Source organism: Rana temporaria, chromosome 4, assembly GCF_905171775.1.
Source record: "Rana temporaria chromosome 4, aRanTem1.1, whole genome shotgun sequence".
NCBI classification, from domain to species: Eukaryota; Metazoa; Chordata; class Amphibia; order Anura; family Ranidae; genus Rana; species Rana temporaria.
This window is the reverse complement of record NC_053492.1, coordinates 115442433-115586611: the sequence shown is the minus strand read 5'-3', so window position 1 is coordinate 115586611 and position 144179 is coordinate 115442433. Positions and strand designations below refer to the sequence as shown.

Here is a 144179-nt window from a genome sequence, read left to right as displayed (position 1 = left end):
CCGTAACATTCCCCTAAACTAGGAAAAGATATCAAGTTCTCCGGGAATTTTATATTCATTTTACATTCCTACACATTCCCCTCACACAATATATTTTACTTTCCTAAAATGGGTCATTTAGCCGGTATTTGTACTGGGGGGTGATTTGGGGGGTATTTGTACTGGGGGTGATTTGGGGGGTATTTGTACTGGGGGGTGATTTGGGGGGTATTTGTTCTGTCCGGGCATTTTTGGGCCTCAAGAAATGAGTTTGACCATCAGTACATCAGGATTGATCAATTCTGAGATACTGTATGTAGCATTACCCCCGAAGGAGCTACTGGTTTGTTTTGGGTGGCATGTTACCTCATGGCTCCTCCGCCGTCTAGGGGTATATGGTGAATGTAGTAGTAACGGAATGTCCACGACAGGTGTCTTTTCTGTGCTCTTTATTACCCAGCCGGGTAAAAAGAGTGAAACTTTTGGTGAAAGGTAGAGTTTAAAGTAGAAGGAGAACAGCAGATTCAGGCGTAATAGTAGGGAAACAGTCCTGCTCCCACATGTAACTCTTCTTGCGCCACTCCTGCCTGAGTGGACTTAGTGTACCCGGACATGCCTCTCTCACTGACCTGGCAGCCAGAGTATTACTCAGAACTTAGAGGAAAAGTCTCTGCCACAGACCCTCCTTAGGATTGAGATAACGGAGGTGATTCTCCTTAGTAGAATTAGCCTGGATCTCCTTCAAATAGCTTACAGGCTACTGACTGATAGGTGACCAACCTCTTAGTGTCCGGTTACCTTGATCCCCGGTGGTTTGTCGAGACCCTATTGGATCTCCAGCCTCTCATTTGCTCTCCTCAGATGGACTCCCCACCGAACAGCTTCCTCGCTTGGGATCCTCAGAATTGGGAACCCAGTCGACTACCAGGCTCCCTGCCACAGCTCAAATTTTTCCAGGCCAACATGGTCCCGGACCAGGAACACCGCGTGGCATGCGCACCCCGGCCTGGAATGCCATTTGGCCGGGGCGCCATGATGCAGCCACCCTGAAGGTGGGTGCTGCACTTGAAGAAGAAACCAGACCAATGGCGCCTGTCCCATAAATACCCTCCCCCAGCATGCCCAGCAAAGAAAAACCCCTCTTGATTGGCTGCTGGGAAAAAGCACCCAAACCTCGACTTCACTACTGCCACCTATCGTCCTGGGGTGGGGACAACACCACAGAAGCAATAGAATGAGCCCACATCACAGCCTAGCTGAGACAGAGACCAAAATTTAAATATAACAATTGGATAAGAGTCAGTTAACGCTCTGATTCCTCTCTAAATTTAACTAGCACCAGTACTTGGAAGTAACCAGCCGCTACATGTATATATCTCATAGCAGGGGTTGACAATCCCCGGGCGCCAGGTCGCAATTGCGACAAGAAATTGTGACCTGGCGCCCGCGGCAGCCGATAATTGAGGCCGCGGCATTGCAGCCTACAAGGCCGCAAAGCCGCGGCCTCAGTTACCGGCCGTCGCGGGCCCGCCGCGATCGTGTGGCGGGGGAGGTGGGGGCGCATGGAGGCACACTGTGTCTCTGTGCGCCCCCACCTCCCCCGCCGCGCGATTGCGGCGGGGCGGTGACGGCTGGTAATTGAGGCTGCGGCTTTGCAGCCTTGTGAAGTCCCTCTGTGTCCTTCTGTGAGCTGGCGCCATCTGGTGGTGGCCGTTGGCATTACAAGTTAAATAGCAATTCTAAAAGTGTAATTTTTCACTATTTTCACTGCCATCTCCTTCCCTCTATTTAGAACCCCCAAACATTATATATATATTTTATTCTAACACCCTAGAGAATAAAATGGAGATCGTTGCAATACTTTCTGTCACGCCGTATTTGCGCAGCGGTCTTACAACCACACTTTTTTGGGAAAAAATACACTTTTAATTAAAAAATAAGACAACAGTAAAGTTATCCTAATTTTTTTTTTATATTGTGAAAGATAATGTTACGCCGAGTAAATTGATACCCAACATGTCACGCTTCAAAATTGCGTCCGCTCGTGGAATGCCGACAAACTTTTACCCTTTAAAATCTCCATAGGCGACGTTTAAAAAAATCTACAGGTTGCATGTTTTGAGTTACAGAGGAGATCTAGAGCTCTAATTATTTCTCTTGCTCTAACGATCGCGGCGATACCTCACGTGTGGTTTGAATACCGTTTACATATACAGGCGCTACTCACGTATGTGTTCGCTTCTGCGCGCAAGCTCGTCGGGACGGGCGTTTTCTGGCTCCTAACTGTTTTAGATGGCTCCTAGATTCCAAGCAAATTTGTCAAACCCTGTCTCATAGTGTGTGGATTCTGCAGCTTCCCACACTAAATAATATGCACTGATTTGGGGTATTTTCACTAAAGAAGTGTAGCAGAAAACTGATGAGGTGGCACTGATGGGCACTGATATGCTGCACTGATGGGAACTGATAGGCTGCACTAAAGGGCACTGATGAGGAGACATTAATATGCAGCACTGATGGACACTGACGGGCGCGCAAGTACAGTGAGAGTGGGGCGAAATGATATGATGTCATCCCAGATGAAGAGATCACCCCACCAAGGTGGGCGGGGGGTGGTTAGAACAATAGGCAAAACATTTTGGAGTAAGAGAAATCCCTGTCAGGTGCCCCATTGGGGATATTTCCCTTCACTTCCTGTCCCATAGTCAAAACAGGAAGTCCCTGCAAAGTGAGGGAATTCCTGGTTGTCACAAGAACTAGTGTCCCCATTGGAAGGTTTCCCCTCTTTTCCTGTTCTAGGGGCCACTCACATTGTGCGATTTTTCTTTTATTCTCTGTGATAATGGGAAACAATGGAGGGGTTCTGGCAGAGCAAGCTTTCCCAGCAGCCAATTAGAGGAGTTTTCCCTCGCAAGGCATGCTGGGGGAGAGTATATCTGTGACAGGGGTCATGTGTTCTAAAACTTTTGCGGGGTCCCCGTTTCAGGTGCGGTACCCACCTTCAGGGTACGCGCATCCATGGACCCCGCCAGCGCGGCCCACCTGGCCAAGGCTCAATACTGCCTCAAACCTCATCGGGAGGAAAGGGTGGACTTCAGTGTTTCGCTGGATTCCAGGACCTATTGAAAGAATCCCAGTCTGGGATCGGGTGTTCGGATCACTGACAGGTATGCTTGCTGTCATCTGGGGGCCTGTTTAGGAAAAAGTCTGCTGGGAGGAGTTGCTCTTTATTCACCTTTATTGAAATTGGCCTGTGACCAAGGCCCTAGAGCCGGGTCTGTGAGACAGACCTGTTCCTCCCAGACGGTTCAGAGTGACACTTCGGCTGCCAGGCCTATCATAGGGGTCTGTCCGGGGGCACTTTACCCACTCCGAGTAGAGTGGCGACGAGTTGCAGAAGTTGGTACTATACAGAGTAGTACTGACTGCTCCATTGTTATCCAGGCCTGATACCGCAAGGTTTTCTCCTCCTATCCTTTCATCAACCTTGTCCTTTCAAACTGATGTTGATGTTGGCCGTGTTGGCCTGGAAATAAAGCATTGAAAACCCTTCAATTACTGTCTGGACCTTCGCTCACTATCTGTTTTTACCACCGCACCCCCTGGAGCCATGTCAGGGTAACTTAATTTGCCGATCCCAAATCAATCAGCGGCTCCTTCGGGGGTGAGCGCTACACTACCCTAGCCTGTCTATATACTACCCTTGTCTCTCTATATACTACCCTAGTCTATCTATACACTACCCTAGTCTATCTATATACTACCCTAGTCTCTCTATATACTACCCTAGTCTCTCTATATACTACCCTTGTCTCTCTATATACTACCCTAGTCTATCTATACACTACCCTTGTCTCTCTATATACTACCCTAGTCTATCTATACACTACCCTAGTCTATCTATATACTACCCTAGTCTCTCTATATACTACCCTAGTCTCTCTATATACTACCCTTGTCTCTCTATATACTACCCTAGTCTCTCTATATACTACCCTAGTCTCTCTATATACTACCCTAGTCTCTCTATATACTACCCTTGTCTCTCTATATACTACCCTAGTCTATCTATATACTACCCTAGTCTCTCTATATACTACCCTAGTCTCTCTATATACTACCCTTGTCTCTCTATATACTACCCTAGTCTATCTATATACTACCCTAGTCTCTCTATATACTACCCTAGTCTCTCTATATACTACCCTTGTCTCTCTATATACTACCCTAGTCTATCTATACACTACCCTAGTCTATCTATATACTACCCTAGTCTCTCTATATACTGCCCTAGTCTCTCTATATACTACCCTAGTCTCTCTATATACTACCCTAGCCTGTCTATATACTACCCTAGTGTCTCTATATACTACCCTAGCCTGTCTATATACTACCCTAGTCTCTCTATATACTACCCTAGTCTCTCTATATACTACCCTAGCCCACCCCTTGGAATTGAACATAATGGTATGTCAAATAATTTTGCATGTAGACAAGGTGCTGTTGCATGTAAATATGACTTCCTGATAAATTTAATTACATTTTTAATTATCATGATATAAAACAATGGATGTGGGGACCTTTTGGTGGACGTGATTTTTTATTTTGGGGGGGGGGGGGGGGGCAGCATATCATTCTTGGACCCAGGCATTACAATGTCTTGGGTCAGCCCTGTTTACAGACTTCTGCAACAAAATGTGCATTTATGATTTTTTTTCTGAAAAGGTGAACTTATCCTTTAAAGGGGTTGTAAAAGAATGTTGTTTCCCCTAAATAGCTTCCTTTACCTTAGTGCAGTCCTCCTTCACTTACCTCATCCTTCCATTTTGCTTTTAAATATCCTTATTTCTTCTGAGAAATGCTCACTTCCTGTTCTTCTGTCTGTAACTACACACCATAATGCGAGGCTTTCTCCCTGGTGTGGAGAAAGCCTCTTGAGGGGGGAGGGGGTGAGCAGGCAAGTCAGGACACTCTATACTTTGCAGATAGAGAAAGGAGCTGTGTGTTAGTGGGTGTCCTGACACTCCTGCTTGCCCCCTCCCCCTCAAGAGGCTTTCTCCACACCAGGGAGAAAGCCTTGCATTACTGTGTGTGGTTACAGACAGAAGAACAGGAAGTGAGCATTTCTCAGAAGAAATAAGGACATTTAAAAGCAAAATGGAAGGATGAGGTAAGTGAAGGAGGACTGCACTAAGGTAAAGGAAGCTATTTTTTCCTTTACAACCCTTTTAAGAATTCAAAGGGTTTCCACAGTGATCCAATTTGGCCACAGGATGGTGCTGGTGAGCTTTGAGAGAAATTATAATTCAGAATTCTCAGAATTGTGCTTTAGACTGGAAAGTAATTTCTTCCCAGAAGCAGCATAAGGAAAGGGGGGTGCACTGTGATGTAAGGGAGAGTGGGGGACTCAACTTCTGATGCTAGAGTGGCTCTTGACATCTAATGTAAAGGGGAGGGGATGCACTGGACATCTAATCTTTCAGATACAACTGGCCCTTTTGAGGGCCATCTACAGTAAGGTGACCAGATTTTTTTAATTAAATCAGGGGACATATTTTTTTTTTTTACTAGTAATGGCGGCAATCAGTGACTCTCTGCCCCTCACAGCCTGTCAAGTCTCACTCTCCGGGCTACGGCTACTACTGGGTGGGGAGCGGAGGAAGATCACTCCGCCAGGGAAGGCAAAGAGATAAACAGGCAGGCGGCTGGCCAAGACGTGAGCCAAGGCAGAAGAACATGCGAGCAGAGATTAATTGGCATGCACCCGAAACTGAAGAAATATTCACTTCATTCTGACCAGCACATGATCATCAGAAAGGGGCACAGATAATGGAAAAAAATACACATCCTTTAACCACTTAAGCCCTGGACCTTTAGGCAGCTTAATGCCCAGGCCAGGTTTTGCGATTCGGCACTGCGTCGCTTTAACAGACAATTGCGCAGTCGTGCGACGTGGCTCCCAAACAAAATTGGCGTCCTTTTTTCCCCACAAATAGAGCTTTCTTTTGGTGGTATTTGATCACCTCTGCGATTTTTATTTTTTGCGCTATAAACAAAAATAAAGCGACAATTTTGAAAAAAATTCAATATTTTTTACTTTTTGTTATGATAAATATTCCCCAAAAACATATATAACAAATATTTTTTCCCTCAGTTTAGGCCGATACGTATTCTTTGACCTATTTTTAGTAAAAAAAATCGCAATAAGCGTTTATCGATTGGTTTGCACAAAATTTATAGCGTTTACAAAATAGAGGATAGTTTTATTGCATTTTTATTCATTTTTTTTTTTTACTACTAATGGTGGCGATCAGCGATTTTTTTCATGACTGCGACATTATGGCGGACACTTCGGACAATTTTGACACATTTTTGGGACCATTGTCATTTTCACAGCAAAAAATGTATTTAAATTGCATTGTTTATTGTGAAAATGACAGTTGCAGTTTGGGAGTTAACCACAGGGGGCGCTGTAGGAGTTAGGGTACACCTAGTGTGTGTTTACAACTGTAGGGGGGTGTGGCTGTAGGACTGACGTCATCGATCGAGTCTCCCTAATAAAAGGGATGACTCGATCGATACGCCGCCACAGTGAAGCACGGGGAAACCGTGTTTACACACGGCTCTCCCCGTTCTTCAGCTCCGGGGAGCGATCGCGACGGAGTGGCTATAAACAAATAGCCGCTTGTTTATCGTCCCGGATCTCTCCCCGAGGGAACCCAACCGCCGCATGTAGCGGGGGGGGGTCCCGATCGGACCCCCGACCCGCGGAAAGGCAAGGACGTACATGTACGCCCATTTGCCTGTACGTGCCATATTGTGGACGTACATATACATGCGGCCATCGGGAAGTGGTTAAGCTACTAGGCGCGGCAGAGCGGGGGTGTGTAATTCCGATTTATTTTTTAATTCTGCACTGACTGTGTTTGAAATTGCCCCAGCCCCTGTTCAAATCCAATCCGGGGACAAAACTAGGGACAGACTGGGGACAGTGTCCTCAATCCGGGGACTGTCCCCTGAAACCGGGGATGTCTGGTCACCCTAATCTACAGTGTGGACATTAATTTTATTGCAGCTCTCAACCAGTACCCTAGACGGCGGGGTTATAGAGGTAACGTGCCGTCCAAATCAAACCAGCAGCTCCTTCGGGGGTAGTGCTACAATTATTATTATTATTATTATTATTATTATTATACAGGAGTTAATAGTTTGCTCAGGGCTTTACAATATAAATGGAGACAGCACAGTTACCATACAATACAATACAGGAGGGTTAGGAGGGCTCTGCTCAGAAAAGCTTACAATCCTGGTGACAACTCTATACTGTATATCCATAGAGCACATGTCCCAAACACAAGGCCCGGGGGCCGAAATCCGGCCCTCCAGGCCATTAAATGTGGCCCCTCTACCTTTGCTGCAGCTGTGGCAACCCCCTAATTTTTACCCTCACATTTTCTCAGCAGTCAGCAGCAGAGAGGAGGACAGAACTCCTCCACCAGATCCTGTGCCTCTCTGTGCACCTGCATCTAGGGGTACACGGGGTGGGATACGCTCTGGAGTCCGAGGGTATTCACCAAGGTCCTGGCAGAGGTGGTTGCTTTCCTTCACCTTCAAGGGATAGCTTAGTCCCTTATCTCGATGATCTGCTTCTTTACAACCATAGTCAAGACCTTCTCCTCACAGACCTGACCAAGGTCGTGAATACCTTGGAATCCCTGGGGTGGATCATCAACAGGGAATAATCCTTGATGATCCCGGATCAAAGGAAGGTTTATCTGGGGTTTCTGGTGGATTCCCTAGAAAGGAAACTTATTTTACCCCAGGACAAGGTTCAGGGTCTCATGACAGCGATCAGATCTATGTTGGAGGTAGAGGTATCCTCTTTCAGAGGCATCATGAGACTGCTTTTATCCCAGTGGTACCATGGGCCCAGCTCCACTCCAGGCCCCTCCAACAATTCCTCCTATACTCCTGGGACGGAACGGTGGAAATGCTAGACGACAGGGTCTCAATCCTAGATGAAGTAAGGGAGTCTCTGAGGTGGTGGCTTCTTCCTCAGAGGTTACAGGGGGGTCATTTGTGGAGTCAAACCGACCCCCTCAGGATAACTACAGATGCAAGCGCCTGGGGGTGGGGGGCTCACTTAGACGAGCTCCGAGGGCTCCTGGAACCAGAATCAGAGGGGCACCTCCTCAAACTTCCAAGAGTAATTGGCAGTTAGAGAAGCCCTAAGGGCATTCAAGGAGAGAATCCGGGACCGGGAAGTCCAGATTCTGTCCGACAACTCGACCACGGTAGCTTTCCTGAATCACCAAGAAGGCACCAGGTCCCGCGCCCTTCTGGCCTTGTCTCTGGAGATATTGGGCTGGGCAGAGCTTCGGATCTCCTCTCTCACAGCAGTTCACATAAAGGGGGTTCACAACGTAGAGGCGGATTTTCTAAGCCGCCAACCAATTCTCCAGGGAGAATGGGAGTTGAATCCAGAAGTGTTCAAATTGGTGTGCAATCAGTTCGGCAAGCCGGAGATAGATCTCTTCGCCCGCAAGGGAAACAGAAGAGTAAAAAGATTATTTTCCCTATCACGGGAGGGAGACTCGGAGGAGTGGATGCGTTGGCCCCGGTGTGAAACTTTCACCTGGCCTATGCCTTCCCCCCCTAAGCCTAATTCCGAGAGTCCTTCAAAAACTGTATCTCACGGCAGACTTATTTTGATCGCCCCTTGGTGGCCCAAGAGGACCTGGTTCCCCACTCTGGAGAACTGATCGGTAGCTCCCCCTCTCCATCTACCAATTTGGGCAGACCTCCTTCGGCAGGGTCCGGTCTGTCATCCAGATCCCAGCTTCTTCAAGCTGACGGCCTGGTGCTTGAAAGGCAGAATCTGCGGGAGAAGGGCTGCTCTGAAAGAGTGATCAACACCCTCCTTTCAAGTAGAAAGGAAGTCACCAGAAGTATCTTTGCCAAGGTGTGGGGAGTCTTCTCACGCTGGTGTCTGGCTAGAGAAGTCTCCCAACAAGAGACCTCGGTCATTCTGGATTTCCTCCAGGATGGCATTGATCTGGGGCTTGCCACCAAGACATTGAGGCCTGGATTCACAAAGCACTTACGCCGACGTATCTCGAGATACGCTGCGTAAGTGCAAATATGTGCCGTCGTATCTATGCGCCGTGCTCATAAACCGAGATACGCCTAAAAATAGGCTTCATCCAACCGACGTAACTTGCCTACGCCGGCGTATCGTGGGCGCATATTTATGCTGGATGCAAGTGGTTCTCCCATTGATTTCCTATTCAAATATGGAAATGAGGGAGATACGTTGATTGACGAACGTACTTGCGCCTGGCGCATAATATGCGCGGTTTGCGTAAGACGTACGTCCGGCATAAAGTTATTCTCCATATAGGAGGCGCAACCCATGCAAAGTAATGGACCAGGGAACACAAGCCTTCGTATCTTATGTCGTTTACGTTGTACGTGAATATGACTAGGCGTAGGTTACGTTCACGTCATAGGCAGTGATCCGTCATATCATAGGGAGTAGTTCCGACGTGATTCCCGTGGGATGCGTCCACGGGATGGCGCATGCGCCGTTCGTTATTCGTATCTTTATGGCGCTCGGCCCATCATTTGCATGGGGTCACGCCTCATTTGCATGGCTCACGCCCACTTCCACTTACGACGACTTACGCATAGGAAACCCAGCGCAGATTTGGCAGCACTGGCTTTGTGAATCCAGTGCTTGCCTCTCTGCGCTACGTCGGCGTAGCATATATGAGATACGCTACGGCGGCATAAATATGAGCCGATGTATGTGAATCCGGGCCTGAGGGTTCAAGTGGCAGCCTTATCCTATTTTTTTGGCAGAAGATTATCTCTGTACCCTCTGATTAAAAGATTCCTGACGGCCAGAGATAGATTGTCCCCAGCAGGGGCGTGCTGGGATGTGGGGCAGGCATGCATTTGCCCCCTGGGCTGCTCTAATATGCTCTACAAGGGCTGCCAGCTCAGAACCGCACAACGCACATGAGCAGTCCAGCCCCTCCCTCCCCCACACGATTGGCTGGCAAAGGCTGGACAAGGCTGGACCTGCTCTCTCTCTCTCTCTTTCCCCACCCACACTCCAGGCAGCCTACTGTATGTGTTGTCTGTGAAGGATGTGTGGGCTGGAAAGTTAAATCTGGGCTGTAATCCAGTGAGTCTCCTGGGAGGCTGGGACGATCATACAAGTAAGTGAGCTCCTCCTCCTCTCTCCATCTCTCTGCAGATAAAACGTTTTTTTTGTTTTTCTAGCAGCCTGTGACACTACCGTACCTTGCCCTCCTAGGTGTTATGATGTGGGCTCACACTGGTATGCTGCGGTTTTTTCTGCAGTGCTGGTGTACTGGCACTCTTCCTGCATGTTGCCCCTATTCCCATAGAGGTTCCACACTTTTACTGCATGTTCTGAAAGTGCACAAAACGTCCTGCATGCTGCATCTTTGGTGCAATTCCAGATAATGCAGCAAAAATGTGCAACCTAAAAGAAGTCTGAGGGACTATGACTGTGGAAAACTGACAGTACACCAGTGTGAGCCCAAAGGTTGTATTCACTTGCAGCAGGAACCGCCGCTCCACTGAAAATTGTAATCTATGTGCAGACTGGTTGTGCAGAATTCAATCTATCAGCTGACATTAGTACAACCAGCGTGTCTTCTTTTTTTTGACCGCTTCGCACTGCCCCCACAGAGGGTAACCGCTTTGCACTGCCCCCACAGAGGGTGACCGCTTCGCACTGCCCCCATAGAGAGTGACCGATTCGCACTGCCCCCACAGAGGGTAACCGCTTTGCACTGCCCCCACAGAGGGTGACCACTTCGCACTGCCCCCACAGAGGGTGACCGCTTCGCACTGCACCCACAGAGGGTGACTGCTTCGCACTGCCCCCACAGAGGGTGACTGCTTCGCACTGCCCCCACAGAGGGTGACAGCTTCTCACTGCCCCCACAGAGGGTGACTGCTTCGCACTGCCCCCACAGAGGGTGACAGCTTTGCACTGCCCCCACAGAGGGTGACCGCTTCGCACTGCCCCCACAGAGGGTGACCACTTCGCACTGCACCCACAGAGGGTGACCGCTTCTCACTGCCCCCACAGAGGGTGACTGCTTCGCACTGCCCCCACAGAGGGTGACTGCTTCGCACTGCCCCCACAGAGGGTGACCGCTTCGCACTGCCCCCACAGAGGGTGACCGCTTTGCACTGCCCCCACAGAGGGTAAACGCTTCGCACTGCCCCCACAGAGGGTGACCGCTTCGCACTGCCCCAACAGAGGGTGACCGCTTCGCACTGAGGGCAATATGGAGCAGTCTCTCTCAATCTGTGCAGGCAGTGTCAAGCGGTCTCTCTCTCTCTGGGGCAATATAGAACAGTTTCACCCCCTCTCTCTCTCTTTGTGGTGAATGTGGTGTAGATCGAAGGTGAGCTGATTCGGTGGTTAAAAGGGCCACTTGACTGGACTTGCCCCCCCAGGCCTAAGGCTGCCAGCCCTCCCCTGGTCCCCAGTGCAGGAGTCCCGCCATGGAATCTTTCCTTAGTATTGGAACAGTTAACTAAGCCACTGTTTGAGCCAATAGACCGTATTTCAGTTAAATTACTCACATTTTAGTTTCTTCTGGCGATTTTTGTTCTGCACTCCCGTGCACTGGTGTGGGTATTACTTTGTCACAAACTGAGGAGCACGGGGAGCGGCGGGGTTTTTAACCTCTTAATGGATTGTGTTTCCTGTCAGGTGAAGCCAGTCATCTCTCATTGTGCCGTTCTGTAAGACTTCCCAGAAACACTGTTACCGGTAAGTGTAACTGGTTACTTTCTGCTCCATTAAAAGCTATGCTGTGGTGGTAGATGCAACTTTAATTTCCATCTACAACTTCCTGTTAGAGTGTGTGTTTGGGGAGGGGGGGGGGGGGTACATGCTGATTTCTAAGGCCCCGTACACACGGTCGGACAAAACCGATGAGAATGGACCGAGGTTCAGTTTCATCGGTCCAAACCGACCGTGTGTATAGCCCATCGGTCTGTTTTCCTTCGGTCCAAAATTTTAAAACATGCTTCAAAACCGAACCGATGGACCGCTGCCCGATCGGTCCAAACCGATGGTTAGTACAGAAAAGCATCGGTTCAAAACCCGCGCATGCTCAGAATCAAGTCGACACATGCTTGGAAGCATTGAACTTTGTTTTATTCAACACGTCGTGTGTTTGACGTCACCGCATTCTGACCCAATCGGTTTGTGGAACGATGGTGTGTACACATATCAGGCCGTCAGGCCACTTCAGCGGTGAACCGATGAAAACGGTCCGTCGGACCATTCTCATCGGTTTGGAACGACCGTGTGTACGGGCCTTAGGCCAACCATAGACGGAGCAAATTTCTTACCTGCAACCACTGCAGGAAAGAAATTTGCTTCATTCCCCCATCAACACAGACATAGTTGACAAGAGAATCCCTCCTGCTGAGCCACTGACTTCTCCCTGCGGAGGAATGAGGGCAGGGACTGACGTGAAAGTACAATATATATGTAAAGCACTGTGTAAATTGATGGCACTATAGAAGTAACTGAAATAAATGTATAGTAACCCCCCCTTTTTTTATGTTTAGATAGAGTAGGGAGAGGTTATTTTCTTCTATCTGTGCCCCATTGGGGAAATTTCCATTCACTTCTTGTCTCAGAGATGGAGTCCCACTTAGACTGTTCCCATAATATGGTCTCTCCATAGAAGATTTCCCCATAACTCTTGTTCTAAGGACAACTGTAAAATTTCCGATTTTCTCTCTTTGTTCCTCAGTCTAAGACAATAGTCTCCAAACTGGCCCAGGGGCCAAATGCGCCCTTTGCTGGCCTTTATCTGGCCCTTGAGGGACTATTGGTATTATTCCTTTCACTGAAACAATCAGGCACTATTCCTTTCACTGATGCCAAAATTGGGGCACTATTCCTCCCACTGATGCCAATAATGGGACACTATTCCTCCCACTGATGCCAACAATGGGGCACTATTTCAATGATGGGGCATTGTTTACTTCCAGGGCATTTTCTACTGACACTAGCTACAGTCTGGCCCCTCAAAGTCTGAAGGACAGTAAACTGTCCCTTTGTTTGGAAAGTTTGGAGACCCCTGCTCTAAAGCCTAGTACACACGTTGAGTTTATCAGATAAATGTTTTTTTTTGCTTACCAGTCTCATATTGAAATAGAAGAGGTTACTAAAGTATTAAAATTCTCGTACGACAGAATAAACTTTTGAAAGTGATGTAATGTGTTTTGTATTGTATTTTCGGATGAAAACTACTGATTAGCTGAAAAACGATCAGATTATCGTACGAATGCTTCAAAAGCAGTATTTTTTGTACGATTTTCTGATCGTGTGTATGGGCCTTAAGACAATGGTCACCATGCAAATTAGAGGGGGTTAATATTTGACAGCAATAAAAATGTAACACAAGGTGTAACTCTTCTCTATCCTAAATTAAATGTAAAAAAAAGTTTTGCCTAGACATACACTTTAAATTTTAGTGTGAGGCCTCGTACACACGACCGAGGAACTTGTCATAAATGAAACATCGTTTTCCTCGACAAGTTCCTTGTTAGGCTTGTCGAGAATCTTGACAAGGTTTCTTTTTGCGTACACACTGTCAAGACAAAATCTCATCGTTCTCAAATGCGGTGACGTACATTACGTATGACGGCACTATAAAGGGGAAGTTTGATTCCACTGGCGCCACCCTTGGGGCTGCTTTTGCTAATCTCATGTTACTGCGTGTTAAGTAAAAGTTTGGTAAGAGACGATTCGCGCTGCGCATGCGCGGGTTTCTAAGTATACACACTAACGTGTTTCTCGTCGTAAACCAGCCCGACGAGAAACACGATGAGGAAATTGAGACTCCCGACGAGGAAAAAGAGAACTTGTTCTCTTTTTTTCTCGTCGAGTTCGAGTCGAGTTCCAAATTTTTTCTCGACGAAAAACATACACACGACCATTTTCCTCTGCAAAAAAGTGCTGCCACCAAGTTTCTTGATGGATTCTGTGGAGGAAAACGGTTGTGTGTATGAGGCCTCAGGGTGAGGGCCAGTTCTTGATGCACCTTGGGTTTGTGTCGATGGGCTGATGCAGCATACTTGCAGGTGCATTCTGTTCTCATTTGATATGTGGATATATGGTTGGAATTTATGTTTTGCATCCACCATAGGGTCTGCTGGCCAGCACTTATCCCCATGGTATAATCAAGGGGCCAGATTCAGAAAGTAGATACGATGGCGTATCTCCGGATACGCCGTCGTATCTCTGAGTGTGCGTGGTCGTAACTATGCGACTGATTCAGAGAATCAGTTACGCATAGATTCCCTAAGATCAGACCGGCGTAAGTGTCTTACACCGTCGTATCTTAGGCTGCATATTTACGCTGGCCGCTATGCGGCGCTTCCGTATAGTTACGCAATTAATATGCTAATTAGGTAGATACGCCGATTCAGAAACGTACGTCCGGCCGGCGAATTTTTTTACGTCTTTTACGTTAGGCTTTTTTCGCCATAAAGTTACCCCTGCTATATGAGGCGTAGCCAATGTTAAGTATGGACGTCGTTCCCGCGTCGAGTTTTGAAAATTTTACGCCGTTTGCGTAAGTCGTTCGCGAATAGGGCTGTACGTAAGTTACGTTCATGTCTAAAGCAATGACGACTTGCGGCGTAATTTCGAGCATGCGCAGTGGGATTTTTTCACGAATGGCGCATGCGCCATTCGTAAAAGACGTCAAATACGTGGGGTCACAGTGAATTTACATAAAACACGCCCACATCATCCCCATTTGAATTAGGCGGACTTACACCAACACACATACGTTACACCGCCGTAACTAAGGGCGCAAGTTCTTTCTGCATACGGAACTTGAGCCCTAAGTTACAGTGGCATACCGTATCTGAGATACGTTACGCCGCCCTGACAGATACTGCAATGTATCTGAATCCGGCCCAAGGACTTCAGCAATGAGAGAGACCCTGCTCAATTGGGCAGGAAATGCAAATGCATTACAATCGTCAAAGAGAATCTTTAATGTGTTAAACATTTTTATAAATAAATGAGATTGACTAAAGTAAATCTATCGGCAGTGCCGATTAGTGTATTCTGATGGCGAAGAAGTCTCGCTGCTGTCACAATACAAAGACTCGGGGGAGGATTCCCCCGTTCACATTGAGTGTGTGGATGGGGGAATCGCATCATTTTTTTTCCTCATTCAACTCGCTGGTTGAATTAAAAAATATAAATCATCAACGGGCTTGTTTAGACTATCAAATTTAGACTCAATTAAACAAATAAAAACTGAATTCCAGTTAACACTTTTTAAAGGGTCACTAAAGGATTTTTTTTTTTTAGCTAAATAGCTTCCTTTACCTTACTGCAGTACTGGTTTCATGTCCTCATTGTTCGTTTTTGCTTTGAAGTAGCTGTAATTCTGCTGTGATCTCCACACTTCCTGGTTGCCTGTTTCCTTATAACCATCGTACTGGGAGATTTTCACGGTGGTCTAAGCTGTCATTACTGTGTGTCTAAAACTCCTCAGAACCAATCAGATTCATTTTAACAACAAAACACTGCCCTGGATTTGTTGTTTTTGTTCTGTGAGTCTTCCCGACTCACCTCTCACCCGGAAATTCATGTATGTACCTTTAAAACCGAACGTGAAACTAGAGGCACATTATATGATAGATTAAATTCAATTTTTAATCATTTTTAAAAGGAATCAGTTAACTTTTATGTCTCTATACCCTGTAAACAGTAATTTCAGCAAAACATTTTTTTTCCTTTAGTGACCCTTTAAGCTGTTGCAGTTACCTTTTGTTTTATGTATTATTAAAGGTATTAATATTAAAGGTTTTACATACAGTAAATGGACAACATCTGATCATCATATTTCACCCCTGTCATTGTTAAAAGGTTTGTCCCAACTCTCCAACTGCCACTTTTGATGGACAGTTTGGTCTGTTAACCACTTGCCTACAAGGCACTTTTACCCCCTTCCTGCCCAGGCACATTTTCGGCATTCAGCGCTGTCACAATTTGAATGACAATTACACAGTCATGCAACACTGTACCCAAATTACATTTTTATATATTTTTTCACATAAATAGAGCTTACTTTTGGTGGTATTTAATCAATGTTGTGCTAAATAAACAAAAAAAGACTGAAAATTAAAAAATAAAATAAAGATTTTCATAGTTTGCAAACAGGTAATTTTTCTCCTTCACTGATAGGCAGCTCTGATAATCAGTGCAGATGTCCCTTGAACATTAGCCAGTTATCAGCCTTCTTCTCTGAGGCCCCGTACACACGACCGAGTTTCTCGGCAGAATTCAGCCAGAAACTCGATCGGAGCTGAATTCTGCCGAGAAACCCGGCCGTGTGTACACTTTCGGCCGAGGAAGCCGACGAGTTCCTCGTCAAGCCAAATAGAGAACATGTTCTCTATTTCCTCGTTGTTCAATGAGGAAAGTTGGCTCGCCGAGATCCTCTGCGGCTTCACACAGAACTCGACGAGCAAAACGATGAGTTTTGCCCGTCGAGTTCCTCGGACGTGTGTACGGGGCCTCAGTGTTAGGGAAAAAAAAGCTGATAACCGGCTTGTGTTTACATACTATGATTCGCATTCGTTGTAGCTGATCGTGTGGCAAAGGGCCTCTGTGATTGTACCTTTACCCCGATCTGTCATCCGAAGGACATGGCGATGACAGATCGTGCCACAGGGGGCGCCTGAGCAGCGCAATCACGAGAGGATATCTATGTACGCCACCCGGCAAAGGAAGCCTGCGCTGTAGCCGTCTTTCGACTATAGCACGGGCAGAAAGTGGTTAAAGTAAGTGAAAACAAAGAGACTTACTAGCCAAATCATCAGCTAAAATAAGAAAAATGCTTAGAAAAAACAAAACTAATACAGCCATGACGTCTAAAAACTTGTAAGCTGCAATATACAGTATTACATTTTTTGCTTTTGGGTATAGATATGCTTTAATCAGATTTTGGAGATGTGGTGAAAATCGCCTACATTGGATAGCTTTTCTCCATAGCACCCTCCAGATGACCATTCTGTGAGTTGTATGACATTCACCTCTCTAATTTCCAAGCACCTGCTTTTATTCCTTTTCCTTGATGTCATCATGGTTGGTCCCTACATTATACTGTGATGGAGTTAATAAAATGATTATTTTGTGTTTATGTTATTTTTCTCCTAAACCACTCAAATATTGGTTTCCTTTCTTATATTGTTTTATTTCTTGATCTATATATATATATATATATATATATATATATATATATATACACAGTGAGGAAAATAAGTATTTGAACACCCTGCTATTTTGCCAGTTCTCCCACTTGGAAATCATGGAGGGGTCTGAAATTGTTATCGTAGGTGCATGTCCACTGTGAGAGACATAATCAAAACAAAAAAATCCAGAAATCACAATGTATGATTTTTTTAACTATTTATTTGTATGATACAGCTGCAAATAAGTATTTGAACACCTGAGAAAATCAATGTTAATATTTGGTACAGTAGCCTTTGTTTGCAATTACAGAGGTCAAACGTTTCTTGTAGTTTTTCACCAGGTTTGCACACACTGGAGGAGGGATTTTGGCCCACTCCTCCACACAGATGTTCTCTAGATCAGTCAGGTTTCTGGGCTGTCGCTGAGAAACACAGAGTTTGAGCTCCCTCCAAAGATTCTCTATTGGGTTTAGGTCTGGAGACTGGCTAGGCCACGCCAGAACCTTGATATGCTTCTTACAGAGCCACTCCTTGGTTATCCTGGCTGTGTGCTTCGGGTCATTGTCATGTTGGAAGACCCAGCCTCGACCCATCTTCAAAGCTCTAACTGAGGGAAGGAGGTTGTTGCCCAAAATCTCGCAATACATGGCCCCGGTCATCCTCTCCTTAATACAGTGCAGTCGCCCTGTCCCATGTGCAGAAAAACACCCCCAAAGCATGATGCTACCACCCCCATGCTTCACAGTAGGGATGGTGTTCTTGGGATGGTACTCATCATTCTTCTTCCTCCAAACACGGTTAGTGGAATGATGACCAAAAAGTTCTATTTTGGTCTCATCTGACCACATGACTTTCTCCCATGACTCCTCTGGATCATCCAAATGGTCATTGGCAAACTTAAGACGGGCCTTGACATGTGCTGGTTTAAGCAGGGGAACCTTCCATGCCATGCATGATTTCAAACCATGACGTCTTAGTGTATTATCAACAGTAACCTTGGAAACGGTGGTCCCAGCTCTTTTCAGGTCATTGACCAGCTCCTCCTGTGTAGTCCTGGGCTGATTTCTCACCTTTCTTAGGATCATTGAGACCCCACGAGGTGAGATTTTGCATGGAGCCCCAGTCCGAGGGAGATTGACAGTCATGTTTAGCTTCTTCCATTTTCTAATGATTGCTCCAACAGTGGACCTTTTTTCACCAAGCTGCTTGGGAATTTCCCCGTAGCCCTTTCCAGCCTTGTGGAGGTGTACAATGTTGTCTCTAGTGTCTTTGGACAGCTCTTTGGTCTTGGCCATGTTAGTAGTTGGATTCTTACTGATTGTATGGGGTGGACAGGTGTCTTTATGCAGCTAATGACCTCAAACAGGTGCATCTAATTTAGGATAATAAATGGAGTGGAGGTGGACATTTTAAAGGCAGACTAACAGGTCTTTGAGGGTCAGAATTCTAGCTGATAGACAGGTGTTCAAATACTTATTTGCAGCTGTATCATACAAATAAATAGTTAAAAAATCATAAATTGTGATTTCTGGATTTTTTTTTTTTGATTATGTCTCTCACAGTGGACATGTACCTACGATGACAATTTCAGACCCCTCCATGATTTCCAAGTGGGAGAACTTGCAAAATAGCAGGGTGTTCAAATACTTATTTTCCTCACTGTATATATACAGTATGTACAGTTGTATTCAAAATTATTCAACCCCCACTGAAATTGATTGTTTTGGCCAGTTTGACATTGATTTTGATCATCCTGTCATCCTGCTTACAATTAAATCAAAGAGGCACGTGTAGGTCAGACAAATATAACATAACATTTATAATGAAATAACCACAAATGTCTTTTCTGTGCTCACATCATTATCAGTTTTATTCAACCCCCAATTGACATTCAATCTTAGTACTTAGTACAACATCCTTTTACAGTTATAACAGCTTTTAAACTTGAAGCATAGCTTGATACAAGTGTCTTGCAGCGATCTACAGGTATCTTCGCCCATTCGTCATGGGCAAAAGCCTCCAGTTCAGTCACATTCTTAGGCTTGCGCACTGCAACTGCTTTCTTTAAGTCCCACCAGAGGTTCTCAATTGGATTTAAGTCTGGTGACTGCGATGGCCACTCCAAAATGTTCCAGCCTTTAATCTGCAACCATGCTCTAGTGGACTTGGAGGTATGCTTGGGATCATTGTCCTGTTGAAAGGTCCAACGTCTCCCAAGCCTCAGGTTTGTGACGGACTGCATCACATTGTTATCCACTATTTCCTGTTACTGAAGAGAATTCATGGTACCTTGCACACGCTGAAGCTTCCCTGTACCTGCAGAAGCAAAACAGCCCCAAAGCATGATTGACCCCCCGCCATGCTTCACAGTAGGCAAGGTGTTCTTTTCATCATAGGCCTTGTTCTTCCTCCTCCAAACATAGCGTTGATCCATGGGCCCAAACACTTCAAATTTTGTTTCATCAGTCCACAGAACACAATCCCAAAACTTCTGTAGTTTGTCCACATGATTTTTGCATACTGCAGTCGACTCTTCTTATTCTTTGGAGACAGCAAGGGGGTGCGCCTGGGAGTTCTGGCATGGAGGCCTTCATTACGCAGTGTGCGCCGTATTGTCTGAGCAGAAACTTCAGTACCCACATTTGACAAATCTTTTGTCAGTTCCTCAGCAGTCACAAGGGGACTTTTCTCCACTCTACGCTTCAGGTAGCGCTCAGCAGTCGAAGTCAGCATCTTCTTTCTGCCACGACCAGGTAGCCTTTCAACAGTGCCCTTTGGCTTGAATTTGCGAATGATGCTTCCTATGGTGTCTCTTGGTATGTTTAACATCTTTGCAATCTTCTTATAGCCATTGCCCTTCCTGTGAAGAGTAATCACCTCTTCTCTTGTCTTCCCGGACCATTCTCTTGACTTCACCATGTTTGTAACCACACCAGTAAATGTCTAGAAGGAGCTGAGTATCACAGTCATTTTAAAGTTGCCTGATTGGTGCTTATTAGGCTTTATTGCTGCTCCCTGACATCCACAGGTGTTTTCAATACCTGATTGAAAACACTTCAATGAACCTCTGTTCTTCAGAGTGGTAGTAGTCTTTAAGGGGTTGAATAATTGTGTAAATGAAGAATTCACAAAATAAACATTTACTACTGTATTACAAAACCAATTGATGTCATTTTAGTTGCATATGGTTCTTTAAGAAGTCCTTGTAGGATTTCATTCTGAATACAATTACAAATGTACACTAAATTCCCTAAAACCCTTTACAGCATTGGGGGGTTGAATAATTTTGAACACAACTGTATATATAGATGTGTGTGGGTGTGTTGCAACAATATTACTTTCCTTAACAGAAGCTATGACAGAGTTACAGTAAATCTCAGCCCGGAGTGAAGACAAGAGACAGATGGTTTGTTGTTGTTACTCGTCTCCTTCTCACTCCTTTCGGCCCCCTCCATCGAGTGAAGCAAGATGGCGAATGACTGTGGAATGAGTGTGCCTCGTGGCAAGAAGAACATGTAACAAGAAGAAAGCCATATATGGACTAACGAATCAGATGTGCTCATATGAATGATGTCATTCTGTCTATGAAGCTGTGATAATAAAAAAGGTTCCTCCTCTTTACGACTGGACACTGAAAGAAGCAGACTGTTCCTCCCTTTCTGCATGCTTTCATAATTTGGGTCAGAGGCAGTTTTAGGTTGCCCTGGAGTTGTGCCAGGGGACTTCCATTTCAATACCACATACCAGCCTGATGATATTTACCTTTGTTTCTTACATTTGGTCACTTTTCTCCGACTTATTTTATCCCACACCTCTTTATTCACATATTTCATTCCACTTGGTAATGGGCTCTTTTTATTTTCAATACTTTATTATCACCGTACACTCATTGATATATACAATTCATTCAAATTTAGAAAAAATGTCCACACCCACTCTTACTTGGATACGATTCCTTTTGGGGATTATACACATGCTCCCGGCTTTCCTACAGACTTCCGTCACTACAGCTCCCGGGACAGATATTATAAGCAGCCTTCGTTTTTCCAGCTTTCTATGTTCCATATACAGCTGATATGTGAGTACTCCTAGGAATGGGTAACTTTGTTCCCCCTACCTATAACTCCTTTTTTTTTTTTTTTTTTTTTAATTCAATACTTTTTTTCTTTTATTGTTTCCATACAAATACAAAAAGGAATTTACAAATCCGTTTTTTTTTCCATACTTAGTACATTTCATATGCATACAGTAGATTAACTACAAACATTAAAAGTGACCATTCGTCCCATTCCTCCCTCCCACCCCTCCCTCCCCCTATCCTACTTTAAAGTGCATACACGTTTTTAGTACTGTTCTTTTCCTTTGATTATTACCTATCATTCCTTAATTTAAAGTGAGCGGCCTATTTTACATAACCATTGTTCCCATATTGCTTTAAATTTTTTAAGGTTACCTCTTCTAATCCATGTTGCCCTTTCCTTCCCAATTGTGCTATTTATTACGTTAAGCCATTCCTCTACTGTGGGTGGGTTTTGTGCTTGCCATTTTAGTGCTATTAATTTCCTCGCCTGAAACAGGCATCTTATAACTGCTTCTAATGTGTCCCTCTGCCCCATTCTCTCCTCAATACATCCTAATAGGCAAACCCTGGCTTCAAGTTCCAGGGTAGTACCAAAGGTTGCATTTATAGTGTCCAGAATTCCAACCCAGTATCTATGCAACTTTGGGCATTTCCACATCATGTGGATGAGGTCCCCTGTATCTTGGCATCTGGGACATTTGTCATCTAGCTTCCAACCAAATCCATATAATTTCTTTGGGGTATAATAGACTCTATGTAGGAGGAATAAATGGGAGACCCGCTGTGACGGGGCTAATGAGACCCTCATCCCTAGTTCCAGTATCCTATCCCATTGGTCGTTCGTTAATGGTCCAATATCCTCCTCCCATCTCTGTTTATTCCTACTCAACTTCTCTTTTCCTATTAACTGATCACTAATCCGTTCGTATAGTTCTGATATGAGACCTTTCAGAACCCCCGTCTTAATAAGTCTTTGGAGATTCGTGAGTCTTTGCCAGCTTACCGGCTGTGATCTAAATTGGGCTTGTAATGCATGTCTAACCTGTAAGTAAGTAAAAAACATAGAGTTTGGAAGGCTAAATTCACTGCTTAGCTCTGAAAAGAGTTTTAATGTGCTACCTGTGTACAGCTGTTCCACTCTGGTTATTCCTCTTTTCTCCCATTCTTTTAGTTTCCCCATAGCCAATATTTCTTTTAAATTATTGTTATCCCATAATGGGGAATATTCTGATAATCCTTTATAGCCCAAAGCTGCTTTTACTGCTTGCCATATTCTCACCACCATCTTTACTGTTGGATTTTTCACAGAGAATGAGTTGGCTTCAAAGGTCTCTATTACAGATCTATGGGGGGACCCTCTTAGTATCATTTTCCCACTCGCGTTTCCTCCCCCCTCTATGCTACATCCCCCCAAATGCTGTAACTGTGCCGCCAAATAATAACTATAAGGATGTGGAACCGCCAACCCTCCTCTATTCGTTGGTAATTGCAACGTTCGGAGACTAATCCTTGCTTTACCCTTTTTCCAAATTAGGGTCCTAAAGAGGGTCTCTATCTTTTTAAACCATTGGTTGTCAATCCATACTGGGGAATTATGGAGTATATAAAGCAATTGTGGCATCCATATCATTTTAATTAAATTACTACGACCGGCCACCGATAGTGGCAGATGTCCCCATATATCCGCTTTACTTTTAAATTTACCCAGAAGTGGCACTAAATTATTATTTATAAATTGTTCTGGTTTACGTGTTACCACGATTCCCAGATACTCCATCTTCTCCCCAATTTTTAACTGAGGGATTCCTATCCCATCCATATTGCCTACCGGGTCCACTGGTAAGAGTGTTGATTTTTCCCAGTTTATTACCAGGCCCGAGAATCGTCCGAACGCCTCTACCGTTTGAACTGCAATTTTGAGGGAGGTTGTGGAATTGCCCAGAAAAAGGAGGATGTCGTCCGCATAAAGCGCGACTTTCTCCTCCTCTGCTCCTCTCTGGAACCCCTGTATTTCCTGTTTACCTCTAATTGCAATCGCCAAGGGCTCAATTGCCAGGGCGAAAAGGAGAGGGGACAATGGACATCCCTGTCTCGTTCCCCTTTCCAATTCAAAAAACTGTGAAACTTCATTATTTATTTTTATTTTGGCCTTTGGGGAGTTGTATAATAACTTTATCCATTTAATAAAAGATGAACCAAACCCAAACTTCTCCAGAGCGTACCAGAGATAGTCCCACTCCAAACTATCAAAGGCCTTGGTGGCATCTAATGCTAGGATAGATCTATCACCCGCATTCTTCGTTGGAGTCTGTAAATTTAAGTACAACCTTCTTATGTTTATACTCGTGGACCGATTCGGAATAAATCCAGATTGATCTGGATGTATTAGTTTCTGAATATATTTATTTATTCTCGTTGCCAATACTTTGGCCAAGATTTTTACATCTGAGCAGAGTAAAGATATCGGTCTATACGATGATGTATCTAATTGGTCTTTCCCTTCCTTCTGGAGTACTATAATAATTGCTTCTAACATTGAAGCGGGTAATCTTCCTCCTTCTATCGCCCAGTTCAGCGTTTTTAACAGTTCCGGGAGCAGCACCTCACCGTATTGTTTATAAATCTCCGCTGGTAGGCCATCTGGCCCTGGGGACTTTTGATTAGAAAGTTCTTTAACTGCCTGCTGTAGTTCCAATAATGTGATTGGGGATTCCATAGCATTTCTATCCTCCTCTGATAGAACTGGGATTCCTATTTCTCCAAAATATTCCTCCATTTGCACTTTAGCTTCCCCCTTTCTTGATCTAGACAGATCTTTGTAATATACTGCAAACGTATCCACTATTACAGATGTTTCAGATGATATCCCACCTCCTATCGTCCTAACTGCGGGAACACTCGAGGGCGCCATATTAGTTTTTGCTAGAAGGGCCAGAGTATGACCCACACTTTCCCCCTCTGAAAAGGCATTCTGCTGCTGAAATAGGCGCTTGTTTTCAACTTTCTTATTTATCACCAACTTATATTCCTGTTGCTTCTCCAGCCATACCCTTTGTTTAATCAGAGTTGGGTTTTCCACATATTGCTTTTCAGCCTCTAGAACCTCTTGCCTGATTTTCTCCTCCCATTCCCTCGAGTTCCTCTTGATCTTAGCTACCTGCTGAATCAATATACCCCTGAGGAATGCCTTCAGGGCGTCCCACACCACTCCCCCTGATGCCGTCCCTGTATTGAAGTCCAGGAATTCTCTTAATTTAATACCGATTTCTTCCGGCTTCCCCATCACTTCAAGCCAAAAGGGACTTATTTTCCAATTACTTGGAAGGGGTTTTTTCCCTATACTCAGTGATAACACCAGAGGGGAATGATCAGAAACCCCTCTTGGATAATAGGATATTTTACTAACTGCTTGTAAACTTGCACAGTTTCCCAGTGCAATGTCTATTCTTGATAATGTGGAATATGTACTTGAGAAACAGGAGTACTGCCGCACATCTGGATATTTCATCCTCCAAATGTCCCACCACCCGACCTCTTCCAAAAATTGACTCAAGTGCCCTTCTCCTAGCGCTGGGCTCCGTGTCCCCGGTGGAAATCTGTCCATCATTCTATTTAGCACGTTGTTTAAATCTCCAACCACTAATACCGGGATATTTACCTTATTTACCACAAATTCCGTTAATTTATATAACACCTCCATCTTAAACGGAGGGGGTATATAAATATTCGCCAGTACATATGGTACATTTTCTATCAAACAGTGCAGAAAAATATAGCGACCCAGTTCATCTATTCTTGACTCTATACATGTAAATGCAACACCTGTTTTTACCACTATGCTCACTCCTCTGGAGTAAGAAGAGTGAACAGAATGGTATTGGTTTTGATACTTTTTTTTATTGACCAATTTTAGCTTTGTTTCATTAGTCAAATGGGTTTCTTGAATGCATATCACCTCCACCCCATAGCACTCCAGGGTAGTAAATATTGCAGCTTTTTTCACTGGGTCCCCCATCCCCCTGACATTCCAGGAGCCTATATTTATCATTTTAGGTCTCATGCCTGGCCTCATAAACATAATTTACAAACATACCCCGTTTCCCAATGGGATTAATTACATTCCCTTCTCTTGTGCTTAATACGTGATACACAATGCTCGCAAATTTGTGGAACTTTCCGTAGCTGCATTTTAACATTATAGCCCCAGTGAGAGCATGTCGGACAAAAGAAAAAGCCTCTAGAAAGCAAACAAAGAAACTATATACCACTTTAAATATACCTGAGAGAAAAAAAAAAAAACAATTAAATGTGCCTTCGAGTGCATTCCCTTCACTTGTGCTCAATAAATGATACGTGATACTCGTACTTTGGTGCAACTTTACCCCCCATTCCCCACCTTCCCACCCCCCCCCCTCTCCTCCCCCCCTGCCTATCTAGGCCACCCCCTAGGGCTATACATGTGACCTCTCCCTTCCATCCTTCCCTTACTTTACCCTTCCCATCCATATCTCTTGTGATCCCGTGCAACCTCCTCCCCAACCTACGCCCCTAAACAAGGCGCATAACCCGAGGAGGGGAGAGAGAGAGGGAGGAGGAGAGGAGAGAGAGGAGGGCAGCAGGTTCTACCCAATGCCCATTCGTTTTAATTTATGTACCTGAACATAGATTCTCTCCTCCCCTGCCCCCCTCCCCCCCTCCCCCCCGCTCCTACAACTACCCCCTCCCCCCACCCCCCCTCCTATCTATCTATATTCCATTTTATGCCCTTAGTGTTATATTTTGCTGTGTTATAATATGTGTCTACCTTTCCCTTTTCCCTTCTCTCTCAGTGTTTAGGAGAAAAAACAAACAAACAAGGAAGGAGAGGAAAAAAAAATAAAAAAATAAAAAGAAACAAAAAACCCCCACACCCCCCCCCCTAAATGTCTTCCCAGCACATAACCCTTGTTCAGCCTTTTCCAAATTGTCCGATCAATCAAAACTTAGTCTACTCTCGTGCTTTATTCTCTTCCAGCCACTGTGCTGCTTTTCCTGGTGAGTCAAAGATTTGGGGGCCTTCTGCTGTCATTACTCTTAGACGTGCTGGATACAGTAGTGCATATTTGAATTTATTCTTTAGAAGATTACGTTTAATAGGTGTAAACTCTGATCTACGTTTACTGAGTTCTGGAGAGAAATCTGGAAAAAATGAGATTCTTGAATCATTATAAAAAATGTCCCCCTTCTCTCTCGCCTTTTGCAATACAGCTGCCTTGTCTGTAAAATTAAGAAACTTCAAAAGTAGGGGCCTAGGATATCCATCTTTAAGATGTGCTCTAAACGGGACTCTGTGGGCCCTTTCTATTGCAAAGAGCCGTGAGAAGGTATTTTCCCCAAAAATGTCTCCGAGCCATTTCTCAAAGAACCTTATGGGGTCGGTACCCTCACTGCGTTCTGGAAGACCCACCACCCGAATGTTATTTCTTCGTAGCCTATTTTCGATTTCGTCAAGTTTAGAGGCCTGCCATCCATTTTGTTCCTTTAAGTCTTGCATCTGTTGTTTTAGTGAGTACACCTTATCCTCCACTTGGCTCACTCTTTCCTCTGCTGATGTTATCCTTTGTACTGTCTTTTGCACTTCCTGGCCCATTGTCACAAGTTCTTCCCTTATTTCTTTTATCTGATCAGTCAAATTGTTCAATGACCCCCTACATGCATTTATAGCATTTAATATCTCCTTAAGTGATGGCTCTTCCTCCCGCCTGGGGTCATCAGTTATATTTATTAAGGGGACCTCTGTAGAAGTTTTTACTGATGCTGTTGCCCCCCCCCCCTTGAGGTACTACCAGATGGTTTTTTTTAATTTTGGGAGCTGATGCACCTTGCCCACTGCTTTTCCTGTCTGTCCCGGTTTGATTTTTAACCTGCGATTGTATTTGCGGGTGCTGAGCTATTTTTCCAGGTGAGTTTGCTGGTGTATGTGACGACTGTTCCACTTTGGCTGCCGCTGCCGCAGCTGCTGCTGCTTGCGCTAACTTCTCCTTATCCTTTGCTGCTCGTGTTGTTTGGAGACCAACACTTTCCTGATTGGACTGTCCCTTTTTTATGGCTGCTGCCATTATTACGAGGAAATTCAACCAAAAAAGGGACACTTTAAGAGTATACTTAGTATATTGACCCTCTCAAAATTGATTACTAACAGTCACTATTCAGACAGTACCCGGTCTATACCCCAGCAAAATACGCACGTGGCACCCATACAGCCTCTACTGCACTTCTTAGAGCGGGTCTTAAGCCTCGCATCCAAGGGGAGAGGAGTGCGTAGGACTTGCGTCAGGCTATGTGCCAGACGTCACAATCAGTACAATGGATGGATGAGCAATAAGCCTGATGTGGAACAAAACATTAAAAAAAAAAAAAAAAAAAAAAAAAAAAGCCTACAGGTTATTCACTTTAACAGATTTGATGAATTTGATGAATTTTAGCAGATTGCTTCTACTCAGCTCCATACGGCTAAGAACAAGGAGGGAGAAGGAAAAGAAATTTCATAAGGGTGTAATATTGGGGGTGTTTAGCTCAAGTGGGATATGCGGTTTTTAAGCGATTCACGCCAGTCCAGAACTATATTTAAGGGCCTGGTAGCCCATTTTTATTAAAGGCAAAAATAAAGTCCAAACAAAATAATGACTTCAGCCTCCTGGCTCACACATGTAAAAGGAAATGCCAAGCCACCTGGCCGTTTTCAGCAGTAGCACCACTGCTCAGCATGAAGCCCTCCTGACGCCTGTCAGCAACCTCAGATTTTGGTCTCTGGGTTTCACGGTGCACAACTGCACTCTACAGCTCTCTAGCTACTTCCCAGTGCACACCTGCACTCTCTGAGTTCTCCCTTGTAAGCCTGGACTCCTGGGGAGGGTGGAGCCCAGAATGCTGGTCCTGAGTCTCCTATCAGGCCCACACACACCTGCACAATCAGTGTGCTGATCAGCTCTAAAGCCTGAACTCAGGACTGGGGATTTCATCCCACCCGGATCTCTACGAAATCCCCAGGCTCCAGATCCCAAAGTGGATTTTAGTAAACACAGAGGAAACTGAAAAGCCAGTTTCCTCTTAAAATAGCAAATACCCTGGAGCCCCTCAACCTGCCTGGTTGAGAATCCTGGGTCACCACACCCCTGGGGTACCACACTACTACATCTCCCCCCCTTGTTTCGACCCAGAGGGCGGAACACACCAGTACAACCTCCTCACTTTGGCATGACCATGCAAGCTACCACCCACATGGGCCAAACCTTGTCCCATCCGGTGACTTTCTCCGCGTCCCCCTGCTAGATTTACTCGGGGTCTGCAAAGACACTCCCATGCCTTTTTACGTGTATGCTTCCAAAAGCGCTGTCTTCCCATTTCCCTTGGACCTACACTAGCCACCTTATCAGTAGGGAGTTTACTACTCTTGGCACCTTTTTGCACCCAAGGCTGATTTCTGAGCTTTGAGGGTCCGATACCATTAAGGCTACCAAAGTCTCCCTCAATTTCCGATAGACCACCCCCTTTCCCTTTATTTAATTTGTAAGGGATCATATTTTTATACACTTGTTTAGTAATAAGCGGGGGCTCTTTTATTGGGGTGACGCTGGTCCCTCTCTGAGCTCTATGTACGGGCACCCACTTACTGTCCAAACTTAGCGTCACTTGTTTCCCCATGTACACTGCATGCTTCATTATGTCAGTTTCATCACTAACACCCTCATATGACTGCGGCCTCATCCTAGTCTCCCTCTGAAGGACATCCTGACTGTCTCGCCACTCTGAGGTTTTTAAGTCATGTGACACCTTGCTAAGTTTTGGGCTTTTTCCCTCCAACCATTTTTTACCAGGATCCTTCTCAGATCCTAGAAGTTCCTCGAACCTCAGGAAACCTTCCCCAGAATTACCCTCCTGAACCTCTAGGGGGTCTACTTCTGCTTTACCTTTTACCTCTGTGTCAAACCCATCATTCCCTGTCTCGCTACAATTTTCAGGGTTTTCTACAACCAGATCAACTTGACCAAGACCATCATGTCTACCATTATTTTTGATGTCACCCATGGCAACCATACCATCAAAAATCGCCAACATGCTGCATTTTTCATCATGGTCAGAAACATCAATGCATTTGTCATATTTAATATAACCCATGTTCCGCAGGGCAGTGTCTGGAGAGGAACTGCACCCAGCGGAGTGGTTGTCCACGGCAGCTTCAGTATACACCAACTCCACTGGCATGAGATCCTCTGCCAGCAACTGTCCCGACCGCTGAACATCGCATAACACAACATTTGGATCTTTGACTACAATCAGTTCACTTATTTCTGTGCCCTCTGGCACTTCCACCAACATCAGCTCATTTGGCACGGCACCATCCATTACCACATCATTAGAACCTTTGTGGATCACAGACATGACCTCTTCTGTGCGTTCGCCGTTACTTGGCGCTTCCATCTTGTGAGCAACATCATCTGCAGCAGCAAATGCACCATTGCATACAAGTTGCTCTGCAGGTCCTTCATCTGGCACTGCAGAAATCATGTCTGCTCCACTTTTACTAACAGAGGCCTTTTCCAACAAAGCCAACAGGCCTTTTGCCCATCTGTCCCAATCTGTTATCTCTGCGCTACCAGAGGGACAGAGTGGCACAGCAACAGACACATTGCAAACATCACTTTTGTGTAAACCAGACTGTGGTAATACATTTTTAACCATTGCAGGCTGCAATACCACACTCTCACCACCTTGCTCTGGTGGCGCTTCATTAAATGCATGAACACCTTCACACCTGTCATTGCCAGACTGCAATACCACACTCTCACCACCTTGCTCTGGTGGCGCTTCATTAAATGCATGAACACCTTCACACCTGTCATTGCCAGACTGCATTAACCCCTTTTCACCATGAGTGTTTTCAAACATTTCCATTTTAGCATTTAACATTTTGTCATCACCATGTTCAGGTACCCTCCTATTCACCAGAGCGGCACCATAGCTTTCCCAGGCAACCTCCGGCTCCAAAACGCAGAGCTCCCTGGGGGTTTCTAGGGACACCTCTATAACCTTTGTCTCAGTTGCTAGGGGAGATCGCACATCTTTAACTACATTCATAGCAACGTTTTTATCTCTAGTGTGCTGCACTAGCCCATTAGCAGCTGGGCCATCAACTTTAGCCAACACAATATTGTCAGTTTTACCCATCACATTGTCATATTCAACTTTACCACTTGCCTCCCCACTGAACAGGGCACTGCAGCGAGGCAAGTCCTTTTCCACACAGACAGCGGATCTCCCATTTGGGGTCATTTCAACTGCAGTGTGCACATTCACATAGTCATTTTCTATGCATTTACCAGCAACAGTCTTACCGATCACTGTAACAGGGGTTGTCATGTTCATTTGAGTACGTTGTCCATCCTTTATCGCACTTTCACTGGCCAACTCTCCCTGGTGGCCATGGGATGAAACTGCAGCAGCCACTGCTGACTCCTTAGCACCCCCTGCAGGCACAACAGATACTTCCTTACTGTTGCCAGAGGTGATTGCAGACACGCTTGCAAAAAAATCTGGGCTTGCAGACAAAGACTTCTGCCCAGTAGCCATATCTTCAGCCATGTTCCATAACCTGGGACAAGAAAAAATGCCATGCCCGAGCCGACCACATTCCAGGCATGGTACATTTTTGCACATTTCTTTAGTGGGACGCCTCTCCACATCTCCACTGTAGCTCCTTCTTCCGGTTGACATCTGATCTTTCGTTGCTAAAGGAGATGGCACTCTTCCAGCTGTACTTTGCTGACTCTCCCAATTGCAGCGACTTTGCGATTCTTGATGCATTGTTGCTTTCAGCTTGCCACGATCCTCTGTCGGCAATATGTTTCTCACGTGGTTTGCAGACTTGACATCATTACCGTTGCTACGGGCAACCACATACCGCTCAAACTTCTGATCCGCCTTTTGGACACTCCTGGCACTCAAATTAGGTTTCCCAAACATGGTCGCAGACCTTTGTCTGGCCATGTCACCTTGTCTTGGCGACTGAGACAAAGGGCACTTGGAGACAACATGCCCCCACTCTCTGCACCGCAAACAGCGCTCTTGCTTCAGAGCATTAGCAGAACGTTCCCAACTGCATCCTCTTGTAAGTATGGGACTTTGCATATTAACAGCTGGCCTGCCTGCACCAGCGTTGCCAGGGGCAACCACATGCACTTCCCCTTTAACTGGCGTTGGTTTAGCAAAAAACAGTCTGCAATGCTCTCCAGCAGGCTCAAACCCTTGCATCATCTTCGCAGTCACTCCACCAAACTTTTGCACCGTCCAGCAAAAATGAAGCACTGTCACTTTAAAGCAAGTTGCTTTTCACTTCATGCAAGCTCTCCTCAGCTGCACACACATATTGTGCTGTCTCAAGCACACAAACACAGTTCATATAACAGGTGAACTTACTTTTGCAGAGATCTCCAGTTCTGCCAAGATTCTCCTTTCACAGGCACATAACCTGCAACATGCAATGCCTTTTTCCTGGCTGCACTTCCGCACACATCCAACAGTTCCTGACGTGAACTCACTGTAGAGCAAGGACCCGGATGCCACCGTCTTGTGCCCGCTGAGTCCACCACTTGTAAGCCTGGACTCCTGGGGAGGGTGGAGCCCAGAATGCTGGTCCTGAGTCTCCTATCAGGCCCACACACACCTGCACAATCAGTGTGCTGATCAGCTCTAAAGCCTGAACTCAGGACTGGGGATTTCATCCCACCCGGATCTCTACGAAATCCCCAGGCTCCAGATCCCAAAGTGGATTTTAGTAAACACAGAGGAAACTGAAAAGCCAGTTTCCTCTTAAAATAGCAAATACCCTGGAGCCCCTCAACCTGCCTGGTTGAGAATCCTGGGTCACCACACCCCTGGGGTACCACACTACTACAAGGGGTATCTTTAAATAAAAAATTATAATAGCAGCATATAATATAATAGCAGCAAGGCAGTGATCCAGGGGAGGCAAACAGGTTGTTCACTTTGATTGATTAGCAGTTAATTACTGTATAGTTCCTATGCATCAAGCTCCAAGCTCCAAGCACAAAGCACAGTGCAATACACAGTTAGTACAAAGTAAGTGCTAACTAAGCAATGTAGGGCCATTAAAGAGAGCAGAGCAGGACAAAGATGTAGCCAGCAATTGGAAACTGGTATATAGTCCCGTATACTTCCTGTCACAGTCTACAGTGCACCGTTCACGTGTTATGCCCTTCATGCGCTATTCACTGCTTCATCCCTTCAAACTTCCCCAATTGCCTGCTGTCTGAAATATTCCCAGACCGAATAGAAATCCTCCTATCCTGTCCTCCGGAATGCTTTTTTTTTCTTTTTTTTTCCTTCTCCCCTTCTCCCCTCTTTGGCTTTAAGAAGGATATTTGGAACACAGATGACCATGCAGTCTGTTACAACTTGTACAGTTCAAAACTTCCCACTTAGTGTCACTCCCACTTCAAGCAGCACTCAGTATAGAGAGAAAAGTTTCAATAGCATTTTAATAACATTCCATTAGCAGTCTGTTATGGTCCTTTACTCACGTAACCCATCTTAGGTCCCAAGAGAGAACTTGTTGTATCTTCAGCGTCCAAATGCACAGGAACACGATAAACACTCTAAATAATTTCAGATTTTCTGTGCTCACACTGCACTCGCTGCCAATAACGGGGTTTAGTCCCACGTTCCCAGGCACTTCATGTCTTCATGCCTCACATATGCATACTCTGCACTAAACGCCACAGAGCTGTAAAGCTGCAATGCTTTAAGGCAGGGTGAACAGCGGTGCTGCGCCTCGAGGGAAGCTGGAGAAGGGACTGGAGTGAGGACCGAGGGGATCAATCCGAGTGCAGCGTGCAGCACTCCACACTCAGGCAGCTCTTACCACCAACTGTCTTCCTCCTCCGTCCCGGTGGCTCAACAATGACAGCTGCGGCAAGGTGAGGTAAGCCTCTCACTCTGCCGTCCTGCACGGCGTTTGAGGAGAAAGATTCCCCAGCAGATTCCCCAGCAGGGAGGAGGGGGGTTGGAGCGAGGCAGCTCCACGATGTCAGCTGCTGCTGCGATAAGGTAGGATAAGCTGCTCACTGTAACATCCTGTACGGCGTTAAGGAGAGGATTCCCCGGCAGGGAGGAGGGGGGTTGGAGCGAGGCAGCCCGGGATCACACTGACATCTCACTCCTCACACGCTCGCACCTTCCTCATCACCTATAACTCCTTTTTAATGGTTGGGTACATAATTAGACTACATTTATGTATTTTTCTGTAGATTATAGATGCATCCGCCCCTGAAGAAGTGGAGTGAATCCACAGAAACGTGTTGGGCTATTATAGAGATGCAATATGTTTTTCAAGATGGTTTTGTATCCCCTCACATTTTTTCATCCAGTTTATATTCCAGTATTTAACTTTACTTATGAAATGGAGGATGGTCTCTTACAATTACATTGCTGTTATTCATATGTCATTTTGGTTTGCAACATGTTATCTTTATTTTCACCAATTCATGTATGTATTTATTGCAATACGTTATGCATTGCTTTAAAATAATAAACACAACTTTTTTAAACACTGATCTATTTGCCAGTCATGCCCCAAATGTCTCATTTAAAGTTCCAACCCTCTTTTTTTTTCTTTATATACATTGGATAGCTAATGTCTCTTGTTATACGTAACAGTCTGGATAATCGTTGGATAATGAGAGACAATCCCCCCCCCCCCTCCACCTGCTTTCCTTTGTAGAAGTCCCAAAAAGTACCTAACATGTAAATTGGGGGTGTCCAACCAGTGGCCCGCAAAGCCCTCAGATGTGACCCACAACCTCCTGTTCTGGGATAGCGGGTTAGCAAGCACAGATCATGATTGTCATCCTAGAACATCAGTGTTGTGAATGAAGCCAGGGGTAGAGGAAGCAAGTGGCATAGAAGCAGTGCTGCATAAGCTGATGCTTACCCTATAGCACCGTCTCCTGGCACAGGAGTGATACCAAATGCACTCCACCTAGGACGGCAACAGCCGGCAATACCTAAATGGAAGACTGTTCTTAAAGGTAAGTTTATTACTAAAATCACAGTGTATATTTGGGCATATTTGCTCTGCAGTGGTTACTGGGCTGCTTTTAAACTGATCCGCAGGTGCAGCGCAGTGCGTCTGTGGGTTACCTGCACTGAGCCATAGACTTCTGTTATTACCTGCAGGCTATGTGCGCTTTTAGAAAGAAGTATTTGGCAAAGTGCAGCCAACCCACAGGAAAGCCACAGATGCAATGCACTGCACCAGCCTTAGGCCTCTTTGACACAATCTGTCCGACCCAATCGGACCCTCCATTCACCTCTATGGAACGGCAAATGTAAACAAACCTGTATCCGTTTACACCTGCCTACCTATAGGCTGGCCCATAGAGTAGAGTGGGCTGTATCTGTGTCTGCATATGCAGAGTGGACACGGACCTGTCATCTGCCCGCTCCACTCATTGTGGCCTGCAACTGGTTACCAAGTCGCTTAAGTGGCCTTTGTTTTTCAAAAGGTTGGGCACCCCTGATGTAAATTGTCAGCTATCACTTATATCAAGTACAGATTTTTTAATGCTTAGTAGTGCCTACAGTGGATGTACTTTACTGTTCCTTTGTCAGTGTAAAGATTTCTACACACAATCGGATTTCCAATGGACAAATCCGTGGAATTTTGTGTGAAGGACGTTGGCCATGAACTTGTTCTGCATACAGACAGCAAAACATTGTTGGCCAACATACACAAAACTACATGTTTTTTCAGCTCTTTACCGCCACCCTTTGGGCAACTTCTCCTAATGTTGTAATATAGTTAGCATTGCTTCTGAGCATGTGTGTTTGTACTTCGATTTTTTTCCGATGGGCTTGTGTACACACGATCTGATAATCCGACAACACACATTTGTCGTCTGAAAATTTAAAAAACATGCTACCCCACATTTGTTGTCCGAAATTTCCGACAATTGTCCGATGGGGCATACAAACAGTCGGATTATCCGTCAAAACCCTGCCATCACACATTTGTTGTCGGAAAATCCAATCGAGTGTACGGGCCTTAAGACTATCAGTTTGCTCAATCTAACACAGTGGTTCTCAACTCCTGTCCTGAGGACCCACTAACAGGCCATATTTTAAGTATTACCTTGGGGAGATGCAGACTAGAATACTGCAATCATTGCACAGCAAATTATATCACCTGTGATGTATTTCAGTTATCTTGCAAACCTGGCCTGTTAGTTCAGTTGTCTTGACATTAAGACTCCACTAGAGGCAGAACCTGCAAAGCTCTTTAGGAAACACCATCATGAAATTCTCCCTTTAGAAGCAAGTATACAACAATGGCAGTTTCTGGGTTGTTAGTACCTTTTAGTTCTGCAGGGATATATTTTGTCTACCCCTGGTACACTGGTGAGAAATGATGAATTACACATTTATGAAAACATAATATTTCATATAAACCTATTTTATTCAATTGCAAAAAATATATCACAGATGTATCCACCCTTTACAAAGTGAAATTGATGGCAGTGCTTTAGTTCTTCTTTTTGAAAACCTGGTGGCAAACTTGATCTTCACATGTTAAGTCCTGAAATAACAGAAAAGCAAGGTATTAGGTTTACATAGGACCTTCATAGTTATGGTGCTGCAGCTAAGCAGCCTGCCCTATACGATTTAGTGGATTGCTCTTTTTAAAGTGTTACTAAACCCACAACAGTAAAATTTGTCTGCATATGCAGAATAGCATGCTTATCATACTCACTGTGGAACTTTATGGGTTAATACTCTGCATTGTATAAAAAGGCCGTTTTATCCTGTATGCACAGATCCTCCACCTCCTGCATTGTCTACCTTGGAAAGAACAGGCAATGTAGCCAACCTCAACCTGCACATGCTCAGTTGTGTCTTTTATGCTGGAGAGAACAGTTTCTTGTTCTCAGAGCTAGCCAGGTCACATATGTGGGCGTGTGTACAGGCTGAAAATCTCCACCTTCCTGAACTCTCGGCACTGGAGAAACTTTGCAGTTTATCATGTAAGCGTGGTATACAGATCATTCAAAAAGGTATATAGTGGCAATATTTTAATGTAAAACGTTGATTTATAAGCTGTGGGGGGCAGATAAACTATTTTCATAAAGCAAAAAACCCTAAGGTTGGCGCTGCGCTGAATTAATTGAGTGATTAAAGGTGTAACAAGAAATTAATAATTGTGTTAGTGAAGAGCAGCTAGCATTAAATTGTGTACCACAATCTTACAAACATAAAAACAAAAAAAGGAATGCAGCGCTAATAAATGATGAATCAACAATATGAGTGAATAATTGATGATGTTAGCATAAAAAATGAAAAAAAATTTATATTATCTCCCCAAAGAGTAAACAAATTGAGAAGTAAAAAAGAGAAAATCACCAAGCTGTAAAAAATCCAGAAATTAGTGAATGATTGCACTTGATTTTCTCATAAATATCCCACAAGTGAAAAATGTGAAAAAACTAAAAAAAGAAAAAAATGACACAGAAAGTCCAAAAAAAGTTCCATAAAGGTTTCCAAGACGGTGAGGATAGAGTGATGAGAGATGAAATTTCCACACTACACCCGTGCCTGTAAGAATGCCTGCTTACCGAAATTAAAGACTGTATCTCACCAGTCTCATAAAGCCTCTGGGAATTGAGGTATCCCACAACCCATCCACCTGAATGATCAGAAGGCTCAGCATAGAATCCAAACGGAACCGTGGATAATGAAAGAGAAAAGGATTCTCATAGCGTATAACGTTTTAAAATCACAATACGTATTTATTAAAGGTTGCACTTACAATTAAGTAGTGTATATTGAGCAGTAACAAGCAATCACAAAAAGAAATCCTCCTCCGTTGCTTCAGTACTGCGATGCTTCCTCGCTACCAGGACTCACACACCGCTGGCGTTCAGAGCGAAAGCGCGATGACGTCACAGCAACCCGACGATCGTTTCGTCTCAATAGGACATCTACGGGGGTTTGGCCCCTTCCGGCCAAACCCCCGTAGATGTCCTATTGAGACGAAACGATCGTCGGGTTGCTGTGACGTCATCGCGCTTTCGCTCTGAACGCCAGCGGTGTGTGAGTCCTGGTAGCGAGGAAGCATCGCAGTACTGAAGCAACGGAGGAGGATTTCTTTTTGTGATTGCTTGTTACTGCTCAATATACACTACTTAATTGTAAGTGCAACCTTTAATAAATACGTATTGTGATTTTAAAACGTTATACGCTATGAGAATCCTTTTCTCTTTCATTATCCACGGTTCCGTTTGGATTCTATGCTGAGCCTTCTGATCATTCAGGTGGATGGGTTGTGGGATACCTCAATTCCCAGAGGCTTTATGAGACTGGTGAGATACAGTCTTTAATTTCGGTAAGCAGGCATTCTTACAGGCACGGGTGTAGTGTGGAAATTTCATCTCTCATCACTCTATCCTCACCGTCTTGGAAACCTTTATGGAACTTTTTTTGGACTTTCTGTGTCATTTTTTTCTTTTTTTAGTTTTTTCACATTTTTCACTTGTGGGATATTTATGAGAAAATCAAGTGCAATCATTCACTAATTTCTGGATTTTTTACAGCTTGGTGATTTTCTCTTTTTTACTTCTCAATTTGTTTACTCTTTGGGGAGATAATATAAATTTTTTTTCATTTTTTATGCTAACATCATCAATTATTCACTCATATTGTTGATTCATCATTTATTAGCGCTGCATTCCTTTTTTTGTTTTTAAACTATTTTCATATTACTAGGTTTAGTAACACTTTAAGTGTAGCATCAGGTTTGCTAAAGATTGAAGTAGAAACTGACCTCAAAAAGTGAAAATGTGTTATGTTATAGGGAACATCTAGAAATTGTAATTGTGTCTAAATGGATTGAAATTTGGCCACTTGAGCAGGACCAACTGAGTTTCGATCCATGTATGGACAGGCTGGTTGTACCAAAGCCGAACCCTCGACTTGAGTGCAACCAGCCTGCCAGATTTTTTTACATGCGATTACTGCCGGTGGCTATATCTGCTATTAGTAGTTATTGTGTTCTGCCAGCTGGGAGAGCTCCCTGCACCCCATCCCTGGCAGAACACATTTCCCCATGAACACTGAATGTGCTGCTGGGGGAATCAAGCAATTTTCTTTCTTTTCACTTGTGGTAAAAGGAAAAGAATCAACTATGGGCTGCCTTATACCTACAGTGCCATGGCAGTATGTCTGCAGTGTGAGATCTAATGAACGGCTCCCGCCAAATAGTAGTTTTGGCCTGGTTGACACCTATGCAGTTTACGTTTGATCTGTTTCTGCAGTGCATTTTTGAACACATTGTTTTATGTGTTTCGCGTTTTTTAATGCTTTTTTTGCCTATCTTGTTGTTGGACAGATTTAAAAATGCAAAATGCATCAAAAACAGACAATATGCTTTACTGCAGCATTTCCACTGATGTCTTTTGAACCAAAAATGCACCATTTTGCATTTAAAAAGTCCCTGATCCTTTCTAAAAATGCAGTAGCTGAAAAAAAGCATAGTTGTGAACATAGGAATCCATGTTAAATGGACGGTCTCTGCAAAAAGCCCCAAAAAACGCTTAGGTGTGAATCGGGCCTAGCAGATTTGACATCTATGGACTAATAATCTGCAATATATTACATTTTTGGTTTTAGTTTTAGATACACTTTAAGCCAAAGAACATCTACAAAATGTAATAAAGGAAGTGGAGTGGCTAAAGCTTCTTTCCAGTATTTATCGATATGTCTCCACTGGTGAGGTTTAGGCCCTTTGCACACTGCAGCTTGAAAAAGCTCAGTACAGCTTATTTTTTTTTTTACTGAGCTAAAATACAGCTGGTTAATTGAAATGTGCCTATGCACACAGGCGCGTAAACAAAAGCCGTGCGTTCTTCAGTAAAAAAAATAAAATAGAAAAATCTGCAAAATTTTCACGCGGGTATGCGAATTTCCGCGAAAATTGCGTGCAAAAAAGTCTGAAAAAGTAGATGCTCAAACAGGAGTATCGTGTGCAAGAGGCCTTACCCTCATTTTTGTCCCAAAGAAATGACAGGGAGTGTAAAAGTGGGTGGGAATGTTAACAATTGAATATCTGTCTCTATAGAAAATTTTCCCCTCAATTTCTCTTTCAGTGACAACTGTAGCATTTTGGATATCTCCATCGCCTTTTGGCAATGTTCACAAGAGGGGAAGTACACAAGAATATATTAAAAAACCTGAGCGGGGAGCTATCATTTCCGCATTCTATCCTAAACTATAATTTTTTTTTAAGTTCTACTTCAAATGATGGATAATAGCAATTTTTCCCAAGTCATTCTCCAGGACAGTCACATGAGAGATAGACTCTGCCTCCTGCCGGAAACACAAGCACATACAAGTTTAAAAAGGCCTCTCCTAGTTCTTATGTTTCCTGCGTCCTGCAAACACAGGCACTGGAGGGGGACCTACAATCCCCAGTTTGTTGTTTTTCTTAGACAACATTTTTTTCGTTTGGGGCAGGCGTCCCTGGGCATCCCCTTCACTCCCCTTGTGAGCAAGCTGACAAGCCAGTCAATCACAGGTATACACTGGGAAGGAAGGGGAGACTTGAGGAGTACAGGTATTTTTTTCTTCAAACTCCTACCAAGATGAACCCCCAGTGGGACCCTGCATCTGAGGTAGGTGGACAAGAGGGGGGGTTCTATTATTTTCCCACTCCATCCTGGCTTTGAACTGGCCACTGGCCAGAAACATGGGTTTTTGGCTGTAACAACTTAGGTATCACCTGGAAAAGCTCCCGCGACGCAGAAAGCACTGGATTCTCTTCTACTCAAAAAAATTTAGCATATATGGCCAACACCTCAGCGGAAGCGGAGAGAATCTCTGCGCGCACCACTGGTCTGCTCAAAACTGGGGAGGCTATGCCTCCAAAAACAAGTAATTTAACATTCCTTGAAATATCTACTCCCACAAGCAGCGTTCTTAGCAATACTCAATTTAAAGGATGCGTATCTTCACGTACCAATCCGTCCCAACCACAAGAAGTTCCTGAGTTTGCTATCCAGAAGGGGAAGAAAATCTATAATTTTCAATACCAGACCCTCCTGTTCGGCATCTCATCTGCTCTGAGGATATTTACGAAGACTATGTCAGAGGTAATGCAAGAAATCAGACTGAGGAGGGTCCAGATAGTGCCATATCTGGACGACTTCCTGATATACGGTCAGACTCAGGAAGAAGTTGTCACAGGCCTGCAAACAATCAAGCTATTTCTCACCCATCTGGGTTAGAATAAGGATAGCAAATGGACTTCTGAGAGAGAAGTTGATCTGGGATAGAATATAAACTTAGAAAAATCAAACAGAATACGTCCCAAAAAATTACACTCCTGGGCTACATAATAGACACGAAGGGACAGAAGATAAATCCTGCCGGAAGACAAAATAGTCAACATGACAACCGATAAGAACTTTAGGACAAGGAACAAGAAGAGACATAATGTCCCTTTTGAGGCTTATGTCTGCCTCAATCCCAGTAGTACACTGGGGACATCTTTACATAAGAGCCCTACAGTACCACCCTTTAAACAATTGGAACGGGAAAGTCGATTCACTGGAAAAAGTGATCCACATTCCCCAAGAGGTCCGGAGATCATTGGAAGAGGGACTCTAGGGGCGGCAGACACCTCAAATTCGGATTACAACAGACACAAGCGCATCTGGTTGGGGAGCTCATATAGGGCAACAGGTCAGTGAGGGGACCAGAGAGCCAACTATGGCAGAAGCCTCCTCCAATCTAAGAGAACTGACGGCAGTTCTAAGAGCTCTACTAGCCTTCAAGAAATCAGTAGTGGGGAAAAAAGTCCAGTTCTTATCGGACAACATCACTGCAGTGACATATATCAACCGGCAGGGGGGTAATCAGGGCCCTTAATGAGAACGTCACATCAACTTCTCTCATGGGCAGAAGTCCATTTGCTATCCTTGTTGGCGGTGCACATAAAAGGGACGAACAACACCCTAGAGGATCTTTTGTGTCGAACTCAGCTGGACCCAGCAGATTGAGGACTGAACCAAGAGATCTTTTTCAGAGATCTTTCTGCAAAATGGGGCCCACCAGAGGTCGACCTCTTTGCCACAGTGAAAAACAAGAAAGTGACAACCTTTTTTCCCTGAAAAGAGAAGCAGGACTCCCTGGGATTCCAATAGAGGTTCAACCTAGGGTACGCCTTCCCTCCAGTACAACTCCTTCCCAGAGAAATCAGGAAGATTCGGGTGGTAAGAGTAATCCTAATAGCACCCTTTTGGCCAAAGTGATCATGGTTTATGACCCTAAAGAAGATGGTAGAGGAGGATCCCTGGGTTCTGCCAAACAAATACAACCTTCTGCTGCAGTCAGGAGCATATCACGCGCAACTTCAAAATCTAAAAGTGGCAGCTTGGATTAAAAAAAAGGTCTTTCTGCTAAGGTAGTGGAAACACTTCTACAAAGCAGAAAGCCAGTAATGAGGAAAATTTACTGGAAGGTGTGGAGAAATTACACATCAAACATGGTCCCCAAAAACAGAGAATTACAGAACGTGGGCACAGTGCTGGATTTTCTGTTGGAAGGAGCAGAAACTGGTTTAGCAGTATCCATCCTTAAAGCGCACACAGCGACATTGTCATTCTTTCTGGATATGCCGCTGGGTGAGAACCCGCTAGTTAAATGGCTCTTCAAAGCCATCTCTAGGATCCATGCCAACAAAGGTATTAAGATAGCCTATTTGGGACCTCTCCTTGGTGCTCAGAGCACTAACCCAAGAACCAATTCCAGACATTGAAAGTGGTTTTCTTAGTGGCAATCACTTCATCTAGGCGCACATATGAACTACAGCCCTTTCCATCAAGGAACCTTTCTTCACAATCATTCCAGATAAACTGGTCCTCAAGACAGACCCACTGTTCCTCCCCAAAGTCGCCTCAACTTTCCACTGGACACAAGAGGTCATATTACCTTCGTTCTGTCAAAATCCCTTCAACAAGGGAGAGGAAGCATTTTCAACTTTGGATGCAAGAAGCTGTGTCCTACATTACCTAGACGCCACTTAGGCCCCGTACACACGACCGGATCGATGACAATTGTCCCGCGGATCGGACAGTTTCCAGCGGGTAAAAATTTCTTAGCACGCTAAGAAATCTGTCCGCTGGAAACCTGTCCGTCGGACGTATTCGGTCGTCTGTACAGACTCACCGGACACGTCCGACCGACCGCCATCCCTCGCATGCGTCGTACTGATTCGATGCATGCGTGGAAGCTTTGAACTTCCAGGGCTGCCCACGTCGCCGCGTCATCGTCGCGGCGACGGCGCGGCCACGCCCCGCGTATTGTTTACTCGCGGATTTCTGTCTGATGGTGTGACCAACCATCAGACAGAAATCCGGCAGCGGTCGCAGAGGATCTATCCGCTGAAAACGGTCCGGCGGACCGTTTTCAGCGGATCGATCCGGTCGTGTGTACGGGGCCTAAGACATTAGTGCTAAATCTATTCATTTCAGTCCACAAAGGTAAGCCAGCATACAAAAACTCCATAAGTAGATGGATCAGGTGGGCAATCAAAGAAGCTTACGCTTCCCAAAACCAAAGGCATCTGCCAAACCTAAAAGCACACTCCACATGCTCAGTGGCTGCATCCTGGGCAGAGAGCGGGGGCCTCTATCGAGCAAATCTGCTGAGCAGCTATCTGGACTAGTGACTCAACCTTTGTGAAGCACTACAGGATTGATTCGGTCTCTGCCCAAGATCTAACCTTCGGTCCAAAGGTCCTGCAAACAGTAGTCCCACCCTAGGTATGAATCTTTGGGGGTCTCATGTGACCGCCCCGAAGGATGACTTGGAAAAAGTAGAGTTATTACCTGATAACTCCTTTTCCAGGAATCCTCCAGGTTGGTGGAACCCCCACTCTAATAAAAGATATTATTTGCATATATCAAAAATGTGGGTATTTGTCAGCAAGGCAATCTTTGAATAACTGATGGGCCAGCCTAGGAGAGGCCTTTTTAAACTTGTATGTGCTTGTGTTTCCTGCAGGTGGTGGAGCCTAACGCTCATGTGACTGTCCTGGAGGATTCCTGGAAAAGGTGTTATCAGGTAATAACTATAGCTTTTTGGCTCCTGCTTAAGCGTTTATGCTCAGTGCCGTAGCCTGGAGGTCTGTAAAGCTGAATCAAAAACAAAGACCACATCTCCTCACCAGATAGAGTTTGTCGCCCTCAATCCAGTGCGTCCAGCCACGATTATTTTTTTCTCCTTTTTGAACACAGACAAGCTTGTCCCCGTCCCAGGATACTAAGGTCTGTGAAGTAGATAAAACAATCCTTGTCAATAATAGATCAAGTTCTATTAAAGCCAGAAATCCTAATTGTAGAAGCTCGTACCTTCACCGTCCTGCTGTCCAAGCCCTTAGTTAGTTCTTCGAATTCCACTCCAACCGTGAAGTCAAGAATATAGTTTCTAAATGTGCTCAGTGTCTTTGTTTTAAACTCGTTTCCATTCTGGATTAATTCTTTGGTTTGGTTCAAGTGAGCAGCAATCTTACGAGTAGCAAAATCAATGTCTATAGGAAACAAACAAAATATCAGGTCAGGCATGGAAACCAATAGCGTGCAATATTTTTTGTATAGACTTTCTATAGATGCATCATTGATTTCCATGAAGCAGACACAGATCCTTAGGTCAGACATACACACCCTGGTATATGCAGGGCTGGGAAAAGGGGTGGGCAGGAGGGGAAGCTGCCCTGGGCACAATGGGGATTTGACACTGATGGGCAATGATACGCTGCACTGGTGGACACTGATATGCTGTACTGATGGACACTGATACGCTGCACTGATGGGCAATGATACGCTGAACCGATGGGCAATGATACACTGCACTTATGGGCAATGGTAGACTGCACTAATGGGCACTGATGGGGCTGCACTGATAGACTAAAATGATGGGGCTGCACTGATAGGCTAAACTCATATGCTGCACTGATGGGCAGTGATAGGCTGCACTGATGAGAACTGATGAGGCGCCACCGATGGGCGCTGATGAGGCAGCACTGATGAGGCTGAAATGATGGCCACTGATATGCTGCACTGATGGTACTTAATTTATGGGGCTGCACTGGTGGCACTGATGAGGCTGCACTGATGGGCATTGATAGGCTGCACTGATGGGCCTGTACTGATGGGCTGCACTGATATACTCTATGTTAATATTGTTAAAGTTGTTGTTAATTCTGCATAAAAATGTTAACATTGTAATTTCATGAGATCATTTATGGGGGCAGACTTAGGGGCGGGGCAGGGTATGCGTTGGGTGGGGAAACTGGTGAGGAGTAACCCTCAAAGCAGAGGTTCACCCTAAAAACATTTTTCTAACATTACATTGTGCTCACTTCCAACATTGACAGTATGCTGATTTTTTTTTGCTGTACATACTGTCGTATAGCTATTTCCCCCCCGGCTTCCGGGTAGTGGCTCCCGCGGGAGTGGACGTTCCTATGCAGAGGCTAAGTGATTGACGTGATGACAAAAAACTTCCCCCCGGCGCATAAGGCGCGTCACCAGTTTCCGAAAGAAGCCGAACGTCGGTGCGCAGGCGCCGTATAGCGCCGTATAGAGCCGACTCGCAGTTTGGCTTCTTTCGGAAACACGTGACGCGCCTTATGCGCCGGGGGGAAGTTTTTGTCATCACGTCAATCACTTAGCCTTTACATAGGAACGCCTACCCCCACGGGAGCCACTACCCGGAAGCCGGGGGGGGGGGGGGAAATAGCTATACGGCGGTACGTACAACAAATTTTTTTTTTTAAATCAGCAAACTGTCAATGTTGGAAGTGAGCACAATGTAATGTTAGAAAAATGTTTTTAGGGTGAACCTCCGCTTTAAGGCCTGGCTAGTGGCTGAGGACTTGACATTTGAGCCCTGCACTTCTTCCTACAGTAGTAGCACTAGGTTCGTTGGTTCAAATCCCAACCACAGTACTCTGCCTTAAGTTTGCATGTTCTTCCTGTGCTTGTACAGGTTTCCTCCCACACTCCATAGCAGGGCTGGAAAGTTAATTGGTTCCTATCTTAATTGGCCCTAGTATGAATGTGAGTTAGGGACCTTAGATTGTAAGCTCCTTGATGGCAGGGATGAATATGAATGTATAATACATATGTAAAGCTCTGTGTAAATTGATGGCGCTTTAAAAAAAAAAAATTGAGTTGTTCTTTCTTTTCTCAGTTCTGCTGATATTCCAGTAGAGGGCAGTGGGGAGTCATAAATGCTCCCAGTGTTGCAGTAAGGATGATTTAATTTATTATAAGAAATAGGTTGTAGGGAGGAAGTATGCTCACAGTCATTGCTAAGCCTCTGAAATGCTAGTTTCCTATCTGCCATGCTGATCCAACGGCCTCAATACTTTTAAAGGCACTTACCTGACCTGCATATAAGGATTTCACTGACTTCCCTTGCCGCATCCATGTTTCAGATGATCTGGCCATACACACTTGCAGGCCCAAAAAATTATAAAAAAAATCTATACAGTTTGGATGGAGACGTCTCACCGCTCAGCTGTTCTATGTATTCTGACAGCCACTGCTAGCACTTGTCAGAAAAGCCAAACAGTGGCTACATCTGATTGGACGTAATCGCTGTTCAGGCATACATTTTCCTTTCAGCTCCATGACTTTTTCAGGGCAGGGCTGCCAACCGTCCGTAAATTTACTGACAGTGTGTAAAAAAAAAAAAAAAAAAATTGCCTTTCCCCTGTCTAATTGTCATGAACAGGAGAAACAAGCCTGTAAATTTGTCTTGTGGACTCTGAACTGCACACATGCAGTTCAGGACCTGGCTGATTGCAATCAGCTGAGCTTCATAAGGGCAGGGCGGCGGGTCTGGTTGTACAACGACATTATGGCGCTTGCTTGGCATCTTTTCCGTAAGTGTGAAGAGAACAGAGAGGGAGCAGAGAGGAAGCCCATAGCCCAATCCTGCTCTCAGTGCTCTGCATAATGTCGGACCAGCAGAGTTCACTGCTACAGGATGGAGGTCAGTGTGTGTTACCCCGCCATTAGATCAGAGTCCATCAGAGTTCCCTCTTACATTAGAGTGCACAGAGATCCCCTTTACACCAGAATTCTCAGCATTTCCCCCCCTTACATGAAAGCCCCCAATTTATTAGGGTTCCCAGAGCACCCCTTTATATCGGAGTCCCCAGAGTTCCCTCTTACATTAGAGTGCACAGAGATCCCCTTTACACCAGAATTATCAGCATTTCCCCCCTTACATCAAACTCCGCTTAATCAGGGTTCCCAGAGCACCCCTTATATCGGAGTCCCCAGAGTTCCCTCTTACATTGGAGTCCACAGAGTTCCCCCTTTACACCAGAGTCCACAGCATCCCCCCTTACATCAGAGCCCCCCTCTCAGGGTTCCAAGAGCACCCCTTACACCAGAGTCCTCAGAGTTCTCTCATACATTAAAGTCCACATAGATCCCCCTTTACACCAGTGTCCACAGAATTCCCTCATTACATCAGAGCCCCCCCACCGTACATCAGAGTCCCCAGGGACCACCCTGTGGACTCATATGTAAGGGGGAACCTTTTAGCCATTAATCTCCTCTCCATAGAATTTATTGAGAGTAAGATTAAAAATGTTTTACTATCTAAAGTGGAATTCCTGCCTAACACTAACAATGTTTTAAAAATGTCCCCCCCCCCCCCCTCCTGATAGCTATGCTGCCTAGTCTGTGTTAAACAGATCTGTAAGTTTACCTAATTTTAGTCCGCTCCGGACCAGTCACTGCAGCTCTGGCTCCCCTGTGTTAGAGAGCTGCGGCTGCAGAGAGAGAGAGAAAGAGCCAACAACTGCTGGGACATGAGAACTTATAAGTGAAGTCATGGCTCCCAGAATTCCCAGCCATTGTTGAGCGATCCCTCCTCGCTCCTGCAGCCGCTGCTCATTGATACAGGGGATCATGTGACCAGACCAGAGTGGACTAAAATCAGTAAGTATACACATCTTTTTTTACACAGGTTAAGCAGCATAGCTATCAGAAGAGGGGAGGGAACATTTTTAAACATAGCTAGGATTCTACATTAACCTCCCTGGCGGTATGATTATTTCAGATTTTTGGTGCTGAAAGCGGTACAATTATTTTGCAAGGAAATTTGGCGTTTTATACTGTAAGCCTGTAATTCTTAGGAATAACTCACTTAAATCTGACCAAACAAGAGACTAGTAGGCATCCCGGGTATGACATTTTTTTAAAAACAAAATTATAAATTATAATATAATAAATATTTATAACAAATAATAATATAATTGTAATAAAAATGATTCAATAATGTAATCAACTCAAAATCACTGAAATTTGCTCAGTTGCAGAATTGTCGCTGTCATTACTTTTATTTTTTTATGACGAATTTCCCCACAAATCGCTATCGCACAATTCTGCAAGTGATTATCATTTATTATCGCTGTTTTCTAGCTGCTCTAAAACCATTTTTGACATAAAGGGACACTTTTGGTTGCTATGGACAATCAGTTTGCAGGCAGAAAGAACAGTTTTTATTATATAAAAGAACATGTAGGGCACTGGGCAGACCACTAGGGACAAGGGGTGTGTGTATTTTTTACATACAGTACTGTAATCTGTAAGATTACAGTATACTGTATGTAATGTGTTTGTTTACGTTTTTGAATTTGGCGCCGTTCTTCGCCCCCGTGCGTCGTAACGTCGCAGGGAATGAAGATCGGCGGCATAGGAGGACACTGTGAATCGAGCGAGGTCCCGCTCGCTCACACAGCGCGATGGCATCGCTGGATCCAGGGACAAGGTAAGTAACTTTGTCTCTGGCTGCAGCGAGGCAAGCCCGAGTCTGACTCGGGGTTACCGCTTTTGGTATAAAAATCTCACCCCGAGCCAGACTCGAATACCGCTAGGAGGGTTAAGTATACCCTATAGGGTTCATTTCATGAGACTGACAATAACCCAACAATCTGTAGCAGACCACAAAAATTGGTCTTGCACTAGGAGAGATTTAAAATCACCCACATAGCCTTCTTTAACAGAAGTCAATGTAAGTCACGATGAAGTTGCACCAAAAGTAGTGCAGGAACCTTTTTCTACGTTCGATCAACTTGAGTGGCACCAATTAGAACGGTTCCATTGCCGTTAATGGTGCACGGCTTGTCATGCGATTTTGGACTCTCAAGTTGCATGACAAGTCGCGGCAGTGTGAAACGGGGCTTAGAGCATTCAGGGACAAAGATCTAGCATGTAGGTCTTCAGCGCCACTGTTGAGAAGTATAAACAGCTTTTAGGCTCCATGGACTAGTGGATTTTTAAGCTCCTAGAAGCTGTTAAATAGTGTTATCCTATGTTTTTTTTTTTACTAAAGGCAAATCCACTTTGCACTACAAGTGCAAAGTGCTCTTGAAATTACACTGAAATTGCACTTGGAAGTGCAGTCGCTGTAGATCTGAGGAGGACATGCAAGGAAAATACATTTTGGGAGTGTTTTCCAGGCAGAAAAAAATACTAAATGCTCCTAAACACTACCAACAGAATTTATTGAGCAGTTTTTTTTTCTTTATGTACTGTAAAAATGCTAATAAAACGCTAATGCTCCTAAAACGTTACTAGAAGCTGGCACAAAAACGCTATTATCAGCGTTTTTCATCCACCATTTTTTACAAGCGTTTTTTGAGCTTATAAAAAACGCTAGTGTGCATGGAGCCCTAAGCTTCCTAGATCACATTTTCCTGTGTTTAGAAGTTCCTGCTGTAAAGTTCGCTGCGTTTAGTCACCTTTCCATTCGTTTAGAGTGTCTAATTGTATCCTGAACTCACAGAATTAGATTTTCTCTAAATGCAGCTAAACTGACTGCACCTAAGGAGGTAAGCATGCAATGTGAATGGCACCATTGTAAAATTATTAGATGCCTTTATATGCAATTAGAAATGTTCTATAAATGCAATCAAACACAGGATTGACAATACCAGTGTGCATAAGGCCTAAAACATAACAGTAAAATAAACAATATGGCCCAGATTCACGTACGACTTACGCAGACGTATCTTCTGATACGCCGCGTAAGTTCTCGGATGCGCCGTCGTATCTATGCGCCTAATTCTTAAAGGAAGATATGCCTGAATTTTGTCTAGATACAACCGATGTAAGTCTCCTACGCCGTCGTATCTTGGGCGCATATTTACGCTGGCCGCAAGGGGAGCTTCCATTGATTTACGTGTCGAATATGTAAATGACCTAGATACGCCGATTCACGAACGTACTTGCGCCCGGCGCAGTAGTATACGCCGTTTACGTAAGGCGTATGTCCGGCGTATAGTTACTCCACCAAAAGCAGGGGTAAGTCATGTTAAGGTATGGACGTCGGAAACGTCGGAACAGCCGTCGTACTTTATGTCGTTTACGTAAGTCGTACGTGAATGGGGCTGGGCGTAGGTTACGTTCACGTCGTAGGCATTGAGCCGGCGTATCTTAGGGCGTAAATTCGACGTGATCATGAGCATGCGCCGTTCGTTCGGCGCTTCATTTACATGGGGTCACGATTCATTTTAATACAACACGCCCACTACCTGCCTACTGTGAATTAGGCGGGCTTACGCCGGCCCATTTATGCTACGCCGCCGTAACTTAGGGAGCAAGTGCTTTGTGAATACTGGCCTTGCCTCTCTAAGTTACGTCGGCGTAGCGTATATGAGCTGCGCACGCCCGCTCAAATATACGCCGCTCTACCTGAATCCGGCTGTATGACCCTCCTCTAAACACACAGAACCATTTCTGTCCAAGAACCAATGGGGCAGATTCCTAAAGAAATAAAAAAAATTCAGCTATTGCCCATAACAATAACACCCGCGACAACACTATGTGATCGTCTAGCACAGCCTAATGCCCTGTCCACACGACCGTTTTTTCCGTCGGAATAAACCCGGATGGTTTTTCCGACGGAATTCCACTCAAGCTGTCTTGCATACACACGGTCACACCAAATTCCGATCGTCAAGAACGCGGTGACGTACAACACTACGACGAGTTCAATAACGGATTTTCCGATAGGAATTTTTTACGTCGGAAAAATAGAGAACATGTTCTCTATCTAAGTCCGTCGGAATTTCGAATGGAAAAAGTCAGATTGGGCATACACATGGTTGGAATATCCGATGAAAAACTCCCACCTGACTTTTTCCATCGGAAATTCCGACTGTGTGTACAGAAGCTATCTCTTTTCTTAATTGGCTTCACATAGATCAGTGACCGATGCTTCAAATTAGAAATACCTAATGCCTTCATGTATCCATCAAAGTTGTCATTCTTCTCCATGACCCAGGTTCCATTGTAGTCTGCAGGCATGGTGACGGGTACCAAAGGTGAGATGGTGCAAAGGAGCAATGTGGACAAGACGGAGACTACAGAGAAAATCTTGTCTTGCTGCAGTTTATATACTGATTGCTGGGATCCCGATAAAAGGGTTTCAAAGTCTCAGATTAGCTGACAAGGATTTTATCTCCAGTAATAGGTCCATAGGGCAAGTGTAGAAATTATCTTTGAATTTTAGAAGTGGACAGACCCAGCAATATATTAACCTCTTCAGTGTCACCTTGTGTTTTCCGATACCTCCACTTCAAGCCAAGGCTGCCTTTAGACAAGTGTACATCTTGATATTGCAGGCCCATTGCTGAAATCACAAGGATCCTTCCAATTACTGTCACTAATATTACAGTAATTGTTATTAGTGTTGTGTTTAAGGTCCTGCCAGAGTGAGCAGCATGCAGCTTACCAATCAAATCTGGTGGCTGCATTAGTTTTCTTTATTTTTGGGCTTTTTTCCCTGTTTTCACCTGATCCTGTCAGTAATACACTCTTGTATTGGGGTGTCTACACTCTGGATGAATGAGCAATAGAGACACCTTTAGGCCCCTTGCACACTGGGGCGTTTTTCATGCGGTAAAGCGCTAAAAATAGCGCTGCTATACCGCATGAAAAATCATGCCCTGTAGTGTTCAATGTGAAAGCCCGAAGGCTTTCACATTGAAGCGGTGCGCTAGCAGGAGCGCACCAAAAGTCCTGCTAGCCGCATCTTTACCGCGGTATAGGAGCGGTGTGTTCACCGCTCCTATACCGCGCCTTCCCATTGAAATCAATGGGAAAGCGCGGTAATACCGTGGTATTAACCCTTTTTCGGCCGCTAGCGGGGGTTAAAACCTCACCGCTAGCGCCCGAATATCGCGGTAAATACGACGGTATAGCCGCGCTACAAAAAGGGCTGCACGCCTCAGTGTAAAAGCAGCCTTAGAGAGCTGCAATGTAAATCTGGGGATAGGGTAGTGTTAGATGTACTAGCAGATTCATATACACTAGCACATTTAAGCTAAACTAAGCTAAACTCAAGCTCACACTTTTTAAACAGCTTCAGAAACAGTTTTTTTTCTTTTGAGATAAAGGTTTTACATAAATAAAAAATGGACTCTTGTAAGCATCCATGTAAGGGGTAAATAGAGTTTTCATAGGCTTGCACAGGGGGTGTGCCAGGTGTGCCTGGGCACACCCTAATCATTATGTGTGGTGCCGATTCCCCCTACTGCCTGGGCTTGCCACCTCTTGTTGCCCCCCCCCCCCCCAGTGCTGCTGGCTTCCCTCCTCTCTCCCTGGAGGGGATTTTTCAGGATGGAGAGTGGGGAAAGGGGCCAGCCTTTAAAAGTCTCTTCTTTTTCTAAATGAACACAGTGAACACACTCGCTCACTTTGTCCATTCATGACTGAAGCATAGGTTACTGTTTATTATGCTTCAGTTTGTGAATAAACAGGAAGCCACTCAACACAGAGCACTTCCCATCACTGCCCTGCGCACCTGAGTCTGCAGAGACAGACATGTTTCTTTGGGGTGCACGCCCTAATGCAATAGGTTGCAAACACCTATGAGAGTCTACCAATCGTCTAATTGCCACATCTGCATCTAGACATACTGGCTAGATCATTAGGTGAAAATAAATGAAAGTCTAAAAAAATTCAAGCAGCCATCTAATATAAGAACTAATAAGCTGCAATATAATAAATGTTTGGTTTTGGGTTTAGTACTGCTTTATACCATTAGCACGATTCCCATTCTACTGTAGATGATTCCAATAAGTCTTTGCCCTTAAGTCAGGTTTCCTATGACAATGGGGTTAATAGGCAACCAGTCGGAAAACAAGAAGCGTTAGGCCCCTTTCACATTGGAGCGGGAGCCGGGGTGGCGGTATAGTGCCGCTAAAAATAGTGGCGCTTTACTGCTGGGATTGCTGCGGGAATCGGCCGCTAGCGGTGCGGTATTAACCCCTGCTAGAGGCAGATAAAGGGTTAATACCGCCCGCAAAGCGCCTTTGCAGAGGCGCATTGCGGGCGGTATTGCCACGGTTTCCCATTGTTTTAAATGGGAAGGAGCGGTATACTGTACATGCCGTTCCAAAGATGCTGCTGACAGGAGATTTTTTTTCTCTCCCGCCAGCACATCGCCTCAGTGTGAAAGCCCTCAGGCTTTCACATTGAGTAGGCAGTGAAGAAGTTTTTCAGGCGGTATAGCAGCGCTATTTTTAGCGCTGTACCGCCTGAAAAACTCCTCAGTGTGAAAGGGGTCTTATAGTTGAAACACAGCAAAAATTTTCATGCAGCTTGTTAGCATGCTGTTAACACAGGGATATGTGCAACAACCATTCTCATTCTACAGTGATGTAGAGTTTTGCCACTAGGTGGTAGTGTTGTTTAATGCTTGCAAATTGTACGTTTTTTTGTAGTGGAACTAATTGGTTATGATGTTTTTTTCCTGTTTTTGCTTTCCAAAAAAAAAACAAGACAAGAAGGGGTCAGCCATTGTTTACTGGTAAGTCATATCTACAGCAGCTTTCACACAGGCAATGGGCCCAGCTACAGCCAAAATACTAAACGCTACTACAGATACAGCTTAAAGCAGGGGTGCCTAACCTTTTTAAGAACAAGGGCCACTTAAGCGACTTGGTAACCGATTGCGAGTCACAATCAGTGGAGCGGGCGGATGACAGGTCTGTGTCCACTCTGCATATGCAGAGTGGACACAGATACAGCCCGCTCTACAGAAGGGGACAGATTCCCTTATGTTTTTTTAAGCAGATCAGATTGGAGGTAAGCATGTTTAAATGGACACAGATCCACCATAGAGGTGAATGGAGGGTCTGATTGGGTCTGCCTGAAAAACAGCCAGGTGAACCCGATTGGGATCATGTGAAAGGTGCCTAAGTCTGCTTTTTACACTGATGCTCTGCATTTTTTTCCTGCAGTGCAGTGCACCTGTGGCTTTTCTGCGGGGTAGCTGAACTTTTCCATAGGGTTCTTTTATTTACTGCAGGTGTGGTGTACTTTCAAAAAGTGCACCAAACCCGCAGGTAGTAACAGAAGTCTATGGCTCAGTGCAGGTAACTCGCAGGTGCACTGCGCTGCACCAGTGGATCAGTTTGAAAGAGTAACCAGTGCAAAACTAGAACAGATATGCCCATTGCTATGTGATTATAATTAAAAAAATATGACATTTAAACAAAACCCTTATCTTCAGGAATCACCCTGCAGGTATCGCTGACTGTTGCTGTCACAGGCGGAGTGCATTTGGTATCACTGTGCCTATGAAAGGAGCTGGCACTATACAGAAAGCATTGGCTCTGCTCTCTACTTGAGCCACATGCTTCCTCGACCGCCAGGTCCATTCTCAACACTGATGCTCTGGGACGGGTCAGGAACCCGTGATCTTGGCTTGCCGACCAGCCATCCTAGAGCAGGAGGTTGTGGGCCACATCAGAGGGCTCTGCAGGCCACATTCTTTACATCAAAACAGTCAATGAAAAATAAAAAGGTCATAAAGTATACATACAGTATATGCTGGCTATTAAACTTGCCTACAGAACATCAAGCCACAATTATATCAGAGATTGAAGACTTAAATGGACATATAGTAAAAGAACCCAAAGAAATATTGGAGGCCTTTAGAGAGTATTATAGTATGCTTTACACCTCCTCTCTTCCGTCTGGCTCCTGCCCAGAGGGTATGACGGAACTTTTGGACCGGATAGCCTTGGGGTGGCTGTCAGACGAGGAGAGGAGAAAATTGGTCCGGCCCATTGGGGTGGAAGAGATTATAGAGGTCATACGAACATTTTCGGGAGGAAAGGCACCAGGCCCAGATGGAATCCCTGTTGAATTTTATAGAAGGTACGGAGCATTAATAGCTCCAAGATTAGCAGAAGTATTTACAAGTGGGTTAATGCAAGGAGCCATGCCGGAATCTATGAGAGAGGCCCACATAACATTAATACACAAGGAAAAAAAAGATCCAAAGTTTTGTTCATCGTATAGACCAATTGCATTATTAAATACAGATTTGAAAATATTGACAAAAATACTAACATTTAGAGTACAGCCTCTGCTCAGAAACATAATAGACTCAGATCAAACAGGATTTATGCCACAAAGAACAACAGACATTAATTTACGTAGGCTTTACACGAACATACATACACATCATATTCATGAGGGATCAAGGACAGTGGCCTCTTTAGATATTGAGAAAGCTTTTGATACGGTGGAGTGGCCATTTCTCTGGGAAATACTCAGGAGGATGGGATTTCCTCTAGTATTTATAAAGTGGATCCAAATAATATATGAAAGGCCAATGTCTGCAGTGAAATTAGGGGGAAGACTGTCGTCTTTTTTTCAATTATATAGGGGTACGAGGCAGGGCTGCCCTCTCTCTCCAGCGCTTTTCGCAATTGCAATAGAGCCAGTGGCAGAGGCTCTTAGGACCACACCAAATATTCAGGGACTCCGGGTGGGGGGGCTGGAGGAGAGAGTAGCCCTGTATGCCGATGACATGATTCTATGTCATCTATGATTCTATTTTTGAGAGATGCAGGTCCATCTTTGGAAGGAGCTCTGGAATTGCTGAATGCATATTCGGTATATACAGGGCTTAAAGTAAACTGGGGTAAGTCAATATTATTTCCTATAGATCAAGGAGCAAAAAAAACAGCGACCCCAAATACGCCATTGAAATGGGTATTGGAATTTAGATACTTGGGCATTGAAATATCTAGACAGGTTGAAGATTTTCGAAAATTAAATCTAGATCCGGAGGTACAGGAACTTGGTAGGAAAATAAAAATCTGGACAACACTGCCTCTGTCTTTACTGGGACGTATAAACCTAGTGAAGATGAAGGTGTTGCCCAAGTTTTTATACATTTTCAGAAACTCTCCACAGTGGCTCCCAAAAAGTTTTTTTACACAGCTACATGGAATGCTCTCCGCATTTATATGGGCCAATAAACCAGCTAGAATTAAACTAAGTACACTTATGAGACCGGAAGAGCAGGGGGGATTGGCATTTCCAGACTTTCATAAATATTATACAGCGGCACAGTTAGTGACAGCAGGGAGATGGCTAAATCCGGATGGATATGATTCGGCCACCATGTTGGAAGCAACAGTGGTCCAATCGGTAGAAGCATTGCAGGGATTGTTATATAGGGGTAATTAAACTAGGAGAGATTTAACGCCAGCAATGAAAACAACAGTTAAAGTATGGAAAGCTGTCATAGGAAGAGAAGGGGAAAAAAAACAATAATCTATCTCCAAATACCCCTCTGTGGAGGAATCCTGAATTGCCACATCTGGATTCAGTTCAGGACCCGGGAGCATGGACTAAATACGGGGTGAAGAAAATATCACAGTTGATACAGGAGGGAAAGTTCCTATCATATGTGGAAATGAGACAGATCTGGAATATTCCCGAGAGCTATGCGTTTAGACAGGGATCCTCAAACTATGGCCCTCCAGCTGTTGCGGAACTACAAATCCCATGAGGCATTGTAAACCTCTGACATTCACAGAGATGACTAGGCATGATGGGAATTGTAGTTCCTGAACACCTGGAGGGCCGTAGTTTGAGGACCCATGCGTTTAGATATAGGCAGCTCAGCCATGCCATAATAGCTCAGTTCCCAGAGGGGACTCCGCAACTGATGGAATCGGAGGTAGAACAAATGATAAAAGGTGGGAAGCGGACAATCTCAAATTTCTACGGATACTTGATAAACACCACACCCTACGATATAAGCAAACTAAAGGAAAATTGGAAGAGAGAAGCCCCGGGTTTGAAGAATTGGGAGGATGTATGGAGGTTCCCACTGCAGATTCTAGTATCACTCCGTGATAAACTGATACAATACAAAATCATACATAGAAGCCATTATACACCATACAAGTTGCATAAGATTTCACCAAGCAATTCTCAGAATTGCTGGAGGTGTGTAGCGGCGCCAGGGGACTTCATACACATATTTTGGTTTTGTCCAAAAATAGTAGCGTTTTGGAGTGAGATTCTGACAATGATAGCAAGAGTGACATCTGTAAGGTTGGAACAAGAAGTGGAGATTTGTCTCTTGGGACTAATAGGGGGCAATGCTATTTCAAAAGAAAGGAAACGCAGATAGGCCTGCTGCTATTCTATGCTAGGAAAGTAATAGTGCTAAATTGGAAAAAAACAGAAGCTCCTTCAATAGCACAGTGGAAAAACTTAGTAAATAGCAACCTGATACTATACAGAGAGACATATTGTAATAGAGGATACGGGGAGAAATATAGAAGAGTATGGGCAAATTGGATAGAGAACTCTATAACAGCGTCAGGATAAAGGGAGAAACTGGGGAGATAATCACACCATTGGGGGTGGAGGGGAGGGGGAAGGAAGGAAGAAGAATGTATTGTATTGGATGGAAGGATATTGTATGAATGTTTTGGAGAAATAGAAGAAGGTTAAAGTTAATGTCATTGGAATTTAAGTAAAATATGAATGTAATGTATGTGTATGATTTTATTTTTTGTATGGAAAAAAGAAAAACATTTAAATAAAGAGATTTATAAAAAAAAAAAAAAAACTTGCCTACAGATGAGTGGACATGGAAGACCAAAAAGCTAGTCTAATGCCCTGTACAGACGACCGGTTTTCCCGTCTGAAAAACTCAGATGAAAGCTTTTGGCCAGGAATCCCAACCGTGTGTATGCTCCATCAGGCTTTTTCCTACAGGAAAACTGCTGGAAAAAAAAGAGAGCAGGATCTCTTTTTTCCCGTCAGGAAAAAATCCTAGCGGGAAAAACGTTAGTCTATACGGAATTCCAATGGGAAAAAAAAACATGCATGCTCAGAAACAATTCAAAGCATGCTCGGAAGCATTGAACTTCTTTTTCTCGCCTCGTCGTAGTGTTGTACATCATCGTGTACAGAGAACTTTTGTGTGACCGTGTGTATGCAAGGCACGCTGGAGAGGAATTCCGTCGGGAAACCCATAGTTTTTTTTTTCTCGATGGGAAAACTGCTTGTGTGTATGGGGCATTAGTCCACTGTTTGATATAAAATTTAGAACTGCATGGGTCCCTCACATGAGAGAAACATCAGAGTAGGAATGAAATTCCAAAACCTTTGAATTGCGGTCCTGCCTTGAAGCTCATCGTCTTACTTACCACTTGAACCTTAGATATCAGAGAGTCATCTCTAACTTTTAGTGCCAAGCCAGTATAGCTTAGTGAGAGTGGGACCCAGAAAGCTAGAGTAGTCTTTTTCAACCAGGGTGCCCAGGAATCCTGGGGTGCCTTGAGGTTTAGTCAGGGGTGTTTTGGCTAAATGCCTAAAAATTGCCCAAATTTTTTTACACAAGCGAGTGGGTGGATCAAGCCTGCCTTTCAGTTACACAAAGCCACAGGTTTAATTGTGCACCATTTTAAACTTCTTCAACCTGCTATCCACCAGCGTCCTAATAACCAATGGTGTCAATTGATAAGGTGGATTCCAGGCGCCTGCTTTGCATCCTTGTTTGCCCCTCTCTTGCCCCTCTTCATCAGCACTGGGGTCAAATTAGCTGAGTGAGGGGGAGAAACTGAGGGATATGAGAAACACTGGATACTAGTCAGTACGAGTGTGCAGATGCGTTTGCTTTTGAAGAATACATTACCTCTAATGTTGGGTGTCCTAGAATGTTCTACATTTTTAATGGGGGTGCCTCAAGATTGTGCATAATTTTAAAGAATGCCTTGACTGAAAAAGGTTGAGAAACACTGAGCTAGAGAGACAAGTAATAAGGCCAGAGACTGTTTTGAAAGGACAATTGTAGGTTTCCAGTGCTCTCTTCACCCATTCTTGCATTCTCTTCATGCACATGTGCAATAAAACCTTCAAAACCCAGTAGAGTGACAGGCACCCATTAGTTTAACTAACCTTCGCCCCGAGAGGAATGTATCTGGGCCATTTATCATCAAGTAAGTTGGTTTGCAACATTTGTAATGTTACAGTCTAAAATGTGTCCGCATGCTTTGCAATAGCTCTACACTCAGGCCCCAGAGAGAAATTTGTGTTTTGTAGCTTGGATCTTCAAAACTCTCAACATCCAAAATCTCATGGTTTCCAGTTGTGCCTGTTTACACCGGAGCGCAGTGTCGCTTGAAGCTTACAGCTCGAAAAACGGCATAAGCTTCTTTTGAGCAACAAGCTTCAATCATTTTGCCTCAGTAGACTGATGGGAGCATCTGAAAACATGCCAACACACACGTTTCCTCTAGTAACTAGCTTTCCATTGGCTAAGGATACTTTTTTTTATATGCTCAAGTTTCAGACGTCTGCAAAAACACCCCAACAAATGCAAAAAAAAAAAAAAACTGTAAATCGACCATAGACACTGAGCTCAAGTGTGAATGCAACCTTACATTGCTGAAATGACTGAAGGTAACCATTTCATAATCTTTAATATATTTACCTTGTTTGATCGTTGAAGCTACTTGATAATATTTTATTGGCCCTGAACAGAAAACTTCAAACCCTATCAGCATTAGTAGAGTCTTTAGATAGTTAGTATAAAATGGAAGCTTATCTAATCTTTTAACTTTGCACTTTGCAGCAAAGCACATCCAATAACCTCAGCCATTGTTGCCACACACAGGAACTTGTTAAAAGGGATTGTTGGCATAAAAATCTTCTTGCTAACACCTATTTAAAATGAATGTATTGTTCAAATATGAAATAACCATTAAGCTGAAAATATTTGTGGTTCTTTTGAAATGTGTTCACCATTAAAGCGGAGGTCCCACTTAAAAAAAAAAAAAAAAATTAAAAGCCAGCAGCTACAAATACAGCAGTTACTGACTTTTAATATTAGGACACTTACCTGTCCATGGTGCCCGCGATGTTGGCAGCCGAAGCCGAGCAATCGCTCGGCTCTCGGTGAGAGAATCAGGAAATGAAGCATTGCGGCTTTACTTCTTGGTTCACTACTGCACATGCGCGAGTCGCTTGTTTTAGCAGCGCTTTTCGGACTCTAGCGGGGTGGTTTTAACCCCAAAAAAGGGGCAAAAGCTCCTGTTTTTGCAGTGCTTTCAAAGCGCTTTTAAGGCGCATTGGAAGCACTGCCCATTCATTGCATTTTGGGAGCACTAAATACAGCTCTCCCAACCTGCCCCAAAAAATGCTGCTTGCAGGACTTTCCGTAACGTCTCGAAAGAACACCGCCCCAGTGTGAAAAGTCACACTGCAATGAATGGGAGGCGGTTTTCAGGCGCTTAGCAGAGGTTATTTCTAGCGCTAAAGAGCCTGAAAACCACCCCAGTGTGAAAGGCGTCTAAGGCATCAAAACTTTTCATGTTCATGTGTGTTTTCCCTGATCAGAACTGATTGTTGACCTCATTGATGTCAACTTAACACAACACCTGGCTATATGGGAGCAGTATGTGTAACTGATTCTCGGTCTGGGCTGGCAATGTGGCATTTGCCAGAAGAATTGGCATGCCTATGTACTGTATTTGTAGGCAGATGGAGCTGCCATTTGGTCTCAGCCAGTATATATTCTATATTAATAGCAGAACAAAAACATATATATTTTTTTACTGGACTATAAATATTGGCCACATACACACAGAGGTGGCTCTAGGTTTTGTGAGGTCTTAGGCAAAACATAGACATGAGGCCCCACTCACACCCATAACGAAAAAATAATTTAAGCAGGAAAAATGGCTGCAGAAAATGCATGGATCTAGCACACAGGTGATCAGCACCACTTCCAGTGCACCCTCCTTAACCATCAGACATATTCAGCCAATGCAAGAGGGGAGAGAGAGGGGGAGGTGAGAAAGAGAGACGGGTAATAGAGAGACCTGATGACGCTGACATTAGTATTGATCATTGGCAAATTAGGCGGCCGCGAGGCCCCTGTGAGTGCAAAGAAATAGGCGACTGCCTAATTTGCCTAATTAGAGAGCCGCCTCTGCATACTCATATCTAGGATAGTGTTCCCTCTACTAGAGCAGCTGCTTTGTTCCCAACAGAAATTAAATAGCGTGCCTTTCAAAGTTTAACCCCATTCAATCCCAGTGAACTTTAATTAGAGCTTTATGATGGGGGCAGGACGGACTTCCTGATCATGTGATCACTGTGATTGGGTGCCAGTGTTCACATGAACAGGATTCTATCCCGACAGCTTCCAATCATAACCAGAGACTAGGAGTGTCCTGTAACAGCTCAGTCACTGTACTGGGAACATGCTCTCAGCACAGAAATTTCAGATGCCATGGACCCATATATGCTGTGTGAGGCATAAAAGCCCACCCTCCTTGCCACAGCACATAAGCTATTGGACAAGGTGGGATGGTAACAACACACTCTCGACCTCGTCCGATAAGAGAATGCTTTGCATTCATTGACAAAATGCAAAGCATTCTATAAATGGCACTTGTCCCAAGCGTGCAGCCTCCTGTGTTCACACTGCAGCAGGGCAGCCACTCAGCATGGGACCTAGAAGCAAGTGGAGATCACTGGAGTGGCAGTGTCTACTACAGTGATTTTTGGCTTTTATAAGGATCCCACAGGTATGGTATATGTATAGTTACAATCAGGGCCGCTGTTAGGAATCATGGGGCCCCGTATAGCCTACCTGATGGGCCGCCGCCGCCCCTCAACACACACACCTGACTGTATTCTATACAATATTTTCACAAAAAAATACATGAAAATAACAACACAAATGCCACCCCAATTCCCCCTCCTAGTGCCGGGTACAGACGAGAGGATTGATCCGCGGATACGGTCCGCCGGACCGTATCCGCAGATAAATCCGCTCGAGGATTTCCGCGGATTTGGATCCGATGGAGTGTACTCACCATCGGATCGAAATCCGCGCCGAAATCCCATCGCGATGACGTGTCGCGCCGTCGCCGCGTCATCATCGCGGCGACGGCGCGACACGTCATCGCGACGCTGTCATATAAGGATACCCACGCATGCGTCGAATCATTACGACGCATGCGAGGGAGGGAATCGGACGGATCGATCCGGTGAGTCTGTACAGACCACCGGATCGATCCGCTGAAGCCGATTCCAGCAGATAGATTTCTTAGCATGCTAAGAAATTTTTATCTGCTGGAAATTGGTTGGCCCGAAAAAAATCAGCGGAAAAAGATCCGCTGGGTTGTACACACCAGCGGATCTATCCGCTGGAACTGATCCGCAGATCAATTCCAGCGGATAGATCCTCTCGTGTGTACGGGGCCTAGTACAAATCTCCCCTGCCTGCACAATTCCCACAATCCCTCCTATTAGCCCCAAATTCCCTCATCGGCTCCTGGTACACAATCACCTGCATCTACCCTCCCAGCACAAATCTTCATTCTTTAATCCCTCTCTTAGTACACATTCCCACAAATCCCTCCTCCTAGCACAACCCCCTCTCGGGGCAGGGAAGGAGCTCAGCGGCAGCTGACCAGGTTCATTATCCCTCCATGTCTCTCACCCAGCAGCTAAAAGCCGACGGGAGGGAGAGGGGGAGAAACCTGGGTGAGAGACATAGAGGGCATTGTTCACCACCAACCCTCCTGCTGTCTGGGCCCCTCTGTGTGCCAGGGCCCCCTACAGGAGGGCTGGTGGTCCCCCCCTCAGCGGCCCTGGTTACAATAGTCCAAGCCCAAATGTAAAAATATCTATAGCTGGAATTCAGGAAGTGCAAGTTTTTGTGCCCAGCGTTCAGCTTTAATGCTACCTTCCCACTGAACTAAATTTCTCCATGGCCCCTCTGTCTGACATGTTAGACCAGGCAATAAAAGGAACTATGGTATGCATACCGCCCAACTTTTTGAGATGGGAATGAGGGACACCTATCAGCAAAAGTATGCAGGCATAGGACACACCCCCTAAAAAACACTTTTTGATAGATAAACAGTGCATTTTATATACATCTATTCTATATAGATCAGACCAAAATGAGGGACAAATGAGGAGGAATGAGGGGGACATTGCTCCAAATCAGGGACAGTCCATCGATATCAGGGACAGTTGGAAGCTATGTGTACAGAGGTGTGGGTAGCCAAGTATTAACAACTTATTAACCACTATATTAAAAGGTGATAATAACTTTGGTTTTTGGCATGAAGGCCCTTAACTATTTAGTCATAGAAATGCTTATAGTGTGGACAACATTCTTCATAGAATCAACAGCAAGCAGGAGTTCGGTTAGTGTTTTTATTAAAGTACCTAAAGTGGCATTATAAAACAAAATCACACAATTGGCACTTTACTATAATAATACAATAATAATAAAATGCATCGGTATGACTGAGGAGAGGTTAATCTATGTCATTCTGGGACGGAGGTCGTTCTTTTTCACAGTCACAGTCGGCGTCACTGGCGAATCTTCTTAAAAACCTGTTTGCAGGCTACACCTCCAGCCCGCATTTCCTTTGGAAAGAAGGTAGAAAGATAGGTCAGAAGTGCACTCAGTCACCAAATAATCAAAAATCAGATACATTATTTTGTGCTAAACCATCGGCAGTATTTTCTATAATATATACTTTTATCAGACATGTAACTTTGAAGCTTGGGCTGCACAGGAGTGACTCATCCTACTATATCTACAGCTGGATACACAATCAAAAGTTTCAAACTGTTTCTACTAGAAGCCATGCGGTTTTGTTAGAGAATTCAAAAGGAGGAGTAAAATGAAAAAGATCTCTTGGAATAGACGTGGCATGTACAGTCCAGGGAATGGTGTAAAGAATGGAGCCTTTGTGCTGAAAGAAAACCGGCGGAACATTGCCGCAGCCAATCAAAGCTTTCATCATCAGAAGGGTTTAGTCCCTCTATGGGGCGAGAGAACATGTTTTCAATACGCAGCAGATCAGTAAGAATGAGCTAAAGAAAAATCATTGTATTTTACCATCCGCATTGGGATGTGTGCAGGCTTTATTTTACATCTACTTACTAATTTATTTGGTCAGAAGCCATACAGAAAACATCTTTGCTTCAGTATAGCGAAATCCAACTGGTTGCTACAGGTTACTTGCATTATTAAATAAAGCAGGGTGATTACAAAGTGGCAACTTTGCATCTTGCAGAGTGTCTGCGGCCAAATTTGCAAATAGTTTTCTATGATGTTTATGGAGCATGCATACAAAGTGCACACACATATACCGTACAAGGGCTCTTCAAAAAGTTCCCACACTTTTTTATATTTAATAGAATAAAAAAAAGTGCGGAAACTTTTTGAAGAACCCTCATAGTATAGGTGCAACGAGATAGGCAAGTGATTCTGCCCGCCATTATCTTCCTGAATTATCATTTTGGGTGGACGCTTGGAAGAAGCAACACAGTGATGAGCCCATCTCTGTCACTCTGGTTTCTTGTTCTGCTTCTTCCTCTCACACTCCAGCTCTGCTGTATAGGAACTGCCAGAGACTGATACCGGGTCACATTCAGGTTCTTACACCACTTGCATCTAAAATGTCAATTCAATGATGAATTGTTAAAGAGCTATATTAATCTTTGTCTTTTACATTTATGGTCGTTACCCTCTGACCGAGAGAGATGTGGATCACATAAACACGCGACAAGACTTACAACATAAATAGACCTGAAGTGTGCCTTGGTGGTCTGGTCAGTATGCCAAGAAAAGGGGGCAAAAGACTCAGATAGGGAAATAGCTTTTATTGATTTCTTGTATTTATTGAGCCAGCTTGGTAAAGGCTTGTGCCATTTCTTCCTGAGGATTTGGGATGTATGTGGCAAAACGAGGAAACTTCCATCAGCCTAGTATGTTGATTACGTGGTCTGGTACTCCTTGTTGGGAGGCAGCTGAGGCTGCTCTAATTCAGAAAGAATGTCCAGAGAACTGACTGGGGTTTGAAGCCCAAGTTGCTTAGGAGGATTCTGACATGCTTGACAAACTGGCTGCCACTCAAGGAGCTGGCTTAGAAAGGGTAGCAACGAGCTACCATCAGATTGGCTGGGTAGATGGAGCAGTAGTCGGTCGAGCACCGTCACTGGGCGTCAGGCATTGTTAGTCTGAAACAGGTTGATGTCAACCCCGGGCAGGTTTGTTGCATTTGCAGACTGTGAGAGTGTAGTGGTTTGAAAGCGATTCGGGTGGCGTCGGAGCAGTGTCTGACTGCCGGAGCCGCTGACTGTAAATTCACTAGGTCATAGGGAACTGTAGAAGGCATGGTAGATGGCTGTTTAGGTGATTAGGCTAGGCAAAGCCCTAAACGGGGAACAAGTAAGGATTTCAGACATGTCCCTAAAGAGGGCACTCTTGAAAGGTAGGCGCTTGCCACTGACTACAGGTTGGTGCTTCTGTATGCCCTGTAGGAGGGACTTGACTGCATGGGCTTGGGAATACTGACGGTTTACTGGGGTCCTCCAGAAACAGGAAATGCTGGACACGATCTAGATATAGCGTGATAGTATTGTGAGAAAGGGTCAGCTGCGTGTGGCAATACGATATGAAGGCTAGGACGTGTCTAAAGTCGCCTATTGCTGCTCCGGGGCAAGGGGCCAAAAATTGCGGTTAGTGTTCCAAGCAGTGCGATAGGCCTTCAGTGTGTTGCGTGCCGAGGAGTGGTTAATAAGCTGGGTTGCGTTGGCGAGATGCGACGTCAGTCCATCGTCAGCAATGAGCAGGGTGAGTGAGAAAAAAAAACGTATATAGCGCAACACAAGCGAACTGAATCGCCTCTGGGCGCTGTGGGACAGGGATAGTTGTTGGGTCGGCTCCAGGCTTTTGCTGGAAAAACAAAGTAAGGTTGGAATGGGACAGCACATTAGCTGCGATTTTGCATTTGCCTGGAATATGTCTACAGAAGATATTAAACTGGTGACGGAGCGACAGCTGCACGAGCCTGCGCAGGAAGGATGTGATGGGGAGTGACTTAGACCTACATTAATTGATGATGTTGACTGTGGCCTGATTGTCCGTGGTGAAGAACACTGTCTGTCCTGTTCAAGTGTGGCCCCAGACCTGGGAAGCTGCCACGATTGGGTACAGCACGAGGCGTGATGAAGACTGGGTGAAGCAGAAATTTAAGAGAATTTCTGGGGGCCAGGGTTTGGTGAACCAGTGGCGGCCGAAAAATGGCCGCAAAAGCCTGTGGTGGCTTAGCTGACACTGCCGGGATGAACATTGAAATGCTGTTCTATCAGGTGGGGAAGTTGTCCCACATAGCCAAGTCTGCTACTGATGCTTGGTCTAGTTTGAGAACTTGGACTGGATCTTGCATTGGTGTAAGAAAATCAAGACAATACACAGGTGCTCAACAAGACGATATACATGCGCTCGCAGACCAACGTGCGCTTGCTGGTGCTGAATGGAAACCTGAACTAACCTCAGGGAAAAAGACAGAGAAAAGATGAGTGGCCCGCGTGCCACTGAAGATGAATGGCCAACTGAGTGTTGTGTGGCTGATTGTTTGTCACCGAGGTGTGTTTGCAAGTTTAGTTTGTATTCGGGTTTGCAAGTAGGTGTGTGCCGCAAAATGTTTTATACTACTGCAGACAATATTGTGTGGTTGCAAGGGTGTCAGTGAATGTCAGGTTACTGGGATGATATTGTGTGGTTGCAGGGGCCTCGATGAGTATGAAGGTTTGTTTTGAGACAGCATTGCGTGGTTGCAAGGGTCTCAGTCTGCAAGGGTCTCAGTCTGGTTTGCTGAGATGATATTGTGTGGTTGCAAAAGGTCTCGATGATTATGAGGTTTGTTTTGAGATGGCATTGTGTGGTTGCAAGGGTCTCAACAAGTGAGGGGTTGCTGAGACGATATTGCGTTTGCAATGGTCTCAAATGAGTGTCAGGTTGCTAAGACGACTTGTATGGCTGCAAAGGTCTGAACGGGTGTCAGGTTGCCGAGACGAGATTGTGTGGTTGCAAAGGTCTAGACAAGTGTGAGGTAGCTGAGATGATATTACATTTTGCAAGGGTCTCAAATGAGTGTCAAGCTGCTGACACAATATTCCCTGATTATTATTTTTTTATGAATACAACTGTGAATGAAATGTTGGTAAACATGAGTTACCGCGTCTGGCAGCGTTTACAAGCTGTTACAGACACTGGCGTTTCGAATGCCTCTGAACATCCGTCTGAACCCATTTGTTTTTTATTTATTTTTTCTGAAAGGTTTCTAAACTCAACAGCCTAGAAACTACTATAAATGATCCTGTGTACATGTACTGATAAGATAACAGAGAAGAGATCAGGGCCGGCTGAAAAACACTCAACTGTTCCTAAACGTCCGTTTACCAACAGTATTGTACATGAGGCCTAAGATGATTTGTCTGGCTGCAAGGGTCTCAATGAATGCCAGGTTGTTGGGGCAAGACTACAGGGTCACAAAGGTCTTTGACGAGTGGGAGGTTGCTCGAGACGGTATTGCGTGGTTGCAAGAGTCTCGATGAGTGTGGGGCTGCTGAGACGGTATTGCGTTTGCAAGGGTCTCAACAGGTGTCAGGTTGCTGGGCCGAGATTGCGTGGTGGCAAAGGTTTTTTTTTTTGCGTTTTTTATAATATAATATAATTATATATATATATATATATATATATATATAAATAATTTTTCTTTTTGCAAGGGTCTTAACAAGGGTGTCAGGCTGCTGAGATGATTTGCATGGTTGCAAGGTCTCAATTAATAAGAATTGAGTTACTGAGAAAGGATAGAAACACCAGGTTTGTTTGTACCTTTAAGCGAGCAGTACAAGGTAGAAGGACAACGTCCATTTGATTCGTAGGTTCCGTAGGGGCCACTAACGAACTATATGGGAGACAACGAATGGTAGCAATTTGATAAGACATAAAGAATGTAATAACAAATCTTACTTTGCGACAGTGGGCCATGCGAGTGAGTTCGCCGCAGACTGTGGCTGGAGTGAAACATATCGGGAAGGTGTAGCGTGATGCCATGCATGAGGCAAAACAACGAGGTTTGGTGTATAAAATAGAACGCAAGAAGTGCGTACGAATAATTTGTAAGCTGCACTGCGGGGACCGAACATATGGTACGGGTGACACCACGAGTGGCTACGAATTTGACATGACAAACAAGGTAACGAATCCTGCCTGGGACAGTGAACGTGTGACTGGGTTTGTTTTAGACTGGAGCGGGTGTGCAACACATCCGAAGAGTGTGGTGTGGCGCCATGCATGTCGCACAGGCAATAACTTTGGTAAATAAATGAGAGAGAAGAACCGTGTACAATTCATAAGTTCCGCTGTGGGAACTAAAACACACGGCATTGGGGGAAACAACGAATGGCAACGGTAGAAAGTATGCAATGTATCTGATACAAAACGGTTGTAAAGAGAAATGACTGATACAAATCGGTTATAAAAATGCATGAAATGAATCAGATAAGAATCGGTAGTAAGGAGTATTGAACGAATCTGATAGGAATTGGTTGTAGAGTGTATGCTACCCCTTGCATTGGAACCAAACACCTACTAACCACCCATCCCCCCAGGCTAATCAAGTGCAGGCAAGGCACCAGGTGGTTCTAATTACCACCTCAATCTGCCAAAGAACCCATACAAACAATACATGCTACTCTCCAAATGGATGAGACGCCAACCCCATGGACACTGAATTTTATAACCAGTGAAGCCTGTGGCGAGTGATATCAGACAACGACTGAAAGTGGCTCAGAGGCTTGGATTTACAAATGAATCGTATGTTTGGCAGGAAGAAATTATAAATGTACCAAGCCTATGCCGAATGATGTTGGAACATGAGCAACAATAACTCAGAGGCAGGTTTTTTACAAAAGGGATGCAGGATAGGAAGCATAACGAATTGCAAGATTGCACAAGATACAAAAAGGTTTGAATACTACCTGCGACAGTAAGCGGGAACTGCCGACGAAGACCATGAAGGGAGAAGCCGCTATGCACTTGCGATTGAATGTGCAGACTCACGGACATGAGGTGAGCTGGGAAGAGTCGGCCCAGTGACGTGTAGTACCGCACACTGAGGGGGGTCGCTTTAAGTTAGCTTTTTTTATGTTGTTCCTTTTGTGGCTCATTTACTGCTTTGTTATGCAACAGTGTTTTAGTAAGGCTCATTTCACATGGCTGTTCCAATCCACCCATCAGTTTTTTGAGGCAGATCTGAATGGAAGCTCAATGTTAGGCTGACCATACTTTATAGAATTTCCTTGCACAATTTTCTTTAGATTTACCAAAACCATATAATATGGGGTCAAACCTAAACACTTTCAATTTGTATGCAATTAGGCAGACCCTTCCACTACATGGTTGAAGGTAAATCTAAAGAAAACGGAGTAAGAAAATTGCACAATGTAGTTTACAAGGACTGAATGTCATCACGTTGGTAAAGACCTTTGATCTATATCTCCAATGAACTCATATTGCAATGTTTACTAAAGGTAACTTCTAATAGATGCTTTTTCACATGTGATCTGTAAGATACTGATAAGCAAATGTCTAATAGTCTCGCGCTCTATTGTATATATATGATACTTGATCACTGAAATCTCTTCCTGTTTTTCTTCCACATCCAAGTGAACTTTTCCTGTAGTTTCTGTGCAGTTTAAGTTGTGCCTTGGCTGTACCGACTAAACTGTAGAGCCGAGTTTGGCATGTACCCAGAGCCTGTGCATCCAACTCCATGAACCCTTTCCTGCCTACTAGAGATGGTCTCGAGCGTATTCGGAATCCCACCTGCTCAATCCTGCCAACAAGCTGGCACTGCACATGGCTTATCACAGGCAGTGAGACATTTCCCGATCTGTGTAGCTGCGGACCGGGAAATGTCTTACTGCTTGTGATTAGCCGTGTGCAGTGTCGGCTTCCTGGCGGTATCGGGCAGGTGGGTTTCCGAACACACCCGAATCCATTTCTACTGCCTACCTGTCAAGCTCGGCTGTGCAGTGGAATCTGTACAACGGATGCATATCAATTCACTTAAATAGGCTGCTTGCACAAACCTCAGAACTAGTACAATAAGGTAAACAAATGATTCTTCATGTTGTAAGAGGGGTCTACTCCCAAGTTAACTAGCCTTTATTCTTAGAAGAAAAAAAAAAACACAGAAGGAGCAAGGGACTAGAGCTGGCAACAGATAGTTTGAAATCGGATCAGTTCAGCAGGAACCGTACAAATTTCATTTCATCTACGGCCATTCCTGCTGAATGGTACTGTTGGTAATTTTTTCTTGATCGGTGTATTCTGACAGCAGAGGAGTCCCCGCTTACAGAGTACAGTAGCACAGCAGTGAGGATTCCTCTATCCAGCACACTTATGTGGATGGAGTATCAAACCTTTATTTTTACATTAGCAGCCGGCTGATGAAAAAAAAAAAAAAAGAATAATAATCTATGGGATTGTAACCAAAGGTATAGAGGATTTAAGATATAAAAAGAAACCAAAATCATGTGTTAATTACTGTAATAAGGTTACTGAAATCCCAAAGTTAAAGGTTTCATACCAAGTGTAATTCGTCTCCTTCCACCCACTGCGTCCATCCTCTGCCTTCCTTCTCTCCTTTCTGTACACACACCAGCTTGTCACCCTCCCAGTTGACGGATGTCTATGAAGATATGTAAATTTTGAAACATTGAGTCACATATTCATACAAATTGCAAGAAATACAGTGCATATGAATCCACAATCTTAACATGTGTTAAAGGTTATTTCAGCAGTCTGCTCACAGTGATTCTTCTTAAACTGTAATGCATGATCTCATTGAGTAGTTTGCCCACAAACATTAAGAAAACATGTGCAGCGCATCCCATCAATTAGTGGAAGACCTTTTGAAACTGCAACTTTGTTAAAAGATTCTACAAAAAAAGAGAAGAGAATTGTTGTCCTCCATGAAGTTCTATGGGGGTGTCACATGCTAGCCACACACACCTGCCTCTGTGCCATCTTTTTGTAAGACAGATCTTTGAAAACCTGCCCGTCAACTCTTCTGTCCTAGAATCAGGGCTGTCTTAATGAGAGGGCACACCTGGGCACTGCCCAGGGGCCCCAGCTGCATGGGGGCCCCTGCACTTTCCCCAAAGCAGCTGGTCCTTGAGCCCACACTGCCCCAAAATTGGGGTACCAATGATGGCACCGAGAGTGATGGATACACAGGGGAGGCAGGCTGGCAGTGGTGCAGAATGATACCTATTGTTTCACAGCCAGCAGGAAGGAGCAGGGCTGGAGTGCCAGTGGAGTGCCAGTGATGCTCTGACCCTGCCCCATGAAGCTGTTCGGGACTCGAGGGAAGGGGTATCAGGGATGTAGTGGGGTTAGAATACAAGGGGTATCTTTATGGTATATGGTTACAGTGCTGGGGGGGGATATCTAGGGTGTAGAGGGGTCAGAGTGCTGGGGGGGGGGGATATCTGGGGTGTAGAGGGTTTAGAGTGCTGGAGGATATCTGGGATGTAGAGGGGTCAGAGTGCTGGAAGGATATCTAGGGCGTAGAGGCGGGCCATAGTGCTGGGGAGGCATCAATCTAGCAGATATATTATATGCACAGGACAGCTTTGTTACTTTATGCATGTAGTATTTTCCCACTGTTTCTTTGCTGTACAGAATGATTGTTCATGTAGTTAATGCGGAGCTCCACCCAAAAGGGGAAGCTCTGCTTGTCTGCCTCCTACCTACTTGATGTCCGTTTACCTCCATTGTAGGGGCCCCAGAGCATTACTTTGCCCAGGGGCCCATGATGCCATTAAGACGGCCCTGGTTCTAGTATGTAATCGTTAAGAGACACTTAGCAATAAATTTGCATTGACTGAGTTTGTAAAGTAGAATTCCAGTATAATGCAAACTAATCTTAAAATTGCCTCCCCCAACACTCATGCTAACCTGTGTAATAAAAAAAAAGAAAAGAAAGAAAAAGAAAAGAAAGAAAAAGAAAAAAGAAAAGAGGTATATTCTTGCTTATTTTCAGCCCACTCACATGATCCCCTGTGTCAGCCAGTGCCGGCTGCAGGGGAAAGGAGAAAAAGCACTCTGACAATGGTTGGCAATGCCTGGCAATGCCTGGCAGTGGTTAAATCACCCATAGAGTTCTTATGGCCCATCTGTTGTCAGTATAAAGAGAGGGTGTACCATATCCTCGAAATCAACGCAACCCTCCAGGGCTGATGTGTGTTCCCGCACCTTTTGCAGATCATATCAGTAACAATACGTTTTCACTAACCCCTGCACTTGGCCTGTTAAGCTGGCCATAGACGGTTTAGAATTAGAACCTTGTATGGGCATGCCGAATGAAGCTGATGAATCAATGGTTGCGCCATGCTAAAAAGGTTGAGAAAGTAGGATTCTAGAGCACGGCTTTTGGATTTTGAGTTGGACTGTATGTGTTCACTGGCATTTATTGTTGCTTGTAATGGAAATAATAGTGATTAAAAAAATAAAAAGGAACAGTGTAAAAAAAAAAAAAGTAGAATAAGAATTTTTTTTTTAAAGCGCCCCATCCCTTCATGCTTGTGCACAGAAGCAAATGCATACCTAAGTCGCGCATGCATATGTAAACGGTATTCGCACCACACGAGAGGTATCGCCACAAACGTTGGAGTGGACGCAATAATTCTAGCATTAGACCTCTTCTTTAACTGTAAACGGGTGACCTGTAAACATTTTTAAATCATCGCCTATGGAGATTTTTAAGTACTGTAGTTTGTCGCCATTCCACAAGCGTGCGCAATTTTAAAGCATGACACGTTGGGTATCTATTTACTCAGCATAACCTCATCTTTCACATTTTACAAAAAATTTTGGTATACAGTATATTGTGTTTTGTATTTTTCTAATTCATTAAAGTGTAGTTTTCCCAAAAAACTGCGTTGGCAAAACCACTGCGCAAATACCACGTTCCGGCGTCGGTAGCAATGCACCATCAGTGGGAGGAATAGTGCCCCATTATTTGTTGTCAGTGAGCAGAATAGATCCTCATCGTTGGTGTCAGTGGGTGGAATAGTCTCCCAATCGTTGGTGTCAGTGGGAGGAATAGTGCCTCATTTTTGAGCCACTGTTGGTGTCAGAACCTATGCCCCATTATTAATGTCAATGGGAGGAATATTGCGCCAAGGGACAGATAAAGGAATGCATCCGCCCAGATAGCAAGGATAACTTGCTACGAATTTTTAGCAGTGTTGAATTGTGTAACGGAACGTCCCACACTCCGCTTGAGTGCTTCCGTCATATACCGCTTCCTATCAGTCTGGATATAGATATCAGATATTCCAGCTGCTCACAACGAAACGAGACTTGTTTGTCTGCTGAACATGGAGTGTTTATTAGAACCAAGAATACAACCTTATATACAGTTAAAGAGGAGGTAACCAGAACATAAATTAACATGAGCTAATTAACTAATCATTTACCCAGACTAGGTGACTCATAGATATGACCTTTCATGGTAGACGTCACGTCTCCTCGCTCACCTGCTATACAATACACATCATAAGTGTAAACACAGGACATCTTCACACAATAGCAGGGTCAATTAGCACAGACAACAGACAGATGGCTGGAGGTGACGGCATTAGCATCTCCTTACACTGTATGTCCCAACAGTATCAATCAGTCACTCTAATATGGCATATACAGGGTGCCCAAGGATACAGCTCACAAAGAGCACCGTTCCCCCAAATGCCAGGGCCTATAATCGCAAGGCAAGAGGCTAGCATTCAGTCCCCTCCAAAAGCCTCTGTCCCAGGTAAGTCTGTCACAAATTGTAAGTCTGTTACCTTGCTGTACATTTTCACTGGCAAGTTGTACATTTGCAGGAAACATGAAGCAAAATGTGTAGTTTACACTTTCCCAATTTTTAGAAAATTTGCATGGGAAAGTCTCTAGCAAGAGCAAAGTTGCAGTGGTGAGTCTACAGCAAGAGCTCTTCAAGTCTACAGCATGCAAATTCTGCCACAGTCACCCCTGTGGTGGGATGACTATTACACAACATAACTGAACCAGAACTTGCAGCAGCCTTGCAGAATGTTTGCAAAGAAAGTTGATCTGGAGTCATGCAATGCGGACTTGCTGCAATTGTGCAACAAATTTGTAAAGCCTGGCAAGTCTAGTAATATCTTAGCAAGTTATTTTTACATTTGCAGCACAATTTCTTGCTATCTGGGCGGCCACTGGGCCGCAGTTTGGCGATCACTGCATTAGACTGGAAGAGATTTTCTCAAGTCAAAGCACAGAACCTGGTGGAAGAAGATCAGGCAAATTGCTGCAAACACCCTTTGCAGCCTGTGTTGCTCATAAAAACAATGCAGCGGGTGGGTCAATACCGACACAGTTTAAAGCAGGCATGTCCAAAGTCCGGCCCAGGGGCCAAATGCGGCCCATGTTTTGGTTTAATGCGCCATATCTTTTGTGGCCCCCAACGAATCCCAGAGCACCGCATGGCACTCTGGGATTCGTTGGGGGAACCACAAAAGATATATACCGTATTTATCGTTCTGGCAGCCTCGGGGGGACAGGGAGGGGGGTGGGATGAGTGCTGTCAGATAACATATAGGAGAATCTCCTGTTTACTTGGTGGCCTCTGTAATAGGAAGGCCGCCAAGAAAACAGGAGATTCTTCTGTATGTTATCCGTTGGCACTCGTCCCACCCCCCTCCCTGTCCCCTCCAAGGCTGTAGATGGGCATTGATCCCGCTGCACTGATGGCAATAGTGCGGCTGCATTCATGGCAATGGTGAGGCTGCATTCATGGCAATGGTGAGGCTGCATTCATGGCAATGGTGAGGCTGCATTCATGGGCACTGACCCTTATTTTGCTTCACAAGTTCATTATTTAAAATTTTATTTTTTTCCTGAAACTTCCGTCAAAGTGAAGGTGCGTGTTATACGCTGATAAATACGGTATATCCAAATAACACGCCCGAGCTCATCCTTAGACTCTTCACCACACACAGCCACAAAGGCAAGAGAATTCTCGTTGGGCAGTGTATTCATTAATTTGCATTTAATTTTAATGGTTAAAAATTTTTTTCGGCCCTCACACATGTTCACTTCATCAAATCTGGCCCTCTTTGAAAAAAGTTTGGACACCCCTGGTTTACAGGGTGTCATGAATAGGCCTATGTATAACTTGATGCTGGTCTTTAATATTTCTGCAACTAACTCCTGTATTTGCTGCATATTTTAATTAAAAGACCTTGTACAGATTTTAACGATCTCCGTTTTGTAATCAACTCTGCCCTTTCCCCTCTGTGTACGTGGAGAGACCTTTGGAACTTGCTCAGTAAAAAAAGTGTGCAGAAAATTAAAGCCATATTTGTAGAACATATTTAGACCTTCAGGCAATAAACGCACTCTCACAGTGGTTCTGAAAGAAGTTTTTAGATCTACATTTGGTGTTTTGACTTTATAGGCATTTCCAGGCAGAGATTGGCTGCTCAAGAAAAGATAATGAGGGAAAACTTCAAGCATTTCACATGAGTTAGTCATAAGGAAACATGAGAAGGGAGTTTTTCAACCTCCATCGCATGGACGGCTTACAGCCCCAGTGTATGCCAAGAGTTCTCAAATGAACACACCTGTGAAAGCTTGGGCGCTGCATTGACTGCTCTTTTATACCTCTGCCACAGTTGCCACAGTGATTTATTTTTTCTTTTTCCGGCTGCTATTTCATGGTTTGTTTATGCCTCTCCTATTCTGTTACATATCAATCCAACAGTCCATTTTAAGATGCATTATCTCTTTAGCCTATTCACACTATCATTTCCCACAGGCTGAATAAAAGAAATCTATGAGCCTATGGCCAGGTTAACCCTCCTGCACTCTCCTTGTATTTATTTTGTTATATCTCACCCGTTGGAAGCCCCTCTTGAAGTGCCGCTTCTTCCCCTACTATCAAGCATCCAACTAACAAGCTTTCAACCATATGCCTAACAGCATCACAAACATAGGGGGATTTACGAAAGGCAAATCCACTTTGCACTACAAGTGCACTTGACATTGCACTTGGAAGTGCAGTCGCTGTAAATATGAGGGGTAGATCCGAAATGAGGGGAAGCTCCGCTGATTTTATTATCCAATCATGTGCAAGCTAAAATGCTGTTTTTATTTTCCTTGCATGTCCCCCTCAGATCTACAGCGACTGCGCTTCCAAGTGCACTTTCAGTGCAATTTCAAGTGCACTTTGCACTTGTGGTGCAAAGTGGATTTGCCTTTAGTAAATAACCCCCATTATCAGCTGTCCCTGTACTGTACTCAGAGTCTTGGAGTAATTAGCATATGAAAACACCTCCTCTACTTCAAAGAACTGTCCTCTCCTCCTTCCTATGCCGACTAACCTGTGTTAAAAGAAAAAATGTGTACACCTTTTTTCAGCCTGCTCTGGTCTGGTCACCTGATTCGATTCCCCTGTGACTGCCGGTAGTGGCTGCAGGGGAGTGGAGTGACCGTGGACAATGGCTGGGACATGGCAGCTCATGTGGCTGTACTTCTCCTGTGGATCACAGGAGTGCAGTTCATTCCGCAATCCTGCGACTCATTTTCAGCTGACAGCGGGCTGAAGTCCGCTGTCGGCTGAAATCACAGAGACGGTCCAGGCTGAGGAAAGATCGAGGCCATATGGTTGGGATCCACCCAGATGCATGGATTGGCACCTGGCTCAGCCTCTAAGAGCCTGAGCCAGCCGCTCCCACCCCCTCCACAGCCCAGCGCTCCAGTGAAAGTGCGGGGAGCATAGCAGAGAGGCTTTCTGCTTAGGGGGTCTTTGATAACTCAGTTCTGAGTCTTGGAGAACCAAAAAAGAAAACCTCAACAAACTTCTCTTATAAAGCTGAACTCCAGGCAAAGCCTTTGGCTTATCTGAAATCCATTCTCTATGCCTTCACAGTGTTTCCTGGGCAACAGTCATGTCATTATTGTTAATGTTATGCCCCTTGCCATGATATTGTTTTCTATGTGCCTTCCATTGAGCCAGCATTGATCTGCATAAATCAAAGCAACTTAATGTTTATATGGGGATGGTCCCTTCCTATTGCGCTGACAACCACCAAGAATCTATAAACAAATTCCTGTTGAACGTGTATTGCTTCTTAGCCTTTTAGCCAAGATCAAGTGTAAAGATAACTTACGCGTTTATCCTCACTGACCCCAACATTCACTTCTGTTGCTGTCTCTGTGAATCGGAGCAGAACGTAAAAAAAATGTCCATTCAGTTTTATTTGTTGCAATGAAATACCAGAGATTTCCAGCAACATATCAGATTTATGGGCCTCTTGGTTCTCCTCAGTCATTGGGAGCTGGCTTCCTCTGCTCGGGCAGCTAGCCTCTAACATTGTGCTCCAGGTTCACCTACTGGCTTCTATGAGCTCCTGCAGTAGGGTGACCAGACATCCCCAGTTTCAGGGGACAGTTCCCTGAATGAGGACACTGTCCCCGGACCAAGTCTGTCCCTGGTTTTGTCCCCAGATTGGATTTAATAGTGGGCAGGGGCAATTTCAAAGACAGTCAGTGCAGAATAAAAATAAAAAAATTAGAATTAAACACCCCCGCTCTGCCGTGCCTACTAGCATAGGGGGGTTGTATTTTTTTCATTATCTGTGCCCCTTTCTGATGATCATATGCTGGTCGGAGCGGAGGGAATATTTCTTCCGTTTCGGGCGCATGCCCATTCAGCTCCGCTCACATGTTTTTCTGCCTTGGCTCAAATCCTGGCCAGCCACCTGCTTATCTCCTTGCCTTCCCTGGTGGAGTGATCTTTCTCCGCTTAGCATCCAGTAGGAGCCGAGGCCCGGGGAGTAAGTCTTGAGAGGCTGTGAGGCGGGCGGCGACGGGCAGAGAGTCGCTAATTGTTGCCATTACTAGTAAAAAAAATAAAAATATGTCCCTGATTTCATTTTAAAAATCTGGTCACCTTATCCTGCAGCCTTTTAGGGTATTTGATGTAGTATCCCAACATGCTTGTTGTCTAGTTGCATTACATACTAGCACATTATGTGAAACTTACCTGAAAAATGAAGCCTTCCAATGATACGATCGCTGGAGACAGCTTCCATGTTCACCTGTCTTGCTTCCAAGGTTGCAGACTCCGGCGATGATGTCACTCCCGTGGATGCGTGCGGGAGCCGCCGCTCACAGCACAGGGCTCTGAAGGAATGGCATGGGTGGCCGTTCCTTTAGAGTGCATGTACAGTAAATATCTCCTATATGTGCATCGTATTTACACTACCTATGGGTAAGCCTTATTATACGCTTACCTATAGGTAAAATGTACAGATGGAAGCTTACTACCTCATTAAAGTGGTTGTAAACCCTCAAAAAAACAAAACAACCTACATGGCACAGCTACTGAAGGAACGGCACGAGAGAGCCGTTTCTTCAGTGCGCATGTGCTGATGATGTCGGCACATGTGGATATAGTGAATATCTCCTAAACGGTGCAAGTTTAGGAGATATTCGCGGTACCTACAGGTAAGCCTTATTATAGGCAAAAGTGGTAGTAAAGGGTTTTTTAGGTAGCCTAGCTTTTGCTGCAAAACTCATGATCAATAGGTTGTGCCACCTGCAGTAGCTCCTCTTGCCACTGGATGTTGCTAGCCTTTGTACTAACATCTCTAGTCCAGCAATACATTTTTTGGTAAACTTCTTACTTACACTGAACCAGTGTTCATTTTGGCTGCAAATTTTTTTATTTGGTTTTAGTCTAAAGCCCTGTACACACGATCGGGTATCTGATGGAATCTAGTCCGATGGATTTTTTCGTCGGATATCCGATGAAGCTGACTTTCATCAGTCTTGCCTACACACCATCGGTCGAAAATCCGACTGTGTCCAACGCGGTGACGTAAAACACCATGACGTGATGAGAAAAATGAAGTTCAATGCTTCCGAGCATGCGTCGACTTGATTCTGAGCATGTGTGGATTTTTGACCGATGGACTTCCACACAGACGATCGTTTTTTTCTATCGTTTTTTTTATCCATAGGAAAATTTTAAAACATTTTCTATTTTTTTTTCACCGATGGAAAACAAACCAATGGGGCCCACACACGATCGGTTTGTCCGATGAAAACGGTCCATTTTCATCAGACAAACCGATCGTGTGTACAGGGCTTTAGTCTTAGGACTAAAATGGCAATCTGTGTTGCTAGACACAGCCTTGATCTTGTGTTTATATGCTACACTTACCCAATTATTGTTGAACCATACCCATTTTAAAATTTCTGCCTAATCACAATACCCAGAAATCAGTTTACTATTTTAATAATCTCTGCAAAAATAAACGACTGCCTCTTTGCACTCTGCTGCTTCCCTTGTGGTCGCCCTTTCAAACTTAGCTTCCTCTGCTTCCCAGAACCGTAGCATGTTATCTGCTCTGAATAAGGTTTCTTCCGCCAAATTACACACTACTAATCCCCAGCCTTGGCACAAGTCACAACAGATTTCTACATAAAGCCACATGTGTAGCTTAACACAAGTAGAGAAAACCTGGTCTGAACAGAAATTTCCTCGAATGAGCCAAAACTCTGTCATTTTAAAGGCTAAACAAATGCATATATACACACAAATAAATAAACCATGAAAAGGCCATTAAAAGATAAAATAAATGAAGCGGTAGCAATTTTCACTTCCAATACAGTGTACAGAGCTCTCCACCAAAGTACTTTTTTTTTGCTACTAGATGTCCTCAGTCTGTTGGCCAGCATCAATCAACTCACTTCCTCTGAGCCCGATTTGTCCTGGACCTGCCCAAGCCAGTGATGAGCTCATCACTCTGTCACCCTGCTCTCTTTTCCTTATCTGTGAGATTGTGAAGCAGATCCCATGGTTCACTCTTTGAATATAATTGCCATTCTGAGTTTTGACCACAAGAGGCCGCTGTTTCTACAGACTGTAAGCTCTTGCTTATTTAGAGGAGGTGGAGCTGAGCTGGAGAAGCTGGAATCAGGAAGCAGTTGGAGCAGACATGTTTTGTGGGACTGTGTGAAAATTCAATCTGTTCGCATCCAGGGGGGACCGTGCGCCCTAGAGCTTCAGGAACGGCAGCTGAGTAATCACCATTCAGTACAGAGCCGGAGGAAGAAGGGATAGTTTTTCCAGAAAGGCTGATAGGAGCTGAGAGACAGAGAACTACCTCACTTGCAGTACCTCATGTTTGCTGAAAGGACTTTCGTTAATCGGTTGGAAGACATCATCGGCTACAGTTCAAGACCCGGGTCAATAATATCGTGCACGCACCGCCTAGTGATGTTTGGCGCCTAAAGATTAGGCCTGTAGTTAGTCAGTCAGGGTCATTACAGTGCATCAGGCCAAAAGTGTTGCTACCATTAGTACAAGGATCCTGCTACTTAAAGAGACATTGCATACGGAGAGCAATCTTCCAAACTACAAACCTGTTTAGTGTCTTCATTAAGGAAGTAAAAAACTTACACACGTGTTATTATACCGGTTATGTAAAAGGGAGGGGATAAATATTGCATAGAAGTGTTTGTAAGCTGCTGTGCTGTACCCCAGATTACCCCGAAACTAAGCATATACACAATCGTTCGTGTTCTTATAAGGGTAATAAAGGTACGGAGGGACAGTCCTAGTTGTATCCTCCAATAGGCAAATTACGGCAAATTGCCTCCGTATCCACCCGGGGGCATCTTGCTGTGCAGCACAGGGGTTCTCAGCTACGGCTGGGTGTATGTAACCTTATTGCGGTGTTCATTTTGGGGTTTCGGTTTAATACCTTGTTACAGTAAAAGAAAAGAACTGTTTCACAAAAGTTGGTGTCAAAGTTGGTGTCAAAGTTGCTTTCCTCGTTCGTGACTTCGCTGTATCTTGGAGAGCCCACCCCGGTACACGACTTGCATATCAACGTGCTTCTTGACAACACATGAACTGTTTAGATCCTTGTACTGCTTCTTCCTCTCACATGTCAGCCCTGCTGTACAGGTATGCAAGTGTAGCGCTACCCCCGAAGGAGCCGCTGGTTGAATTTGGGGATCGGCTTATTAAGTTACCCTGGCGTTGTCTAGGGGTGCAATTGTAGAAACAAACAGCGAGCGAAGGTCCAGACAGTGAACAAAGGTCGTTTTCAATGCTTTATTTTCCAGGCCAACACGGCCAACATCAACATCAATTGGGAAGGACAAAGTTGATGAATAGAGAGAGAGGAAGAACCTTGCAGTATCAGGCCTGGATATTAAATAGAGCAGTCAGTACTGCTCTGCATAGTACCAATTTGTAACTCGTCGCCACTCCAACTGAGTGGGTAAAGTGCCCTCGGACAGACCCCTTTTTTTTTACAGGCCTGGCAGCCAAGACGTCACTTTAGGATTTCTGGGAGGAACAGGCCTCTCTCACATTCCCGGCTCGGGCCTCTGCCACAGGCCAATTACAATAACTGAGCTAGATAGATAGATGGAGCGAATCCTCCCAGTAGATTTCTGCATCGGTCACCAGATGACAGCGAACATACCTGTCAGTACTCTGGTCACCGGATCCCCAATTGGTTTGTTCAGGCTCTGTTGGACGACCTGCCTCTGGGTCCTCCTCAATCCGACTTCCCAATCAAACGGCACCCAGCCTGGGATCCTTTCAATAGAACCGGAAACCCAGACAGTCACTGGGGTCCCCTTGTACCTCCGGATGAGGTTCCAAGCAGTCTGCAATTATGGCCAGGTGGGCCACGCCGGCGGGGTCCATGGATGCGCGCACCCTGAAGGTGGATGCCGCACCTGGAACGAGGACCCCGCGAAGATTTTAGAACACATGACACCTCTCACAGATATACTCCTCTCCAGCACGCCCCGCAAGGAAAAAAAGCTCCCCTGATTGGCTGCTGGATAAACGTACTCTGCCAGAACCCCTCTGGCGCCAACTGCTGGCCAGGGATGACATTGCATCCCTGGACCACAGACTGACCCAGTGGACATTTCTGGAATGACAGAAGTCCCAAAATGTAAACAAATAGTGAATGGGAGCAAGATAACTCTCCCATTCCCCACTAACTTTAGTGTAGTGCCCATACTGAAAGTAAGGGGGCGCTACATAAGCACAGTGGCTGCCCATGCCTTGTGGGCGCATGGGCGATGGCCCCCCCATCCCTGCCACCGCCCCCCTATTCATGCACCCGGCCCCTTTCAGGACACCGGGCACATAAATTCATAAGGCAGGGGGTGTTTTTTTTTTTAAGCACCCGATTAGAGCCAGCGGCTCTAATAAGCTTCAAAATAGGATGGGCTCAGGGTGCAGAGAGTGCGCCCCGATCCCAACCAATTGTGTAACGATAGCGAATGAATTTTTCCACCAACATCCCTCCCCACCAATCAGGAGACAGGTCTTCATACCCGTTTCCCGATTTTACAAAGCGCCAGGCGATCCTAATGGAGGAGGTGGACCTTTCATTCATCCACCTGTCTTCCATTCAAATGTTGTTCTTAATTCATAGAAGCAATGGACTTGTATACACACACGATAGGATAAGCCTCCATCGGACATTTGAAAGCCAGAAAGTTTGTCTGCACAGCGAACATTTGTCCGATGAAAAACACAAATAGCCGGATTCAGGTAGAATGGGGCTGGGCGTAGGTTACGTTCACGTCAAAAGCATTGAGTATTTGCGACGTGATTCTGAGCATGCGCCATACGAACGGCCTTCATTTACATAGGGTCACGGTTAATTTAAATGTAGCCCGCCCACTACATGCCTACTTTGAATTAGCCCATTTGAATTTAAAACGACGTTGCCCACACACCATCGTTTTAAAAAAATGATCTAGCAAAGCGCGGTGACGTACAACACGTACGACGGCACTATAAAGGGGAAGTTCCGTTCGCCTTTGGGCTGCTTTAGCCGATTCCGTGTTAGTAAAAGACAATTCGCGCTTTTCTGTCTGTTACAGCGTGATGAATGTGCTTACTCCATCATGAACAGTAGTTTTATCAGAACGAGCGCTCCCATCTCATAACTTGCTTCTGAGCATGCGCGGGTTTTTTATGTCGTTTTAGCCCACACACACAATCATTTTTTACAACCCGAAAAACGACAGTTTAAAAATGCAGCATGTTCGGATTTTTTTTTTTATGTTTTTCAGAAACTGAAAAATGATGTGTAGCCCACACGCGATCATTTTAAATGACGTTTTTGAAAAACAACGTTTTTTTCATGCCGAAAAATGATCGTGTGTACGCGGCATAAGGCCCCTTTCACACCGAGGAGTTTTTCAGGCGGTACAGCGCTAAAAATAGCGCTGCTATACAGTCTGAAAAACTCCTGCCCAGCCTTCTTAATGTGAAAGCCCGCGGGCAGGAGAGAAAAAAAATCTCCTGCAAGCAGCATCTTTGGAGCGGTGAGAGGAGCGGTATGTATACCGCTCCTTCCCATTTAAAACAATGGGATACCGCGGTATTAACCCTTTATCGGCCGCTAGCGGGGGTTAATACCGCACCGCTAGCGGCCAAATCCCGTGGCAATTCCGACGGTATAGCGCCTCTATTTTTTAGTGCCGCTATACCGCCACCGCGCCTCCCCCCCCAGTGTGAAAGGGGCCTTAATGAAAGAGTCAATGAAATACTAAAATGTTTACTATACGCTAACAGATTTCTAAAGATTTACATATTTGCTTATCTAGGAGATATGGCTGGTCTAGGTTTCTTGCAAAGGGAATGTCGTTGGTTTTCAAATTTTTTTTTTTTTTTTAAATGTACACCTGAAAATGTGTATATTATTTAAAACAGAGGAGTGCCACCCAGTGGTCAAATTATGATTTTAAAGGAATTACAGTATAATGGTCAGCAGACTTTTTTTTTTTCCCCAAGGCAAAATGTAAAAAAAAAAAAAAAAAAAAAAAAAAAACATATTTTCTGGAAAACATGCACAGCTCATTTAAACATGCTAGGGGTACAGAAAAAAACAATGTTGATGTGACAGAAATTTGGGGCCAGATTCTCGTACAGCGGCGTAATTTTGTGCGGGCGTAACGTATCCGCTTTAAGTTACGCCTCCGCAACTTAGACGGGCAAGTGCTGTATCCTCAAAGCACTTGCTCCGTAAGTTGCGGCGGCGCATCGTAAATCGGCCGGCGTAAGCCCGCCTAATTCAAATTTGGATCAGGGGGGCGTGTTTTATGTAAATGTACTGTGACCTGACGTGATTGACGTTTTTCCCGAACGGCGCATGCGCCGTCCGTGGAATTTCCCAGTGTTCATTGCTCCAAAGTACGCCGCAAGGACGTCATTGGTTTCGACGTGAACGTAAATGACGTCCAGCCCCATTCACGGACGACTTACGCAAACGACGTAACTTTTTCAAATTTCGACACTGGAACGACGGCCATACTTAACATTGGTACGCTGCAGTTATGCCTCATATAGCAGGGGCAACATTACGCCGGGAAAAGCCCAACGTAAACGGCGTATCCTTTCTGCGTCGGCCGCGCGTACGTTCGGGAATTCGCGTATCTAGCTAATTTACATATTTCAACGCGTAAATCAGCTTACACGCCCCTAGCGCCCAGCATAAAAATGCAGTTAGGCTCCGACGGTGTAAGAGACTTACGGATGTAATAGAAATCTATGCGTAACTGATTCTAAGAATCAGGCGCATAGATACGACGGCTCGGATTCGGACTTACGACGGCGTACATGGCGCTACGCCGTCGTAAGTCCTCTGAGAATCCAGGCCATAGTGTTCTCCTTTCTCTTTGGCATGACAACACAGTGTACGTTTGGCTCTAAATTGCAAACCATGTGTTGTCATGGTTATCTTTATACACGTACATAGGAGGGAGACATTCTGCTGTCAAACCTCGTTCATGTCTCTGCGTAGCGGGAACGCACATTCCTGCAAGCGTTTTTTTTTTAAGGCATGTTTAAGTGTTTTTGCTTGTCACGCAAGGGGCTGCCCATTCATGTGAATGGGCTGCCCTTTATGCAACAACCCCTCCAAAGAAGCTCCAAAAACTTTTTAGAGCGGACTCAGCGGAGTGTGCTTTTTGGTGTGTTTGCACCGCATTTCTGAAACACAAGCCAAAGTGTGTATTGTCTGTGTAGTTTGCCACACGTTTAGAAGCACACAGATGTGAATGGAGCCTCATTATTCTTGTGCAACTGTTTGGTGTGCCGTTAATTAATGGCACCGAAAGAGCAAATAGTTAGGTGTATAAAAACGTGACCATACACTATACAATCTGATTATACAATCTCTGTATGATCTCCTTTAGATTTACCAAAACTATATAATTAGGGGGACACACCATCTATCCAATCAGGCAGGCCCTTGCACTACATAGGTGATGGTAGATCTAAAGGAGATTGTACAGTGAGCTTTACCGAACCCAGGATTATTCTTCTCCTGTTCTCAATATTACAACACTATCCACATAGGCTTTGAATAATTAAGCGATATGGATAGATCACCAACCACAGGATGGGCTGTGGGTGTCTATAGTAGCGCAGTGCCACGTCCTAGATATATTGGGACAACAAGGCACGGATTCAGATAGAGATACAACGGCGTATCTCCTGATACGCCGTCGTATCTCTGAGTTCCGTCCGTCGTATCTATGCGCCTGATTCATAGAATCAGGTTCCACATAGATCTCCCTAAGATCCGACAGGTGTAAGTGACTTACGCCGTCGGATCTTAGGCTGCAATTCCAGACCGGCAGCTAGGTGGCGTTTTTGTTTTTTGTACGCGACCAATATGCAAATGAGGAGTTCCGCCGATTCAGAAACGAACGCCCGACCGGCGCTTTTTTTTCACGTTGTTTGCGTTCGGCTGTTTCCGGCGGATAGTTACCCCTGCTATATGCGGCGTATCCTATGTTAAGTATGGCCGTCGTTCCCGGGTCGAATTTTGAATTTTTTACGTCGTTTGTGTAAGTCGGTCGCGAATACGGATGGACATAATTTACGTTCACATCGAAACCAATGACGTCCTAGCGACGTCATTTGGAGCAATGCAGGCTGGGAAATTTAGGGGACGGCGCATGCGCTGTTCGTTCGGCGCGGGGACGCGCCTGATTTAAATTCTACACGCCCCCTAGCCGCGGAATTTGAATTCCGCCGGGGGATTTACGATCCGCCGGCGCAACTTTAGAGGCAAGTGCTTTCTAAATACAGCACTTGCCTCAACTGCATTTTCATCCATCCGTTGCAGATGAAAATGGGACATACATTGGTCCCTATGTGATTGCGGGTGTCAGCAGATGAGCATCCGCTGACACCCGTAATCACCCGCCTCCGCAAAGCTCCGATTTTTCGGACGGAAGAAAATTATATTTTTTCTTCCGTCTGGCAGATCGGATGAACACGGACATAAGGTCCGTGTTCATCCGATCCCCCCATAGGGGAGAGCGGAGGAAAGACAGGGCGGTCCCTGCACAGTGTGCGGGGACCGCCCTGTCAGCCGACGGCTCAGCAGGGATTTTACAGAGGATCCCCTCTGAGCTGACGTGTGAAAGGGCCCTTTCTCTTCTTTTTTTGCAATAACCTTCACAGGTTATATGTCAATACAAATATTTGTATTTTTATAATTGGTTCCTACAAAGTCCATTTTTCTGTACCTTTTAACACTTGTTGTCCCAATATCCACATAGGCTGTTATGTGATCACTCAGCTCCTGCACACTCTTCCAAAAGGAACTGCGGCTGTGTATTTAGTGAGAAAGGTATTCACTGATTGCATTGAAAAAATATATACATCCAATGAGGTGGGTGATAGTTATCTGCTGGAAGGGGAGGGCAGATGGAGAGTGTGTCCTAATATGATCAGCTGGTAAACTACTTTCATGTTTGCTTTTGGTCGGGAAAACCGGCCCTGTGTTTGCTCCAGAGCAAAAAAAAAAAAAAAAAAAAAAAAAAAAAAAAGAGAACTCTCTTTTTTTCCCCACCGCGATTCTCAGCGTTTTTTTGCTTGTCAGTTTTCCTATGGGAAACACTGCAGTGGAGCATACACATGGCCGGTTTTCGCAACCAAAACTGTCATGGCAGTATTCCTGTCTGGAAAACCAACCGTGTGTACACGGGAAAAGCAACCAAGCAGGTTCTCGGTTTTCAGGGCGGACTTTTGACCGCCGGGAAAACCGATCGTGTATATGAGGCACAAGCCATCCAGCACCCAGGGCAAAGATACAAAACTGACACCCACCCCCCCTCCCCTGCTTCTGTGAATAGAATCACCCATGTGTGAGCATAGGGGACCCCATTCCCAGCAGCCACCTGCTTGTTTCGGTATCACTGCACAACTCCATATCTGCCAATCAGGTTTCATGGGGACCCAGAAGTGCACAGTGACATTGTTCTCTGCTTCTGCTGGTCCCCTCACACCAATTATGAATAGCGCTGGAGCAGCAATAGCCCAAATAATAATAATAAAAAAAAGGCAGAGCATGCATGCCAGTAGTAGAGTATGTAGTAGCACAAATTAGGGGGAATGGGTTGTTTATGTCAAATCAGCTAGCTATGAATAAAATTTTAACTAAAGGCAAAAACAAATTTTTTCATTTTGGATAGAGTAAAGGAGGGTTATAAACTCTGTCTTTTTTTGTGTCCCATTGGGTAGATTTCCCTTCACTTCCTGTGCCATAGTAGAAACAATGTGAGGAAATCCCAGGGTGTCATCTGGGTCACCTGAACTACTGTAGTGTCCCCATTGGAAGATTTGCCCTCTATTAGTGTTCTGTTGTCAACCAAAATTGTGGAATTTTCTTTTACTTTTGGAGATGACAGTAAACAGGACAAATAGAGAGGGTGAATCTCTCTATGGGCCCTTTCACACCTGCGGACCGTATGTCCGTTTTTCATCCATCTGTTTTCAGATGAAATATGGACATACACGTATCCCTATTGGATTGCGGATGTCAGCGAATGAACAGCAGACGGTCCGTATTCATCCGATCCCCCCATAGAGGGGAGCAGAGATCTGACAGGGCATATCATCTGCCGGCTCAGCGAGGGATCAACCGAGCGATCCCCGCTGAGCAAGCGGATGATAAAGGTACGGATCCTCACGGGATCCGTACATGTGAAAGGGCCCTTATGGGAACACAGGCAGCAATAAAACTGAAAAGGTGTTCTAATCCCTCTCCACTCTATCCAAAACTAATAATAATAATAATAATAATAATAATAATAATGCTCTTAGTTACACTGTAACATGTATTTAGTAGCTAATGTTAGAAAAAAAAAAAAGGTGGAAATTAAAGGAACACTAAAGGTTCGTTTTTTTATTAGATCAATTGATTGCTGTAAGCTAGAGCATTTAAATATCACTTACCTCGTTTTTCCTTTTGACCTCCAAAATAGAGAAATCCAGGTTTGAAAATGCCATTTCCTGTCTCTCCTCTTCTTGCTTTCCACCAGCATCTGAGCCATTTTGCATGGTGGAAAGCAGAATGTGCTCACCCCCTCCCTATGACTACAGCCCTGCGTGAAGATGCTCTCTTATCCCTCACAGGCATGGAGGCTAAGCCTAATGGGAACTGTAGTTCCCATTAGGCCGTGATGTAGCAAGAATGAATGCGCACCGCAAACCAGGAAGTCAGTGAGAATAATGATTCAGGAGTGACGGAGGTGAATAAAACAGCTCAATTTCAACAGGTATCAAACTAGTTATAATGCAAAACATTACTTTTTACTTTATCAGCTACTGTCAGACTTTAATTTAAGAGGAATTTTTTTTTGTCTTTACAACCCCTTTAAATTTTGTAGTTTTAACATTTGGTGCATGCTTGTGTTGATGTCTCTGAATATCAAAAGTTGCTATTTGCCCTTTTTTTTCAAAATAAACTTAAATAGAATGTCAAAAAAGATACAAAAATATTGTTACAGACAAAGTTACTTTAGGTGTGCTGCAGAAGACTCTCAGAGACTGGGGACACGTTACATGAGACTGCTAGAGACTTCTGTCATCACGGGCTCTTTACCTATGAATTCTCCTATATCTGTGCTCTCGGTAATCCCCTTAAAAATGACCAAAAATATAAAATATAAATAAAATACATGCACTAAAGCCTTGTACACATGATCGGATATCTGATGGAATCTAATCCGATGGATTTTTTCGTCGGATATCAACTCTCATCAGACACCTACACACCATCAGTCAAAAATCCGACCGTGCCAAAACGCGGTGACATAAAACACTACGACGTGCTGAGAAAAATTAAGTTCAATGCTTCCGAGCATGCATGGATTTTTGACAGATGGACTTCCACACAGACGATCGTTTTTTTTCTATCGGTTTTTTATCCATAGGAAAAATTTAAAACATGTTCTATTTTTTTTCACCGATGGAAAACAAACCGATGGGGCCCACACACGATCGGTTTGTCCGATGAAAACAGTCCATCGTCTGTTTTCATCGGACAAACCGATCGTGTGTACAGGGCTTTCCTGAGCGTAGCGTTTTACCGCGATTTTGCAGCGGTTTTTACCGCAATATTTGAGGCGTTTTTTACCGTGATTTGTCGCTGCGTTTTTTACCGCGATTTTGGACACCGATGTTAAAAACAGAAAAACGCCCAAATACGCTCAATTCAAGCGACAAAAAAGGGTCCGGAGCTGGTTTGAGCTTCAGGCATTCGGCGTCAGGCGTTTTGGAGTGGAGATGTGAACCATCTCCATTGAGAATAATGTATTTTTTCCCCTCTAGCGTTTTGGAGCTTCATGCTTCAGGCGACAAAACGCTCAGGTGTGAATGCAGCCTAACCACACCAAAAAGCTGCTGCACCAAATGAATGCCGGACCAAAAAAAAAAAAAAGTGTGCATGCCCCTTTTTAAATGCAGAGAAAGAGAAATTCCAGTTTGTGTATGAGCACAGTAGCATTGGAAGTACAATGCTAGCTATACTATCTGGCTTCTATTAAAGTGTAAAATACAACAATATGTAAAGTGACATACACCTCCTGACTTTACTGCTATTGCAGAATAAAAAAAAAAAAAAAAAAAAAAAAAGAAGGGGGAAGAAGATTGTGTGGGGTTCTGCTTTAAATGTTGTACAGTGCTACGCAAACTGTTGGCGCTATATAAATCCTGTATAATAGTAATAAAAATCTTAGAGAATATTAATTAAAAAGTTCCTTCTGTGGCATATAACCCCTATACTTTGTCCCTCTGCTGCCCCCGGAACATTAAACAATGGGGTTACGAGGACAGCATGATTTCTATGTAAAGGGATAACATGAACGAAGGTGAATAAACTGAAGAGGAAGCGAGTGTTTACACTGGTCATCGGGTGGCGCTTAGCTGATTTCATCCAGATGTTCATGTATATGCAAGTGTAATTCAAAGCTGTGTATTCTCATCTAAAATGACCACTAGGCCTTCAACTAGCACATACATCATACCACTATGTTCTGGAATAACAGATAAGTCCTCTCCAGATAATGACCCTGAATGATTTTCCTCTCAAAGTAAATTAGCTTAGCTTTAAAAGTCTAAAATGTTTCCATTATATCAGAACATCTATATATATCACAGCAAGGAAATACGGGTTTGGATGGGGAATTTAGAACACAAAACATTAAATGCAAGTAATCTTCCTCTGATATATAGGTGTAGATTAATATATATATATATATATATATATATATATATATATATATATATATATATATATATATATATATATATATATATATATATATATATATATATATATATTAATCTACACCTATATATCAATATTACAACATATACTACTACACAAAAGAAGCACAGCCTGTCAAGTCTCACTCTCCGGCCCCCGACTACTACTGGGTGGGGAGCGGAGGAAGATCACTCCGCCAGGGAAGGAAACAAGATAAGCAGGCAGGCGGCTGGCCAGGACTTCAGCCATGGCAGAAGAAAATGCGAGCGAAGCTGAATGGGCATGCGCCCGAAACTGAAGAAATATTCCCTCCGCTCCGAACAGCACATGATCCTCAGATTTCACACTGGAGTCATAGGAGAGGCGCTTTAGAGGAGCCATTTTTAGCTATATAGCGCCTGTAAAGCGCCTCAGTGTGAAAGTAGCCTTAAAGTTGGGACTGTGGTGTCGGGACAAGAGCGAGAGACCTGACACAAAGAGGGTCATTCCTCTGCTCTTCTCCTGCCTGGACTCAGAGCCAAACCTGATTAACGGTAACCAATCCGTTTTAAAGTGTCATATTGTGCTTTATTTTCCATTTAAAGCGGTAGTTCACCCTGACCCACATGATGTTACCATCGAGACAGGCATTGTAGCGCGAGCTACAGTATGCCTGTCCCGATTTTTTTAACCCCGTACTCACCTCGTAGTCGTCCATCGTAGATTTCGGCTCCCGCGGGGAATGGGCGTGCCTATGGAGAGGGAGGATGATTGACAGCCGGCCCTGGCACGTCACTCTCCCCGAAGACAGCCGGAGTAGGTCTCGGCTCTTCACGGCGCGTGCGCACAGGCTATGCGCACGCGTCGTGAAGACCAAGCCTATTTCGGCTATTTCCGGAGAAGCGTGACGCGCCAGAGCCGGCTGTCAATCATCCTCCGTCTCCAGAGGCACGCCCATTCCCCGGTATCTTCGATGGACGACTACAAGGTGAGTATGGGGGGAAAAAATTCGGGACAGGCATACTGTAGCTCGCGCTACAGTGCCTGATTTAAAGGTAAAAGAAAAAAATTTTTTTTTTTTCCTGTCGATAGGGTGAACCCCCGCTTTAAGTGTGCCTCTGCTCTTGTGGACATTCTAGTGTTTGGAATCCCCTGAAAGCAGCTTGAATATAGGATTGAGAGCTATATTGCTCTTAAATCTCAGTTATTGCTCTCTCTTGATTATGTGAATATATATCGTAATGCCGCATACACACGATCAGACATTCCGACAATAAAACTGTAGATTTTTTTTCCCGACGGATTTTGGCTCAAACTTGTCTTGCATACGCACGGTCACACAAATGTTGTCGGTAAATTCCGAACGTCAAGAACGCGGTGACGTACAACACTACGACGAGCCGAGAAAAATTAAGTTCAACGATTCCGAGCATGCGTAGAATTTTTGTGTGTTGAATTGTGTACACACGGTCGGAATTTTCGACAACAACTTTTGTTGTCGGAAAATTTGAGAACCAGCTCTCAAATTTTTGTTGTTGGAAATTCCGACAGCAAATGTCTGATGGAGCCTACACACTGTCGGATTTTTCGACAACAAGCTCACATCGAACATTTGTTGTCGGAAATTCCGACCGTGTGTACGCGGCATTACTGCGTTATTCTTCCACAGAAATATTGCAGTAAAGACAATTTCTGTGTTTTATCATAACGTGTGTGTTTCTCATTGGTCATTGCACTTACACTATTGCGAGAGGGGGCTGAGACTTTTATTAGGGTTGAAAGGCAGAGTAAGGCCCCTTTCATACCTGCGGACCGTATGTCCGCTTTTTCATCCATCTGTTTACGGATGAAAAAGGGACATACATTGATCCCTATGATATAGTGGGTGTCAGGGGATGAACATCCGCTGACACCTGATCTCATCCGGGTCCGCTATGCTCTGATTCTGCAGATGGAGGAAATCCTATTTTTCTATCCGTCTGCGGATTGGATGAACACGGACAGACGGTCCGTGTTCATCCGATCCCCCCATAGGGGAGAATGAAGATCTGACAGGGCGGTCCCTGCACAGTGTGCGGGGACCGCCCTCTCATCCGCCGGCTCAGCGGGCATCAGCGGCGCGATCCCCGCTGAGCAAGCGGAGGTTCACAGGGTGGATCATCACGGACCTGTCCTGTGTGAAAGGGCCCTAGCAAACTGAACATACAAAAGCAGCTCCTTCGGGGGTATCACTACAGTAGTTTTAATGCATTCTGTATATAAACAGGGGCAGGACAACATGTTGCTTTTCACTGAAGACCAGTACAGAGTTACAAGTTTAATAGATTTGAGACACTGTTCACATGGGCATTTTGCCACGTTGCAAAGCTCAGCAGAAAGAATCTGCTCATTGCTGCTGCTGGGATTGGTAGCTGTGTGTGGATAGCAGAAGCCACCAAGCCTGTACACTAACAACAGGATGTAGGCGGTCGCAGCTATTCATGCCTGCTCGCAAAGGCAGCGATTACAGCTGGACGCACACAAAATATGTCCAGCCACAATCACGTCATGCGATTGCTGGATGCGCGAACAGGCATGAATACACGGTCGGCTTTAAACAGCCTGTTATTTCACTGTACAGGTTCGGCGCTCACTGCCGATCACACACAGCTGTCAATCCCAGCTTCTGGAATCAATAGATTCCTGAAGCTGGGATGAGCTGCATTGCAAAACGCCCACCACTAATGTTATTTATTTCCCCAGTGATAAAAGGAAATGTCAGAATTATCAAAACTTCTTCAAAAACAAGAGTCATTTCATGTAACTGAATGAACCTTTACCTTGGAAGCAGTTTGTAAAGCAGGATTAGCATTCAGATTACACTTTCATGTACAACAACTGTCCAGGAAAACTGGTTGACAGTATGTAGATGAAGAAACAAGAGCAATGACAGCTCTGCTGAAAGAGTGCCGAATACATAATATCTCCTCCCAGCAGAGGTGGTAGAGGCTAATACACCAAGATAATACAGAACTAATCTGCTCACTAAGGAACTCTTTGTTAAAGAAATGGGCTAATCTGGCCTTAATTCTTACCATGCATTTGCGATCATCTACTCCAGACAAATCCTCTTCAAACTCCTTTCCCACATCAAACTCCATATTGTAGTTCCTAAAAGTGCTCAGTGTCTTAATCACCATGTGCTCCCCATTCTGAATGATATCTTTGTCCGGCTTCAATAGGGTGGCGATCTTCCTCAGAGCGACATTGACGTCTGTGTAGGGAGGAGAGAAGAAGAATTTTATTGTCCCGTCAAGGGAAACCCTCATACCTGATCAGCCTCTAATCAGTAGTGGTCTGGCTCCCCAATTAAGGGCCTTTATCCTGCTTAGAGGACAAATAGAAGCCATGTGTGTGTGTATACGTTCAGGATCAACATTCCAATGGAATCACTGCACTTTATTCAATGTGTGGGGACTTAGGGGTGAAAAGAAAGAGGCTTTGGCTCAGCAAGCTTAATAGAATTATACAGATTTCACTTAATATGTATTAGGTCACTGATACATAATTGGGAGATTAAAATAAACCGAACATTCAAATTCGCACCAATCATTATGGCGCACATTGCCAAATCGCTTCAATGCTTTAGAAGAAAATAATACTGTCTTTATTAATAGAAGAATGCATGGAATGCAACTACTAGGGGCATTATGGGTGTTTCAATACATGCAGATGACAAGCACTGTCTGTTAGCACTTTGAACCAAAGGATCAACAGTTATTTGCATATATACTTACAATCTAGAACAAAAATACATACATAAACACACACACAATATATATATATATATATATATATATATATATATATATATATATATATATATATATATATATATAATACTAGCTGAATACCCGGCGTTGCCCGGTCTTCCTATCTTAACCTTTTGGGGAGGAAAATCATAGTAATATAAATATACCCATCTTTTATATAAGGGTGTAGGTAAGGGTTAATTTAACTGTCATTTTTTATTTGGCATATAAGTAATATGTGTACCAGGTATTATTGAAATATCTCCAGGTGTACAGAAGTTATGTGGGAACTTACATTTCCCATTGATTTGCATGGGACTTTAAACAAAAACCCCGACCCTCACAAATGGGGGTAGTTAAACTATAGGATAGTTAATTTATCCCTTAAGTGGACAAATAAGTAACATGTGACCCGTTTGGAAGTTATGAAGTAACATGTATTTCCTATAGAGTTGAATGGGACTTTAAAGAAAAACCCCGACCATGGCAAATGGGGGTGGGTAAGGGTTAAACCACCTATCCTATGTTTGTTGCTGACATATAAGTAACATGTGTGCCAAGTTTCATGTTAATATCTTTAGCCGTTTGGACGTGATGCTGGAACATACATACATACACACACACGTTGAGTTTTTTATATATAGATTATATATATAAAAAATGTAATGGTCTGCATAGCAGTGTGTCCTTCTACATTCTCCAGACATGTTCGGTCGTCTGTACAGCCGAGCGGACAGGTTTCCAGCGGACATTTGTCCACCCGACCGTTTTCGAGCGTACAAATGTTTCTTAGCATGCTAAGAAACATGTCCGCTGGAATCCTGTCCGTCGGACATGTTCGGTCGTCTGTACATGTCCGAGCGACCGCCATCCCTCGCATGCGTCGAATCACTTCGACGCATGCATGGAAGCATTGAATTTCAGGGCCGCGCACGTCGCCGCATCATCGTCGCGGCCTCGTCACCGCGTATCGTGTACGCGCGGATTTCTGTATGATGGTGTGTACAGCCATCATACAGAAATCTCCGGGCGGACATGTCCGCTGAAAACGGTCCGGCGGACCGTTTTCATTGGACATGTTTGCCCGTGTGTACGAGGCCCAAGTGGTGTCTTTCAGTACTGGGGTTCTGGGTCAATTTCCAAAATCATTCTCCCTATAATAAAATTCGGGCCAATGAAGTCAGGCTGGGTTATGTATGCATGTTCACAGTGCTACGAAGAACAATACTCATCTGAAAAATTCAACCAACATCTACTGTTTGTGGCTAGCCTCAGGTAAGCCTTATGCCGCGTACACACGATCGGTTATACCGATGAGAATGGTCTGATGGACCGTTTTCATCGGTCAAAACCGATCGTGTGTGGGCGCCATCGGTTAAAAAAAGCCAACTTCTTTTAAATTTAACCAATGGATTCCTAACCGATAGGACAAAACCCATCGTTAGTAGGCATGACCATCGGTTAAAAATCCACGCATGCTCAGAATCAAAGTCGACGCATACTTGGAATCATTGAACTTTGTTTTTTTTCAGCACGTCATTGTGTTTTACATCACCGCGTTCTGACACGATCGTTTTTTTAACCGATGGTGTGTAGGCGCAACGGACCATCAGTCAGCTTCATCGGTTAATCGATAAACGGTCCATCGGTCCGTTCTCATCGAATGGACCGATTGTGTGTACGGGGCATTAATCTCCTGCTGTTATGGTTAAGTATATCTAGTAGGTTTTGTGAAGACTTAACCAATATTACCAATAAAATAACACAAATCAATACTGATTGTCCTCGATCTTGAAAACTGGATTTAAAAAAGGAATGCAGTAGCCTAGGTATTAGCTTTAGCATTTGTGGTGTTTTTTGTTTTGTTAAGGAACAGTAACAAGTTGCATCAGATCTTGTACACCAGTGGTCATCAACCCTGTCCTCAGGGCCCACTAAGGGCTCTTTCACACGGAGCGGACCGTTTCTGGGTCTGCTCCGTGTGTCCGCCAAAGCTCAGCGGTGAGCTGTCGGCGGATAGGGCGGTCCCCGCACACAGTGCAGAGACTGCCCTGTCTCTGCTCCGCTCTCCCCTATGGGGAATCAGGTGCAGACGAACCGTCTGTCCGTCTGCATCCGATCCGTTCCGCCGAACGGAAGAAAAATAGGGTTTCTTCCGTTCGCAAAAGCGGATCCCGACGGAATGCGGACGCTAGCGGATGCTCCATCCGCTAACGGACGCGATCCCATAGGGATTCATTACAAGTCCGTTAACGGACTTGTAATGAACGGTCCGCTCGTGTGAAAGGACCCTAACAAGCCAGGTTTGCAAGATAACTGAAATGCATCACCAGGTGATATCATTTGCTGCTCAGAGCTTGCAGTATTCTCGTCTGCATCTCCACAAGGTAATACATAAAACCTGGCCTGTTGGTGGGCCCTGAGGACAGGATTGATGACCACTGTCGTACACTACATGCGATGCCTTGCATAGAATGGGATGACTTGTTGCCAATAGCAAGCTGCCCCAGATCTCGTATGGAACACACACACACACACACGAGCAGGTGAGATTTACCCAGATGGCACTGGTGATGTAGCCTTCCCAGGGTGTACTTGTGAGGCCAGGGGCTACATCACCTCTGCCTCAGGGAAATTGGGAAGTTGAAAAATAAATGTACGTTTACCAAGAATTGTTTGCTTTTACGACATTAACGGATGGGCATGCAGTGCTGCATGCACCATGATATCTTCGGTTTGGCGGTAAATATCCACTTTCAGGGTCCCCTTATTGAGGAAAATGTGTTTTATAACTGCAGAGCTCTTAAGAAACGCTAGTTGTCTGGCTTTCATAGTGGCTTCTGTATTTTTTTTTGCCCTGACCGTTCTTGCTTGTTCTGGTCAGAAAAGTACTGAAGCCATAGACAGCCAGGTAACTAGTATTCTTAGAAGGAAGAAGGTCTGCAATGACAACAGTCTATTTATTCTTTTATTAGGACATCATGTATGAATGCTGGATGAGAGAAGCGTTCCTGAACGTACAAGAAGTGTGTAAATAATGAAGTAGCTACTACTTTGATGGCAAGATGTGCTTCAACTAGATCTGTAGACGAGTTCCCTGGAGAGACACAAAGCCATGGCTCATATAATGTGAAAAAAAAAAAAAAGGAAGAACTTTACTGACACTGAACAGACAGGATTAAACTTTAACATGTTCAGAATGCATAGTGCACAAAGGACAAAACAGATGAACTGATAGCATAATATATCCACTACTCCATGTCCACCCATGTGTGGGGCGGGGGAGGTTAACCTTTCACTGCAAAATAACATGAGTTATCTTGGGGCAATGGAAACATTTTTGACTTTCCAATGTGCACAATGAAAACATGCTTACACTTTAAAAATCAGTCGATACAACAAACATCCCAATTACTTACTAAGCTATTTTTAAAGACATATGAATCTGTGCCCATGGCAAACAATCTTTTGTTATTTTTTTTCAAAAATTAAAAGATTAAATCTGACCACACTTGTATTACTTTAAAAACGACATTATCTTTGCTCAATATTTCTTTATAAATAACCCTCAAATTCTAATCATTTTTTTATCCTAAATCTGAAATGTGTTTTATAAGATCTCAGATTCCTTTTCTTTTCTTAAATTGTTCATGCATCTGTTTTTTTTGTTTTTTTTTATCTTGCATATTTTATTAAAAAAATTCAAGGGGAAACAAAAATTGTGGTGTTCAATTACTTTTTAATCTAATTTGACTGGAAATGATGAACAGACTGACATCTTAAAAGGCAAATCACATGTTTGGTAATAAATGAACCATGCAGCAGTGCCACTGAAACTAAAATCTTATAAATGTACCCCAATGCATATGCACTGTTGTGTGGGGCATACAAATAAATAAAAAAGGTCTCTGCCCAATTTTCGGTGTGTTTAATTGCATTTACAGCCCTTTTAACATGAATGTGCTGCCTTTTGCCGCGTACACACGATCGTTCTGTCTGATGAAAGCGGTCTGATGGATCGTTTTCATCAGACCAAACCGATCGTGTGTGGGCCCCATCGGTTATTTATCCATCGGTTAAAAAAATTGGAACTTGCTTTAAAATTATCTGATGGATACCTAACCGATGGTTTACCGATCGTCTGTAGGCACGTCCATCGGTTTAAAAATCCACGCATGCTCAGAATCAAGTCGACGCATGCAACTTTTTTTTTCCAGCACGTCGTTGTGTTTTACGTCACCGCGTTCTGAGGCCGCGTACACACGACCGAGAAACTCGACGGGCGAAACACATCGTTTTCCCCGTCGAGTTCCTTGTTCGGCTGTCAAAAAACTCGTCGAGCCAAATTTTCCCATTGCCCGTCGAGGAAATAGAGAACATGCTCTCTTTTTGGCTCGACAAGTTTCCCGGCGGGTTTCTTGGCGAAAAGTGTACACACGACCGGTTTTCTTGGCAGAATACGTCTCCCATCGAGTTTCTTGCTGGATTCTGCCGAGAAAACCGGTCGTGTGTACGCGGCCTGACACAAACGGTTTTTTAACCGATGGTGTGTAGGCACGACTGACCATCAGTCAGCTTCATCCGATAACTGATGGAAAAATCCATCAGACCGTTTTCATCGGATTGACCGATCGTGTGTACAGGGCATTAGTGTGTATGATAGTGCCCCACACCTTTTTCAATTTAACCACCCAAAAAGAACTCCAAATGGTCATATTTTGTTTAGAATTAATTGACATCTTGATTTTATTGATACTCATTTCACTTGAACATGTTTAAGCTCCCTCTTTGTATTCATACTGGACAGTGATGCATTTTGTTATAATTTCCTGTTTATTTCAGCTTGTATAGAGGTAGATGTATGAACATTTACAGTAACATGGTTTTATTTTGCAATTGTATGAGCACATTTGTATTTTATTGTATTCTGCGGTATAGCTGTACAATTGGATGGTCCTATACAGTTATATTATGTTCCAAGCCTCATGTATGTAACTATATGAAGCATTTTTTCATTAAGTAAATACATAAAAGTTAGCATCTATGACCTTTTTCAGCGTATTATTTTATAGCCATATAATTTTTTTTTTTTTTTACTGCATACAGATGTTTATGGGCCATGGTTGTAAGGTTATTGATTCTGGGTTGGTACGAACAAAGACAACTCTACTGTGCATGCATGCCACACACCAATGCAGATCACAAGTTTCATAAACCTGTCTGTGCTATATTGATTGCTTAAAATATGTGGCGGTCTGGAATACTGAGACTGTCACTATTCTCAGGGCATAAAGAGACATTATACTGATATATTGAATGGAGCATGCAAGAGGTTGTGAAGCAGTGATGTCATTACACAGCTGCTAAGTGCCTTTGTTTGATAGACTCCTTTGATGCAATATTCCTCCAAATTTCAAATGGTCCCACGTTTATTGGACAGGATACCAGTATTATCTTTTCACAGACTGGAATTGAACAAATTAGGACTATTTGAACCCTGAAGAGATAAAATATTGTTAAAGTAGCATCTAACAGATAAATAAATAAAATATAAGGGTGGGTATTGTTCATTTGGGAGTAAATTGGTACATCTCAAGTTGCATAAATGGCATGCTTGGATTGTCCTGTAAAGTAAGGGACAGTTTATTACTATGAAAATATTATTAAAGTTCTCCATGTTTTCTCCAGAAACCCCCATACATAACTACACTTTGTATGTTCGGAAAAAATGTCAGACAGCAATGGGTTGGGTTGCCCATAATGCACTATTAAGGGATGTTGAATGAAGAGAAGGACATCCAGTCCAATTACGTTTTTTCAAATGATTAGATTCCATTCTTGTAGGGCAAACATATCTTCATCTATGAGTTATTTTAGTCATATCTACAGGTGCCCATAGATATCAAGCACACACACGTATAATATGATTGCCGACAGACTTTCTTGTATGGTAGACTTATCACCCAATTTAATTTATGATTACGTTTTAGTCTTATGTCCAGGTGCCCCTAGACCAGCGTTTCTCAACCTTTTTTCAGTCAGAGTACCCTTAAAAATGATGGACAATCGCGAGGCACCCCCAAAATTATGGACAGTCGAGGTGCCCCATTTTAAAATGTAAAAACTATTCTGATAGTTTTACATAAAGTAGTACCATCAATACACGTAGGACACCCAACGTTAAAGTCGTCTATTCTCCAAAGCAAATACACTTTTGCAAACTGGTACTGACTAGTATTTCAGTGTTTATCTTGTTCCTCATTTTGTCTCCATCACTTAGCTAATGGGACCCCAAAGCTGATGGAGAGAGGCAAGGGAGGGTTAAACAAGGATGATATGCAGGCAACTGGCTTTGTATACAATTTTGGGCCAATTTTTAGGCATTTTGCCAAGGCACCCCTGAAGAAACCTCAAGGCACCCTGGTTGAAAAAACTGCCATAGATATCCGATGGCAAACATGCATGCACAACTTGACTGTTGACAAATCTTTACATTAATACACACACTCAGATTACTAAAAGTGCAATGTTCCGCCAATGGAAGAAAAAGGGGCGCAACATAAGGCCATCCCCAAAATTAGCTTATCCTAGGGAACACAACAGCGATCTGCCAGGGAAATACATTGGTTCTGCCAGCAATGGCTTTTGCCCATAAATAAACATTCTGAGATCTGACTACAACCAAGTGGATTGGGCAGGATATCTACAGGAGCCTAAATGTACCCATAAAATGCCTGCCCTTACCTGTAATCCCAGCATGTTCAGTAGACCGTGTGGGACAGGAAAATGACAACAAAAGCTTCAGTGTATACAATGTATCGCCTTTGTCCATTGCACAAAAGACTAATGAGCTATAATTTAATAACAGAAGAAAATACTGATGTTGTTCTAACCAATGCATGTCCAAAACACAAAAATATACAATGAAAGTATGCATACATATAAAAACCCATAAGAAATAAATGTATATTTATGATCTTTAGATGATTAGCTTGTATTCTCATATGCAGCAGCTGTGACCATCTTTATAAATTTACACAATAAAAATATCTTCTAGCTTTCCTGACAACGAAAGCTGATACAGCTGTTTGATTTTTCTGCGGTAAAGGCAGGCCAAAAAAAATAAATAAGAAAAAGGCACAACAAGTACTGCCAAAACCTGTGCAATTATCCTGCAAGAGCGAAGCAGCAAATTTAACTGGTGGGAGGAATAGAAGCTTCAGTTTTTGATTCAGAAAAGAAAACTCAGATATATAAGAATATTTAATAGTCTATCTTGTGAAATGCTTAATGAGGCTGTGTGCTGATCCACAGAAAGTCTAGCAAAAAAAACCAAAGTGCATTCCAGGGAGTGGAAAATCTGCCTAGACACCTGACGTCAATCTAGACTTACCCAGTGCCTTTAGATACTCCTCGAAATTCTCATTGCTCATCATTTTCCAGTACCCATTGAAGTCAGTTGACATGTTTGCAGGATTGGCGACCACAAGTGAACTCCTTGTTGCTGAGGCTGGAGAAGTAGTGTGTGCTCTGGCTGTGACTGAGAGCTGTGCTATGCGAGGTCTTTACCCAGACCCTGCTGTTAAAGAGAGCCCCTCCTAATTCTATCACAATGCAAAAAGTTACCTCCCTCCCACTGGCCATCTCTGACTGAACACAGCTGCCTGTTCTTTGCTCACATTGTTACACTCAAGCTATCATGTCCATTAAAAGTGAAACAGAGCCAAAACCAGTATCTTAATTCCGGGATCACATTACTACAGTTAACGGGCTAACTGAAAAATGCGCGACTTTAGAGATGAACATTTCATTGCGTTTCAGGCCTTTTCTGGCACTTTCTGTTTACATGTAACAATCAGTATTTTTTTGCTAGAAAATTACATAGATTCCTAAGTGTTTATATATATATATATACACACACCGTATTAATCGGTGTATACCGCGCACTTTTTTGCCCTGAAATTCAGGGGAAAATCGCTGGTGCGCGATATACGCCGATCCCCGCTTCCTGCGCCGAGTTTGAACTACTGCGCCGGCATATACTGAGCGCAGTCACGTCCTGGACGTACAGGACGTGACCGCGAGAAGAGCCGAGCCTACCCGACTATACACGAGTGTACTGCGCTCGGTATATGTCGGCGCAGTAGTTCAAACTTGGCGCGGGGATCGAGCGGGGAGGACACCGCAGAAGGACGCCGGACCCGACGAGGAGGACACCACCGAAGCCGCAGACGGACGCCGGACCTAGGGTTGCCAACTCATCCCTTTAAAACAGAACACATATTAATTACACAGGTTCTGTGGCTGATTAAGGAGGTAATTAACCACTTAAAGCGGTAGTTCACCCTCCTTCACCCCATTATTCCATTACTTTCGGCATCGTAGCGCGAGCTACGGTATGCCGGTCTTAAATTTTTAAACCCCGTACTCACTGTGCTATTGTTGATTGAAGAATCCGACTCCCGCGGGGAATGGGCGTGCCTATGGAGAGGGAGGATGATTGACGGCCGGCTCTGGCACGTCACGCTCCCCGAAGACAGCCGGAGTAGGTCTCGGCTATTCACAGCGCCTGCGCACAGGCTATGCGCAGGCGCCGTGAATAGCCAAGCCTATTTCGGCTATTTCCGGAGAAGCGTGACGTGCCAGGGCCGGCCGTCAATCACCTTCTCTCACCAGAGGAACGCCCATTCCCCGGATTCTTCAATCAACGATACCGCAGTGAGTACGGGCATAAAAAATGTAAGACCGGCATACCGTAGCTCGCGCTACGATGCCGAATTTAATTGTCTAATAAAAAAAAACTTTTTTTTTTTTTTTTACAGGGCGAACCCCCGCTTTAAGGACCACCCCATGTACATATACGTCCACAATATGGCACGTACAGGCACATGGGCGTATAGGTACGTCCTCGCCTATTAGCGGGTGGGGGGTCCGATCGGGACCCCCCCCGCTACATGCGGAGGTCGGGTCCGCTCGGGGAGCGATCCGGGACCACGGCGCGGCTATTTGTTTATAGCCGCTCCGTCGCGATCGCTCCCCGGAGCTGAAGAACGAGGAGAGCCGTGTGTAAACACGGCTTCCCCGTCCTTCACTATGGCGGCGCATCGATCGCGTCATTCCCTTTATAGGGAAGACACGATCGATGACGTCATTCCTACAGCCACACCCCCAAACAGTTGTAAACACATACTAGGTGCACCCTAACTCCTACAGCGCCACCTGTGGTTAACTCCCAAACTGCAACTGTCATTTTCACAATAAAGAATGCAATTTAAATGCATTTTTTGCTGTGAAAATGACAATGGTCCCAAAAATGTGTCAAAATTGTCCGAAGTGTCCGCCATAATGTCGCAGTCACGAAAAAAATTGCTGATCGCCGCCATTAGTAGTAAAAAAAAATAAAAAAATAAAAATGCAATAAAACTATCCCCTATTTTGTAAACACTATAAATTTTGCGCAAACCAATCGATAAACGCTTATTGCGATTTTTTTTACTAAAAATAGGTAGAAGAATACGTATCGGCCTAAACTGAGGAAAAAAAATGTTTTTATATATGTTTTTGGGGGATATTTATTACAGCAAAAAGTAAAAAATATTGCTTTTTTTTCAAAATTGTCGCTCTATTTTTGTTTATAGCGCAAAAACTAAAAACCGCAGATGTGATCAAATACCACCAAAAGAAAGCTCTATTTGTGGGGAAAAAAGGACGCCAATTTTGTTTGGGAGCCACGTCGCACGACCGCGCAATTGTCTGTTAAAGCGACGCAGTCCCGAACTGTAAAAACACCTTGGGTCTTTTTTTTTTTTTTTTTTCACGTCAGACTCTGCTCACATATAGCCGAGAGGCTAGCTCACGGTTCGCCCGCCCTTAGCATCTCTCTTGCGGCTTCGCATCATTCGTGGGTTTGTTTTTTTTTTTTTGTTTTTTTTTTTTTGTGTTTTTTTTTTTTTGTTGATATTACGGATTTAACATTTTTAAACTGTTAGGTTGGTGTTTTCCCGCTTGACGAATCTAACTACGTTAGCATATCGTTATTATTCCCCCCCTTTTCCTCCCCCCCTTTTCCTTCCCCCCCCCCCCCCCGGATCTGTGTGCCATGCAATCTTCTTTGTGGTTTTTCATCTTTCTGCTTCTGTCGTTCCCTGGACGAACTTTTCTGTGGATTTGAACACTTTCCACTTTTCCCAAACCATCCTGTTTCTGTCCTCTTCTCCTAACTCTCTGCAGGCAAGATACTCCATCTCTTCTATATATTCCACCCTTTCTATCCACTCTTTAATTGATGGCCTCTTTGGGTGTAACCAATTTTTGGGGATCAGAGCCTTAGCTGCGTTTAACAACACTGGGACCAGAGTTGTTCCATATTGTTTTTTGGTTTTTTCAGTTCCGTGAAACAAACAGGTCAGCGGGCTACATATAATCGTCTCTCCTGTTATTTCTGCGATATATTTCAAGATTTCTTTCCAATATTCCTGCATTCTCGGGCAGTCCCACCATATATGTAGCGTTGTTCCTTTTTGTTTACAGTTTCTCCAACATAGCTCCGAATTTCTAGGGTGGATCTTATTCATTCTTGATGGGGTCATGTGCCATCGCACCATACATTTATAATTTGCTTCTATGGTGGTAATGTCCGCGGCATGGTTATATACTGCACCTATCATTTGTGTTTTATCAATTTTTTTACCAATGTCGCTTTCCCATTTTTCTAAAAAGGGCAATGCTTCCTGGGCCTCGAGTTCTGTTAGTATCCCGTATACCTTTGATATACCGTGTATCAGGGGCTTGTCCATGCTGCATATTTTTTCTATTGGATATAGTGTCTTGTCTTCCCTAATTGGTTGTGGTAGTGTGCTCACAAAATGTTTTAACTGCATATACTCCCATTCACTCATGCTTTGTTCCCCTTCCCCTATTTTTATCTCTTGTCTAAGTTTAATTTTTCCCCGTGTAACAATATCTTTTAATTTTTTCTCCCCTAAGTGTTTTCCAAAACGTGTTCCGTTACCTGGTGGAAAAAAATTTGTGCCTGCTAATGGGATTAATGGAGAGTTATACTCCCATTTTTCCCGTCTCAATATTGTGTCCCATATCCTAAATACGTTCCTTGTTATGTTGTGTGTGTTCGTGCTAAATTCCCTCATTTTCGGTGGTATCCATACATTTCTACTTAATAGTGTCCCACTTAATATTTCTTCCATACGTACCCATTTTTTTTGTGTATGTGCGTTTGTCCATTCTACCATCCTAGCTAAGTTTACAGCAAAATAATATCTTTTTATATCGGGGAGCCCCAACCCCCCTCCTTTTTTTTTCAAGCTCAACAATGAATAGCTTAATCTAGCCTTTTTACCTGCCCATAAATATTTCAAAATTACTGTTTTAATTACTTTAAAGAAGCTTTGCGGTATTTTTATTGGGAGCATTTGAAGTTTGTATGTTATCTTTGGTAAAATCATCATTTTAAACGCATTAATCTTGCCTATCCAGGAGATATGTTTTTTTGCTAGGTTTTTCAGGTCATGGTTAATGTCATTGATTAAGGGGACAAAGTTGGCCGAGTAGAGTTTTTCAACTTTAGATGTAATTTTTATACCCAAGTACGTTATAGCTTCTTTTTCCCATGTAAATGGATACTCTTTCTGTAGTTCTTCTGCTTCTTTTTTTTCTATCCCCAGATTCAAGATTACCGTTTTTATCGGGTTTATTTTAAAATTTGAAAGTTCTCCATATCTTTTTATTTCCTTTATAACATTAGGGAGAGATACTCTAGGTTTGGTCAGATATAGAAGTATGTCATCCGCATACGCCGCCACCTTGTGTTCTTCATCTCCCACTCTCGCCCCTCCTATCCCCGGGTTTTCCCGGATTTTTGCTAACAACTGTTCCAAAGCTATTACATATAGGAGAGGTGAGAGCGGGCACCCCTGTCTGGTTCCGTTTTCCATGTTGAACACAGATGACACACTCCCATTGACCTTCACCCTTGCCGTCGGGTAGCTGTACAGGTTCTTTACCCATTTCATGAACCTTGGGCCCATGCCTATTTTTTGTAAAGTTTCCATCATAAACCCCCAGTCGACTCTGTCAAATGCTTTTTCGGCATCTAAGGACATGAGTACGACTGGGGGTTTCTTTTTTGGGTCTTGTTGTAACAGTAACAGGGTCCTTATACTATTGTCTCTTCCTTCTCTGCCTGCTACAAAGCCCGCCTGATCTGAGTTTATTAATTGCGGCATTAAACCTTTTATCCTGGTTGCTAATATTTTCGCGTATACTTTCAGGTCTGCGTTTAACAGTGCTATTGGACGGTAGGAGGAACACAACGTTCCATCTTTTCCCGTTTTAGGGATAATAGAAATATTTGCCAAAAGAGATTCTTTTCTTATTTCTTCTTCCTCTCCTATTTTGTTAAAATAGTTACATATCTCTGGAACCAGGAGTTCGCTAAATGTTTTATAATATTTGATCGGCAAGCCGTCGGGGCCTGGACTTTTCCCGCTCGGGGTTTCCCTGAAGGCTCTATGTACCTCTTCTTGAGTTATTGGGGCCTCTAGGGATTCAATGTCATTTTGAGAAATTTGAGGTAATTTCGCTTCTTCTAAGTATTCCCTGATTTTTCTTTTTCTCATCTTTTCTTGCTCTTGTGTTTCCTTAGTTCTTATTGAATATAGTGAGCTATAAAAAGTCCGAAAGGATTCCGCTATTTCAGACGTCTTATATTTCATAAGGCCGTCTTGATTCTTTATTTTTTCGATGTAGTTTTTTTTTTTTTTTTCCCTGGATATTTTGGCTAAATGTTTCCCTGGTTTGTTCCCCCATTTATATCTCTCCTTTCTAACATTTTTGAATATGTCTCTTGTTTCAACCTTCATCAGATCTCTAAGCTGGGTCCTCTTTACAATAATTTCATGATATATTTCATTTTCTCCTCGTTCTTTATGCATTTGCTCCAGTTCGAATAGCTCAGTTGTTAATTTTTTCATGTTAAATTTCCTTATCTTTTTTTTCCCTGCTCCTATTGAGATTAATTTCCCTCTAATGTATGCCTTATGGGCCTCCCAAACGGTAGCTACCCTTACTTCAGGTGTGTTATTAAGGGTGAAATATTGATCCAATTCCGTTCTCACTGTGTTGTTTACCTCTATATCCTCTATAAGTTCTTCATTCAGGTTCCATGATCCTTTTCTTTGCTCTATTTCTTTGAATCTAATTTCCGCAATTACAGGAGCATGATCTGAGATTGTAGATACCCCTATCGAAGCATCTACTACCTCTTCCAATAACTCATGGTCTACCAATATATAGTCCAATCTTGAGTATGTTCCGTGCATGGGGGAATAGTAAGTGTAGTCTCTTTTATTTGGATATGTAATCCTCCAGGGATCTATTAAACAGTAGCTATGCATTTTTTTTCTTAATATTCTAAGCTGTTTAATATTTCGCCTCTGAGCCCCGGATGTACTATCCAGTTGATAGTCCATTGAGAGATTGAAATCTCCTGCTAGTATTACATGTCCTACTTTAAAGTCCATTAAGGCATTCAAAATCCCCCTCAGATATTTATGCGGTTGGCTGTTTGGGCAGTAAATATTTGCTAACGTGTATTTTTTCCCTTGGAGTACTCCTTTTAGAAACAAATAACGACCTTCCGGGTCTACTTTCCTATCTTCCACTGTAAAGGAGATATTTTTCCCTATTCCTATGGCGACCCCTTTTGCTCTCTTCTTTGGGGAGTCCCCGTAGTACCAACTAGGAACTGCCCGAGAATACAATCTGACATTAGAGTCCAGCGTTATGTGTGTCTCTTGCAGGAAAACTATTTCAGCGGAATACCTTTCAATTTCTCTTAGTACCATATGTCTTTTTTCGGGGCAACTGAGACCTCTTACATTATATGTTAAGAACTTTATGTTTGTCATATTTTTTTTTTTTATTTTTTTTTTCCCTCTGTCTTGGGTATATATGTTCTTTCCTACTGCATGACACACAGATCTGAATCCCTTTCCCCCCCTCTCTAATCTTCCCCTCTCCCTTCCCACCCAATCTCCTCCCCCCCCTCCCTTCTCCCTCCCCCCCCCTCCCTTCCATTTGTACCTTGCCCCCTTGTTCTTCTTTTGGGGCTTTCTCCTCCCCTCCCCCCCCCCCGTTCGATCCCTGACCTTCTGGTCATTTTTAGAGCTTTTTCTATTTGGCGCTCCTGGCGCTCTTTTGCTCCTCAGGCTGAGGTGGAGTTCTATTTTAGCCTGGTCTCCTGTCCCCCTATACTAGGGAACTGGTGAAGAAGCACTCTCTGGGTCTCCCTTCTCCCTGGTCCGACTCCGATAGCTTACTATGTTGACCCTCCCCATTTCCCCCCCCCCCCACAGCCCCCCCTCCCACAATTCCCCTCCTCCCCGGCCGATCAACGCTAATAATTTCTTGGTATTGGGATGCCTAAACTATGACAAAATTCTGGTATTTCCTCCAAAAACCTCAGTCTTGCCGAAACACCATTTTTCCTGCCTGTTAGGCACGCTGGAAATCCCCAGTTATACTGAATATCATGCTCCTGCAGAACACCTAGCAATGGTTTTAAACTTCTTCTTCGTTTTAACGTCTCTTGTGACAGATCTTGATAAATTTGAATATTATGTTGATCGTATCCTAACGGCGACTTCCCTCTCAGTTTTCTCCATAGCTGGTTTTTCTCTTCCCAACTTTCAAAACGCACACTAATGTCCCTTGGGTAATCCTGTGCTCTCTCCCTAGGACGTCTTATTCTGTGTGCTCGTTCTATTCTGAGTGGGGAAGTTGTTTCTCTCTCTAATATTGGATTGCAGATTTTTCTTATTATTTCTGGGAGGTCCTCGGCTTGTGTCGTTTCTGGAACACCGCGTATTCTTATATTCTTTCTTCTATCTCTGTTCTCTTGATCTTCTAATTTATACGCCTGTTCTCGTTGGTTTATTTTTAATGCTTTTATTTCATCCTCTAGTTTTTTAAATGAGATTACATTATGGTCAACTTTTTTCTCCACTTCTTCCACTCTTTCCAATATATGCCCCATGTTTTTCTCCATTTTTTCCATTTGCGTTTTGAGTGATCTTTCTAACGCAGCGAACATGCCTTCCATCTCCCTTTTTGTTGGCAAAAGTGTCATATCCTGCGTTTCTTCCTTATTTCTCCGTTCTAGATCTATTTCTTTGTCTGTTTCCCTATCTTGATCTGTTCTGCTCTCTAGGAGTGATTCTGAAAATGTTTCTGAGTCAGCCAAGGTATTAGCTGGCCCTTTTTTCTTATCTTTTTTCTTCTCCTTTTCTGCCTGGCCTGTTCTGCCAATCGATGGTTTTTCTATGTGCTGGTTATCGCCGTTTATCACATGGGTCACAAATTTACACATCGGGCCTGGGCTTTGACTTAAACGGGGTACCTTTGGGGTTGCCCCGCCTTTCACTATTTTTCCCCTTGTGGTCATCTTTGCCCCTGTGTTGTAACTACGTCACTTTAGAACGGTTCCGAGGGAGATCCGTTTGCGCTTGTGATAGGTGTGTACTCCCCTCTCCTCCCCGTCTCCAATGCCCGTATATCTCGGGGACCTTCTCCTACGGGTTTACCTGGCTCTATGGTCGGGTTACCCGTAATGCGTATAATACTTTTACCGATACTTTTACCGTTATGTTATGTCTTTTGATGTTTCATTTATCGCATTTTAAAGTTGTTGTAATATTTCTGTTTTTTATCTTGAACCTTAAAAAAAGGTGTTCAGAACCATTCAGAGCCGTTAACATGTATACTGACCCCACTCTTCTATCTGACTCCAGTGTCCGTCTGTCAAATATAGTACAGTAAAAATTCAGTGTATCTTGTTCACATATTGAACCCCATACGAAGAGAGAAAGTATCAAGAGGGGGCCACAGGAGAAACAATGGGGTTACCGACCTCCTTTCAGGAACACAAAGAAACTAGCAATGCTGAACTCATGTCTCTTATGTCACATTATTCCATGCTATCACAACAGTCCCATCCTTTTATCAGTTCCTCAGGGAGCAGTATCCCATTTATGTTTTACTTTTTAATACTTCTTATAAATTTTTTTTTTTTTAAAAAGGAGTTTGTACTCACCACTTCAATGGTTGAAGTGCATTCGTATTGTGTACTCACCGGTCCATTGTTGTTTAGGGGAGCTTACCAGCTGTTTGTGTTCTGAGTTGTTTCCCCGCCTGCTATTGTGATAGTGGTGATAGTGGTGAAGCCTGCTGCAGCCTAGTCCTCTTCGTCTAGGATTGATGCTCCATTTCGCTGGGCTGCAGGGCTATGGAGCTACAGAGCCTCCCTGCGCTGTATGTCAGTTTCCCCCCCCCGAGCCCCCCTCCCGGGGCCGCACGTCGCGCCTCCACAGCGCGTCCGCTCGTATGCTCCGGGGGTCCGGGCAGACCAGGGAGAAGCAGCGCAGCACTGCTGCCTATCCGCCAGGAGAGTCTGGGGGGACGAGGGAAACGCCGCAACACCGCCAGCTGTCAGCCGGGAGAGACAAGGGACCCGGAGAAGCCGCCCACGTGTCGGGTAAGCCGTCGGGGGAGAACCTGCAGGTCCGCTCCGAACGACCGGCCAGGAGCTACGTTCCGGGGAGGGAGGGAGGAGGGAGGGGGGCCCCCACGCCTAGTAGAGGAAGCGGAGGGAACGGAGGGAGCGGGGGGTCCAACTCTGGCTCAATTCAGCGTGGCTTCGGAGCATGGCTGGAGAGCGGGCATCCCATCTAGCTGCTCCTCCACGCCGACCGCGCCATCTCCCAACACCTTGGGTCTTTAGGCTGCATATTGGTCCGGGGCTTAAGTGGTTAAACTCACTTGGTGCCTTATCTGCATTAAATTAGCCTCAGAATCTGTGTAATTAATATGTGTTCTGTTTTAAAGGGATGAGTTGGCAACCCCCGGACCAGACGAGGCCGCCGCGCAAGACACCAAAACTGTAAGTACTAAAATGTTTTTTTTTTTTTACAGGAATGCGGGTCCACTTTAGGGGTGCGCTCAATACCCAGATAAATACAGCATATATATATATTTTTAAAGCAGAGCCCCTAGAGAATAAATCGGTGGGTTTTTGCAAACAATGTTTATGTCACAAAGTATGTGCGCAGCATTTATTCAAACTTTAAAAAAAAAATTATGTTAAAAAAACTTTTACTTTTTTTTTATGTTAAAACACATAACCCAATTATTTACATAAAATGTAAAATTATGTTACGCTGAGTAAATAGATACGAAACATGTCACGCTTTAAAATTGTGCAATGACGACAAAAATGGCGTAAATTTTATTATCCATAGGCGATGCTTTAAAAGCCGTTACAGGTTACCCGTTTAGATTTAGAGGAGCTCTGGTGCTAGAATTACTGCCCGTGCTCTGATGTTTGCAGTGATACCTCACATGTGTAGGACGATCGCTGTTTGTGTGTGTGCAGGACCGACACTCATGTTCTCCTTTGTGCGCAAGCACAGGGGCCGAGGCACTTTAATTTCTTTTTTTTTTCTTAACTAAAAACCGGTGGTAGTTCATTGAGAACTACAAGCTGTCTGCTGCAGTGGCAGATTGGGCTTGTAGTTCATTTAGATTCCTGTTTTAGTTAAATTGTGACAGGCAGAGAATCAGGGGGAATGGTCCATAGTAACATGATACACCCTATATATGGGTGTAACATGTAGCTAAAGGTGAACTTATCCCTTGAGCCTAGGTTCACACTGCTGCGAATTCAAAATCGCGGAAAAATGCGCGATTTTGCCGCGATTTCGCGGCTGCGATTTTGCCGCGATTTCGGCCGCAATTTTATGTAAATCGCGGCCCGAAATCGCAAAAAGTAGTACAGGAACTACTTTTTGAAATCGCAGATGCGGCGTCGCACTGATTAGGACAGTGCCATTGCCGACAATTGCCGCCGATTTGAGATGCGATTTGACATGTCAAATCGCATCTCAAATCGTTCCAAATCGTACCCAGTGTGAACCAGGGCTAAAAGCAAGTTAGGAATGGCAATCATTTTATCCAGACAGATTCTGTTTAACCACTTGATAGCCACTTATAATAAACAGGCTCAAAGCAACCATGAGCTTGTCACCATTTTGTCCAGCCAACTCCCAGGAGTCCCAGCTATCCAATAGTGATCTGGGTGGCTGCAGAGCTGCTCGACCATTTTTATAGGACTGTGAAGGTCAGGGGGGCTGTGTAATGTCCTGTGTTTGACCTACTGGAGTGCAGGGCAGAAGGAGACATTAAGGCTCTAATAAACCCCTGCTGTCTCCATAATAGGAACCTGTTATGCATAAATACTTTTTTAGCAATTTGTTATAACAATAAAGTTAAATAGAAAAGTGTTACCGGTAATCTAATTTAAATACTAATTTAAATAAAATACATTTTAACGCAAACTGTAGCCCTGCACACACACATGCAAACCCATAGGGTGATTTCACAACACGTTGGTTATCGCTGAAAACACCAGGTGACAGTAATAATTAAACAGCCATCATTTGCTATTAGCTTTGAATTGATAGAACACCTTACAGGGGACAGAACTTCCTGAACACCAGTCAGATTTGTATTGCTGATTGTGCCTCCATTAGAGATATTCAAAGTCTCCATTTGTCCTGTTTACCAATATCATTGAATGGAAATAAAAAATCACAAATTTTGGATTGTCCCCAGTACAGGAATAGTGGGGATATTTTCCAGTGGGGACACTAGCCCTGGTGACAACCAGGCATTCCCTCACTTTGAAGGAATTTTCTTTCACTTCCTGTTTTGGCTATGTGAAGGGAAATCTGCCTAATTGGAAACAGATGGTAAAGGTAAACCTTACAGGGGTCAAAATCCTGACTTTAAATAGTCATATATATGCATACACATTAAGGCCCCCTTCACATGGGGCAGTGGAGGTGCGGTGACGGTATAGCGGCGCGATTTTTAGAGCCGATATACCGTCGTATTTACCGCAATATTCGGTCGCTAGCGGTGCGGTTTTAACCACCGCTAGCGGCCGAAAAAGGGTTAATACTCTGTAGAGGCACATTGCGGGCAGTATTACCGCGGTTTCCCATTGATTTCAATGGGAAGGCACAGTATAGGAGCGGTAAACACCCCGCTCCTATACCGCTTCAAAGATACGGCTAGCAGGACTTTTGGAGCGGTCCTGCTAGTGCACCGCTTCAGAGTAAAAGCCTTCGGGCTTTCACATTGAAGCCTGCTGGACACGATTTTTTCAGGCGGTATAGCAGCGCTATTTTTAGCGCTGAACCGCCTGAAAAACGTGTGAAAGGGGTCTAAATGCTGTCTAAGTTTTCATTTTTTTTAAACTGCTGGCCATGTGTTCTAGAGTCTGTAAGCAGTAGCAGTTGATATCTCAGCAATTAACAGCTTGGGCATGGTCAGCTCAGCTGATTAAGGTTATACAGGTGAATGAAAGCAGATAGGCTGCTGTGCTGAAATGTGGCTAGTTGATGCCTAAGACTGCTTTCACACTTTAGCGTAGCAAGAACAGGCATTCCGGCTTTCGATTTTGATTAAGTGATTCTTGTGTGATTTTGTGTGTTGCATAGGGCCAGCTCATTTTCTTGATTAGGCTGCACTATGCACGCTTGGGGTGGTTTGCCTCATTTGTCACAGTATTCATGGCGGAATCGCAACATGTTTGGGATGCCATTAAAGTAAGGTGACCAGATTTTTAAAATTAAATCAGGGGACATATTTATTTTTTTACTAGTAATGGCGGCAATCAGTGACTCTCTGCCCGCCACTGCCCCCCTCACAGCCTGTCAAGCAGTCATGGGGCTCGTTCACACCATAACTGCATGGAAACTGGTGGGAAAACCATGCAAATTTCACTTGCAGAGACACAAGTTTATATCAGTGTAAAATCAGTTTTCATGCACATTTCAGTGAATTTTTATGCGCATTGATGTAAATTTTCATTCTGGCCAGTGTAGCGCCTGGTTACTTTTCAGAACCGTTGCTATTGAAATTAAGAGGGGGTCAGAGAGTTAAGTGACTCTGACCATTCTAATTAGTTCAAATTTGGAGCTTCTGTCCCAGCTTGACTGTGCTGTGGGCTCATGCTGTTGTTCCTGCGGTGCAGTTCCACTCCAGGTCGGCAGGTGGCAGCAGTGGAGTCAAGGACTGGATACTTTTCCCCAGCAGCCTATCATGGGGAGGCTTCCTCGCTGTGCATGCTGGGGAGGGATATTTATGGGGCAGACGCCATCTTCCTAGGTCTTCTCCTCGTGTGGCGCCCACCTTCAGGGTAGCCATTCCACGGCGCCCCGTCAAATGGCCTTCCGGGGTGCACGTGCTATGCAGAGATCCTGGCTTTGGTTACTGATTACTGTATAAATGTGACTGGCAGGGAAGGGGTTAAACACTAGGGGGCGAGGACGGGGTTAAATGTGTACCCTGGGTGTGATTCTTACTGTGGGGGGAGGGGACTGACTGGGGGAGGTGACAGATCTGTGTCCCTATGTACAAGGGACACAGCATCGGTCTCCTCTCCCTGACAGGACGTGGATCTCTGTGTTTACAAACAGAGATCCATGGTCCTGCTCAGTTACTGGGCACGCACATCGTGTTCCCAGTAATGCGGCGGGTGCGCGCGCCACCTAGTGGCTCTAAAAGACAAAGACGTCATATGACGTCTTGTCAGAACAATAGAGCTATCGTGCCGCTGTCAATTGACGCGGCCGGTAGTGTAGTGGTTAAACCAAGCCCATTTTTCTTTACCCGCTACATCACACCTACAAATGAATGCCCCACCCCCTAATTATAATACGACTCCACCTACAGACAAAAAAGTGTCCCTATCCATCTTTTTACAATGTTGGCAACTATGCCCTAGCACCTCACTAACTAGAGGGTGCTACATAGAGAACAATTGTTTTCTTTGAGCCCTTGCAGAACGCGTGGCGAAAAAGTGACGTCTCTGAGCATGGTGTGAACGAGGCCTTAAAGATATAGTCGAGATTAGAAAAAAAAAAGGAAATCCATAAATTTAAAATTTTCAAGAAATGGCACGTGCTCGGAGGTCTCAGTCACACCATGGTGCAGAAACGTTGGTTTTTCTGCTCTGGTCTGCTCTGATCTGCAAGGGCACAAAAAACAAAACCATTGTTCTCTATGTTCCCTGTTCACGCCACAACACTTTTATCACCTGCAGATTTTTTCTGCGCAGGACTCTACAACGTGTATGCAGTTTGCACAGGAAAAAAATTATGACATCAACATTGGTGTGAACAGCCACATAACTGACGCGCATTAAAACTGATGTCAACATGCATAACAACTCACTAAAACGCACGTGAAAACTGATGTGAAACTGGTATAAACTGATGTCTCTGCAAGTAAAATTTGCATGGTTTTCCCATTAGTTCCCATCAGTTTTCATGCATGTATAGCTAGGGTGACCAGACATCCCTGGTTTCCGGGGACAGTCCCTGGATTGAGGACACCATCCCCGAACCAAGTCTGTCCCCGGGTTGGATTTGAACAGGGGCCGGGGCTGAGACATACAATGAATATCAGCAAGACTTAAAATCAGTTTACTGTATCAGATCAGGCAGTGATTGCGATTGGTTGCCAGAGGTTACAGCAAATAATTACCACTTACTGACTGGTTGCTAGAGGTTACATCACACATTACGGCTCACTGATTAGTTGCTAGAGGTTACAGCACATGATTTCCTCTTGTTGATCGTGTAGCGCTACCCCCGAAGGAGCCGCTGATTTGTTTTTGGGATAGGCATATTTAGTTACCCTAATGTGGCGTATGGGTGCAGGTGGATAACAAAGCAGTGAGCGAATGTCCAGGCAGTGAATAAAGAGTTTTTCCAATGCTTTATTCCAGGCCAAACACAACCAACAATTTTTTTTTTTTCGATCCACTGTACCTTAGTAATCCTTTGTTACTGGCGGCTTCCTGTATATGGATTCATAGGGTAGTGTGCGGGTATTCCGTCACTTCCTCGATGCCGCAATGTCTCCTGGGAGCTTTTGTCATTGTTCCCAGGAGACATTGCGGAGGTCTGCCGCGATAACTTTAAGCAAGTTCTTTCTTAATCCCGTGATAACTCGCGGCAGACCTCCGCAATGTCTCCTGGGAACAAATGATAAAAGCTCCCAGGAGACATTGCGGCATCGAGGAAGGGACAGAATACCTGCACACTACCCGATGAATCCATATACAGGAATCGGCCAGTAACATAAAGGATTACTAAGGTTTGCCTGCCCCTGACAGTGACTCGAGCTGGGCATCGCCGCTTAGTGAAGGATTGGGTCGGGCGGCTCGGCTGCTCTCGGCTGCTCTAGTCCTGCAAAGGGAACTGCGTTCCTGCTGTGAAAAAAGTGCAGGGACGCCGTTCCCACGCGTTCCCGCAGGACTTGAGCCCTGGCTACAACACAACATTTTCATTTACAGAACACTTGTTAGCCAAGACAAGATCCTTTAGCCCTCATTTACATTGGAGCGACTTTGAATCACATGACAAGTTGCACCCTATTGCCAGCAATCGTATTGTTCAAATCAAAATTTGTGGTATCGCATTGATTTGAAAAGTAGTTCCTGCACTACTATTGCACTACTATTGCACTACTATTGGTGATTTTGGGTTCAACTTGCATAGACATCTGTGCATAAAGCTGCACAGATGTCTTCCAAGTCGCACCCAAAGTTGCACTGACATGTGGCTTTGAAATCGTGTGATTCATGTGAACGAGGGCTAAGCACCCAAGGTGGAAAAGCCAAATTTCCACCCCTCCAAAAAGCTGTGAACTTCCTCAGCAGCATACATTGTAGGTCTTGCTCTTTTTGCACTCTGTTCCTGGTGAGCACCCAAGGTGGCCACTTTCTCTGCCTACCCCTCAGTCTGGCCATGACTACGGCAATGAAAACCTGAGGTAATGAGCAGTTCAAGGTTCAATGTTCACCTGGAATGTAGCTTTAATAACTCATTAAACAATCTTATTCATATGAAATTCCTAATCTGACCAAAGGCCTTGAAATAATCAGATTGAGGACAGTATACGCACTAAAGTATTACTACACCAGACTGCTCTATGGTTTTAACCACTTGGCTGCCCATTGACCGGGCCATTTTTTGCGATTCGGCACTGTACACAAACATTTCCTTTCCCCCCCCCCACAAATAGAGCTTTCTTTTGGTGGTATTTGATCACCTCAACAAAAAAAAATATATATATATTTTGTACTTTTTGCTATAATGAATATCCCCAATAAAAAAAAAAAAAATACAAATTTTCCTCAGTTTAGGCCGATAAGTATTCTTCTACATATTTTTGGTAAAAAAATCGCAATAAGTTTATATGGATTGGTTAGCGCAAAAGTTATAGGGCCAGATTCAGAGACATTTGCGGCGGCGTAACGTATCGCATTAACGTTACACCGCCGCAAGTTTTACGGGCAAGTGCTTGATTCACAAAGCACTTGCCTGTAAAGTTGCGGCGGCGTAGCGTAAATCCCTCCGGCGCAAGCCCGCCTAATTCAAATGATCCGGGTAGGGGGCGTGGATCATTTAAATTAGGCGCGTTCCCTCGCCGAATGTACTGCCCATGCTCTGTTTTGAAATTTACCGCCGTGCTTTGCGCGAAATGACGTCGCACCGACGTAATTTTTTGAACGTTGACGTGAGTTACGTCCTTTCCTATTCACGGACGACTTACGCAAAAAAAAAAAATTCTAAATTCGACGCGGCCATACTTTAACATGGCAAGTCTATCTATACGCCACCAAACAGCAGCTTTAACTATACGCCGGGAAAAGCCGACTAGCGACGACGTAAGAGAATGCGACGGCCGCGCGTACCTTCGTGGATCGACGGAAAAAGCTAATTAGCATACCCGACGCGGAAAACTACGCAAACTCCACCCAGCGGGCGCCAAAGTATTACACCTACGATCCGAAGGCGTACGAAGCCGTATGCCTGTCGGATCGAAGCCAAAAGCCGTCGTATCTTGGTTTGATTCAAACTAAAGATACGACGCGGCAAATTTGAAAGTACGCCGGAGTATCAGTAGATACTCCGGCGTACTTCTTCTGTGAATCTGGCCCATAGTGCCTTCAAAATAGGGGATAGTTTCATGGCATTTTTATTATTATTTTTTTACTAGTAACTGTGACATAATGGCGGACACTTGACACATTTTTGGGACCCTTGTCATTTATACAGCAATCAGTGCTATAAAAATGCACTGATTACTGTAAAAATTGCACTGGCAGGAAAGGGGTTAACACTAGGGGGCGATTAAGGGGTTAAATGTGTTCGCTAATGTGTGTTCTAACTGTAGGGGGATGGGACTGACTAGGGGAAGAGATTGATCTGTGTTCATACATAGTGTCAGGGACTCACCTCTCAATTCCGGAATACTTCCAGAGGGTTAAATCAGCGGCGCGCAATCGCGCACCGTCGTGTGCCTGTGGTGCGCGCGCGTGCGTTAACGGCGCGCGCGTGCACGGCGGGAGCGCGCGCAGCGGGGCGCGCGCGTGCGCGCTGACTCCTTGGCGCCAAAACGGCTTTAAATGGACACTGACAGCTCCAGCACATTGCTGTCTGATCTACAGTCTCTGAACGCTGTTACCCTGAAGAAACCTGATTATCTGCTATCACCTATTTGACCCGGCTTGTTTGACCTTCCGCACCTCTCCGATCCTGACCTCGGCTGCTATCGACCTACCTCTGATTGATCCACTGTTGCCTGACCTACCTGCCTGCACAACGACTACTCTCCTGCTTATCCCATCTGAATACCTGAACTCTCTATTGTGATCCGGCTTGTTTTGACTCTGCTTCCGTCTGCTGTCTATTAACCGGCTTGCCTTCTCAGTTGTTGCTGTGAATCTTCTGTCAAGTGTCGCGGACCCTTCTTCCGGTTTCAGCTCCAGTCTACACTTCCAGCAGTGGTCTACATCTACTCACCTATCCGGCCAGCCGGCACTCCTACCCCGCCAGGCTTCTGAGTCTGCTGTTCCATATCCAGCAGCTCACAAGCCGGAGTTGTAAGAGAGGCCTACTCCTACCACCGGGCTCTGGTTACCAGGTACGTGATACATAACAGTATCAGACAGCCATGTCAGAGCCCTCAGGAGTGGCCCCAGCAATGGAGGAGATTTGTAAACACCTCGCATCTCTCACCCAAGCTGTTAAAAATCTACAGGACGGCTACATGCGACTGGAAGGCCGAGTACAGAATCTGTCCGGAGACGCAACTCCTGAATCTTCCGCCAGATTGTCTTCATCAGCCGCTGCTCCAACTGTAGTGATGCTACCACCCGAACCCAGGGTTCCGATGCCAGAGCGATTCACCGGGGATCGCTCCAAATTCCAGAATTTCCGCAACACCTGCCAATTATATTTTGCTCTCCAACCTAGGACTTTTTCTTTAGAAGCCACAAAGGTGGGATTTGTGGTGTCGCTTCTTCAAGGAGAGCCTCTAACCTGGGCGCACCGACTATTGGAGGAAAATGGCACCAACACTGAGACTTTACTTGCTTTCTTTCAGGCCATGGCACAACTCTATGACGATCCTCAGCGAACTGCTACTGCTGAGGCCGCCCTGCTTGCGCTTCAACAAGGCCGCCGAGCCGTTGAGGAGTATGTTTCGGACTTTCGCCGCTGGAGTGCGGACACCCAGTGGAACAGCGCAGCTCTGCGTCACCAGTTCCGTTTGGGACTTTCAGAAAACTTAAAGGATGAATTGGCCCGTATTGGGGTTCCTGATACCTTGGAGGACTTAATTGACAAATCCATACAGATTGACCGACGCCTACGAGAGCGACGAGCAGAGCGAACTTCTCATCTAAGTCGCCCTGTATGGGTTACTACTAAAGCACCCCTGCCTGCCTCTCGCTACCAACCACCCGTCCACTCTAGTGCGGCCAGCTCTTCTCCTGATACCTCAGAGCCTATGCAACTTGGGGTCATGCGACCCACTCTGCCTCCAGAAGAACGAACACGTCGTCGGCAGCTAAATTTGTGCCTCTACTGTGGTGAGCCCGGTCATTATGTCGCCAACTGCCCCATCAAGATGCGTAAGTGTCGTTTTTCTGTTCCTGTCAACGTCTCTACTCTCTCAACCAATACAACACACCTTGCTCTTTCTCTGTATTTACAGCTCCCAGGAAGAACGATTCCGGTCAACGCAATCATTGACTCCGGCGCCTGCAGTTGTTTTATTGATGCCACCTTTGCCAGTCTGCACCACATTCCTCTTCGAAAGAAAGACTTCAGGCTTTCAGTTTTTCTGGCCGATGGATCCCACATTAAATCGGGTCAAGTGACCCAAGAAACCCTTCCTCTACCGGCTTCTACTTCCGCTAATCATAGGGAATTATTAATTCTGGATGTAATCTCTTCACCCTTGTTTCCAGTGATCGTTGGCATTCCCTGGCTCCGGGTCCACAACCCCCAGATTGACTGGGTCTCTGGAACTTTACAATTTCCTTCCCAATACTGCCTGGAACACTGCCTTCCTGGATCTTCCAGTTTCTCTCCAACTCTGTTATGTCTGAACACCGACCCCAGTTTATTTCAGTCTGTTCCGGAGCCCTATCATGAGTTCCTCGATGTCTTCAGTAAAAAGGGGGCCGACTCCCTACCTCCTCATCGCCCCTATGATTGCCCGGTAGAACTACTTCCTGGGGCCGAGATCCCTTTTGGGCGCATCTTTCCCCTATCCGAGAAGGAACAAGATGCTCTAAAGATCTACATTGACGAGAACCTAAATAAGGGGTTCATTCGTCCATCCACCTCACCAGCAGGTGCTGGTATATTTTTTGTCGCTAAAAAGGATCAGACCCTTCGACCGTGCATCGACTATCGAGAGCTCAATAACATCACGGTTAAAAACCGTTATCCATTGCCACTGATACCCGAACTGTTTCAAAAATTAAGGTTCGCTACTATCTTCACTAAACTGGACCTGAGGGGGGCCTACAACCTAATTCGCATCAGGGACGGTGACGAATGGAAGACTGCTTTCCGTACTCGGTATGGTCACTACGAGTATTTAGTCATGCCATTCGGGTTATGCAATGCTCCTGCCACCTTTCAGCATTTCGTCAATGACGTGTTCAGAGACTTTTTAGATATTTTTGTCATCGTCTACCTGGATGATATCCTGGTCTTCTCGGGCTCATTAAATCAACATCGAGAGCATGTTCGGAAGGTTTTGAATCGTCTTCGTCTACACGGTCTATATGCGAAAGCAGAAAAATGTGAATTCGAGTTGCATACCATCCAATTTTTGGGCCTAGTGATCTCCCCGACGGGAATTGAGATGGACCCCAAGAAAGTGTCTGCTATCCTGGACTGGCCGGTGCCCCTGGACAAGAAGGGGGTCCAACGTTTTATAGGCTTTGCGAATTTCTATAGACGTTTTATTAAAGGATTTTCTACCATTGTTGCTCCCATTACACAGCTTACAAAACAAAACTTCCGTTTCCGTTGGAATCCTGAGGCACAAGAAGCCTTCGACACGCTTAAAAGATTCTTCACGACCGCCCCAATTCTCAGCCACCCAAACCCGGCTCTACACTTCCTCCTTGAGGTAGACGCCTCCGAAGTCGCAGTGGGGGCCGTTCTCTCCCAACGCATGGGAGACAAAGACCTAATACATCCCGTAGGTTTCTTCTCCCGAAAACTCTCCCCTGCGGAGAAAAACTATGACGTAGGTGATCGTGAGTTATTGGCCATAAAGGCCGCTTTGGAAGAGTGGAGATATTTATTGGAAGGAGCTTCACACCCTGTGCTAATTTATACGGACCATAAAAACTTGGAATATTTAAGATCAGCCAAGCGATTGAAGCCCCGACAGGCTCGGTGGGCACTCTTCTTCTCCCGTTTTTGCTTCCACATCACTTATCGCCCAGGCTCAAAAAATATCAAGCCAGATGCTCTGTCCAGAATGCATGACAACCCAAAAGATACCTCCACTCCTGACACCATCCTATCAGAGAACAGTTTCTTGCTACTGCACACTGACCTGCTTTCCCTGCTCCGGAGAGCATCTTCGGACTCTTCCAAACCTCCCAACATTTCTTTAGAATCCCGAGATGGACTGTTCTGGAGAGGAAGCCAGATTTTTGTCCCGGAAGACATCCGAGTAGAGGTTCTAAAACACCTCCACGACCATCCAATGGCAGGACATTTGGGGGTTCGTAAAACACTAGAGCTGGTGCGTCGCACCTTTTGGTGGCCTGGATTAGAGAATTTCTGCAAATCGTACATCAGTACATGCCCTATTTGTAATCGGAACAAGACACCTCGAAACCAAGCCTGGGGTTTATTGAAACCCTTACCAGTACCCGACAGACCATGGAAAATGGTGGCCATGGATTTCATCGTAGAGCTTCCTTGCTCCGAAGACTGTACTGCAATTTTCGTGATCGTGGACCGTTTGACCAAAATGGCCCATTTTCTCCCTCTAAAGAACACACCTTCTGCCGTTGAGACTGCTCGTGTCTTTATTAAAGAAGTCGTTAGGTTGCATGGGGTACCCTCCAACATAGTATCAGACAGGGGAGTTCAATTTACCTCTCGGTTTTGGAAGGCCCTCTGTGAAATATTACAAATTGAACTCGCTCTTTCTTCAGCATATCACCCCCAGACTAATGGGCAAACCGAACGAACCAATCAGACTCTGGAACAATACATCAGGTGCTTCACTACGTTTTCTCAGAATGATTGGGTCTCTCTGCTACCTCTAGCGGAATTTGCCTACAACAACGCCAGTCATTCTGCCACGGGGCAATCTCCTTTTTTTGCCAATTATGGTTTCAACCTAACTTTTCTACCAGATTTTCTTTCAGAATCTTCAGTACCGGCAGTACAGAATACAGTGGAATTCCTCAAACAGAACACCAAATTACTACAGGAAGCTGTAACCAAGGCCCAGGCTGACAGCAAGAGGTTCTTTGATAAGAAAAGGAAAGGAGAGCTGGATCTGAAAACAGGGGACCAGGTATGGCTTTCTACCAGTAACCTCAGGTTAGCTTGTCCTTCTAAAAAATTGGGACCCAAATTTATGGGACCCTTTCCGGTCAAAAGGAGAATCAACACGGTTTCATATGAACTTTCTTTACCTGATTCTCTTAAAGTGCACCCTGTATTCCATGTCTCTTTATTGAAACCTGCAGCTCCTGATCCCTTCCCTAATAGGGGTACAAGACCTCCTGAACCAGTTCATGTTGACGGATGCGAGGAATTTGTAGTAGAAGCCATCCTGGATTGTAGAAGGCGACAAGGACAAAACCAATTTTTGATTAAATGGAAAGGCTACGGACCAGAAGAAAACTCCTGGGAACCTGAAAGCAACATCCATGCCAGAAGATTGGTACGTTCATTTTTTCTTGATCATCCTGACAAGGTGGCCCGACTAGGCATCCGGAGGCTGCCCCTTGGGGGGGGCAATGTCAGGGACTCACCTCTCAATTCCGGAATCCTTCCAGAGGGTTAAATCAGCGGCGCGCAATCGCGCACCGTCGTGTGCCTGTGGTGCGCGCGCGTGCGTTAACGGCGCGCGCGTGCACGGCGGGAGCGCGCGCAGCGGGGCGCGCGCGCGCTGACTCCTTGGCGCCAAAACGGCTTTAAATGGACACTGACAGCTCCAGCACATTGCTGTCTGATCTACAGTCTCTGAACGCTGTTACCCTGAAGAAACCTGATTATCTGCTATCACCTATTTGACCCGGCTTGTTTGACCTTCCGCACCTCTCCGATCCTGACCTCGGCTGCTATCGACCTACCTCTGATTGATCCACTGTTGCCTGACCTACCTGCCTGCACAACGACTACTCTCCTGCTTATCCCATCTGAATACCTGAACTCTCTATTGTGATCCGGCTTGTTTTGACTCTGCTTCCGTCTGCTGTCTATTAACCGGCTTGCCTTCTCAGTTGTTGCTGTGAATCTTCTGTCAAGTGTCGCGGACCCTTCTTCCGGTTTCAGCTCCAGTCTACACTTCCAGCAGTGGTCTACATCTACTCACCTATCCGGCCAGCCGGCACTCCTACCCCGCCAGGCTTCTGAGTCTGCTGTTCCATATCCAGCAGCTCACAAGCCGGAGTTGTAAGAGAGGCCTACTCCTACCACCGGGCTCTGGTTACCAGGTACGTGATACATAACACATAGTATGAACACATCATCAGTCTCCTCACCCCGTAACAAGCAGTCGCGGGTGCCCGGCGGTCATCGCAACCGCTGGGCTCTCGCATCGGCTTCGGGCACGCGTGCCGCAGAGCCAACATACAGCTACGACGGCTCACGCAGGGGGGCCAGCCTGCCAAAGAATAACTGCGGCGGCTGGTCCAGAAGCGGTTAAACAGAAATGTGTGCCTGTTTGCTGAATGGTGGAAATACAGGATGGAGTAAACACATTTGTACTATGATAAGTCACTGTAGATTTTTCTAAGGGCTCTTTCACATGTGGGCCGTGCTGGGACTTTTATTTAAACAACACCATATCTCTCAGCGGGCCCTGATTTGGAGGGCCTCTTTCCAACCTCTCTGTCCTTTTCATATTAAAAAGTGGATGTAAACTAGGGTTGTCCCGATACCACTTTTTTAGGACCGAGTACAAGTACCGATACTTTTTTCCATGTACTCGCCGATACCGATTACCGATACTTTTTTTAAAATGCAGCCATGTGTCCCCAAATGCAGCCTTGTGTCCCCAAATGCAGCCTTGTCCCTAGATGCAGCCTTGTCCCTAGATGCAGCCTTGTCCCTAGATGCAGCCTTGTCCCTAGATGCAGCCTTGTCCCTAGATGCAGCCTTGTCCCTAGATGCAGCCATGTCCCTAGATGCAGCCATGTCCCTGATGCAGCCATGTCCATAATGCAGCCATGTCCCTAGATGCAGCCATGTCCCTAATGCAGCCATGTGTCCCCTAAGAGAAAGCCCCCCCCCTGTTTACCCACCTATTATTGTATTATGCATTGTACAATTTTTTTGTTAACATACTGGACTGGGGACAGTAGGATATATTGTGGAGCCTAGGGGGGCCTTTTTTGATTAGTCACCTAGTCACAGAAGCTTTATTTATGTATCACTTGCTGCAATTTTATTGATAACTGAGGTTTATCACATTGGTCAATCATTTACGGACTTTGTTTCACTTAGGCCTCATTCACACTTGGCGGACTCTGTCGCTACGGAGTCCGCCTGCTCCCGTCGGCTCAGCGGGAGATCAGTCCGCAGATCTCCGCTGAGCCGACGGATGACGAGCTCCTCTCTGCTCACTGAGCGGGGAGGGGCTTGTCGGGCACCGCTGTGTCCTTTTTTTTTTTCCTTTGCACTTCAGACTTCAACCTCATAGAGTGTGCGTTTTATACGCTCATGTTCCGTTTGCCAGCCCTTAGCCCGCATTCACACCTAGGCGTTTTTACGCCTGTAGCGCTACGCCGCTGCCGCCAGAGGGCTGAAAACAGATGTCCCTCTATGGAGATGGTTCACATCTCCACGCCGAACGCCGGACGCCTGTCGCCTGCCGCGTGAAAAAAGGTCCCGGACCTTTTTTTTCAGGCGTCTTCGAGCGTTCGGCTAGGAGATGGGAATCATCTCCATAGAGGGGGTCATCTTGGGGCACATCTAGGCGGACAATACCGGCGCAAATCGCGGTACAAAACGCCGCCATTTTTACCGCGATTTGCGGCGACAAAACGCCGCGATTTCGTCCGCCTAGATGTGAATGGAGCCTTAGCGTCTCTAATCAGGTTTCGCATCATTAGTGTGGTTCTTTTTCTTTAGTTGCTTTTCTCTTATCGATATATGTATGTTTTTTTTTTTTCCAGTTTTTTCGCCTTATCCCAGTTCCTCCCTCCCCCCTTCTCCCTCCCCACCCTCCCCCTATCTCACCCTAAACAATCCCAAATGCCTCCTGATGCCTTCATCTCTGTTTTTAATTTGTCTTTAGGTCTCAGCCCTAAGTTTTTCAGCGTAACTCCAAGATCTCTTAAAAGCCCTCCAGTTATCCCACTTCTTATCTTGAGCTATGTTATTGCCTTCCACTCCTTCTCTCAGTTCTTCCATTCTATAGGTCTCTTCTACGGAGTCTATCCATTCCCAGGTTGAGGGGCAATCTACCTCCTGCCATTTTCTCGGTATTGTCCTTTTAGCAGCATTTAATAGATGTGGGACTAGGGTTTTCTTATATTTTTTGATTTTTTCCTCTCCCCCGTGGAACAATACTACCCAAGGGTCCAGCTTAATTTTCCCTTTTGTGATCTCTTCTATGCATCCCAGAATTTTTTTCCAGAATTCCTCGACTTTAGGACATTTCCACCACAGGTGAGCCATGGTTCCCGGGGACCCACATCCCCTCCAAAACTCTCCCGTTTGTCCGTCGTTAAATTTGGATAGTTTGTCCGGGGTCATGTACCATCCAGTCAGACATTTATAGCTCATCTCGGCTGTACGGCTATCTACTGCCGAGGAATGGGCCAGTGTCAGCATTTTTTCTATTGTGGCCCTATCCCGTTTTGATCTAAGTTCCCTCTCCCATTTTTTGACGAAAGGAGGGACCATCCGCTCGTCCACCTTTAGCAAAATCTTATATAATTTTGAGATAGTCCCCTTGACCTTCTCAGATGTACATAGTTTTTCCAATTCGGATAGCTGCTCCCCTGACCTCAGTGGATGCGGCAGTTTTTGTATAAAGTGGGCTAGCTGATGGTGTCTCCATTCGTCAATTTCCCAAAAAAAAAATTTTTCTTTTAATTCTTGTAGTGTTGCAATGTGCCCATCTTTTATTACATCCCTTAGTTGGGTCGTGTCTTTTTTTATCCAATTTCCTCCAATCTGTGATTTGCCGGGTGCAAAATAATCATTGTTTTTTAGTGCCAGTAGTGGTGAGTTAAATTCCTTTTCTGTTTTTTTATACATAGTATCCCAAATTTTTAGTGCGTTTTTAGTTATCTCATGTGTATTCTTATCAAGTGTCCTATATTGAGGTGGATTCCATATAATCTTGTCCAGGCTTGCCTTTGACATTTCATTTTCAATGTTGACCCACCTTTTTTCCTTACTGGCCCTAGCCCACTCCACCACCCTTGACAATACCACCGCCTCGTAGTATGTTTTAATGTCTGGTACTGCTAGTCCCCCTTTAATTTTAGGTTGTCTTAGGCCGGGTACTCACGAACAAACATGTACGGTGAAAGCGGTCCGTCGGACCGTTTTCACCGTACATGTCTGCCAGAGGGCTTCTGTACGATGGTTGTACACACCATCGTACAGAAGTCCGCGCGTAAACATTACGCGGGGCGTGTCCGCGTCGTCGCCGCGACGATGACGCGGCGATGACGCGGAGACGTGGGCGGGCCTGCCATTTAAAGGCTTCCATGCATGCGTCGAAGTCATTCGACGCATGCGAGGGACGGCGGGCGCCTGGACATGTACAGTAGGTCTGTACTGACGACCGTACATGTCCGAGCGGGCAGGATTCCAGCGGACGGTTTTAAAACACGTCCAGGAATATTTGACCGCTGGGAAAAGGCCCGGCGGGCAAATGTTTGCTGGAATTCGGCCCGCTCGCGCCCACACACGACCAAACATGTCTGCTGAAACTGGCCCGCGGACCAGTTTCAGCATACATGTTTGGTCGTGTGTACGGGGCCTTAGAGTCTGGAAGGATATTCTGTGTTTCTTGTTTCTCCATATGAAGTTCATAATCAGTTTTTTAAAAGCTGAGAAGAGTATTCCGGGTAAACTTATAGGTATCATCTGAAACTTGTAGGTAATTTTTGGTAAAATTACCATTTTACAGAAGTTTATTCGTCCTATCCAGGATATTGGTCTGTTTTTTATCCTCCCTATTTCTTCCCTGATTTCATTTAGCAAGGGAATAAAATTTTTCACATTTTTTAATTGATTTTACTAGGAAAATACCGAGGTACTTGAGTGCTTTTACCCAGGAAAAGCAATATTTCAATTTTAATTCCCTTTCCTCTCGTCCGTTGACATTGATATTTAAGATCTCGGTTTTGGCCACATTGATTTTAAAGTTTGATATTTCTCTGTATAGCGTGCATAGGTCTAGTAATTTTGGAATTGAGGTTTTTGGATCTGACAAATAGAAGAGGACGTCATCTGCAAACGCAGAGAGTTTGTGTTCGTCCTCTCCTATTTTAACTCCTCTTATGTCGGGGCACTTGCGTATCCTGGCCAATAGTGGCTCCAAAGAGAGCACAAACAGGAGTGGGGACAGGGGACATCCCTGCCTAGTTCCGTTTTTCATTATCAAATCTTGGGATAGGCTGCCATTTATTTTTATTTTTGCCCTCGGTTCCTGATAAAGAGTTGTTATCCACTCCCTCATCCTTTGTCCGAACCCCATTTCCTCCAGGGTGCGTAACATGAGTCCCCAGTCTACCCTGTCGAATGCCTTTTCTGCATCTATCGACATGAGTAGGCTGGGGGACCCGGTCATTTTCATTTTTTGCATTATCAATAATGCTCTAACTCCATTATCCCTCCCCTCTCTTCCCTGGATGAACCCTGTCTGGTCTGGATGTACCATCTTTGCCATTTCTTGTTTTACTCTCTCGGCCAGGACCTTTGCGAACAGTTTTACATCTGTGTTTAGCAGAGATATTGGTCGATACCCTGAGCAATCTCCTTTGTCCTTACCCTCCTTGGGAATAACTGTTATAATGGCCTCTGAGGCCTCCCGGCTCAAATCAAAGTCTTTGCCCAGTCCATTAAAATATTGGCATAATTTTGGTAGAAGGATCTCCCTACACTTTTTATAATACAAAATGGTGAAACCGTCGGGTCCCGGACTTTTACCTGATGCTGTACCGGCTAATGCTATGTTAATCTCTTTTTCCGATATTGGTCTGTCCATAACTGATGCTTTGCTTCTATTTATTTTTGGCAGTCCTGCTTCCCTCAGGAAATTCACAGTTTTGTTTATTTTTTCTCCCTCCTGCCCATTCTTTTGATCTACCGAATAGAGTCTCTCATAGTATAGCCTAAAGGTCTCCGCAATTTCCTTTGTTGTATGCATCATCTCTCCTTTTTCATTTTTGATTTTATCTATATAGTTTTTTGATTTCTTTTTCTGCACCATTCTTGCTAGATGTTTGTTGGTTTTATTCCCCCACATATATCTTTCCCTAGCAATTGAGTTAGATTCCTTTCGGGTTTCTTGATCCATAATATCTTTTAATTCGTTTTGTTTATTGACCAGTTTCAGATATAGATCACGTTGTTGCCCTATTTTTTTATGTTCCTGTTCTAGGAGGAAGATCTCTTCTATTAATTCTTCTTTTTTCCTATTTTTTTCTTTTTTTTTCCTTGCACCCTCCGAGATCAGGGTTCCTCTTATCACTGCCTTATGGGCATCCCATATTGTTGCCACCGAAACTTCCTCCAACTCGTTTAACATAAAATACTCTTCCAGCTCTTTTTTTACCCTTGTTAAACTGGTCTCATCTATCAGCAAGTGTTCATCTAACCTCCAATTTTGTTCGGGCCTCAGATTTCCTGAAATGTCTATTATAATACTAACTGGTGCATGATTGGAAATCGTCATGGTTTCTATTTTTGTCTCCACCACAATATCAAGGTTCCTGTGGTCAACCAGTATGTAGTCGATCCTTGAGTAGGTCCCATGGACCGTGGAGTAAAATGTGTAATCACGTTGGTCGGGGTTAAAGACTCTCCAAGCGTCGATCAATTGGCTCCTAAATAAAGCGTCCCTAAGCTTTCTTAACTGTACACACCGAACCCCCGATGTCTGAGATGTCTTATCTATTTTTGGGTTTATGCATAAGTTAAAGTCTCCTCCCATGATTACTCTTCCTCTCCTAAAATCTGTTAGTTTCCCTAGTATTCCCAAAAGAAATTTTATCGGTAAAACATTTGGGGCATAGACATTTACTAGAGTACATTCCAATCCTTCCAGTTTTCCTCTCAAGAAAAGGAATCTCCCCTCTGGATCTGTCAGTCTATCGGTTAATTCAAACCGTACCCTTTTTGAGATTCCGATTGCTATCCCTCTAGCTCTTTTGGAGATAGTGTCCCCGTAGTACCAGGTGGGGAAGTCTGGGGCATATAGTCTAATATTCGATCCTAGGGTGATATGAGTTTCCTGTAGAAAGGAGATGTCTGCTTTATATCCCTTCAATTCCTTGAGCACCTTATGTCTCTTGGTTGGACTATTGAGACCTTTCACATTATAAGATATACATTTGATTTGTGGCATCTTTGATCTTTCCCTTTTTTCTGATTATTTTGGTGAGATAGATCCCATCCTCCCCCTTCCCTCCCTCCCCTCCCCCATCCCCTCCCACCCCCTCCCCACTCCCCCCTCCCCCTCCCTCCCCTTTCGGCCAGTTATTGGCCTCTGAACCATCCTCCATGTCTGGTTCAGTTTCCTCTAGGTGGGGTCCTGGGGTTACCTCCCCTTCGCTCTAATCCTAGAGCGGGGGAGAGGGGGGATGGGTAAATCCCCCAGCTCACCGAACATCACCACAGAAAGCAAGACAGGAGACAGAAGAAAAGGAAAAGAAAAAGAAAAAACAAGTTTTCTGAAAAATAGGTCATTGTGAATTAGCTCGTCTTTCTCCTCCCTTATCTCCCGCTCCTCTATTCCCATCCTGGTAGGTCGGGGATCTGAATATCCAATTTTTTACAGAATTCTTTTAGATCCTCCGGAAATCTCAGTATTGCCGATCTTCCGTCTTTTGTACCAATTAGACATGCCGGGTGCCCCCAAGTATATTTAATGTTTAGATCTATCATCTGCTTTAATAGTGGTTTCAGTACTCGTCTCCTTGCCAGGGTCTCAACAGATAGATCAGAGAATATCTGTAACTCTACCCCGTCCAGCACTATCGGAGGTTGACCCCTCAGTTTCTTCCACACTATTTCTTTGTCCTCATAGAGTCGGAACCTGATTATAACATCTCTTGTTCGCTCTGAACTAGCTCTTTATGGGTTCCCCACTCTATGGACCCTTTCGATCTTAATGGGGTCTTCTATTGATTTTTCCAGGAGGGGATTAAATATCTTCCGCATTATTTTCCTGAGATCTTCTCCCCTTTCCTCTGGGATTGACCTTATCCTCAGGTTTTGTCTACGGTTTCTATTTTCTTGGTCTTCTATTTTATAGAGGATAAGTCTCTGTTGTCGTTGGGTCTGGTCAATTTGGTCTTTTATTACTTTTACTTCTTGTTCTACCATCTCTGTTCGTTCTTCTATTGTTTCAATTCTGGACATAAAGTGTCCCAGGTCTGTACGTAGGTTCTGTATTTCCCCTTTGATTTCCTCCTTGATCGCCGTTTCCATCCTTCGTAGCATCTCTGCAATTTCTCCGTTTAAGGGGGACTGTATGTCTGGTCGGTGTCCCTTGTTCCCACTTCCTTCAGGCCCATGCTCTATGTTGCTTTCTTCTCTTGACTCTATTGATGTTTCACTGGTGTTTCCCCCCTGGGGTTTCTTATTTACCGACTTTGATCTTTGTTAGATTGTTGTTGCTTTGTTCCTCCCTGGGCTCCTTGTGTTTGTGGGCTTACTCCTTTGGTCATGAAAGGTCTAATAGAGCTTGTTGTTGATATATTACTCGGGGTTGTCGGAGGTCCCCCCCTTGTAGACCTGCTCGTCATTCTGCTCATATTATTCTCTCTTTTTCTGATTCTTTTCCCCAGTTTGACCTTCTGATACCTCTTCTCCTATCCTCCCGGTCCCCTTACAGCTCTCCACCTAGTCCCCCCTTCCTTCCAAATGGCGAGGGGAGAAATACTAGGTGGAATACCTGTTCCCTTTTTATAAGCTCCCTGGTTTTCGAAGTTTTCTAAATGCCCCTTAGTTACTTACTATAGGCAAAATACTCTAGGTACTGATATGATAAGGGTCAAGCGAATATGTAATTCCCCTCTACCCGAGGGGGGACAGTCCCAAACGTCGTTGTATGTGTGATTGTCTACCTAGGCATAGGAGACTTGGGGTAGTCCTCTGGATATTTGGGATCTTGTTCTATGTTCGTTTATCGAGATTCTAAAAGTCACTTTATGTGCACGGTGAGAGAAGGTCGTTGTGTCAGAGATGAAGTCACCTCTTTCAAGATCATGGGGTTAATTATACTCAAAAAAAAAAAAAAAAAGAAAAAGATAACCAAAAGAGAAAGGGGACAAACAAATCTTTAGCGACCAAATCACTCTCCCCTTCGTGTCCCGCAACATACAGACCCTGGGCAACTCCTCCAGCTACGGTTTTCCAGAGCCCTCTAGGAGTTTCCTCTACCTAACTTCCGCGGGTCCGCCTTCCTAAGGAATGCTTCTGGGAGAATAAGGGGCTGAGAGGAGAGATCCAACCTTATCTCCTGTAATGATGGATTTATACAGGTACAGAAATTTACCGTCCTTTCATGTGTTCCGGCCAAGTTCAAACCTCCTGCCGCGCGGTCCGGTCTCCACCTCACCCCTCTATTTCCAGCTCTTTAGCCGCTGTAAACCCCAGCCCAGCCAAGCATAGTGTGGTACAGCCGGGGATGGGGGGGTGTCTGTGGCGTTCCTATATTTGTCCGGTTTCTTTGGGTCCCCTTATCTGCACCATATGAGGTGCTTCTGTATGCAAATGGGGGGGTATCCCTTTAAAAAGTGGTGTGACCCCCTTAAACCGGCTTTTGCAATACCCCTTAGGTGAGACAGTCTCTCTTGGTAAGGTGATAGGTTATTAATAGGCACTTATCATTGGTACGGGGAACATTTTGCGCAGATATTACTTCTCCTAGTAAATTAACAGCCACTGTACAACATCACAATTTTTAGTTGTGCTTTACCGCATTGACCATACAGACACTTAATCCTCTCCCCTTAAGAGTCCTTTACTTTACCTCTACCTCCTCCTCCAGGTGCTTGGTGGGGCAGAGATAAACACAAATAATAAATAATGATATGAGATCCGACCTTAGTTCTGGTGGTGGTGAATATGCTTAGATGTTTCTACCACGTTCCTGGGGATACGAGCCTCCGGCAGCATTCTCCTCTCCTCCTTCCCCGTCCGTCTCCGCCTCTCACCTGCTGCAGCCCTCTGCACTGTCAGTCAACATAGCGTGGTGTCAGTTGTACGGTTTGGGTTCGTTCAATCTGTGCGGGGAGCTATCCCCCCCACGCTACAGTGGTTCCCGGGCAGCTGATTCGCAGGAGCGGCTTGCAGACGGGGGCTGTCAGCTCCTCTCCCTCACTGAGCGCGGTCCGTCCTCATCCCCCCACAGGCTCCGAGCTCTTCGCTCCCCCCACCTACGAGCGCGCGTCCTCACGTGCACGTGCACGCCATCCCTCTATCTTCTATCTTCTGTAAACTACCAATTGCCGGCACCGCTGTGTCCTATGGAGCGATCTGATGAAAACGGACAGCATGTCCGTTTTCATCAGATCTTACCCGATCCGATCCGCATGGACGGATGGGGACGTGGCCCCCATACGTTTTTTTTTAGCGGGTCGGATGTCAGCGGACATGTCTCCGCTGACATCCGACGCTCCATAGCAATGCATGAAGCGGCCGTTCAGGTCCGTGACAGACGGACCCCGAACGGCCCAGTGTGAATGAGGCCTTACACACGTTTGATCAGTGGGAGTACATCCCACTGAGTTACCTTACATCAAACCCATCTGATTTTCTGATTTGTCCCAACCTTTTTTTGCAATTTTCTTTGTTCTTATCTTTCATTAATTTTTACTCGCACACCTCAGGGGAGGTGTAGGAGGAACGTCTAGTGGGGTGGAATATTCTGGACACACAATTCCAGTTCACCACTGGTCAAGGACTTTCATATCACTTTCAGCCCACTAGTGGGCATTTTTTATCACTAAAATTGTTTATCACAATTATTCATTAATAAGGGGACCTTCCAAACACTATCGGAGGCTCCTTTTATGAGCCCACCGCACCAAGGTACCCGACACTCTAATTTTCACTGGTATAATTGGTCACACCGAAGACAAGGACACATAAAATACCACACTTTAGCAGCGTCACTACCCTATATCCAACTGTTATCCCAACTCAAATATATATTGTCTCTTTTTATCATAATGCATTAAATGTACTATGCCATCATGTTACCATTTTACTAGTGCAAATGTATGATCTATTAAATATTTTTTACTTTTAATCAAATCACAAGACGTTGTACACATGCCTCATTTAAAGTCTAATTTCTCTTCTCTTGTAGTATTCTATTGGATGAGGCCCAAGTCCCAATCTACTTCTCTTATCTACCAATAATAATAAATAAATAGAGTAAACGTAATGTTGAAATAATTTGTGGGGTTACCACGTGATTTTACTGCGAACAGGCAGAACAACAAGAACATTTTTCCATTTAGCTTATATTGTATTGTCAAAAATAACTATTGTTTGTATTGTTATTACAATGCAGATTTTTTTTAAATTGAAAGTGTATGTGTTGAACGCAAAATTCTCTATGTTTAAAAAAAAAAAAACACACACATCTGTTACACATATCATAAAAGGACACTTTCTTTTGTGTCAGACAATTAAAAACAAAAAACAAACAGACTGTTCAATGTATGCAATACCACTACTCACCTAATTCTACTGCTTAACCACTTGCCGTCGCCGCACCGTCGAAATACGTCCACAAGGTGGCTCTCCTAGGCGAGATCACGTTATATGACGTCCTGCCTATTAGCCGCCACTAGGGGCGGCCGACTCCCGTGCGTGTGCCCGGCGGACGCGATCGCCGCCGGGCACACGCGATCGCTCGGTACAGAGCGGGGAACGGGAGCTGTGTGTGTAAACACACAGCTCTCGTTCCTGTCAGCAGGGGAAATGCTGATTTTCTGTTCATACAATGTATGAACAGAAGATCAGTGTTTCCCCTAGTGAGGCCACCCCCCCCCCCACAGTAAGAACACACCCAGGCATACTTAACCCCTTCCCCGCCCCCTAGTGTTAACCCCTTCACTGCCAGTGGCATTTTTATAGTAATCTAATGCATTTTTATAGCACTGATCGCTATAAAAATGCCAATGGTCCCAAAAATGTGTCAAAAATGTCCGAAGTGTCCGCCATAATGTCGCAATACCGAAAAAAAAATCGCTGATCGCCGCCATTACTAGTAAAAAAAAATATTAATAAAAATGCCATAAAAATACCCCCTATTTTGTAAACGCTATAACTTTTGCGCAAACCAATCAATAAACGCTTATTGCGATTTTTTTTTTACGAAAAATATGTAGAAGAATACGTATCGGCCTAAACTGAGGAAAAAAAATGTTTTTTTATATATTTTTGGGGGATATTTATTACAGCAAAAAGTAAAAAATATTCATTTTTTTCAAAATTGTCGTTCTATTTTTGTTTATAGCGCAAAAAATAAAAAACGCAGAGGTGATCAAATACCACCAAAAGAAAGCTCTATTTGTGGGAAAAAAAGAACGCCAATTTTGTTTGGGAGCCACGTCGCACGACCGCGCAATTGTCTGTTAAAGCGACGCAGTCCCGAATCGCAAAAAGTACTCTGGTCTTTGGGCAGCAATATGGTCCGGGGGGTAAGTGGTTAAAGTGATTGTAAACCCTTGATTACTACTACTTTTTTTTTTAAAACAAATTTGATATTCTTACCTGCTATAGTTTTGCACAGACAGACACTGATCCTACTTTTTTGAGGTCCGCCGCCAGAGAATGCATTAAGGTATAAAGGCTAGGTTCACACCTATGCACCCGCAATGAAAACAAGCTGCTCTTAAGAAGCGCAGGGCTGCCATTCATTCTGAATAGCAGCCCAACGCATTTCAGCCTACAGTTCCTTTAGGGGAACCGCAGGGAAATCCCATGGCCAAAAAGACCATGTGATTTCCCTGCAGCTGCGTTTTTGAAAAGGTGCATGAACCTTTTTTTTTTGGAAATGCAGGCACGGCAGCCCATTCATCTGAATTTCTGCCATGCCTGCACAAATTAGGGATGCAAAAATGCATAGGTGTGATCCTAGTGTTAGCCTTTAGAACCACTTTAAGACTGGGTTCACACTGCCGTACAGAGCGGCTCACAGCAGGGGCCTGGTGCGTCCCTGTTCACCGTTTCAGGTCCAATTTTTTTCCGAATTTTGGGCTAAATTCAGAGCTGAAATGGACCAGAAGATGCACAGGACTCCTGTGCAATTAGTTTCGGAGCCACTCTGGAGATGTGTAAACCAGCTCCATTGATAGCTGGTCACAATCTCCTGACATGCGAATTGGATGTGGCGAAACCCACATCCATTTCACAATAGTGTAAACCCAGCCTCAAAAGAAGTACTGCACTCATCCATTGGTTGCAGTGTAACATAAAACTAAGAGCTGTATATACCTGCAAAAACCTGGGTTTTGTGGTATGGAAAGCAAAGGCATTGTTAACAGATCTGATCACTTTCAGGTTAGAAAGGGTGGCAGTCATAGGCGTGCGCACAGGGTGTGCCAGGTGTGCCCAGGCACACCCTGTGCTGCACATATTCCCCCTGCTACTTGGCTGCAGAGAAAGGGACTCTGGAATCTCTTTCCTCAAAAGTGAGATATCAGGGGTCTGTTTAGGCCCCTGATATCTCACCAAAGCCCCCCAATGGTGCTCCTAAAAAAAATGTAAAAGAAAATAATAAAAGATTATTGTAAAAAATAATAAAAATAAAACAAATTGTAAAAAGCAATAATAAAATAAAGTAAAATAAAAATAAATTACTGACAACAGTCCTTGCCCACTGACACCATCAACTGTTCTACTGAAACTGTCCATTGCTATATATATATATATATATATATATATATATATATATATATATATATATATATATATATATATATATATATATATATATATATATATATATATATATATATATATATATATATATATATATATATATATATATATATATATATATATATATATATATATATATATATATATATATATATATATATATATATATATATATATACATACATGTGTGTTTGAGCTTTGGGGTGCACACCCTAATGTAATAGGCTGCGCACTCCTAAGGTGGCAGTTAAAGCGGGGGTTCAACCTAGCCAATGTTAAGTATGGCCGTCGTTCCCGCGTCGAAATTTCAAAATTTTATGTCGTTTGCGTAAGTCGTCCGTGAATGGGGCTGGACGTAATTTACGTTCACATCGAAACCAATACATCCTTGCGGCGTACTTTGGAGCAATGCACACTGGGATATGTACACGGACGGCGCATGCGCCGTTCGTAAAAAAAACATCAATCACGTTGGGTCACTAGTCATTTACATAAAACACGCCCCCCTGTTCCTAATTTATATTAGGCGCGCTTACGCCGGCCCATTTACGCTACGCCGCCGTAACTTAGGAGGCAAGTGCTTTGTGAATACAGCACTTGCCTCTCTGACTTAAGGCGGCGTAGCGTAAATACGATACGCTACGCCGCCTGAAAGTTACGCTACCCTATCTGAATCCAGCTATATAAGTTTGTAGTCTAAAGACTTGCCATGTTCCCAGTTACATGTAGACTTATTATGAAAACTAGGATTGGGTAAACCCACAAGTGATTCCATTCATGACTACTTTTCTTTCATACCAGCTTTTCAAACTAACAAATGCAGGAATTCAGAACACGTCGGAAAGGATTAGTGTAGAATAACAGTTTTAGTTATTTAAATGGTACAATTCTCTATTCAAGCATATACAGCAGACCAAAAATGTCAACTAAGAGGAAAGATAGACAATTGGGAGCTATGTGATCAATGTCAGGTAAGGAAGGTGTGCTTAACCACTTCCATACCGCGTCATTGTGAAATGACGGCGGCAGGAACCCCTCGCCGATCCGGGTGGACATCATATGACGTCCTGTATTCACACAGATCCACCTCCTGTCAGCGGTGAGAAGACCAATGTGTGTTCCCAGTACAGAGGAACACACATCGGTCTCCTTCCCTTGTGAGTGCCCTCCCCCTTACAGTTAGAACACACCTTAGGGAACATATTAACCCCTTCAGCCCCCCCTAGTGGTTAACCCCTTCCCTGCCAGTCACATTTACACAGTAATCAATGAATATTTATAGCATTAATCGCTGTATAAATTTTAATGGTCCCAAAAACGTGTCGAAAGTGTCCCATGTGTTCGCCGCAATGTCACGGTCACAGTAAAAAAACGCAAATCGCGGCCAATACTAGTAAAAAAAATGATAAAATAAAAATGCCATAAATCTATCACCTATTTTGTAGATGCAATAACTTTTGCGCAAACCAATCAATATACGATTATTGAGATTTTTTTTTTACCTAAAATATGTAGAAGAATACGTATTGGCCTAAACTGAGGAAAAAAAAAGTTAAAAAAAAAAAATATATATATTTATTAAATAAAAAAGTAAAAAATATTGTGTTTTTTTTTAAAAAAATTGTCGCTCTTGTTTTGTTTATAGCGCAAAAAATAAAAACCGCAGAGATGATCAAATACCACCAAACGAAAGCTCTATTTGTGGGGGGAAAAAAACATAAAGATTTAGTTTGGGTACAGTGTTGCATGACCACGCAATTGTCATTCAAAGTGCAACAGCGCTGAAAACTAAAAATTGGTCTGGGCAGGAAGTGGGTGAAAATGCCCTGTATGGAAGGGGTTAAAGTGTAACTCCACTTTTGTTAAGAAATATAAAAAAATTCGACCTTGGTAGAATGTGTTCATTGCAAGCATTTTAACAAAATTTGGTTGGAATTTCCTACCCTTTTCTGTTTGGAAGAAAAAGCTGTTTGTTCCAGTATGCCATTTAAAGACTGATTCCTGGATGGGAGGGTCTGTGGCATGCCTAGTTGTGGGTGTGGCCAGATTGCACTAACAGTGGGAAGGACTTAAGGGTAAGGTGACCAGATTTTTTAAATTAAATCCAGGGACATATTTTTTGTTTTTTACTAGTAATGTAAATAAAATGCTTTAATCAGTGCTGGCCCAAGACATTGTGCTGCCTGGTACCAAGAATAAAATGCTGCCCCCCCCCCCCCAAAAAAAAAAAAATCACGCCCACCAAAATGCCCCACATTTATTATTTTATATCATGATAACTAAAGAGGACCTGCCATGGCTTTATACATGTAAATGAGTATAAGGAGGACCTGTCATGGCTTTATACATGTAAATGAGTATAAAGAGGACCTGTCATGGCTTTTTACATGTAAAGGAGTATAAAGAGGACCTGCCATGGCTTTATACATGTAAAGGAGTATAAAGAGGACCTGCCATGGCTTTATACATGTAAAGGAGTATAAAGAGGACCTGTCATGGTTGTTTACATGTATGAAGGAGTATAAAGAGGACCTGTCATGGCTCTATACATGTATGAAGGAGTATAAATAGGACCTGTCATCGCTCTATACATGTATATAGGAGTATAAAAAGAGGACTTGTCATGGCTCAATACATGTATGTAGGAATATAAAGAGGACCTGTCATGGCTCTATACATGTATATAGGAGTATAAAAAGAGGACTTGTCATGGCTCAATACATGTATGTAGGAATATAAAGAGGACCTGTCATGGCTCTATAAAAAGGACTTGTTATGGCTCTATTCATGTCTATAAGTATAAAGAGGACCTGTCATGGCATTATACCTGTATGTAGGAGTATAAAGAGGACCTTTCATGGCTCTATACATATATATAGAAGTATAAAGAGGACCAGTCATGGCTTTATACATGTATATAGGAGTATAAAAGGACCTATCAGGACTCTATACATGTGTATATGAGTGTAAAAGGACGTGTCATGGCTCAATACATGTATGTAGGAATAAAAAGAGGACATTAATGGCTCTATACATGTATATAGAGGACTTATCATGGCTCTATACATGCATAGGAGTATAAAGAGGACCTGTCATGGCACTCTACACATATGTAGGAGTATAAAGAGGACCTGTCATGGCTCTAAACATGTATGTAGGAGTATAAAGAGGACCTGTCGTGGCTCTATACATGTATATAGGAGTATAAAAGGACCTGTGCGTGGCCGTGGCCACAATGTCAGCTGGACACCCACGATCGCTCTAGAGAGCCAGAACAGGGATCTGTCAATGTAAACAGACAGTTCCCCATTCTGACAGGGGAGGAGAGACAGATTTGCTATTCCTAGTGATTAGGAACAGAGATCTCTCTCCTCCTCCAGTCAGTCCCATTCCCCCAGTTAGAAACACCTCCCAGGGAACACATTTAACCCCTTTCCTGCCAGTGACATTTACACAGCATTTTTATAGCACAGATCGCTGTATAAATGTCACTGGTCCCAAAAAATTGTCAAAGGTGTCCAATCTGTCCACCGCAATGTCACAGTCTCGCTAAAAATTGCAGATCACCGCTATTACTAGTAAAAAAATAAATAAAAATGCCATAAATCCATCCTCTATTTTGTAGACGCTATAACTTTTTTTTTTACCAAACATATGTAGAAAAATACATATCGACCTAAACTGATAAAGAAATGTATATTTTTATTTTTTTTTGGATGTTAATTATAGCAAAAAGTAAAAATGTCACACGACCGCGCAATTGTCAGTTAAATCGATGCAGTGCCGAATCACCAAAAAAATTATTGAATTGCATTATTTCTATTATTACATTGTTATATAAAATAGTTCAACTCACCATAATGCAGAATCAGTGGGAGCCCTGAGTGTGTAACTTGCCACGTCACCTGCCATCAGATGCAGATTGTCACTTGCCACACATTGTGGATTTTCACTTGCCACGACGCCACCTGGCGGACTGAGGTGACCATCATTTTTTTTAATAAAAAATGGCAGTTTAAAAAAATGTTTTTGTGTTATTTTGAGCCACGCTTGCCTTCTCTGACTAAAAAAAAAAACATTAATTGCAGCCTCACTGTGCCACCAAATGCAGTCACTGTGCCCATCAAATGCAGGCACTGTGCCCATCAATTGCAGTCACTGTGCCATCAAACACAGTCACTGTGCCCATCATATGCAGCCACTGTGCCATCAAATGCAGCCACTTTTCCCATCAAATGCCGCCACTGTGCCTATCAAATGCCACCATTGTGCCCATCAAATTCCACCATTGTGTCCCATCAAATTCAGCCACTGTGACGCCTGTGTTCTTTCAGCCAATCAGGTGACGGTTATCAGACCCGCACTACCTGATTGGCGGAGAGGCGGTTCAGTGTTAGAAAATTAATTTGCTTTTCTAACACACCTGGGTGGGCTCTGAGCGCAATGCTCTGCGCTCTGAGTCCACTTTTTTTTAAGCCTATTAGAGACTATGGGGTGGATTCAAGAAGCAATTGCGCCTGTGTAACCATAGGTTACACAGCGCAATTGCTTACTTGCCCCGGCGTAACGAGTGCTCCTGATTCAGGAACCTCATTACGTCGACTGTGGCATAAGGCTCTTATGCCCGCATATCTTAGGCTGCATTCTTGCGATGGCCGCTAGGTGGCGTTCCCGTTGTGCTCAGCGTATAGTATGCAAATTGCATACTAACACCGATTCACAACATTGCGCGAGCCCTGCGTACGCAATTTACGTCGTTTCCGTACGGGGGTTTTTGCGTAAGGCTGCCCCTGCTATTAGCAGGGGCAGCCAATGTTACGTATACCCGTCGTTCCCGCGTCGCGAAATTTAAAATTTACGTAGTTTGCGTAAGTGAATCGTGAATGGCGCTGGACGCCATTCACGTTCACTTTGAAGCAAATGACGTCCTTGCGACGTCATTTGCCGCAATGCACGTCGGGAAAGTTTCCCGACGGAGCATGCGCTCTACGCTCGGTGCGGGAACGCGCCTAATTGAAATGATTCCCGCCCCCTACGGGATCATATAAATTGCGCGCGCTTGCGCCGGGCATTTTGCCGGCGCGCCCACGCAATTTACGGAGCTTCTGCTCCGTGAATCGAGGGCAGCGCAAAAAAATTGCAGGGGCGCAGGGCAAAATCGTTGCCCTGCGCCTCCGTAATAAATGCGCAAATCTACTTGAATCCGGCCCTATGGCTCTAATCTGGTGCTTCAAAAAAACACCCCCGCCGCTGTAATTAAGGCACCCAGCATCTTAAAAGGGGCCGGACGCCTGAATAGTGGGTGGCGGCGGCGGCCCCTGCATAGATTCATGCAATGCATGCATGAATCTATCCATTCTTCATAGAGGGGGTGGCTGGAGAGAGGGGGCGGTGCCGGTGCGCCCTTAATGGACGGGCCTCCCTGTCCTAAACTCAACTCCATAAAAGCCTATGTGTCCATGCACACATAGGCCTTTAGCAGAGTTAAGGGGCTGCTGAAGTTTGGTGAGGTTCAACCTCCCTCTCCTGAATGCTGAAGAATCGCGTTCAGGATAGGAACGTTTTGACCGCAGGAAAATGCAAATCGCGATAAAACCGCAGCAGCGATTTTGCCACATTTTACGTTTTCCCACTGCCACGCTAAATGACATCCAAGTGTTCAAGAAGCCTTATATTTTACCAAAAAATGGGTATTATATTGTGTTTAAAAATGGCTACGCAATTATCCAGTAATGTTAAAAATGGCAAAATCCACCATTTTATTCTCCAGGGCATCTGCTTCAAAAATAATCGTTGGAGATTCAAAGTAGTTTGTAGCAAGAAATTACGATTTTACATATATGTGAGAAATGTCAGAATTGGCCTGGCTTTGAAGTCGTTAAATGACAAAATGGCTTTAGTAGAAGTTTTACAGACAATTAATTTTTTCGTGGAATTTCCTTTTAAGCTTCAGGGAATTTTAGCAAGGCCTAACAGAGGTTTTATCAGTAAGGGGCAGGTACGATCAACAATTTGAGCATTTACTTCATCTGGGCTGTTTGATTCCTAGTATCAGTTTATCAGTTTCTATAAAATGTGGTTTCTGATTGCTTGCTGTGGGATGTTGCACTTTGTACTTCCTTGCTGTTTGCATTTCTGCTGTGTATCATATAACAATGCATGAAAATCATACATTATGGAATGATTGTGGTTTATAGCACCATCTGATGGATGGAATCTAGAAAGAACTATGCACACACAATCTGCTTCATGACCCGTGACCTGTAACTTGAGTCGACTATAATAGTTACCAACTTACATGACTCAACTATCAGCCTTTCCTGGTACACCTCTGTGGTGTGTGTACAAAGGCTGCACTGGAGACAGTTCCCTCTGCAAAATAGCAGAAATCAGTTACCCACTGTACAGTAGTAATATCTTCCTTCCCAAGTCTCTCTCCATACATACCTATTAATATTTTTATTTTTCTAACTGTGAAAATACTCCAAATGTTATCTCAGTACACAGTGCAGTCATTCTGCCAAGCTGTAATGCTTCTTTTATGCACATATGTTTGCATCTATTGTACGCAAAGAGTAATTTTATGTTTTATGTTACAGTGTGGTGTCATACAAAAGTGAGTACATCCCTCACATTTTTTAAAAATATTTTATTATATCTTTTTATGTCACAACACTGAAAAAATTATACTTTGCTACAATGTAAAGTAGTGAGTGTACAGCTTGTATAACAGTGTCAATTTGCTGTCCCCTCAAAAAAACTCAACACACAGTCATTATTGTCCAAACCGCTGGCAACAAAAGTGAGTATAGGCATGTGCAAAAGGGAAAAATTTGTTTAGTTTCGTTATTTAATTAATTTCGTTAAGTTAGATTTGTTACATGTGTTAAATTCGTTTTTCGGAATTCGTTCATTTTCGACCGAATTTCGAAAAATCCGGTCGAATTCCAAAATATTTCGACCGGATTCGATAATATTTCAATCGGATTCGAAAACAAATTCTATTCGAATCTAATTCGAAAACAATTTCTAGTGAAAATTGAAAGCAAATTTGAATCAAAATCTAAAAAATATAAATCGATTTCTAAAAAAGAATGCAATAAAATAGAATATAAAATAATAAAACAATAGAATGAAAATCAAAGAATAGTAAAGAACAGAATGGAATTTAATAGAATGTAATCAAATACAATAGAATATGACCTGGCTTCTTCTATCTGTCTTCTATCTATCTTCCATTTTCTGAAATTCGAAATTCATATAGAATGAACTCAAATTCAAATAGAAAAATATTAGAAGAGTAGAATAATAAAATATATATATATAT

The 144179-nt window shown here is 44.3% G+C and overlaps 2 protein-coding genes across 2 annotated transcripts; both read right to left on the bottom strand.

Annotated features, from left to right (window-relative positions):
* Positions 1-35842: 35842 nt before the first annotated feature.
* RBP2 (retinol binding protein 2) lies at positions 35843-50857 on the bottom strand. The gene is made up of 4 exons (XM_040348852.1): positions 50715-50857; positions 43807-43985; positions 43623-43724; positions 35843-35981 (listed from the first exon to the last, which is right to left on the bottom strand). The coding sequence occupies exons 1-4, from the start codon at positions 50785-50787 to the stop codon at positions 35928-35930; spliced, it is 408 nt and encodes a 135-aa protein (XP_040204786.1). The 5' UTR covers positions 50788-50857; the 3' UTR covers positions 35843-35927.
* Positions 50858-62971: 12114 nt separating this feature from the next.
* Positions 62972-101645, bottom strand: RBP1 (retinol binding protein 1). Its single transcript, XM_040348851.1, has 4 exons — positions 101449-101645; positions 93339-93517; positions 70227-70328; positions 62972-63201 (listed from the first exon to the last, which is right to left on the bottom strand). The coding sequence occupies exons 1-4, from the start codon at positions 101519-101521 to the stop codon at positions 63145-63147; spliced, it is 411 nt and encodes a 136-aa protein (XP_040204785.1). The 5' UTR covers positions 101522-101645; the 3' UTR covers positions 62972-63144.
* Between the last annotated feature and the right edge of the window lie 42534 nt (positions 101646-144179).

What these genes read in the sequence shown, in the direction of transcription:
- RBP2 (XM_040348852.1), bottom strand. Translation starts at nt 50,787, where the DNA reads ATGCCTGCAGACTACAATGGAACCTGGGTCATGGAGAAGAATGACAAC. An exon ending in TGGATACATGAAGGCATTAG is followed by an intron (nt 43,986 to 50,714) that starts GTATTTCTAATT and finishes TGTTTCCTATAG; the next exon opens with ACATTGATTTTGCTACTCGT. An exon ending in AGGGCGACAAACTCTATCTG is followed by an intron (nt 35,982 to 43,622) that starts GTGAGGAGATGT and finishes CTGTTATTTCAG; the next exon opens with GACTTAACATGTGAAGATCA.
- RBP1 (XM_040348851.1), bottom strand. Translation starts at nt 101,521, where the DNA reads ATGTCAACTGACTTCAATGGGTACTGGAAAATGATGAGCAATGAGAAT. An exon ending in TAGATGATCGCAAATGCATG is followed by an intron (nt 70,329 to 93,338) that starts GTAAGAATTAAG and finishes ATATCTTCATAG; the next exon opens with ACATCCGTCAACTGGGAGGG. An exon ending in AAGGAGACGAATTACACTTG is followed by an intron (nt 63,202 to 70,226) that starts GTATGAAACCTT and finishes TTCTTTCCAAAG; the next exon opens with GAAATGCGGGCTGGAGGTGT.